The sequence below is a fragment of the Trachypithecus francoisi genome, unplaced genomic scaffold, assembly GCF_009764315.1.
Source record: "Trachypithecus francoisi isolate TF-2019V2 unplaced genomic scaffold, Tfra_2.0 Lachesis_group2, whole genome shotgun sequence".
In the NCBI taxonomy this organism is placed as follows: Eukaryota; Metazoa; Chordata; class Mammalia; order Primates; family Cercopithecidae; genus Trachypithecus; species Trachypithecus francoisi.
Window position 1 is genome coordinate 77,792,329 of NW_022681465.1, and position 144,179 is coordinate 77,936,507.

The 144,179-nt window shown below is 42.2% G+C and overlaps 3 protein-coding genes and 2 pseudogenes across 6 annotated transcripts; 3 read left to right on the forward strand and 2 right to left on the reverse strand.

Annotated features, from left to right (window-relative positions):
- The first annotated feature begins 2,454 nt into the window (after nt 1-2,454).
- NIM1K (NIM1 serine/threonine protein kinase) lies at nt 2,455-88,672 on the forward strand. 2 transcript variants are annotated; one of them, XM_033179498.1, is made up of 4 exons: nt 2,455-2,809; nt 56,930-57,910; nt 84,790-85,058; nt 87,802-88,672. In XM_033179498.1, the coding sequence occupies exons 2-4, from the start codon at nt 57,619-57,621 to the stop codon at nt 88,549-88,551; spliced, it is 1,311 nt and encodes a 436-aa protein (XP_033035389.1). In that variant the 5' UTR covers nt 2,455-2,809; nt 56,930-57,618; the 3' UTR covers nt 88,552-88,672. The 2 variants fall into 2 exon arrangements, with proteins under 2 accessions (XP_033035389.1, XP_033035390.1); XM_033179499.1 differs by lacking the exon at nt 2,455-2,809 and adding an exon at nt 54,802-54,843.
- LOC117065079 lies at nt 17,385-19,123 on the forward strand (annotated as a pseudogene). Its single transcript, XR_004429812.1, has one exon. The product of XR_004429812.1 is annotated as a spermine synthase-like (transcript).
- Nucleotides 43,869-44,584, reverse strand: LOC117065080 (annotated as a pseudogene).
- Nucleotides 88,673-97,184: 8,512 nt separating the features above from the next.
- HMGCS1 (3-hydroxy-3-methylglutaryl-CoA synthase 1) lies at nt 97,185-121,024 on the reverse strand. Of its 2 annotated transcripts, XM_033179501.1 has the most exons (11): nt 120,873-121,018; nt 115,348-115,406; nt 106,256-106,713; nt 105,755-105,880; nt 104,735-104,899; nt 103,488-103,653; nt 102,484-102,654; nt 101,843-101,949; nt 100,630-100,755; nt 100,254-100,417; nt 97,185-99,003 (listed from the first exon to the last, which is right to left on the reverse strand). In XM_033179501.1, the coding sequence occupies exons 3-11, from the start codon at nt 106,701-106,703 to the stop codon at nt 98,914-98,916; spliced, it is 1,563 nt and encodes a 520-aa protein (XP_033035392.1). In that variant the 5' UTR covers nt 106,704-106,713; nt 115,348-115,406; nt 120,873-121,018; the 3' UTR covers nt 97,185-98,913. The 2 variants fall into 2 exon arrangements, with proteins under 2 accessions (XP_033035392.1, XP_033035393.1); XM_033179502.1 differs by lacking the exon at nt 115,348-115,406 and having other exon boundaries at nt 120,873-121,024.
- Nucleotides 121,025-142,922: 21,898 nt separating this feature from the next.
- Nucleotides 142,923-143,261, forward strand: LOC117066053 (60S acidic ribosomal protein P1-like). Its single transcript, XM_033181543.1, has one exon. The coding sequence runs from the start codon at nt 142,923-142,925 to the stop codon at nt 143,259-143,261; it is 339 nt and encodes a 112-aa protein (XP_033037434.1).
- Nucleotides 143,262-144,179: the final 918 nt, after the last annotated feature.

Genomic DNA, 144,179 nt, shown 5'->3' on the forward strand with positions numbered 1-144,179 from the left:
ACAGAAATAAGAAGAAAAGCTGAATCAATTGCTAAACCTCAAAAGAAAGTTTTTCACCACAAGAAATATTAGTTCTTACAAGTTTCCTGGCCGGGCGCGGTGGCTCAAGCCTGTAATACCAGCACTTTGGGAGGCCGAGACGGGCGGATCACGAGGTCAGGAGATCGAGACCATCCTGGCTAACACGGTGAACCCCGTCTCTACTAAAAAATATAAAAAATTAGCAGGGGGGAGGTGGCGGGCGCCTGTAGTCCCAGCTACTCGGGAGGCTGAGGCAGGAGAATGGCGTGAACCCGGGAGGCGGAGCTTGCAGTGAGCTGAGATCTGGCCACAGCACTCTAGCCTGGGCGACAGAGCGAGACTCCGTCTCAAAAAAAAAAAAAAAAAAAAAAAAAAAAAAAAAAAAAAAAAAACAAGTTTCCTATAAAGTTAAGGAAAAAGGGATTTTGATAATACTAGTTGTTGTAAATAAGTGATTCAATTTTAAAATATAAATTCACCCCCTGCTGTGAAAGATGCTGAAATCGGCACTCTCAAACTTCTACCTCTTTATTTAATTATATTTGCATTATCATAAAGTCAGTGTGCAGGTTAAACAGTTGATTAGATATAGTGCAAGAGAAAATTCATGAACAGAAGATAGATCAGAGGAAATTACCTAGAATGTAGCACAAAATGTAAAAATCTAGAGAATATGAGAAAAGACATGAAATAGAATGAGAAGGTCTGACACGCATAGTATCAAATAGAGATTCCTGAAAGAAAGATAAAAGTTGGGAAGGGTTCTGTTGTTGGGAAGGGTTCTGTTATGGACTAAATTTTTGTATCTCCCAATTTATATGTTGAAATCCTAACTCCCAATGTGATGGTATTAGCCTAAAGTCTTCAGTAACCTTGGGTTACTAGAACCTAGCATCAACTCTGCCTTGTGCATGCTCTTTCGGGTGTGATGGTGAGGATCTATGTCACAGCCTCTGTCAGATTGGGTGTTTGAGACTCTTGGTTTCTAAGCAATTTCTCTATGAAACTTTATTCGGTGTATTGTCATGTTAATGAATTCAAGGGGTCTTTTATATCTTTAAAAATATGTAGAGTTTCACCCTGCATTTTATTGCTTTAGAAAGAAAATAGACTGATGGCATGTACTGTTTTAAAAACTACTCTAAAAAAAAACAAAAACAAAAACAAAACCTCTTGTCTTTTAAGGAGAGCATGTCTCTTTAAAAACAAATTTTCTCAAGAGAACCCTTGTTCTACATAAGTAAATGACCACTCTCAGAAGCCAAGGAAGCAATTGTTTTAGGTTCTTTCAATTTTCTTTCCAATCTCAACTGTCCGTGCATGGAGCTGTCCAAGGTTTTTATTTCTTCCCCTGACCCCTTTAATCATCACACAAACAGGCAGCAGAGAGAGTAATACAAAAGAACACCAACTTTGGAGTCAAACAAACTGGGTTAGAGTCCCAGAGCCAGCATTCAACAGTTGTGTGATCTTGATCAAATCCTATAACCTCTCTGCGCTTCAGTTCAAACAAGGATGAAGGATGACAGTAACAGTACCTAACCCATAGATTATCATGAGGATTTAGTCAGTTACTCTTTGTAAAAGTGTTTATTACAATGCCTGGCAAATAGCAAAACAGGAAATTTGGGGTCCCCTAATTTCTACCATAAAAGAATTGTAGACATGGGTTATTTTGCTACTTAACACTTTTGCTCTTGTAAATGTTGCTCTGGCAATCAGTACAGGATGGGGAGCAGGAGGAAGTAGAAAGAATGCTCACAGAACTATGGCTTAGGGTGTCCAGTCCTGGCTCTGCCATTAATCAGCTGTGTGACCCTTGCTAAGTTAACTGATCCCTCTGAACTCTTTTTTTTTTCTCTCTCCGTAAAAGGAAGGGCTTAAACTTCAGTAACTATAACCTGTATGTTTTAGTATTTTGCGAATCCCATTTCCAACTCTACATTCAATCCAGTAACGGTATTTCTAGTTTGTAAACTAGAAAAACAATCTTTGGCATTTGAAGGTCACAACCGAGAGTATCTCCATAGCAGGAGATTAAGGAGCCACTGACAAAGTGGCACCAGGAGAACCTGATGTATGCCAGGAATCCAGGCAGAGGGTGGCATTAGCACTTCTTTCTGCAGAACCTAAACCCTGTCTGACTCACCCGGAGGAGCTGTCACAGTGGTTTGCTGGAAACCCCCTTTCTGTTGGGAGGATTACTGGGTCACCGTCTCCCAAGGACAAGGAAACCCTTGCTGAAGTGCTGGAACGGCTCGGCACCAGGCGTATGTTGGTGGGAGCTGTGTCAGCCCGCTTTCGGCCATGTAGCTGCTCCCATCCAGGCTCTAGAAGGGGTCCTGTTTGTGTCAGGCCCAACCACCCCCATCCCCTAGCGACTGCACTGGGTGTCCCTGCGCCGCGCGTCCCCTCCCTCTTGCCCCTCCCTCCTGGCTGCCATAGAAGCCAGCCTACGAGGTCCAGGCCAGCGTCCGGGTGCCCTACCGGTCCCCCTGTCCCCCCTTCCCCAGGCCAGCCCCCTGCTCCGGATTGGTCCTTCAGGAAACGCTGCGGGGCGTCTGGGTCCCGGCTGCGGAGCCGGCCTAGGCCGGAGGGCGGGGTTTGCCCTGGGCCTCTGCCGGTCAAGTCGGCCGCCCCTGACAGCTCCAGGAGCCTCAGGCGCGACAACGGCGCCCTCCCCTCGGGACATCCACACAGACTGCTCTTGCTCCAGCGGCAACCACCCCGCGCGCCTGGCCTGGCGCCGTGCAGCGAGCGAAGCCCAAGAGCTGGCCTCGCCACGAAGGTAAGCGAGGGGCTGGGGGGCTCGCCGCCAGCACCCCCACCCCGCCACCCTTCCTCTGCTAGGCTGTAGACCTAGGTGGCTGAGGAGGAGGCGCCTCTCCTCCCCGCGACCCAAGGGAAAAAGGGAGCCCTGCCGCGGGGTGTCTGCGAGGTGGGGTCAGAAGAAGGTTAGGCGCTTTCTGGGGCGTCCCCCGACACCGGCCCAGGCTGATCCACGCGCGAGAGGAGGGGCCATTAGAGCCAGGGCAAGGGCGTGCTCGCTCGTGTGTGCCCATGTCATGTGCGGCGCCCATGTCTATGTGCGCGCGTGTGGGCACCCATGTCCCTGTATGGTGTCTGCGTGCCCGTCCACACGTGAGCCAAGGAAGGCATCTTAGCGCCTAGCAGTGCACACAGCGGGTGCGCTGGACCAGAGCCCTAAGGCACCAGCCCAAATCTGCAGAGTTTGTTACAAGGGCAGAGGACCTGCGTGACCTCCCCACCCGCCCCGGCCGGTGCTGGTGGTGGAGGGAACTGACAGCTAACGCCTGTGGCCCAGGAGAACAAAACCTCCCATTGCACTCCACGCCACAACGCTCCCCAGCGAAAGGTGCTTCTTTTGGAAGACCGCATGAAGTAAGGAAGAGCCTCTTTTCCTCTTCCTGGATATCCCTCCAGGAATGTTAGAAGCTCCAGGACTTCTTGATACGTCCAGGAAAAGATCGCAACCGGGTCTTTAAAATATCGAATCCAACTAGCTTCTGCGTGCCTGACACATCTGGGCAGATAGAGAAGTCAAGGCAATAGATAAAGGTGCTTTTATCCCTAACATGAGCAGGGAAGATTCTGCTATCCGCACTTTTTTCCTTTCCGTTTTTTCCTTCCCTCCTTTTCCTTCTTCTCCCTCCCTCCTTTCCTCCTCCTTCTCCTCTCCCCTTCTCCTCCTCTCTCCCTTTCTCCCTTTCTCCCCTCTTTTCCCCTTCCCTCCCCTGTTTTCGTCCTCCTGAGTAGACAAGAAGGCTCTCTGTCTACCCACCCTCCCCCACCCCATTCCTCATCCCGTTTCAAAATAAGAGCGAATGAATCACATTCTAAGCTCTTACCCGTGCAGTTCTGACAAGTTTGGAAAGTACACAAATCGCGTTTGCGACTGAGACCGCGGGAATCCAAAAGGGAAACAAACAAAACCAGACGAAAAAAAGTGATTCCAAAAAAGTGATTTCAAATTGGAATCTGAGGTGATTATTTGTTTATGGTATTAAGATTTTTTTAATGTTTGAAAAGTATGTATCACACTAGCTTGCATCATCAGTATTCAATGTGATTCACAGAACCGCTTCAAAAGATGGTTTCTGCTAGTGTTGCAACCGCACTTCTAATTCTGGTTGTCATGGTTACTGAAGAAGTCGCCCTGCACTATTGAGAGGCTGTCTAGCTAGAACCAGGAACTGTTCTCCAGAGGACCTTCTCTTGTACCCTCGTGTAACCATGGTAATAACCGAGTTTATGAAAATGTACTTACTTTTTCCCTTAAAGTACTAAAATCCCAACGCATGTTTTTTTTTTTTTTAAATTTTATTTTTTCAGAGTTTGCAGTCTGTGCAACACAGCTTTCCGTTCAGACAAATGAGAGTAAACAGTGCCCTCCAGCAAGTTAAATGGCCCCAAATAGTCATGCGGCCCAGCTCACTTCCCACAGCTCACTGCAGAACAGAGGACAGAGCAGGATGTTAGATGTTCCAGGAATCCTGGCCTGAGCCCAGATCGCCCTCTCCATTTAGCATTTACATTTGGAAGCCTAATTAGCTTTCTAATTATGAGATGGGAGAATGTAGGTGGGGGTCCTGGGAGAGGCTAGTGGGGAAAAAGCTGAATCCAACTCCCCATGAACTAGTGTTTGGTTTGCCATTGAATTTGCCTAGGAAACCCTCATGGGTTTATTTTTAGCTGGACCACTGTTAAATGGTAAGCCTGGAAAAACCTTCAGAGAAGCCTCCTTCTGTGTTAGGAAAAAATGTGGATGGGATATTTGGTTTGAGGTGTGTGCTTTTTTTCTAACTACATTTAAAATAAAGACAGGTTTATATGAAATCTAAATTCCCCAGTAATAACTACAGATAGGTTACAGAGCCCTTTATATTCTTGGTTTAACCCTAGGTTTTTAGTTGAGAAGGCTTTATTTGGGGCAAACAGTGGTGCCATTTCAAATACTTTTATCAGCAAATGTTGGTTTCTTTAAAGAACCATAACTCATTACACATCCACAATTTCTGAGCTTCAAATTCTAACATTGATAGCATGTGACTGGACAGTTTGAAGCCCTCAGACTTACAGTTTTGTTTTATTTTCTTTTTCTTTTAGAGACTGAGTCTTGCCATGTTGCCCAGGCATGTCTCAAACTCCTGAGATCTTCCCGCCTCAGACTCCTGAGGAACTGGGACTACAGGTGAATGCCAGACTTATTATACATTTTTTAAAAAGAAAAGCAAAGATTTTTGTCTTAGTAGGTTAATGTTTTTAGTCACATATATAGTTTCATTTTGAGAAACTTAAAAATTAAAATATAACGTTAAATCCAACTTCATTCTTTGAATTTGATCACTGTATTTCTCTAGGGATTAAAGAGCTTTAATTCATTGGTTGATTTTCTTTCACTTGTTGAAAGGACAAACTGTTGATAAAATTTGTTTCGTTCTGTATTTTGTCATTTCCTATTGTCATTCTAGAAAAAGGTCTCTAGAATTGAAGTTTTAATTTTCAGGAGAAGAAGAAAATATTCAAATTGCATATGAAGATAATAGTCTACAACTTGAATTAACCACATCATAGTTCTTAAATTACTTTTTCTCAAGAACTTCAAGGTTAGCTTAGCCATTATTATGCAGCATCCTGAGGAATATTAACCAGTTTTACAGATGGACAAGTTATGTTCAAAAGCCAAGTGATCATGCCTGTAATCCCAGCACTTTGGGAGGCCAAGGCGGGTGATCACCTGAGGTTGGGAGTTCAAGACCAGCCTGACCAACAGGGAGAAACCCTGTCTCTACTAAAAAAAATATAGAATTAGCCTTGCATAGTGGCACATGCCTGTAATCCCAGCTACTTGGGAGGCTGAGGCAGGAGACTCACTTGAACCCGGGAGGCGGGGGTTGTGGTGAGCCGAGATCATGCCATTGCACTCCAGCCTGGGCAACAAGAGTGAAACTCCATTTCAAGGAAAAAAAAAAAAAAAGCCAAGTGATAGCTCAGTGCCGTGGCTCAGGCCTGTAATCCCAATACTTCAGGAGGCTGAGGCAGAAGGACTGCTTGAGCCCAGGAGTTCGAGACCAACCTGGGCAACATGGTGAGACCCTGTCTCTATAAAAAATTTTTTAAAATTAGCTGGGTGTGGTGGCGCATGCCTGTAGTCCCAGCTACTGGGTAGACTGAGATAGCAGGATTGCTTGAGCCTGGGAGGTTCAAGCCTGCAGTGAGCTGTGATTATGCCACTGCATTCTATCCTGGGAGACAGAGAAAGACTCTGAATCAAAAAAAAAAAAAAGTGATTTCAGCTAACCACCTGGAAAATCGAGATAAAAATCTAAATTGCCTGACATGAACATTATGAATATGAGCATTAGCCAAGACTTAGAGAAATACACGGTGTGGATAGCGGGAAGAATTTAAGATTAGAGAGTAAAATAAAACTGTTAAGGGAGGCCGGGCGCGGTGGCTCAAGCCTGTAATCCCAGCACTTTGGGAGGCCGAGAGGGGCGGATCACGAGGTCAGGAGATGGAGACCATCCTGGCTAACACGGTGAAACCCCGTCTCTACTAAAAAATACAAAAAACTAGCCGGGCGAGGTGGCGGGCGCCTGTAGTCCCAGCTACTCAGAGGCTGAGGCAGGAGAATGGCGTAAACCCGGGAGGCGGAGCTTGCAGTGAGCTGAGAACCGGCCACTGGACTCCAGCCCGGGCAACAGAGCCAGACTCCGTCTCAAAAAAAAAAAAAAAAAAAAAAAAACTGTTAAGAGGAAAAAACTAAGGAGAAAGCAGATTAATAGAAAGAAAGTAAAAGCGAAAACATCAAGTGTAAAGAGGGTTGCACAGAAGAAAAACCAAGTTGCAGAATAGGAAACTAAAAAGAACTCCACTCTTCATCTTCCACAGAGAGCATTGATAGTTTTCCAGAAAGCAGTAAGTACCCTATTTAGCAAACTTGTGTGACTTGGGAGGCCTTAGTGGCAGATCTTAGTTCGTTCTGACTCCCTGCCACCTGTCCAAGTGGTGTGGGCTGAGGCAGCTTTCTTTTCGGGACTCCTGAACTAGCTGCTCATTAGACCTTTTCTCCCTAATTCTAAGGCCACCAAGAAGCTTTCTGCATCTCTATTTGTTGGGATTATCTAGTTGGGATAATATATGGATATACTTGATTACATAATTGCATCAGAAATTTTTCTTTTTACTTTAAAAAATTATTTAAATTGTTATCGTCATAATGCATTCACCTAATTTTATGAGAGTATATTAAAAGCTTATAACTAAAACAACAGTCCCAGTCTCCAGAGGCAATCATTTTGAACTCTTGGCTGTTTGATCACTTACCTCCCTATGTCCGAATAATTAGCTTACATTGCTGTTTGTTTTTTTGTTTTTTGTTTTGTTTTGTTTTTGTTTTTATTTTTCTTGAGACAGGGTCTCACACCATTGCCCAGGGTAGAGTACAGTGGTGTGATCATGGCTCACTGCAGCCTTAAATTCCTGAGTTCAAGCAATCCTTCCCCCTCAACCTCTTGAGAAGGTGGCACTGTAAGTGCCCGCTACCATGCCCATGCCCAGCTTTTTTTTTTTTTTTTGGTAGAGACAAGGTCTCACTATGTTGCCTAGGCTGGTGTCAAACTCCTGGGCTCAAGCAATCCTCTCACTTTGGCCTCCAGAGTGCTGGGATTACAAGCGTGACCCACCATGCCTGGCCACTGGTTCTTGATTTATCAATTTTGGACAGAATCTATTGACTTATTTATTTATTTTTATTTTTATTTTTTTAGAGACAGGATCTCACTCACCCAGACTACAGTGCAGTGGTACAATCATAGCTCACTGCAGCCTAGAACTTCTGGGCACAAGTGATCCTCTCATTTCAGACTCCAGAGTACCTGGGACTACAGGCATGAACCATCATGTCTAGCTAAGTTTATTATTTTTGTAGAGTTGTGGGGTGGGGGGCTCTCTATGTTGTCCAGGCTGGTCTTGAACTCCTGGCCTCAAGCCTCCCAAAGGCTTCTGCCTTGGCCTCCCAAAGTGCTGGGATTATAGGCGTGAGCCACCATGCCTGGCCAAATTAGTTCTATTCTTGGCTAATAAAATATACCTTAGTCATTTTTAATCATGAAGATTTTTAAAGAGCCTTTTAAACTTTTTGGAAATTTGAAATGTAGCCAAATACTCTCTCAGATGTAATCAACAGCACCAGCCTTGAGCTCCTATGGAACACAGAGGTACTTGATTTGTTTTTCTAAGACCACCAGAGCGGGCACAAAAGAACCAGCGACTAGGCAAGTGTAGGAGCAAAACTGCAAGTTTATTTTGGTCACCTAAGATGTGGGGAAGAGGTCTGTCGGCCTCCGGCAAAGAAGGCCGACAGAGTCCCCCGGTGGGGCTCTCCGACGGAGTTCCCACAGTCCCGACATCCCGACAGGAGTGGGACTGTGAGAAGGCCGCGCGTGGCGTCCCTCCGGAGCGGCTTTTCTAGGAGTGGGAGGGCAATAGGCGGGGCACGGGCGTGTCGGGGGGCCGTTCCGCAGGTGCGACCAGGTAAATGTTGGTCTCTTCGGATTGACATCACCTGGCGCATGCCTAGTTGGTCTGCACCTTCCCGGGTCGCCGGCTGCATTTTCGCAGGCGCGGAAAAGTTGTGGGGGCGGGGATGAAGAACCCGGAAGTGCACCATCTTGCCTCCGTTCATCCAAACAGTACTGATTTTTGCACCCTTTATACTGCCACAGTTTCCATGATCCATACTCCATACCCCCTCTCCCATTTTACCATTTCCCTGACCTACATTTCTCTTTCAGTACTTGCTTAATCACATCTGCAAATTCCTTCAGGCCTTGTCTCCTTCCAGATGATCTCTTTTGGGCCCCACCCTCTCTGCACCTATCTCTAGTTTAGCCTTTGGCCATTATATTTAGATGATTTGTTTATGCATCTACCTTGCCCCACTGGCTGTAGATTTAGTTATATCTACATTGTTCCTGGGAGTAACTTGTACACTTAAACATGGAGGACGGAGCTTAAAAATAGTGTTTGTTGAACTGAACACTTCATCTTGATATTGAAGGAGTATTTCATAGTAGAGTAAGAGGGGTAGCAACCTCACATTGCTTAGAGTAGGGGTGAGGGCAAGGAAGTAGGGGTAAAACATGATCTATTTCTTTTCTTTCCTTTTTTTTTTTCTTTTCTGACGGAGGAGTCTTGCTCTACACCCGCACCCGGCCAATAAGATTTCTTTCTTCCTTCCTTCCTTCCTTCCTTCCTTCCTTCCTTCCTTCCTTCCTTCCTCCCTCCCTCCCTCTCTTCCTTCCCTCCCTCCCTCCCTCCTTCCTCCCTTCCTCCTTCCTTCCCCTCCCTTCCTTCCTCCCTCCCTCCCTCTCTCCCTCTCTCTCTTTCTTTCTTTCTGTCTTTCTTTCTCTCTCTCTCTCTCTTTCTATAGTGAAAACTGTATTTTTATTGCCTTTTATTTTCAACAATGATTACTTGAACTTAAAAAAAAAGAGCAGACTTTATTAACTAATGGTTACTGAAAAGTCAAACCTTTCCAGCCCACTTCATATTTTCTTTTAACCATTTCAGACCATGATCTGTTTCTTATCCTCCTACTTTCTAGCAGCATCTGTTCAGGGGAGATTGCTTGTGGCACACACAGCTCCTGCTCATGAGACAAGGTGAAGCAGCCTCATCTGCTGTGAGTGAGGCACAGACTCTGAGATCAGACAGGCTTGGGCTTGAAATTAAACTTGGATGTTAATTGCCTATATGGCTTTGGACAAATTGCCAAGCCCTTTTGAAGTTTAGTTTCTTCATCTGAAAAATGAGGATAATAGCAGGCACCTTTTAGGGCTGTTGTAAAGATTTTTAAAAATATGTATAAAGGGCCAGGGATGGTGGCTCACACCTGTAATCCCAGCACTTTGGGAGGACAAGGCGGGAGGATCACCTGAGGTCAGGAGTTCGAGACCAGCCTGACCAACATGGAGTAGAACCCCGTTCTACTAAAGATACACAATTAGCTGGGCGTGGTGGCACATGCCTGTAATCCCAGGTATTTGGGAAGCTAAGGCAGGAGAATCACTTGAACCTGGGAGGCAGAGGTTGCAGTGAGCTGAGATTGTGCCATTGCACTCCAGCCTGGGCAACAAGAGTGAAACTCTGTCTCAAAAAAATGTATATGTGTGTGTGTGTGTATATATATATGAAAAATGTATATATCTGTAAATGAAATGCCATCTCTACTAATATATATATATGTATAAAGTAATTGAAATGAAATAATGATTATTCTTCTAAGTTAGGAATGCTTTGGGCTGCAATTAACTAAAAAATCTTCCTGCTTAGCTAGAAGTTTATTTTTCTTGCAAAAGAAGAGGTCTAGATAAGCAATTAATAGCTTTGTTTTAGCTGCCATCAGAGACCTAGTTTATTCCTATCTTTCTGTTCTGCTGTCCGTCCTTTTGCCCTCATATTTATCACTTCATGGTCTCTAGGTGGCTACTACTTCTCTGTAAGTTCCACATAGGAAGAAAATGAAAGAAGCTGCTCCAGCTGCAACTATCCCCTTTCAACAGGAAAGCACTAATGATCAGAAACACCAAACTAAAGTCTTACTGGCCAAAACTGTGTCTCAGACCTATCCCTATCATTGAGGGAGAAGGGGAAACTGGGATCGCCAGTGCTATAACAGAAGGTAAAGAAAGGAGAAGAGAGTTAGTAGTGATGTTAAGTGAACCAGCCTGCAGTGATGTCTGTCACACTATCATTTATTGATAGGGTGGCCATATGTCCCAGTTTGTCAGTGCAACCTCGGATTACACCTGTTGTCCTAGTGTGATGATGATTATTATTATTATTATTTGAGATGAAGTTTTGCTCTTGATGCCCAGGCTGGAGTGCAATGGCGCAATCTTGGCTCACTGCAACCTCTGCCTCCTGGGTTCAAGCGGTTCTCCTGCCTCAGCCTCCTGAGTAGCTGGGATTACAGGCATGTGCCATCACGCATGCACAGCTAATTTTGAATTTTTAGTAGAGATGGGGTTTCTTGGTCAGGCTGGTCTTGAACTCCCGACATCAGGTAATCTGCCCACCTCGGCCTCCCAAAGTGCTAGGATACAGGCCTGAGCCACTGCACCCGGCCGTCCTAGTGCAATTATTAATAGCACCCATTCTCAGAGGTGTCTTGGTTTGAATGACAGATTCTATGTTCACCCTTCTTATTGAGCACTTGCTATTTATTGTAGGCTCTCATTAAGTAGTAGTTATTAATAAGACAGCTAGAACACAATCGTAAGATACACAACAAGTCAAGTTTACATGCGGGGATTGCCTGTATGGTACAGGCAGGAGGTACACTGAGTTTACAAGGGAGAGAAATGAGTATGAGTTGACAAAGAGTTGAGGTCAGCTGGTCTGGATGGAGAGGAAATATATGGGGAAGGTGTAACACCACAGCGAGAGAAGTAACTGGGTTGGACACAGTTTAAAATATGCAAAAGTGGCTGGGCACGGTGGCTCAAGCCTTTAATCCCAGCACTTTGGGAGGCCAAGGCAGGTGGATCATGAGATCAGGAGTTCAAGACCAGCCTGGCCAAGATGGTGAAACCCTGTCTCTACTAAAAACTACAAAAATTAGCCGGGCACAGTGGCAGGCTCCTGTAATTCCAGCTACTTCGGAGGCTGAGGCAGAAGAATTGCTTGACCCTGGGCAGCAGAGGTTGCAGTGAGCTGAGATGGCGCCACTGCACTCCAGACTGGGCAACAGAGTGAGACTCCGTCTCAAAAAAAAAGAAAAAAAAAAGGAAAAGTACACACTTGACATGCCAGGGGCTTTTCTTTGAAGACTAACAACAAAGTTTTCATGCTGCCTTTGTTTGAATGATGAACACTTTGTAATATGAGGTACAATGCTAAGATAAGATATGATTGGGTCTGAGAGCATTCTTGGAACTGATGACACAAAATAAAACAGCCGTTCATATTTGTGAAGCCAATTTTTTTTGTTTTTTTGGCTATTACAAAACCTACCACAAAAGTTTAACATGTGAGAAGAAAGATATTTTTCTGGCCGGGCGTGGTGAGGCTGAGGTGGGTGGATGATGAGGTCAAGAGATTGAGACCATCCTGGCCAACATGGTGAAACCCCATCTCTACTGAAAATACAAAAATTAGCTGGGCATGGTGGTGCGCACCTGTAGTCCCAGCTACTCAGGAGGCTGAGGCAGGAGAATTACTTGAACCCAAGAGGCGGAGGTTGCAGTGAGCCGAGATCACGCCACTGCACTCCAACCTGGTGACAGAGCGAGACTCCCTCTCAAAAAAAAAAGAAAGATATTTTTCTAAATTATTCTTTTGAGCCTATAGTAGATTGTGACCTTGAGATATTTGGTAATAAATCCTCCTCTATCAAGAGAAAATATTTGCAACTTCCAAATTTTCTTTTGAGTTGAGATTAAAGGAAAACATTTATGGTCATTAATTTTTTTTCTTAGTTTGACTTTTAAATCCCCCCAGTGTTTTTTATTTTTATTTTTCAGAAACAGGATCTCCCTCTGTCATGCAGACTGGAGTGCAGTGGCATGGGCATAATTCACTGTAGCCTCAAACCCCTGGGCTCAAGTGATCCTTTCTCCTTGGACTCCCAAAGTACTAGGATTATATTTGTTTTAGATATTTATTCCTTCTGTTAGGCTGCTTGGTGAGCTGATATAGCTGAAAGAGACAAAGTAAAGAAATTTGATTCTAGTCTCATCCCTGCCACTAACTAATAAGTCTCTTAACCCCTCTGGGTGTGTTTATTCCAATACAAAATGCGAGATTGAAAAATCCTACAAGCCCCTCCCCAGTGGACTCCTAAAAGTCCCTTAGTGTGCTTGGGTAATCAAGGGAAACTGAATTAGCCAGTCAGCTTGGAGCCTCAGGTTAATTTGGTTTAGTGAAGTATTAAAAAGTAAGATTGCAGAGGAAAACAGATAAGACCCTGAAGTGCCTCACATCCAGCTAAGTAAATTGCCATTTGTTTTTGCCATTTACTAAGCAGCACTGAAGAAAAGTCAGTGTGAAAACTGGGCGTGCTGGATGGGTTGGAAGGAGGAAAGACTGACAAGGGATAAAAATACTTGTTTTATTCTGAGTTTTGAGCTATTTTACAATGTTCAATAACCTCACAACATACCTGGTTCAAATGGCAGAGTAGTAGTCCCTAGAAAGCCTCACTGCCATGCTCAGCTTACCTGCTGCTGGCTCCATGTCCTAAGATTTTCAATGGCACCTCACAGTACTCATCATCTGGACACAGTCTATTGCTGGTTGCTCTTCAGCTCCAGCCTTTCGATGACTATTTTGCTTCTGCTGGAATGTTTGTTGGCAGCCTTTAGTTTTGCTCCTAACCACCTCCCACTATCCCCGCAACCCCACCGCCCCACCATAACTCCTTCACCACTTAGCAGCTGCACAAGAAGACCTCCCTCCTAGGCTCCACTCAGTTCCCAGAAGAGCAATTCTTATTGCTCTAGGATTAAATTTATGCTACCGCTGTTAACATTTTAGGATATCTGTAGTGTTAAATCAAGTTCAGCCTAAAGCTGCCTCCCTACATATTTTAAGTTTGGCCCAAAAGTTTCTCTGAACATTGTGAACTATAACCTAAATGCACTTGTTAATGGACTAAAGCCTACTCTTGTGCCAGTCACTGAGTTTTGGCCAATGAAAGGTGGCCAACTTAGTCAAACCATCTTCAAATAAGGCAAATGTTGAACTGTGACCAATCTGGCTGTTTTTGTACCTCACTTCCATTTTCTGTGCATCACTTTTGTTTTTCTGTCCATAAATCTTCCACCACTTGGCTATGCTGGAGTCTCTGAGCCTACTCTGGCTTGGGAGGCTGCCCAATTCGTGAATAATTGTTTGCTCAACTAAACTCTGTTAAACTTAATTTGGCTAAGGTTTTTCTTTTAACAATAGTCATATAGTATACTAATCTGTGGTGTTTCTTTATTGAACTATGGTGACATTACCAGAGCTAGTCTCAACTTTCCATAAAAAAATCCCTCCTTTGGCTGGGCACAGTGGCTCATGCCTGTAATCCCAGCACTTTGGGAGGCCAAGGTGGGCAGATCACTTGAGGTCAGGAGTTCAAGACCAGCCTGACCAACATGGTGAAACCCTGTTTCTACTAGAAATACAAAAATTAGCTGGGCATGGTGACAGGCGCCTGTAATCCCAGCTATTCAGGAGGCTGAGGCAGGAGAATTGCTTGAGCCGGGGAGGCAGAGGTTGCAGTGAGACAAGGTCACGCCATTGTACTCCAGCCTGGGCAACAAGAGCAAAACTCTCAAGAAAAAAAAAAAGTGCAATCCCTGACATGTTTATACTTCTTTTCCTTTTTTTTTTTTTGGAGATGGAGTCTCGCTCTGTCACCCAGGCTGGAGTGCAGTGGCACCCAGAAAGCAGAGGTTGCAGTGAGCTGAGATCTTTTTTTTTTTTTTTTTTTTTGAGACGGAGTCTCGCTCTATCGCCCAGGCTGGAGTGCAGTGGCGCGATCTCGGCTCACTGCAAGCTCCGCCTCCCGGGTTCACGCCATTCTCCTGCCTCAGCCTCCTGAGTAGCTGGGATTACAGGCGCCCGCCACCGCGCCCGGCTAATTTTTTTTTTGTATTTTTAGTAGAGACGGGGTTTCACCGTGGTCTCGATCTCCTGACCTTGTGATCTGCCCGCCTCGACCTCCCAAAGTGCTGGGATTACAGGCGTGAGCCACCGCGCCTGGCCGTGAGCTGAGATCTTGACGCTGCATTCCAGCCTGGGCAAGAAGAGCGAAACTCCATCTCAAAAAAAAAAAAAAAAGTGGTGTAATTTGTGTATTTGCTATCACTGATAGTTCCAATGGCTTTTTTTTTTTTTTTTTTTTTTTGAGACGGAGTCTTACTCTGTGGCCCAGGCTAGAGTGTGGTGGCTTGATCTCAGCTCACTGTAACCTCCACCTCCCGGGGGATTCAAGAGATTCTCCTGCCTCAGCCTCCCGAGTAGGATTACAGGCACATGCCACCATGCCTGGCTAATTTTTGTATTTTTAGTAGAGACAGGGTTTCACCATATTGGCCAGGCTGGTCTCGAACTCCTGACCTCAAGTGATTCACCCGCCTTCGCCCCCCAAAGTGCTGGGATTACAGGCGTGAACCACCACGCCCAGCCTGATAGTTCCAATGGTTAATTCGAAAACAAGGCACAGGCCAGGTGCAGTGACTCACACCTGTAATCCCAGTGCTTTGGGAGGCTGAGGCGGGTGGATCACCTGAGGTCAGGAGTCCAAGACCAGCCTGGCCAACTTGGTGAAATCCCATCTCTATTAAAAAATACAAAAAATTAGGTGGGCGTGGTGGTGGGTCCCTGTAATCCCAGCGACTTGGGAGGCTGAGGAACAAGAATCGCTTGAACCCAGGAGGCGGAGGTTGCAGTGAGCAGAGATGGTGCCACTGCCGTCCAACCTGGGTAACAGAAAGAGAGTCTATCTCAAAAAGAAAAAAAAAGGTCACAGCTGGGTGTGGTGGCTCACACCTGCAATCCCAGCACTTTGGGAGGTCAAGGCGGGTGGATTGCTTAAGCCCAGGAGTTTAAGATCAACGTAAGCAACATGGCAAAATCAAATATACAGAATTTAGCCGGGTGAGGTGCTGCTCGCCTGTAGTTCCAGCTACTTGGGAGACTGAGGTGGGAGGATCTCTGGAGCCTGGGAGGTCGAGGCTTCAGTGAGCTGTGATTGCACCACTGAACTCCAGCCTAAGTGACAGAGGGAGACCCTGTCTCAAACAAACACAAACAAAAAAACAAAAACAAGGCACGTCAAAGAATCTTCCTTTCTAATTCTCCTGCCTGCTCTTGCTACTATCACTGACTTTTGCCATCCCAGGCTGATGCTGAACTTCATGGCAGTGGCCTGTTTCATAGTGTTAGGTTCCACTACACACCACAGGGAGGCAGCAAGTGGAATTGGGTGAAACTGGACCCCAGACTGGCCTTGTCACTCACTGCTCTCTGAGTTTTGACAAATGTCTCATCCTCTTTAGTAATCTCATCAAGGTAGTGAGAATTTTAGTATCTATCTTATAGAGTTTGTTGTAATGGTTAAATTAGTCACATAAGCATGTGCAGCACAATGTCTGGTGTATAGTAAGTGCTTAATAAAAGTAGCTTTTAGTATACTTTCCCTGTTACATTGAATAAAATGCTAGTAACACTACTCTAACACCAACTAAAAGAATGGCTACTTCCAGCTGGGTATGGTGGCTCATGCTTATAATCTCAGTACTTTGTGAGGCCAAGGTAGGGGGGACCACTGGAGCCCAGGAGTCAAACCAGCCTGGGCAACATAGCGAGACTCTATTTCTACAAAAAATAAAAGTTAAAAAAAATGGCTACTTTCAAATGTCCTTCAAAAGGTGCTATTGCTTTGTGGTTTACAGTATATCACCTCTCATAAATTACGTTTTACTTCTTGTTTGCTTGTTTTTGTTTTGTTTTGTATTGTTTTGTTTTTTTTTTTGAGACAGAGTCTTGCTGTGTCGCCCAGGCTGGAGTGCAGTCGTGCGATCTTGGTTCACTGCAAGGTCCACCTCCTGGGTTCACGCCATTCTCCTGCCTCAGCCTCCCGAGTAGCTGGGACTACAGGTGCCCACCACCACGCCTGGCTAATTTTTTGTATTTTTAGTAGAGACAGGGTTTCACTGTGTTAGCCAGGATGGGTCGCGATCTCCTGACCTCGTGATCCGCCCGCCTTGGCTTCCCAAAGTGCTGAGGTTACAGGCATAAGCCTTTGCACCCGGCCTGCTTGTTGTTTACTACTAATATTTATTTGGTGCCTACCATATCCTAGCACTACATACTAGGGAATATTGAAGATATGAAGATAAATAAGCAGCAGAAGGTCAGTCTTAGAAAGGCTAAACGTAATGAGAATATAAATTTATACTCTGTCAGTTCGAAGTGTGAGCAGAGTTCAGTGGAAATACTGAGATGGAGAAATTAACTCTGGGTAAGTAGAGAAAAGAAAATACCACCAGGCGGGGTGGCTCTATGCCTGTAGTCCCAGTATTTTGGGAGGCCCAGGAGTTCAAGACCAGCCTGTGCAACATATTGAGACTTTGTCTCTACTAAAATTTTAAAAAAAATTAACCGGGAAGGGTGGCGTGTTCCTGTAGTCCCAGCTACTTGGGAAACTAAGGGAGAAGGATTGCTTGAGCCCAGGGGTCAAGGCTGTAGTGAGCCATGATTGTGCCGCTGCACTCCAGCACGGGTGACAGAGTGAGACCCTGTCTCAAAAAAAAAAAAAATTGGTTGGGGGAGAAGAAAGAAAATCCAAGAAAGTAAATTAGGAGAGTCTTGAAGGCTGAATAAGAAAAGAGCAAGTGCTAGTCCTGGCCTCCCTGGGTGCAGCGCACTCCCTGCCTGCTGCAGCCTGACTGGGCCCCCCAGTCTCCCGAGGCCACTCCCCCAGGCCTCACTAAGGCAGCAGCACAGCACGCTTGACTTCATGCTTGGCGCCAAAGCTGATGGTGAGACCATTCTAAAAAGCCTCCAGTCCATTTTCCAGAGTCGGGGGATGGCGGAGTCGGTGCACACCTGGAGGGACCATGGCTATTTAGCAACCCGCACAAACAAGAACGGCAGCTTTGCCAATTTGAGAATTTCCCTACATGGATTGTGTTGCTGGACCTTCAGAGTTACGTAAGATGGTGACGCACAAGGCAAAGAAGAGATCGACAGTATTTTGAACAAAGTAGAAGAAAGAATGAAAGAATTGAGTCAGGACAGTACTGGGCGGATAAAACGATTACCACCCATAGTTGGAGGAGGAGCCATCAACAGATACTGGCCCATTGCCGATGGGCGCCTGGTTGAATACGACGTAGATTGACGTGGTGTATGATGAAGATTCATCTTATCAAAATATAAAAATTCTACACTCGAAGCAGTTTGCAAATATTCTCATCCTGAGTGGGGATGTTAATTTACCAGAGAGTGATTTGTTGTATACCTGGGCCATCATGGCAGTGGCAAAGAAGATTACACTGGCAAAGATGTACTCATTCTGGGAGACAAACATGGGGGCATATTGTGCGAAACAGTCAAACTAAAACCAAAGATGGTCACTATGGTAGAGCTTGACCAAATGGTGATCAATGGATGTAAGAAGTATATGTGAAAAACGTGTGGCGATGTCTTAGACAATCTTAAAGGAGGCTGCTATGAGGTTCTAATAGAAGACTGTATTCCGGTACTGAAGAAGTACGCCAAAGAAGGGAGATAATCTTATTATGTGATTAATGATTTGACAGCTGTTCCAATCTCTATGTCTCCAGAAGAAGATTCCACATGGGAGTTTCTCAGACTGATTCTTGACCTCTCAATGAAAGTATTGAAACAGGATGGGAAGTACTTTACACAGGGGAAGCGTGTCAATCTGACAGAAGCGCTGTCACTCTATGAAGAACAGCTGGGGTGCCTGTATTGTCCTGTGGAATTCTCAAAGGAGATCGTCCGTGTCCCTTCGTACTTGGAATTGTGGGTATTTTACACTCGTTGGAAGAAAGCTAAACCTTGAAGATGAATAGCCCCTAAATCACATGTGCTGCAAATGGCCTTCCTGACCTCCATATGTTGTACATGACATCAAAATGAGTCAGGTAATTGATTGTGAATTCCTCAAAGTTTTCCTTTTTTTAATTATTATTTTTAATTTAAAAAAGCAAATGGGAAATCTGTATTTTGATGAGCTTAGGGTGTTATTTTTTTGAAAGTCAGCTGAAGGATGGTTAGACAGCACAGCGAAGACTGCTAAATGCACTGACCCCTCCTGGAATGTGATTTTTGTTCCTTTTTATTTCTCTGTGGGCTTTTGTTTTTGTTTTTGTTTTGGTAGATCTTCAGTTTAGATGTTTGGAGGAATGAACATCATTGTTTTGTGCTGAAGGAAAGATCTTGATGGTGTTTCTTTCCCCAAAAGTTGACTTAGATATTAAAATTTGGTGCTTTCAAGAGAAAGTTAAAAAAATGAATAAGAATTGCTTCAATTAAAATTACAAAAAAGAAAAAAGAAAGTGTGGTTGGGTGCAGTGGCTCACGCCTGTAATCGCAGCACTTTGGGAGGCCGAGGCAGGCAGATCACAAGGTCAAGAGTTCGAGACCAGCCTGAGCAATATAGTGAAACCCCGTCTCTATTAAAAATACAAAAATTAGGCGAGCATGGTGGCAGGCACCTGTAGTCCCAGCTACTCGGGTGGCTGAGGCAGGAGAATCGCTTGAACTGGGAAGTGGAGGTTGCAGTGGACTGAGATCACGCCACTGCATTCCAGCCTGGGTGACAGAGTGAGACTCTGTCCCCCCCACCAAAAAAAAAAGAAAAGAAAAAGAAAAAAGAAAAGAGCAAATGTATTCCAGTTAGGGAAAACTGGGTATGTAAAGCCACATAGGCATGAAAGGATATGTTATGACGGGGGAGATAAAACTTAAGGAATAAATGTTATAGTTGAAGCAGCTCTCAGAACTTTCCTTCAAGGCTGGATATTTAACAGCAAGTCTTTGATCTTTGGGGGAAAGGGAATAGAGATGATTGGAATCCTGGGTAAACACTGACCTTTTAGTATCCTAGATGTGAGATTGAATTCACTGCTAATTAGTGTTGGTTTTGGCTCCCCTAGGGAAGAGTAAACATAAAGAAGGCAAGGAGCAGGAACTGGGGCAAAGGCAAGTGTGTGGGTGTGTACATTTCCAGAACTACTTGGAGAAATTGAGAAGTGCAAAGAAGGTCTTGAAAATAGAACAGGAATTATGTCTCATGCTTTAAAATAAAGTAAATTCTGCTGGAAGTGACTAACACATCATACCCTAAAAATAAAAACAGAGGGAAAATGAAGCCTCTTTTACTGTTGATGTGATCATTTTAACCTCGGCAGCCTTCCAAGGGAAAACCATAATCAGGTTGTTTTTATTGTTTGCGGGCTGGAGCAAATGCTGGTTTGTAAACATTGTAATGAGTCCAACTCAATAGCCTTAGGAATGTCTACCTGCATTTGAGGTATGCTTCACTGGGAGCCCTAAGAGTGTTGTGCAAAAGTAATGGGGCAACTCATCAAACCCACAATGTTTCAGAAATTTTCCAGCTAGAGAGGTGCTCTGGTTTAGGGGCACATTGAACAAACCTGCCTTTGTTTCAGGAGAAAATACTGGAAAGGGTTTTGCTTTTTTTGTTTGCTTGCTTTTAATTTTTTGTCCTTTCTTTTTCTTCGTAGAACAGTTGTTTGTGGTGATTTTTTTGTTTGTGGTGATTTTTTTTCCAACCAAAAAAGGATGTTTATGAGAGAATTATCTATTTCTGTATCTTCTGGTATCCACGCTACCTTTATTTATTTGTTTTAATTTTATTTTATTTCTCTTGTTTTTTGAGACAGAGTCTTGCTCTGTTGCCCAGGCTGGAGTGCAGTGGCATGATGTCAGCTCACTGTAACCTCTGTCTCCCGGGTCCAAGTGATCCTCCCACCACAGCCTCCAGAGTAGCTGGAATTATAAGTGCCACCACGCCCATCGAATTTTTGTATTTTTAGTAGAGATGGGGTTTCACCATGTTAGCCAGGCTGGTCTCGAACTCTTGACATCAAGTGATCTATCCGCCTGGGCCTCCCAAAGTGCTGGGATTATAGGCATGAGTCACCACACCCAGCCTCATGCTACCTTTAAAAACATCTGAACAATTCAAGTCAGTTCAGCTAGTGGTTACAGACTCTTCCCTGGTGCCCAGAATTTGAAATGAGTAAGATCAAGGACCTGTCCCACAGAAACGCACATTACATATGGTGGGGAGGACAAGTATGTACACAGTAACTGAAACACCAGACAGGATTTGAAGACGTTGGAAATACTAGAGGAAGAGCTGAATTCTGCTTAGGGTATTAGAAAGAGAAGAGACCAGGAGGGGAGGAGAAGAGAAGAGAGGAGAGGGGAGGAGAGGAGAGGGGGAAAATTTAAGCTGAATTTGAATAATAGGTAGAATTTCAACCATTAGATGGTTGTGATAAGAAAAGGAATAAAATTAATCTCTTGTAAAGCAAGAATTTAAAACAAATTTTGTGCGCAGTAACAAATAAAACCAGTTTTTATTTATTTATTTATCCATTCCATAAACATGTGTTGAGTATCTATGAGGTGCCAGGCACTGTTTAGAGATAAAGATGCATAAAACATCTTCCCTGCCCTCAGGTGAAGAGAGATGTGAACATAAAAACTTATGCTACAGAGAGTCAATTATCGACAGAGGGGTGCACAAAATACTCTGGGGGCACCACGGACTGGAGGGAGTCAGAGACTTCACAGAGGAACAGAGACTTGGAGGTTCAGTGGGGAATGGGATGAGGAAAACATTATATGCAGGGGGAATGTCATGTATTGTCATGTACAGAGACACAGAAGCATGAAACTGCATGGGATTGTAGGGGAGCCAAGAGGAAAGTTCCCTTCACCCTCTGCAGGTTCACTGAAAAGTCACTGACATGAAGCAGATTAATAGGAGAAAAGGCATGCAAATTTGTTTAACATGTATACACAGAGGCTTCAGAATTAAGACCCAAACTCCCAGTGAGGTATAGAAGCTTATCTGCCATCACATCTTGATGTTACAGAAAGAGTGGGGACTTGGATCTGGGTGTGGTGGCTCACACCTGTAATCCCAGTACTTTGGGAGGCAAGGCTGGCGGATCACTTGAGGTCAGGAGTTCAAGACCAGCCTGGCTAACATGGTGAAATCCCCATCGCTACAAAAAACACAAAAATTAGCAGGGCATGATGGCAGATGCCTGTAATCCTAGCTACTCAGGAGGCTGAGGCAGGAGAATCACTTGAACCCAGGAGGCAAAGGTTTCAGTGAGCCAAGATTGCGCTGCTGTACTCTGGACTGGGTGATAGAGTGAGAACCTTTCTCAAAAAAAAAAAAAAAAAAGGAAAAGAAAAGAAAGAAGAAAGAAAGACTTGGATCATGGCAAAAGAGATTACGGGGGGGGGGGGAAAAGGAATTATGTTAAGGGGCAATGAACCGATACGGAACAGAGATTAACTTGTAAATAGGTCTCTTTGACAGTGGAAGGTTCTGGTCTGCTCAGTTGTGGTTACATTCTTACTCTTGTAGTGGGGGAAGAAAAAACAGTTGTTCTCCTTGGTGGGTCTGGATCTTAGGCAGATAGGAACTTCAGCTTTCTCAAAGAAGTTGTCTGTCTAAGATCCACACCCACCAAGGTCTTTGGGAACGACCGTGGGGACTAGGGGGAATGTCAGTGAGACCTTGCAGTTTCTTCAGTTCAGCATGTCAATATTCCAATATTTTGGAATATTGTCTGTTAAGCCCCAACAGGATGTTTGTGAGACCTCAAGTACTTGGAGACATCTCAAATATAGGGCATATGGGGTGGGGGGGCAGGTGGGAACAGGGGAGATGAGAAATGAAGCTAGAAATAAAGCCAAGAACTAGATCTTGAAGAGCTTTCTAGACCATGCAATGGAAATCTAATTTTATCCTATAGGCATTTTAATGAAGGATTTTAAGCAGGGCAGTACTATAGTAAAATCTACATTCTGGAATAATCACACAAGTGGTTTCCTGGAGAATAAAATTGAGCTGGACAAGATGGCAAGTAGGGAAGCCTGCTAGAAGATTCTTTCAGCCACCTAGGCACAGGATGGGATTAAGACCGTTAGAGTCCATCACCCTTCATCAAACCACACATGCAACTCAAAATTCAAGCAAAGCTAACCATATAAGACTAACAAAAACAAAATTCGGATTTTTCTTAGGATGATTACCTAGATGCATTGAGAAGTATATATATTGAATATAAAAGTATTTTAAGACTTATTTCCCCCTCTCTTGGATGCGTCTCATCTGCTGGTGCCTTAAAGCATGTGCATCTCTACCTACTGTGGGATCCCAGGATGGAAATGTAAAAGGATTGGGGTGGTGTGGAAGTGGGAGGATCAAAAGGATTGGGTGAGGGGAGCATAGAGGCCAGGGATGGCACCTAGGTTTCCTGCTTGGCCAACAGATAGCACATCATTTCTGGGTTTCTGTTCCTTATCCTTCCCAACACATGGCAGAGGCCTCCTCCCAGACAGGAACGGTCCCAACCTGTTCCTGTTGCAAAGGCCCTCTATCCTTTGAGCTTAGTCTAGGCTCCAACAGGGATTTTTAAATACCCTCCGTGAGGACCAAAAATAAATCCCTCCACAGTCTTCAAAATGCTCAGGACCAGGTGGTTTCAGCACCATTGTCATGAGGCTCCAGAAGCAACCCTGGGGCTCAGGAGAGGAGGGCTCAGCAGGACTTCCTCATTCCTTCCTCCCATTGCTAGTCCTCCTCCTTTTAGTGGCTCCTGTGTACAAAGATAACTCAGTCCCCTTAGTCACTCTGGGACTGTGACTCAGTGACAAAAGGAGAGGATGCAGCCTGATAGACACCAAGTCTACATGTCTGGGAACAAGGCCCCAGGCAGCAACTAGATATATCACTGGGATTGCTCCTGAATGTTCTAGAGCACCAAATACTCTACTGGGAAGCATATTCTCACCATGCACTTGGGTCCAGTGTTCATTGCACTGTTTCCTTTCAAGAGCCTCAAAGCCCTAACTTCAAGAGCAAACAAAAGCAAATTTAGAATGTGTACCAGATATATTCTCAATTATAGCTTCAGCTTCCCCTCTGTGTTCGCCCAGGCGCAGAGTATGGGCTCCCATATGTGCCATTTACTGTTTTTCATCAATATTTAAGCATCCACCTTTGCCAGAGGGTGTCCTCAGGCAACGGGTAACTATGCCACCATTTCAACCACTTATTTGGTGCCTGATATCATTTTTTCTAAGTCATCCTATTTCTGAATTCAAAACTTTGAAAAAAATCTCCATTTTTTTTCTTTCTTTCCTTCTTCCTCTTTTCTTTCTTTCTTTCTCTCTCTCTCTCTCTCTCTCCCCCCCTTCCTTTCTTTCTTCTTTCTCTTTCTTTTCTTTTTGAGATGGAGTCTCATTCATTGTCACCCAGGCTGGAGCACAGTTGGCTTACTGCAACCTCCACCTACCTCCCAGGTTCAAGTGATTCTCGTGCCTCAGCCTCCCAAGTAGCTGGGATTACCGGCATGCATCACCACATCTGGCTAATTTTTTTTTTTTTTTTTTTTGAGATGGAATCTCACTGTGTCACCCAGGCTGGAGTGCAGTGGCACATTCTTTGCTCACTGTAATCTCCGCTTCCCAGTTCAAGTGATTCTCCTGCCTCAGCCTCCTGAGTAGCTGAGATTACAGGTGCCTGCCACCACGCCTGGCTTATTTTTGTATTTTTTAAGTAGAGACTGGGTTGGCCAGGCTGGTCTTGAACCCCTGACCTCAGGTGAGTCGCCCACCTCGGCCTCCCAAAGTGCTGGGATTACAGGTGTGAGCCACTGCCCCAGCCAATTTTTTATTTTTAGAAGAGATGGGTTTCACCTTGTTGGCCAAGCTGGTCTCAAACTCCTGATCTCAAGTGATCTGCCTGCCTCAGCCTCCTAAAGTGCTGAGATTACAGGCAGGAGCCACCATGCCTAGCTCGCTCACTCTTTCTTACTTTCTCTCTTTCTCTCTCTCTCTCTCCCCCCCTTCCTTTCTTTCTTCTTTCTCTTTCTTTTCTTTTTGAGATGGAGTCTCATTCATTGTCACCCAGGCTGGAGCACAGTTGGCTTACTGCAACCTCCACCTACCTCCCAGGTTCAAGTGATTCTCGTGCCTCAGCCTCCCAAGTAGCTGGGATTACCGGCATGCATCACCACATCTGGCTAATTTTTTTTTTTTTTTTTGAGATGGAATCTCACTGTGTCACCCAGGCTGGAGTGCAGTGGCACATTCTTTGCTCACTGTAATCTCCGCTTCCCAGGTTCAAGTGATTCTCCTGCCTCAGCCTCCTGAGTAGCTGAGATTACAGGTGCCTGCCACCACGCCTGGCTTATTTTTGTATTTTTTAAGTAGAGACTGGGTTGGCCAGGCTGGTCTTGAACCCCTGACCTCAGGTGAGTCGCCCACCTCGGCCTCCCAAAGTGCTGGGATTACAGGTGTGAGCCACTGCCCCAGCCAATTTTTTATTTTTAGAAGAGATGGGTTTCACCTTGTTGGCCAAGCTGGTCTCAAACTCCTGATCTCAAGTGATCTGCCTGCCTCAGCCTCCTAAAGTGCTGAGATTACAGGCAGGAGCCACCATGCCTAGCTCGCTCACTCTTTCTTACTTTCTCTCTTTCTCTCTCTCTCTCTCCTTCCTTCTTTTCTTTTCTTTCTTTTTTTTTTTTTTTTTTTTTGTTGTCTTACCTTTTTACCCAGGCTGGTCTTGAACACCTGGCCGTAAGCAATCCTCCCACCTTGGCCTCTCAAAGTGCTGGCATTACAGGCATGAGCCACCACACCCAGCCAAAAATATCTCAGTTTTGGAATGCTGGACTCGACCATCCCAGGCAGCTGAGCCAGTTTACTGTATCAGGGAGGATTCACTCACTTTTACATACATGGTTATCAGAGACAGGCCACATTCCCAGATCACAGTAGAGGTATATGCATATTTTTAGCCCTTAAACCAAGAAAATCTCTGTTGTAATTATAAGTAGGCAAAACACTATCATCATCAACAATAAAAACACACCCAGAAGTATACATTGTAAACTTTGAAAAAAATTTGAATTCTCCACTTCTACCCCAATTTCATTTCCCTCCTTCCTGGCAACAACTGGGCCTTCATTTGTGCAGAACTTTTCTTGAACTTTGTGAATATCTTTCCTTATCTATGAATAGACGTCCAATTACATGAATAGTGACTGTCATGAAGCTCTCAGAAATGTGCCTATTTTGTGGACTTCATGGTTATTTAACTTACACCCTCCTTATCTTCACACTTATAAATAATTCTTTTTTTTTTTTTTTTTGAGACGGAGTCTCGCTCTGTCGCCCAAACTGGAGTGCAGTGGCCGGATCACAGCTCACTGCAAGCTCCGCCTTTTGGGTTCACGCCATTCTCCTGCCTCAGCCTCCCGAGTATAGGCGCCCGCCACCTCGCCTGGCTAGTTTTTTGTTTTTTTTTTTTTTTTTTCAGTAGAGACGGGGGTTTCACCGTGTTTGCCAGGATAGTCTCGATCTCCTGACCTTGTGATCCGCCCGTCTCGGCCTCCCAAAGTGCTGGGATTACAGGCTTGAGCCACCGCGCCCGGCCTAAATAATTCTTAAATTTCAAGCTAAAGTTATACAGAGGTGGGGGTAGCTGTGAACTGAGAATCAGAAACCTTCTCCATGCATACTTCTGAATATTTTTATGTTTAGGCTGTGATCTTTTTGTGGTTTTCTGCATTTAAATAATGTCCAGTCTCTAGAGCTCAAGCTTTGCTCACGAGCTGCCCTGTGATTTGACAGGTCTTCATTATCTGCTTTCACTTACCTCCTTGGGGAAATGTTTTCAGCCAGAAATACTGGGTCAATTAGCAAGTACTATGGAACAGTGTGTAATTCTCAGAACTGGCTCCCAAAGCCCTCTGGCTCCCTGGTGAGCAACACTTAAATGCCTCTCCAACATTGTGTAATCACTTCTTCAATCAGCCGCACATCAGTTCCCGCTCTGGGGAGGGAAATGTGCCTAATTTCATTTGCCTTTCTCTTCATCAGTCATGAAGGATGAAGGTCTTCTGTGCAGATGCCTCCTGAGCCCATCAGTTCTTGGAGTAGTAAAGGCTCAGCCAGCAAAAGGCCCATCCATTTTTCTTTTTTCAAGATGGAATCTGGCTCTGTTGCCGAGGCTGGAGTGTAGTGGCGCAATCTCAGCTCACTGCAACCCCTGCCTCCGGGGCTCCAGTGATTCTCCTACCTCATCCTCCTGAGTAGCAGAGATTACAGGCGTGAGCCACCATGTCCAGCTAATTTTTGTATGTTTAGTAGAGACGGTGTTTTGCCATGTTGGCCTGGCTAGTCCCTAATCCCTGACCTCAAGTGATCTGCCCACTTGGTCCTCCCAAAGTGCTGGGATTACAGGCATAAGCCACCATGCCTGGCCCCATCTTTTCCTTTTAACAAGCAGTTTACTTTGCTTTCCCAAGCCAAGTAGACCTGCATGAGCTTTGACTTCACAATTCTTGTTCTTCAATGGATTTACGTTATTACTTACTATGCTCCCTTCAGATGTAGGGCCAGTTCGGATTTGACATATTTTCTCTTCATGTAAAGTTCAGAATGACTGCAGATACCTACATAATTTATGGTTTTCCTGGCTCCCCAGGAATTATATCACTGGAGAGGCAGGCACTCCCCAGAGGCTTTTCTGTTTCCCATCATGATGAATATTTATTTGATTTGAAAAAACCTACTCATTCTTTTGATCTTGGTGTACATATAGGTATATACCAATAAGAAATGTAAATACCTTTTATTGTCATTTTATTTCCTGAGTAGCATTTTAAAATGTAGTATTGTTTTGTATGGACTAAATAAGGCTTTTTCTGAAGACCCCAGACATGGTTTTCTGTGAAGTGAGTGAGGAAATAGAAACTGGTGAGTCCGACTCTGTGTTTGCTCAGGGCTGGTACTCAGTGAGCCCCCTATGAATTTTGAACAGTCATTCATGATAATCGAGGAAAGAAAAGCTGTATTAGGAGAGAAATCAGATGCGATGAGCATGAACAGAAAAGGGCTGCCTTTTTTCTCTGAGATGCAGGATGTGGGCTTAAATGTTAATCTCTTGAGATGAGTGCATTTCATATCTTTTGACAGTGCAATAAAGAAAGGCATCAGAGATTGGGTAAAAAGATAAAGAAATATTGGCACTTAATGTATGAAGGCTTTTTGGAAGAGGTGAGCAAGAAGTATTTTAGTTACTGCGGAGAAGTCATGGAACCTTTTTGTCCTTTGTCTCCTAATTCATAAAGCAAGGAGGTAGGAGGAGAGAAGCACTGAAGTGTCTTCAATTTCTTGCCTTCCCCGATTGTATAAGTCTTTATATTTTGGACAGTTTAAGCAAGACCAGTAGGCAGGATCTAAATAAAAGTATGAAAATGGAGATAGCTGTTGAGAATGTAAGCTGGCTGGAAAATGTGGGCAGAGATGGGAATGACAGAAAGAGAACATAAATGGTCTGGAATCAGAAAGTTATATTTAATCTGAAAATGTGGTCAAGGTAGGAAAAGGATTTTGGGGGCAGCTGGCTGGATGGTTTGCATGAAGTGAATATTTTCTAGTGTGACATTTTAATTCCTTTGGTTATTTTAACAGCTTTATTGAGATATAATTCAGATATCATGCAATTCACTCATTTAAAGTATACAACTCAATGGTTTTGCATATTCAGAGAGTTGTGCATACACCACCACAGTAAATTTTGGAACATTTTCATTACCCTAAAAAGAAACCCTGCTTTGCTTAGCCACCTTTACCAATCTCTCCCCTCATACTCCAGTCAACCATGAATCTACTTTGTCTGTATAGATTTGCCTCTTCAGAACATTTTATGTAAATGAAATCCTACAATGTGGTCCTTTGTGACTGGTTTCTTTCACTTAATGTAATGTTTTCAAGAGTCATTTATGTTGTAGCATGTATCAGTACTTCATTTCTGTTTATTACTGAATAGTATTCCATTGTATGGATATATTACATGTATTTATCCATTCATCAGTTGATGAATATTGGATTGTTTCTACTTTTTGGCTACTATAAGTAAAGCTGCTATGAGCACTCATGTACAAGTTTTTGTGTGGACATGCAAAAAAAAAAAAAAGTCCTGCACCATATTACATTCCAACCAGCAGCATATTAGGGTTTCAGTTTCTCTACACCCTTGCCAACACTTGTTATTAATTATCTTTTTTATTCTAGCCATTCTAGCAGGTATGAAGTAGTATCTGACTGTGGTTTTGCATTACCTGATGGATAATGATGCTGAACATCCTTTAATGTGCTTATTGGTCATTTGTATATTTTCTTTGGAGAAATATCTATTCAGATCTTCTGTCTTTTTTTTTTTTTTTTTTGAGATGGAGTTTTGCTCTGTCGCCCAGGCTGGAGTGCAGTGGCACTATCTTGGCTCACTGCAAGCTCCACCCGAGTTCAAGAAATTCTCCTGCCTCAGTCTCCCAAGTACCTGGGATTACAGTTGTGCGCCACCACACCTGGCTAATTTTTGTATTTTTAGTGGATACAGCATTTCACCATTTTGGCCAGGCTGGTCTCAAACTCCTGACCTCAGGTGATCCACCCACCTCAGCCTCCCAAAGTGCTGGGATTACAGGCATGAGCCACCGTTCCCAGGCCTCTATTTCTTTTTTGAGACTGAGTCTTGCTCTATCGCCCAGGCTGGAGTGCAGTGGCCCGATCTGAGCTCACTGCAACCTCTGGCTCCTGGGTTCAAGTGATTCTCCTGCCTCAGCCTCCTGAGTAGCTGGGATCATAGGCACCCACTGCCATGCCTGGCTAATTTTTGTATTTTTAGTAGAGATAGGGTTTCACCATGTTGGCCAAACTGGTCCTGAACTTCTGACCTCAAGTGATCTGCCTGCCTTGGCCTCCCAAAGTGCCGGGATTACAGGCGTGAGCCACTGTGCCCAGCCTCCTCTATTTTTAATTGGGTTATATATTAGTATGTTTTGCATTGCTATAAAGGAATACCTGAGACTGAATAATTTATAAAGACACCTATTTGGCTCACAATTCTGCCAGCTGTACAAGAAGCATGGTACCATCATCTGCTTAGCTTTTGGTGAGGCCTCAGGAAGTTTGCATTCATGGTGGAAGGCAAGAGGAGCCAGTGTGGCACATGGCGAGAGAGGGAGCGAAAGAGAGAGGAGGAGGTGCCATGCTCTTTAAAACAACCAGCAATCCGTGAACTAATAGAGCAAACTCACTCACTAACACGGGACAACATGAAGCAATTCATGAGGGATCCTTCCCCAGGACCCAAATATTTCCCATTAGGCCCCACCTCCTTCAAAATTGAGGATCAAATTTTTCTTCTTCTCTTTTTTTTTTTTTCATGACAGAGTCTCATTCTGTCTCCCAGGCCCCAGTGCAGTGGTGCAGTCACATTCACTGCAGTCTCAATTTCTCAACTCAAGAGATCCTGCCACCTCAGTGCCTCCACTCCACCCCCTATGAGCTGAGACTATAGGAATGATATGATTTGGCTGTGTCCTCACCCAAATCTCATCTTGAATTGTAGTTTCCATAATCCCCATGTGTCATGGGAGAGGCCAGGTGGAGATAATTGAATCATGGGTGCAGTTTCCCCCATCCGTTCTTATGATAGTGAGTGAGTTCTCATGAGATCTGATGGTTTTATAAGGGACTTTTCCTGCTTTTGCTCAGCACTTCTTCCTTGCTGCTATCATGTGAAGGAGGACATGTTCGCTTCCCCTTCTGTCATGATTGTAAGTTTCCTGAGGCCTCCCCAGCCCTGCGGAACCATGAGTTATTAAACCTCTTTCCTTTATAAATTACCCAGTCTCAGGTATGTCTTTATTAGCAGCATGAGAACGGACTAATACAAGGCATGAACCACCAGACTGTCTAATTCTAACAATTTTATTTGTACAGACAGTGTCTCACTATGATGCACAGGCTGGTCTAAAACTCCTGGGCTCAAGTGATCCTCCCACCTCAGCCTCCCAAAGTGCTGGGATTGCAGGTGTGAGCCACCATACCTGGCCCGGGGATCAAATTTCAACATGAGATTTGGAGGGGACAAATATCCAAATGATAACAGGTGATATTAAAACAATTATTGAGTTGTGTTACTTACAGATTCCATATACAGATACGAGTCCCTTATTAGACACACAATTTGCAAAAATGTTTCCTGTTCTGTGAATTATCTTTACACTTTCTTGATTGTGTCTTTTTTTTTTTTTCTTTTTTTTTTTTGAGATGGAGTCTGTCTCCGTTGCCCAGGCTGGAGTGCAATGGCGTGGTCTTGGCTCACTGCAACCTCCGCCGCCTGGGTTCAAGCGATTCTCCTGCCTCAGCCGCCCGAGTAGCTGGGACTACAGGTTCATGCCACCACACCTGGGTAGTTTTTGTATTTTTAATAGAGATGGGGTTTCACTATGTTGGCCAGGCTGATCTTGAACTCCTGACCTCGTGATCTGCTTGCTTTGGCCTCCCAAAGTGTTGGGATTACAGGCGTGAGCCAACGTGCCCAGCCAATTGTGTCTTTTGACACATACGATTTTTAAATTTTGATAATGCTCAGTTTATGTATTTTTTCTTTTATTGCTTATATTTTTGGTTTCATATCTAAGAAATAATTGCCTAATCCAAGGCTGTGAAGATTTATGCCTATGTTTTCATCTAAGCATTTTATATTTTTAGCTCTTACATTTAGGTCTTTGATGCATCTTGAATTAAATTTTGTTTATGGTCTAAGGTAAAGGTCTAAATTTACTCTTTTGCATGTGGATATCTCTTTTTTTTTTTTTTGAGATGGAGTCTCGCCCAGGCTGTAGTGTGGTGGCACCATCTTGGCTCACTGCAACCTTCACCTCCCAGGTTCAAACGATTCTCCTGCCTTAGCATCCCGAGTAGCTGAGATTACAGGCGCTCACCACCATGCCTGGCTAATTTTTGTATATTTAGTAGAGAGAGCGTTTCATTGACCAGGCTGATCTCGAACTCCTGACCTCAGGTGATCCGCCTGCCTCAGCCTCCCAAAGTGCTGGGATTACAGGCGTGAGCTACCGTGCCTGGTCCACGGTGGCTCTCTTTAATTATTTTGTAGTTATATATTTTTATTTTCTTAACATTTGCTCTAAGGCATACAATATACATTTTAACTTAATCAAAACCTAGTTTAGATTTATACCAACTTCATTTCAATGGGATCCAGAAACTTTATTCCTTTGTAGCTCCATTTCCTCCTTTCCTTTGTTACGCTGTTATTGTTATATGTATTACATCTGTATATGTTAAAAATATGACACATAGTTATAATGATTACTTTATATAACGTTAAGTGCTTTGAAGAAGCTGAGAGAAGAAGGTAGTAAGCATAGGGGGGATCATGAGAGAAGAAGGTAGTAAGCATAGGGCGATCATAAGCCCCGAGAGTGCAGAGATGCCCTCTGCTTTGCCCTCATGATATCCCCTCTCCTGGAGCAGTGTCTGCCACATATTGGTGCTCACTTGATACACAAATGAATGAATGATGATTTCCATATAGACATTAGTAAATGGACTCCCAGCGAGTCCCACTAAGGTGTGGAGATAAATAAGGAAGAGATTAAGAGAATACTGTTAAGTGAATTGTGGTGCTGTTGGGGCAGAGAGAAAAGAGTGTCTTTCTGATTTGTCAAAAGAAAAGCCTTAGGCCTGGTGCTGTGGCTCATGCCTGTACTCCCAGCACTTTTGGAGGCCAAGGTGGGCCGATCACTTAACGTCAGGAGTTTGAGACTGGCTTGGCCAACATGGTGAAACCTGAGCTGGGTGTGGTAGTGCATACCTGTAATTCCAACTACTCCTGAGGCTGAGGCATGAGAATTGCTTGAACCTGGGAGGCAGAGGTTGCGGTAAGTCAAGATCGTGCACTCTAGCCTGGGTGACAAGTGACACTGTCTCAAAAAAAAAAAAAAAAAAAAAAAAAAAAAAAAAAAAAAAAAAAAAAAAAAGAAAAGAAAAGAAAAGCCTTAGAGCCTTAGACAAATTAAAGAGTTTCATTGAACAAAGACCAGTTCTCCAGTTGGGCTGCCCCTGAATCAGAACAGGTTCAGAGAGGCTCCAGGGCAGCTGTGTGGTCAAAGAAGATTTATGAACAGAAAAAGGAAAGTAATGCACAGAAAATGTAAGTGAGGCACAGAAATAGCTGGATTGGTTATAGCTCAGTGTTTGCCCTATTTGAACACAGTTTGAACAGTTGGCTGCCTTTGATTGGTTGAAACTTGATGATTGGCACAAGGGTAGGTTAATCTGTTTATGCATTTAGTTAGGTTACAGTTCACTATTACAGAGAAACCATTAGGCTGAACTTGAAATATTTAACCTGGCAGCTTTAGGCTAATCTTAACAGACTCAAGTAGCTCCTTGAGGACAGGAACTATGTCTTATGCATTTTATGACCAGCACAGTGCTTGGCATATAGTAGATGCTCAGTAAATGTTGAATAAACGGATGAAGCATTCTGTGGCTAGTGTAGATCTTGGAGGATGAGGCAAGAGAGTTTCAGTCCCTTTGCTTCCCATATGGACAGACACTACCTCTGGCTCATCTCAGTGTCTATTATGGCTCTACACTGGTGCTGTTTCTGGGGTCCTGAGGCCATCTATTTGGTTTGTGAAAAAGTTCTTCTGGCCTTGCCTTATGTCCTACATTCCCCAGGGGACTGTCAGCTCCCTTTGTGAATTCTGAGCAGGATGTCCAATCACTGAAGGTTGAGAAATACAATCTTATGGTTTAGCACAGAGCAGAGGGAAGACAGGATGAATTCATAATAATCAAATTGGTGGGTTGCTGAGTGGGCAGTGAGAAGAGAAAGAAGAAAACTATTAGTGATAGACTAAGGCAACTGAGAGAAAACCTGTGGTATTCCACATTTATTTACTCATTCATTCACCCCTGAAACATTTATCAAAAGCCTACTTTGGGCCAGGTGTGGTGGCTCACACCTGTAATTTTAGCACTTTGGGAGGCCACAGTGGGAAGACTGCTTGAGCCCAAGAGTCAAAGTCAATACTGGGCAACATAGGCGGACCCCCATCTCTACAAAAAATGAAGAAAAAAAATTAGCCAAGCATGGTGGTGAATGCCTTTAGTCCCAGCTACTTGGGAGGCTGAGACCAAAGGATCACTTTAGCCCAGGAGTTCGAGGCTGCAGTGAACTGTGATCTTGTTACTGCACTCCAATGTGGGCGACAGAGTGACCCTGTCACTTAAAAAAAAAAGAAAAAAGAAAGCCTGCTTTGTACCAGGCTAGAGACAGCATATAGCAAAGTGTTCAGCTTACCTTTAAATCCTGGACTTTAAAAAAATGTTAGGTTGTGCTGGGCACAGTGGCTCACGCCTGTAATCCCAGAACTTTGGGAGGCCAAGGTGGGCAGATCACGAGGTCAGGAATTCGAGACCAGCCTGACCAACATGGTGAAACCCCATCTCTACTAAAAATACAAAAATTAGCCTGACGTGGTGGTACATGCCTGTAATTCTAGCTACTCGGGAGGCTGAGGCAGGAGAATTGCTTGAGCTTGGGAGGTGGAGGTTGCAGTGAACCGAGATCATGCTGCTGGATTCCAGCCTTGGCAACAGAGCGAGAATCCATCTGAAAAAAAAAAAAAAGTTAGGTTGTTATAAAGGCATTCAGGAAATAACTATATAGCACACAGTGGTGCTTAAGAATCCTGAGGTTGGGGCCTCCCTGCCTGGGCTTAAATCCCAGCTGGGTAGAGTTACCTGATAGCATCTCCCTGTGCTGACTAAAGCTCCCTGTTCTGAAACCTGATATATTAGCACCTACCTTCTAAAATTCTTGTAAGGATTAAATAGTTAATACACATACAGTATCTAGAATAATGCCTACCACATAAAATGTATATATAAGAGCTAGGTATTTTGACATAATAATTATTATTAAAGGCCAGAGTAATTCATTGAGATTATTCTCTAAATTTCAATAACATTTTGGATACCTCATTTTCCATATTGCCTTGCTACCTAGACATTTTCATAGTAACAGCCATGTATGTATGTATCTATCACACAGCTTGAGCTATTAAGAACCAACAACTCTCTTCTTATGTTACTTTCCTTTTGTTAAATGATTACCATGGCAAAGAGCTGTTTTCTGCCTTTGAAAAATCAGCTTCACTCCAGAGGTTACCAAAACATAGAAGAAAATCTGATAGGTGGGAAACCTTTGAGCCCCTAGGTGGATAATTCAGAGGTCAGGAAAGCAGCTGCTTTTGTTTCAAATTAGGTTGATATAAATGAATTCCTGCCTGAGATTTCAATGCTTTGGCAGATCAATGGATCAATGGACTTAGGAATCAAAGGCATCATAGGTGATGTTCTTTTTTTTTTTTTTTTTTGAGACGGAGTCTCGCTCTGTCGCCCAGGCTGGAGTGCAGTGGTCGGATCTCAGTTCACTGCACGCTCCGCCTCCCGGGTTTACGCCATTCTCCTGCCTCAGCCTCCCGAGTAGCTGGGACTACAGGCGCCCACCACCTCGCCCGGCTAGTTTTTTGTATTTTTTAGTAGAGACGGGGTTTCACCGTGTTAGCCAGGATAGTCTTGATCTTCTGACCTCGTGATCCGCCCGTCTCGGCCTCCCAAAGTGCTGGGATTACAGGCTTGAGCCACCGCGCCCGGCCATAGGTGATGTTCTAATGTAAATGTATGAGCCTTTTAAAACACTAATTAAAGACTGTCCCTAGTTGGCTTTATTGTGCAAAAATAGTAGCATCATGAAAGATTCTTTTTGAGGCTTAAAAAAAAAATCCATTGATTAGAAAGATGCAGTAGAAAGGTTGAATATATTACTTTATTTTCATCACTGAATACAAGAACCTATGCACTGTCCCCTCGCCCCTAACACCCCCAATCAAAGTGTCCCATAATCCACCTGCACTGCTTGGACCCCTGAAGTACAATCCATTTGTACAATTAAGATTTGGTAGGCTGAGGCAGGAGAATCGCTTGAACCCGGGAGGCGGAGGTGGCAGTGAGCTGAAATTGTGCCATTGCACTCCAGCCTGGGAAACAAGAGCAAAAAACTCATCTCAAAAAAAAAAAAAAAAAAAGCCAAAAAAAACCCACCATATTTGTTTTACTGTAGAAATAAATTGTCTGTTCCAGTCAATTTCCTTAGTAGAAACACAGAATGTACCGTTGTCCCTCAGTAACTGAGGGATTGGTTTGTTGACCTAAAAGGAAGAAGCTGAGACAAAATTAATATAAGTAGAGGGTTCATTTGGGTCAAGCTTAATGATTGCAACTCGAGAGCACAGATTCAAGTTGCCCTGAAAATACATTCCGATTAACAGCAATAACAAGTGAATTTTTTTTTTTTTTTTTTTTTTGAGACAGCTTCTTGCTCTGTCACTCAGGCCGGGGGGCAGTGGCGTGATCTCGGCTCACTGCAACCTCCACCTCCCGTGTTCAAGCAATTCTCTCCCTCAGCCTCCTGAGTAGCTGGGATTACAGGTGCCTGCCACCAAACCCAGCTAATTTTTTTGTATTTTTAGTAGAGACGGTGTTTCACCATCTTGGCCAGGCTGGTCTTGACCTTCTGACCTTGTGATCCACTTGCCTTGGCCTCCCAAAGTGCCGGGATTACAGGCTTGAGCCACCGTGCCTGACCACAAGTGGATTTTTAAAAGGGGGACAGATACAAATAGAGTGGGCTGATACAAAGTTGTTTTCCAGGAATTCTCATTCATTTACAGAAATAACATTGATTTGCAATTGACTATATATTCTTCAGCTACAGTGTCAGATTTATAGTGGCCAGTGTGGAATTATTAGTTCAATTTTTAGCTTCTTGTGGCAATAGCAAGCAGTGTCAAGAGATGATTGCATATTGCACCACTACACTCCAGCCTGGGCAACAGAACGAGACCCTCTTTCCAAAAATAACAATAATTAAAAAGAAGAGATAACTACATAGCTCAAAAGGGCATGATTAGTTTCTTATTTTAATATCTCTTTGGACCTAACAATTAAAAGGACTTGCATTCTTCAGATAAAAGTTATTTTCTTTATTTTTTAAGTTGAACAATTTTAATTAAGTTACTTGTAAGCAGTAAAATTTTATGCAGTTTCATGAAAAGGCCCGTGTTTTGCATACCTAAATTATTTTTCATTATCTTTACTTGAAGGTTTTGAAAGTAGGAACTTCTCCTGAATCTTTCTAGTGGTTGAATAAAGTACATATTCTGGGGTGCTACTCACAGTGAATTTATGGCTTGTCCAAATAAATTTACTAGCAATAGGTGATTTTATAGGAGGATCTTCAGTCATACAGTGAAGCCAATGAAGCCACTCAAGAGGCACCAGGCTTCCATCCACATCCCAGGATGTGCTTCTGCCATTCATTTCAGTAGCATATATAACCTCTCTGTGATGGCCAGAAAACCGCTTGTTGTCTTCACAGTATTTGTTTCCTTATTTGTCTTCAAAGTCAAAAAGGGTCACCACCCTTAAGAAGCTGACAACCTGACAAGAGAGACAGCCTGATATAAAAGTCATAACTGTACAAAGTTGTGGAGAAAATCACAATGTTAGCAGCAGGTGTTGGAAGTACAAAAGAGAACTCTACCTGGTTTATGGTGAGTGGGTCGGTGAGGGAAGCTTCCTGAAAGAGGTATCACTGAAATGAGTCTTAAAGGAGCAGTAGGAATTTGCAGAAGGTGGGAGCATGCCTGGTGCCTTCAAGTAAGAGTGGAGGAGACCAGCATGGCTGTAGTGTAGTTTCAAGGGTATGATTGAGAATGACTTAGGAAGGATGGGGACCATATTGGGCAGGGCCTTGAATGCCCTTTTAAGGATATTAGCTTTTACTCTAAGTGAGATGGGAAGCCATCAAAGGGTTTTGAGTAAAGAAGTGATATAATTTGACATTTTTGAAGGATCTTTCTGGATGCTTTGTTTGAAACAAGCCCTGTTAAAGGTGGGCAGGAGGCAGGGAAGGACAGAGGCTGTAACAGGATCAAAAGCCAGTGGTGGCTTACACTTGACAGTGAATGATTGTATTCTGGAAATATTTTGAAGGTAGAGCCCATAGGATTTGCTGACAGATTGGGGTATGAGAGAGAAACAGGAGTGAGGATGTTTGACTTCAGCTAGAAGGATGTGTTGCCATTTACCAATATGGGGAAAACTGTGAGAGGAATAAGTCTGGAGAATAAAATCAGAAGTTTAGTTCTCCTACTTTAAAGTAAATATGAGAGATTACTCCTCAAAGGACGGTAGTTTTTCCTAAAGAGGAACTAGATGGAGGACATGGTGAAGATAAAGTCATCTTCTGAGTGTCAAGTATAATGCACTCAGCATGATGTCTGTGATGGCAGGTAGAGTGGGTGGATGAAGCCCTAAGTGCATGGAACCTGCTCTCAAGAACAGCTTGTAAGGAGGCTTAACTCACACAAATGAGTTAGAAAGATATGAAGTCAAGGACCAGATTATGGGATACAGATCTCAAGTGGCACAGGATAGTAGCAGAGGGAAATGTGAGTGTGGTAGTCAAAGTAGTCTGAAGTAGTCAAAGAAGGCCTCTAGAAGGCAGTGGGGGCAGGAGCTGTCCTCACAGTATGGGGACGACTTGGACAGAGTGGAAAAGAGTCAAGATTGTGAGAATAAGCAGGTTCCATTTGGGGCACAGATAATCCGTGCCTGACTGGAAGAGTTGCTGGGAGGATTTTAAAAGAATTTGTTCATTGGGCGTGGTGGCTCGCACCTGTAATCCCAGCACTTTGAGAGGCTGAGGAAAGTGGATCCCCTGAGGTCAGGAGTTCAAGACGAGCCTGACCAACATGGAGAAATCCTGTTTCTACTAAAAATGCAAAATTAGCCGGGCGTAGTGGCGCATGCCTATAATCCCAGCTACTTGGGAGGCAGCGGCAGGAGAATTGCTTGAACCTGGAAGGTGGTGGTTGCGGTGAGCCGAGATCGCACCATTGCACTCCAGCCTGGAGACAGAGCGACCTCTGTCTCAATAAATAAATAAATAAATAAAAATTAAAAAATAAAATAAAAGAATTGATTCTTGGCACATAATAGGCACTTGATAATAGATAGCTAACAATATTTCTTATACTGGGGGAATAGCTGGAGATAGAACTGTGTAAAACTCTCTTGAATTCAGCCCGCCTTCCACATCCCTGTATTCCCTACAACTTTACTACCCTTTGCCCTTTTTCCTTTCCTGGGTTGTCCTCTAACACTTCTAGTAGAGCACCTTCAAATGTGACTTTCTAGGTTATCTCAGGAGAGAAAGGGAATTGGGCTATGCTATTTCACAAATCCATCTAGGGTTTATTATGGGTTTTTTACATTTGTGATTTATTATGAGTTTTTATTATTTTTATGGATTTTATCAATCTCATCCATGTGGATACTACAAAGGTCCAGAAGGGGGCAATGTGACACTTGGATTTAAGAGTTTTTTTTTTTTTCACAAATGTTTTGGAATTCACCCCATATTGTCTAATCCAGGATTTCAGAAGGGCAGGGCTGGAATGATCTGTAAACATCATAGGGTCCAACACTCTCACTTGCCAGTAAAGATACTGAACCCAGAGAGTGGAAAAGACTGGCTTAAGGTCACAAAGACATTTTGTGGGAAAGCTGAGACTGTAATCTTGTTCTGACCCTGAGTCTGTATTATTCCATGACCTCACTTGGTTGTTTAATTTGGGGAAATCTCCCTCAAAAGCAGAGATTCTTAAAACTGTGTCATCTAGGCCGGGCGCGGTGGCTCAAGCCTGTAATCCCAGCACTTTGGGAGGCCGAGACGGGCGGATCATGAGGTCAGGAGATCAAGACCATCCTGGCTAACACGGTGAAACCCCGTCTCTACTAAAAATACAAAAAACTAGCCGGGCGAGGTGGCGGGCGCCTGTAGTCCCAGATACTCGGGAGGCTGAGGCAGGAGAATCGCGTGAACCCGGGAGGCGGAGCTTGCAGTGAGCTGAGATCCGGCCACTGCACTCCAGCCTGGGCGACAGAGCGAGACTCCGTCTCGAAAAAAAAAAAAAAAACTGTGTCATCTACTGGTAACTTTTAAAGGACTAAAATTCTCATAACTCCTTGGTTGAGACCTTTTTTTTTTTTTTTTGACTCGGAGTCTCACTCTGTCACCCAGGCTGGAGTGCAGTGGCACAATCTTGGCTCACTGCAACCTCCACCTCCTGGGTTCATGCCATTCTCCTGCCTCAGCCTCCTGAGTAGCTGAGATTACAGGTGCCCGCCACCACACCCGGCTAATTTTTTGTAGTTTTAGTAGAGACAGAGTTTTACTATATTAGCCAGGATGGCCTCGATAACCTGACCTTGTGATCCGCCTGCTTCGGCCTCCCAAAGTCCTGGGATTACAGGCATGAGCCACCGTGCCAGGCCGAGACCTATTTTATTATAAATAAATATAAACAAAAATTTTACGTTAAAGATACTCAAAATGTACAAATATAAAACTCCAATTTAAATGTATTTTCCCAACCAGGTGCTGTGGCTAACTCCGGTAATCCCAGTGCTTTGGGAGGCCGCAGCAAGCAGATTACTTGAGCCCAAGAATTCAAGACCAGCCTGGCCAAAATGGCAAAATCCTGTCTCTACTAAAAAAAACCCCAAGATCAGCTAGATATGTCAGAGCGCATCTTTGGTCCCAGATACTTGGAAGGCTGAAGTGGGAGGCTCTCTTGAGACCAGGAGGTGGAGGGTGCAGTGAACCGAGATCATTCCACTGTATTCCAGCCTGGGTGACAGAATGAGACCCTGTCTCAAAAATAATTAATTAATTAATTAACTTTATTTTCCTTAAAGCTTGTATACATATAAAGCAAAACAAATTTTACTGAGTTAAGTACAAAAAAGAAACTTCAAACCAATGAAATTTAGATTAACAGTATTACACGAAACTGTAGATGATATTGTTTTGTTGAAATTAATTTGCTACTCACAAGTGAATGTAGTACTTTTTAAAACAATGACACACTTACTTGCTTCACCTTAGTTTCTTTAACATGACCAGTCCTCAACAAAGATTTTTTGGGCCGGTCGTGGTGGCTCATGCCTGTAATTCCAGCACTTTGGGAGGCCAAGGCAGGTGGATCACCTGAAGTCAGGAGTTCAAGGCTAGCTTGGCCAACATGGAGAAACCCTGTCTCTACTAAAAATACAAAAATTAGCTGGGCGTGGTGGCAGGAGCCTGTAATCCCAGCTATGTGGGAGGCTGAGGCAGGAGAATCACTTGAACTGGGAGGTGGAGGTTGCAGTGAGCTGAGATTGTGCCACTGCACTCCAACCTGGGCTACAAGAGCAAAACTCCATCTCAAAAAAAAAAAAAAAAAAAGATTCTTTAATTTAATTTGCCTGAAGGTATAAATAATTGGAAATATTTTGATGTATCAGAAAACTAAAATCAGGAATCTGTCACTGGTCCACTGTACTTTATATCTACCTATCTAAATCTCTATAGGCTATACAGATAGATGTAGACAAGAGAGATAAAATTTGTCTCTATTTATATATATTTATCAATATCAACCTATATCTGTATCTTTTTTTCTTTTTTAAACTTTAGCTTTTTTTTTTTTTTTTTGAGATGGAGTCTTGCTCTGTTGCCCAGGCTGGAGTGCAGTGGCACAATCTCAGCTCACCGCAACCTCTGCCTCCTGGGTTCAAGTGATTCTTCTGCCTCAGCCTCCCAAGTAGCTGGGACTACAGGCTCATGCCACCATGCCCAACTAATTTTTGTATTTTTAGTAGAGACAGGGTTTCCCTATGTTGGCCAGGGTCTCGAACTCCTGACCTCGTGATTCACCTGCCTTGGTCTCCCAAAGTGCTGGGATTATAGGCGTGAGCCACTGTGCCCAGCCTAATTTTAGCCTTTTTTTTTTTTTTTAAAGAGTCAGTACTTCCTTTGAAATATCTCTATCTTTACCTATAGATAAACATATACCGATTACATATAAATTTCAAGTTATAAAACTAATTATACATGTTATAAAACATTCAAACAACCCAGAAACAAATGGAGTAAGAAATGAAAGCCCTCTTGCACAGACATTAGGTTGCCATAACAAAGGCTGAAACAAGAAAGGCTTAAAGAAGATAGAATCATATCTCTCAGGTCATAATATACAAGGTAGCAATCCTGGGTTGATCTGATGACTGTGTAGTGATGGGTTTAGGCTCTTTCTCTGTGGCTCTGCAATTCTCAGCACATGGCTTCCATCTTGGTCCAAGGTGGCTGTTTCCATTTACCCCACTGTGTCCACATTCTAGCTAGCAAGAAGATGGGAAGAAGGAAGGGGTGGGAGGTCATGCTTCTTTTTTTAAGGTCACAACATGGAAGTCACATATGTCACTTCTGCTCACAGCCCATGACTGGAACTCAGATACATGGCCAAACTAAGCTATAGCCAAAACTGGGAAATACAGTCCTCAGTTGGATAGCAATGTGCCCAGCTAAAACTTCTCTGTTATAGAATAGTGGTTTTCAAATTTGGCTGCACAACAGAATCACCTGGAAAACTTAAACAAATAGACACCTCCCACTCCACAGGCCAATTCAATCACAATATTTGAGGAGCAGGGCCTAGACTTCTGCATTTTTTGAAGGCTGTCTGGTGACTTTCATGTAGGTTTAGGCTGAGAACCGCTATAGAAGAAAGAACAGATGAACGGGGTACAACTAACAACCCCTATCACACTCATTTTCACTCCTCCAAAATTCTGTACCTCACACTCCCTCCCCATTTGTCACCCATTAGTTCAACCTACATTTTACCAGAGGTTTTTTTTGTGCATGTACAAGTACACACTACATACATATGCACATGGTCTGTTCTGACACCCAGTAGTGACTCCAGCATTTCTATATGGGTGTGTCTTGGAATAGTAATATTACAAGAAGAGGCATGAGCCTCTGTATTTGCATGGCACTTTACACTAATCAAAAAATATATTGTTTTCTTGGCTGGTTGCTGTGGCTCACACCTATAATCCCAGGACTTTGAGAGGCTGAGGCAGGGGGATCACTTGAGCTCAGGAGTTCAACACCAGCCTGGGTGACACAGTGAGACCCCATCTCTACAAAAATAAAAAATTAGCTGGGCATGTTGGCACAAGTTTGTTGTTTCAGCTACTCAGGAGACTGAGGTGGGTGGATTGCTTGGGTCCAGGATTTCAAGGCTGCAGTGAGCCATCCTCTCATTACTGCAGTCCAGCCTGAGTGACAGAGTGAAACTCTATTTCTCTCTTTATCTATCTATATCTATATATCTATATTTATAGATATATAATTTTCTTATCTATGTCAAAGAATGAGGGCTAATGAAGAATTTGCGGTGGTGCAAGAGCTAAAGCCGTCTCTTGGTTTAGCCCCTGCAAGCGTCATAATATTGAATCATTTACCTTTTCCCAGTGGTCTGAAATGCCATCTTTATTACATATTAAATTTCCATATATATGACGATTTTTAAAAAGTATTATTTATTGTTAGTTCAGATTGTTACTGCGTATTTGTTCACTTTTTAAAAATATTTATTATTATTATTATTATTATTTTTTTGAGAGGGGGTCTCGCTCTGTTGCCGGGGCTGGAGTGCAGTGGCCGGATCTTAGCTCACTGCAAGCTCTGCCTCCCGGGTTTACGCCATTCTCCTGCCTCAGCCTCCCGAGTAGCTGGGACTACAGGCGCCTGCCACCTCGCCCGGCTAGATTTTTGTATTTTTTAGTAGAGACGGGGTTTCACCGTGTTAGCCAGGATGGTCTCGATCTCCTGACCTCGTGATCCTCCCGTCTCGGCCTCCCAAAGTGCTGGGATTACAGGCTTGAGCCACCGCGCCCGGCCTATTATTATTATTTTTAAAGACAGGGAATATTTTATTCAAAACCCATCACAGAAATGGACAGTTTGGGTCTGCAAAAGCAGTCATGTTTTAAAGCATAGATCAGTAATTGTATATTAGAGCATACACTGCTACATACAAATTAACTGATCAGACCACAACTTTTCAATGTTTAAAACAGAATAAGCTTCCCTGTAAAAGCAGCACCTTTGTGACATTTTTACTTTAGTATTCCTCTCTTTCTTCCGCACCTTCTCCTTCAACAGGATCCACACCAACCTCCTTATAATCCTTCTCAAGGGCAGTCATGTCCTCACTGGGTGGTGAGGATGGAGTTATAGGACTCAACTACAGCTGTGGAAACCTGGGGTGCTGAGTTAATGGAGAACTCCAGCTTGGACTTCTTGCCATCATCAACTGGGAGTTGTTCCATGAGCAGGGAGGTGAACCCAGAAACAATTCCTTCACCAGAGCTGTGGAAAACCAAGAAGCCCTGGAGAACCATGCACTGGTCAGCCAGTTTACAAATTTGGTCCAAAATGAGGTCAGTGATCTCCTGGCCAATGGTGTAGTGCCTTCAGGCATAGTTACTGGCAGCGTCTTCCTTGCCTGTGATGAGCTGCTCAGGGTGGGAGAGCTGGTGGTAGGTGCCAGTGCAAACTTCATCATCAATTACCATGGGTTCCAGATCTAGAAACGCTGCCCTGGGCATGTGCTTGCCGGAGCCCGTCTCACTGAAGAAGCTGTTGAAGGAGTCATCTCCTCCCCGAGTGGTCTTGTCACTTGGTATCTGGCCATTGGGCTGGATGCCATGTTCCAGGCAGTAGGGCTCCCAGCAGGCATTGTCAGCCTGGACACCAGCCTGGCCAATGTGATGGAGACGCACTCACGCATGATTGCTGCTTCGCGGCTGCTGAGCAGATGGCGGAGACAAGGAGGAGAGGTTGTTGCTTCTTACAGTGCGACTTTTAGGTGGTCGATGTAAGAGAACCTGCCTGTTATTTTCTTTCCTTCTTCTAAGGCAAGAGTGATATTTAAAAAAAAAACAAAAAAAACTTAACCTTCCTCTTGTCCCTAACAACTGCCACCTCTCACTTACCTCCAGTGCTGGGTAAATATTTTAAAATTATCAGATGGATTGCTTATTCTGTGTGAAGGGATCACTTACCAGGTATGAGAGGCTCCTAATAAAGGTTTCAAATCCACTGGAACGTTTTATGATGATAAAACTAAGAGCTTTTGTTCCACAACACTCTTTTCCTTATCCATGGCCATAGCCTTGCGGCCTGTTACCCTGATACACTTTCTTGAGTTTTGCTCAAATAGAAAACGAGGTTTTTCTAACATCCCCTAAGGGCATCACTCAAGTGTTCTCTGCTTCTTAGTGTGCACACTACATTAGAGCTGAATAAAGTTACAAGGCAGCAAAAGAGCAGTTTCTGCTTTGACTTACAAATATTTTTAATGCCCTAAAAATAAACCATGAGCTGCAAACGGGTATGAGTGTTCCCGCACTGTTTCTTAAATTAGTTGTTTCTGAGCAGATGAAGAATACATTTTGTTTTGCTGCTCAGGTCCACCTTCTTGTCATTCAATGCATGATTCCATTCAGTATCTTAATGCTATCCCTTTTGTTTGGAGGCAAGCATAGGTCCTCAGAGAAGATGGGAAGATTTGAAGATTTGTGTTTTGGGAATGAATTATAAATGAGATTAAAATTTTCATTGCAGAAACCCAAGTTTCTGCAATGTTTCTATTGGGACATGACTTCATTCTCTTCTTCAGATCTTTGAAATTCATGGTTTCACATGTTGTAATGTTTACTTAAATACACAGTTTTCACCTTCATGGAGCTAACAGTCAAGAAATCAAGGGCAACTGCCTTAACTTCAGATGGTTTTAGTTTTGGTTGTGGTTTTGGTATCTGTGAAAAGGGAATGGCAATACCTCACTTTACAGAGTTGTCATGTTGTGTCATTCATTCATTCAGTCAGTCATGCACGCATTTAATGAGCACTCTTGCTTGTTGTAAAATGAGTAACATTTTATTACAAATATTATATTTTTTGATGTGGTTAATTTTAACAATTATTTTAAAAATTATATTATAAGCAATTTTAGATATACACAAAAATTGTTTATAGAACATTACAATCCTCATGTACTCATCACCTAGCATAAAAAATTCCCAGCTCATGGCTAATCTTGTTTAATTTAAACTCCTATTGGCCGGGCATGGTGGTTCATGCCTGTATTCCCAGCACTTTGGGAAGCTGAAGTGGGCAGATCAACTGAGGTCAGGAATTGAAGACCAGCCTGGCCAACATGGGGATGGGAATTTATTTTATTTTATTTTATTTTATTTATTGTGTATTATTTTGACACAGTCTTGCTCTGTCGCCCAGGCTGGAGTGCAGTGGCACGATCTTGGCTCACTGCAACCTCCGCTTCCTGGGTTCAAGCGATTCTCCTGCCTCAGCCTTCTGAGTAGTGGGGATTACAGGCGTCTGCCATCACACCCAGCTAATTTGTGTATTTTTAGTAGAGACAGGGTTTCGCCATGTTGGCCAGGCTGGTCTCAAACTCCTGACCTCACATGATCTGCCCTCCTTGGTCTCCCAAACTGCTGGGATTACAGGCATGGGCCACCATGCCCGGCCTCCTATTTTAAAGCAAATTCCAGACATATTATTTTGTCTGACAATAATTTTTAAGGATTAATGTTTGATCCCATTCAAAGCTTAATGAAACCTTTTTAACCATTTTAAACTGCATTTATAATTTGTTTCATTTCCTTTTTAAAAACTTTATTTGATAACAAAAATGCTTCCAGAATACTAGTAATTCTTACAAATATAATGATTTAAACATATAGACAAGGGTGAACCTTAAGCTCTTTTAAATACATTTAATTCAGTGCTATTTTAAAACAATAAAACTTCAACTTAAAATCACAAATCTAAATTATCCAATTTTTCATTTTAAATTAGAGTCACAAAACTATTTTGTTACTTTAATATGCCAAATTCTCTTCACATAACAAGTACATTGAAATACAAATTTCATATAAGTTCATCAAGACAAAAATATTAATACCGGAGGGTTTGAGTTTCTTAAGCATTTCTGTTTTTAACACTAAATCTTCCCAAGGTTAAGAGATAATTGTTAAGCTATTACTGTGTCATCCCAGACGCCACAGATGGGTAGCTCCTACCTCATCTGCTGCATTGGTGGATTAAACTCAACTATCTATTTTCTGTTTCATTCTATACTGAATCATTTTCATAATCTTCCTGTTGGGACCTAAATTCTTACAGATGTTTGACAACTTTGTCCACCTCTGAGGTTAGAGTCATAAGGAAAATGTCAATGACAAAAATGTATTCAACAAGGATGAATTAGATGGTTAAATAAACTTGGGGAATGCTGAATTAAACAGACATTTGTTTGTGCATGTGGTTTTAAAACTACAAGACTGTAAGGTACTAATGCAAATATCTAAGAGGGGTATAATGTGCAGCAGTTCCAGATGTATTTGACTATGGACCTATGAACTATTCCCTCCCCATCTTTTTTTTTTTTGGATGATTCTCCCATGAAACCTAGAACAGAGCCTGGAAATGACCAACCTGGAGGCCAAATCCAGCCTGACACTTCAGTTTCACTTGGCCAGTGTTTTAAAAGTATTTAATCTATACTTTAAAAATTGACAGTTGATGGGCATGGTTGCTCATCCTGTAATCCCAGCCACTTTGGGAGGCCAAGGCGGGTGGATTACTTGAGACCAGGAGTTGCAGACCAGCCTGGGCAACATGGCAAAACCCTGTCTTTACAAAAAATAACAGTCATGGTAGTGTATACCAGTAGTCCCAGCTACTCAGGAGGCTGAGGTGGGAGAAACACCTGAGCAATGGAATGTCAAGGCTGCAGTGAGCTGTGATTGCAGCACTGCACTCCAACTTGGGTGACAGAGTGAAATCCTGTGTCAAACAAAAAACAAAACAAAATTTTAAAACCACCAAAAAAACATAAACATACAAAAAATTGAGTTACCAGGCATGGTGGGTGGATTGCACCTCTAATCCTAGCTACAGGGAGGCTGAGGCAGAAGGATTTCTTGAGACCAAGAGTTCAAGACCAGCCTGGGCAACATACTGAGACCCTGCCTCTAAATAAAAAAACGAGGTCAGGAGATCAAGACCATCCTGGCTAACACAGTGAAACCCCGTCTCTACTAAAAAATACAAAAAAACTAGCCGGGCGAGGTGGCGGGCGCCTGTAGTCCCAGCTACTCGGGAGGCTGAGGCAGGAGAATGGCGTGAACCAGGGAGGCGGAGCTTGCAGTGAGCAGAGATCCGGCCACTGCACTCCAGCCTGGGCGGCAGAGCAAGACTCCATCTCAAAAAAAAAAAAAAAAAAAAACAACCGGGAAATAAAAATTTGAGAGAGTTTACCAAAAAATTCTTAATTGCCAGTTTCTTTTCAAGAATTATAAGATCTGGCAAAAGTAAACCTGCATTTTGGCATGGCTGCCCTGGCTGAAGCTGAGCAAGGGCCGCCTTACCACACCAGGCATAGGCACTGCACTTGGTCACTGACATAGAACAAGATCCTGCACTGTTCTCCTAGGCATTTGAGTCTGTGGCGTTGATGGCAAAGGGAACCTCAAGTGCGGTAGAAGTATATATGGGAAGAGCTGACGTAAACCCATCAGACTAGATGGACTGTCCCTGGATGCTGGGTGTGAACTGGATGGGGGTAGACCTGGGCTGAGGGCCTCCCTCTGAGACCAAGTAGGGGAGAGATGGTGTCACAGAGCAGAACTGCTGTCCTAGAAACCAGCCCACACTGACTGCTTTTCCATTTGCTTTGGAATTTCCCCCACTGCACCGCATGGTAATCTTGACATGTGTGTTGAGAAATAAAGAGCTGAGGTAAAAGCAAAGATGATGTAAATGATTTCAAAATGGTAAAATAAACTTTCAAATGAGATGAATTTGCTAATTATTCTCCCTGAAGGTGCACCTGCCCAAGAAGGATTATAACTGAGGACTGGCTGTCTTAAACCTTGTTGCCACACACAGAGAAAGCCCAGCTTTTCTTTTAAGGAAACCAATGCCTGGCCTTGCCAACCAATGAAAAGGTTGCCTAAGAGCCTTGCCCAGAAGTTTTATCAGTTAAACTCAGACAGAGAGAACAAAGGTGAGATGGTTTTCATTGATACTATTTTCACAGTGGGTTATAAGTCAAGAAAAGGAATTACCAAGTAAGCTCTGTTTTCTTTCATCTTATTTAAAGGATTGCTATATAGCAACAGCAAGCTAATAATTAAGGACCATTCTACCTCCTCCAGAGGCTTTGATCTACAGTGATGTGACTCCATAATTTGGTCTGGTTGAGTTTCTAAGCTCTCATTAATGTCCATAAAAATTGGGCAAAATCTAAAGGGCAAAAGGCAAAAGAACAACAACAAAAAACTCACATCTGAAATTTGGTTTTCAATTAGGTACGTGTGATCACTTCCATTATTTGCTTAGCTTTTAGCATGATGAAGCTTGATGTTTTGGACTCTACTAGAAAGTAGTCAAAAATATATACTATTTAGAGCAACCCCACAACCTGTGCTCAGAACTCCTATTTCTAGATTTCTAAGGAAAATCTCTAGGAAAAAAATTATGCAAAATAAAAATAATTTTCTTTTTTTTTTTGAGACAGAGTCTTGCTCTGTCACGCAGGCTGGAGTGCAGTGGCCGGACCTCAGCTCACTGCAAGCTCCGCCTCCTGAGTTTAGGCCATTCTCCTGCCTCAGTCTCCCAAGTAGCTGGGACTACAGGCGCCCACCACCTCACTCAGCTAGTTTTTTGTATTTTTTTAGTAGAGACGGGGTTTCACTGGGTTAGCCAGGATGGTCTCGATCTCCTGACCTCGTGATCCTCCCGTCTCGGCCTCCCAAAGTGCTGGGATTACAGGCTTGAGCCACCGCGCCTGGCCAAAAATAAATTTTTAAATACCCATAGATGCACACACCCAAACAGGATTTATCTTTTCTTTTAGCTTTTTTCCTTCTACTTTTTTATTCCATTAGAATGTGTGAGAATTCAGTTTTCTCTCACTGTACTATTTTTTAAATTTCTGAGATTCGCTGGCAATTCAGGTACAATAGAAACCATATGTTTTACTTTATTGGGAGCATAATAGTGTAATGGGAAATTCTAATAATTAGATGTTGGACTTTCTGAATTGATTACCCAGTTTTCATGTCTTCTATATTGCTTATCTTTTCTAGATTTTTCTTTCACAATTCTTCAATTTAATTCTTTAATTTCCAAGACAGCTGTACAGCTCTTTCTTGTTGTCTGAATTGTCTTTAAATTTTTTTTTTTTTTTTAGCTTTTGTTCTGGTTTTATGGATCCAATACCTTATCTTTTATCTTCTGCTTCCTCATGGCTCTCCATTTCCTTCAAGTTCCTTTTTGTTGTAGAGGTTGTTGTTTAGGTTGAGCAGGGTTTCTTTCTCTCATTTTGAAGCCTTTCCTCAGATGTCTCATGCCTCTTGACTGAACATTTATCCAGTCATTCATTCTAAGCAGAAGGCACTGAAACTTGGTTGGAAGCTCCCTGCGTGTGCGTGAAACTGGCACCTGGAGGATTGTGCCGTAGATGGCTGTGTGGCTTTTTTGATGGAGAACTTTCAAACGTAGGTTTCAGAAAGTCTTTTCTCTTGAGTTAGTCTATCAAAAAGAGAAGTAGCCAGTCTCGAGGTTTTTATGCTTGTTTTCCTCCATTCTGGAAACTGAGAGTGCAAGGAGAAGAGAATGAGGGATTCTACAACACAGACTTTTGCCTAATCATCTGACCTGTGCCTTGTGTTCCTGAGCTGGGGTGGGGTAGAGAAAGTAACAACCTATCTTTGATGAGGGAAAGGCTGGTGGGGGTAGGGGGGGAGGGTCTCACTGCTCTACCTTCAAACAATTTCCATGATTTCCATCCTGCTTTATTCCTCTAACCTTTGAGGTACTTGGTCCCTTATAGTTTGAAGGCTTTTTGAGCACTCAGAAAGGTGAATCTCATTGGTATGCCCTTATGTATGAATTTAGGTTGCAGTTTTCTTCCTTGTCTTTGCCAAATTGCTTATAATTAATTTTCTTTCCATCTCTCCATCTCCCCCAAAACATACTGACATTTCTCTGCTGCTATCTCATCTCTTATTTTTATTTATTTATTTTTTTAAGTTGGAGTTTCACTCTTGTTGCCCAGGCTGGAGTGCAATGGCACAATCTTGGCTCACTACAACCTCCACTTCCCGGGTTCAAGCGATTCTCCTGCCTCAGCCTTCTGAGTAGATGGAATTACAGGCGCCCACCACCATGCCGGGCTAATTTTTTTGTGTTTTTAGTAGAGTCGGAGTTTCGCTGTGTTGGCCAAGCTGGTCTCGAACTCCTGACCTCATGATCCGTCTGCCTCGGTCTCCCAAAGTGTTGGGATTACAGGCGTGAGCCACTGCGCCTGGCTTTTTTTTTTTTTTTTTTTTTGAGATGGAATTTCACTCTTGTTGCCCAGGCTAGAGTACAATGGCGCAATCTTGGCTCACTACAACCTCCGCCTCCTGGGTTCAAGTGATTCTCCTGCCTCAGCCTTCTAAGTAGCTGGAATTACAAGCATGCGCCACATGCTCGGCTAATTTTTTGTATTTTTAGTAGAGACGGGGTTTCACCATGTTGGTCAGGCTGGTCTTGAACTCCTGACCTCAGGTGATCCACCGTGCCTGGCCTCCTCTCTTATTCTTTTTATCCTCATGGGTTTGTACCTTTCCTCCTCTTATTTTGTCATTTTTAGGTTTTTTGGTTTTTGGAATAAAGTAGAAATAAATGAGATCATTAAATTCATATTTCACCAGAAGTCCTGAAGTATCTTTTTATTTTAAAAGCAATCCATTAGATATTAGATAATCAGGTATGATAATTTCCTTGTGTAACCAAAAGTAAAGCAAACTTATTGTACACCAACTATGTAAGGTGGCAACACATTAAATGTTTTTAATTGCTTCCTTTTTCTTTTCTTTTTTTCTTTCTTCTTTGAGACAGAGTCTTGCTCTGTTGCCTAGGCTGAAGTGCAGTGGTGTGATCTTGGCTCACTGCAGTTTTGACTTCCCAGGTTCAAGAGATTCTCCCACTTTGACCTCTTGAGTACCTGGGACTATAGGTGTGTGCCACTCAGCTAATTTTCTTTGTTTTTTTTTTTTTTTTTTTTTTTTGGTAGAAATGGTGTCTCACTGTGTTGCCCAGACTGGTCTTGAGCTCCTGGACTCAAGCCATTCTCCCGTCTTGGCCTCCCAAAGTGCTGGGATTATAGCCACCACACCCAGCCTGTTTTCTTTTTAAAGGTAAATATACACACATGAAAAAAATGTAAATCATATGAAAAAGTAAGCAGTAAAAAGTATATGTTTTTTTCCACTCCATTCCCCTGTCCAACAAGTCCCTTCACCAAATGCAATAACTCTACCTGTTTTTACGGATTCCCTCCGCTTTCTTACACTTTTTTTTTTGAGATGGAGTCTCTGTCACCCAGGCTGGAGTGCAGTGGCGTGATCTTGGCTCACTGCAACCTCCGCCTCCTGGGCTCAAGCGATTCTCCTGCCTCAGTAGCTGGGATTACAGGTGTGTGCCACCATGCCCAGCTAATTTCTTTGTATTTTTAGTGGAAACGGGGTTTCACCATGTTGGTCAGGTTGGTCTCAAACTCCTGAGCTCAAGTGATCCACCCCCCTCAGCCTCCCGAAGTGCTGGTATTACAGCCATGAGCCACCACGACTGGCCCTTTCTTACACTCCTGATTATCATTTTATACACACTCTTCCGTATATCTTGGATACTGTAACTCATTCTTTTTCACATCCATCTTTATGTCAGAAATACACATCTTTGCACATGTGTGCAAAGAAAAATTCTAGAAGTAGAATTGTTGAAGCAAAGAACACATACACTTGTAATTAATAGTTATAGCCGGCCGGGCGCGGTGGCTCAAGCCTGTAATCCCAGCACTTTGGGAGGCCGAGACGGGCGGATCACGAGGTCAGGAGATCGAGACCATCCTGGCTAATACGGCGAAACCCCGTCTCTACTAAAAAATACAAAAAACTAGCCGGGCGACGAGGCGGGCGCCTGTAGTCCCAGCTACTCGGGAGGCTGAGACAGGAGAATGGCGTGAACCCGGGAGGCGGAGCTTGCAGTGAGCTGAGAGCCGGCCACTGCACTCCAGCCTGGGCGGCAGAGCAAGACTCCGTCTCAAAAAAAAAAAAAAATAAAAATAAAAATAAAAATAAAAATAAAAAAATAAAAAAATAGTTATAGCCAAATTTCCTTCCAAGCAATTGTACCAATTTATACTTCCAGTAACAATGAATGAGAATTCCTGTTTCCCCATACTATCTCTCACCAGTGCACTACCAAAATATTTTTTGCAGCTTTCAAATTTAATATGTGAAAAATCTAGTTTCAGTGTAGTTTATGGGTATTTCTTTAATTATAGGGTTGAGTATATGTATTATGGAATCATTTGTATTTTCTGTGAAATGTCTGCTCATGTTCTTTATCATTTTTCTTTTTTGGGAGGATATTGGTATTTTTCTTTTCTTTTTTTTGAGACGGAGTCTCACTCTGCCTTTAGGCTGAAGTGCAGTTGCACTATCTTGGCATTCCGCACTGTCTCGCCTCCGCCTCCTGGGTTCAAGTGATTCTCCTGCCTCAGCCTCCTGAGTAGCTGGGACTACAGGTGTGCACCACTGCGCCCAAAATATAATATTTTTTATTTTTAGTAGATATGAGGTTTCACCATGTTGGCCAGGGTGGTCTCGATCTCTTGACCTCGTGATCCCCCACCTCAGCCTCCCAAAGTGCTGGGATTACAGGTGCGAGCCACCACGCCTGGCTGGATATTGGTATTTTAAAAATCAATTTGTAAAATTCTTTATTTAGAAAATTGTTTATTTTTTATTTGTTTATTATATTTGTTGAAAAGTTTTCCCTATAAGGTTATCATTTGGTTTTTGCCTGTTTGTTTATGATACTTTTGGGCAAACAGAAAATTAGAGCTTTATGTAGTCAAATTCAATGTTTTCTTTTACGGCCTTCACTGAGATCATAAAAAAAATTCTGATTTTTTTTCTAGTATTTCATTTTTTTGTTTATTTTACATTTACTTAGATGATTTATTTGGAACTTATTTTGAAGTAGGAGTGAGATAGGCGTTTGGCTTTTCCCCCAATTGGTTTGCTAGCTGTCCCAACTTGCAATTCATCCTCAATGCAAACCACAGCAACATCTGTAAAAGTGTAACAAAAACACTTTATCTGATCTAAATGGAAGATTAACTGTCTCCTCGACCACTAAGGCAAGACAATTGATTCAAGACCGTTTTGCAGGAAGTTTCATTTGTAGGTGTAGGGTACGTAATTCAAGACAGAGACTGATAATATTTGGCAATTGTATCTGAGCCCTGCCTCTCTGTTGAATTGGGAAGGGAGGGAGAGGAATTCCTGGGAGGCACCTGAAGTCTCAAACTCTACTGTAAATCCCAGGGCCTGAATAGAGCTCAGGATATAGAGCCCAAATCAGGAAAGTTGGGGAACAGGAAAGCAGAGAAAAAGCCCTGAACCAGCAGCTGGGCAGGAGATGGAGGGGAGCAGGTGCAGGGGGAGGCAAGAGGCCCGGGCACCTGTGGGGAGCTAATTCTTCCAAAGTGGCAGGGATGGGGGAGACTTGCATTTCTAAGCAGTTGTCTCACAATTCTCAGGGGGATGATGGACTTTGGACTAAGCTTTTACCTCTACAAGAAGATGGGGCTAGGAATTCTAATAACTAGTAAAGGGTAGCCCAAATCTTAGAAATGGGGACTGAAATAAGCTGTCTGAGATGATTAAATTCAGGGATAGTGTTAGTAGTTAAAAAATAAAAATATTTGCCTCTACGAACTCATACCTAAGTGTAATGGTGGGTTAGTTGGTAAATTAGTTCATTCCTTCTTCAACAAACTTTTATCAGCTACTGTGCAGAACTCCCAGAGACAGAGGGAAGAGTAAAGCACAGGTTCCTGCTCACCTGGTGCCTTTTTTTTTTTTGAGACAGAGTTTCACTCTTGTTGCCCAGACTGGAGTGCAATGGCACGATGTCAGCTCACTGCAACTTCTGCCTCCCGGGTTCCAGCAATTCACCTGCCTCAGCCTCCCGAGTAGCTGGGATTACAGGTGTGTGCCACCATGCCCGGATAATTTTTGTATTTTTAGTACAGATAGGGTTTCTCCATGTTGGCCAGGCTGGTCTCAAACTCCTGACCTCAGATGATCCACCCACATCGGCCTCCCAAAGTGTTGGGATTACAGGTGTGAGCCACTGTACCCGGCGCCCTCCTGGTGCTTTTGTAGTTGTGGTCCAAGTACATTGGTGACAAGCACAGCACGGTAATGAGGACACAAAGCCAGTAAGTTCTTCACAGAGTCTGTTAGAACACAAAGTGATCAAGTACTGCATTCTATGGAAAATCCATATTTTCTTTTGCTTTACGTTAAGCTAAAGTTTCTTGCAGAATTACTACTTCATTCTAGTCTGTCATAAGCTGCATGGTGTTCTTCTGCCAGGAATCTGGGAAGATCTAGTGCCACTTGGCCTTCACAGAGATTCTTAACCTGATGGGTTTCAGAATGTCATCTTAAAATCGGATGCAAATTGTATGGGTGAGGATTATTTTTTTCCCCTGGGGATAGAGTCATAGGTTTTGTTAGCATCTCAAAGGAGTCTGTGACTTCAGGATGATTAAGAATCAGTGATTTTGACTGAGTACAGTGGTTCACACCTATAATCCCCACACTTTGGGAGGTAGACGTCGGTAAAGAAAAGAAAGAAGAATGAGTGACTTAGATTTTCTTCACTCTAATTAAGAACCTTTACCTTTTTTGTTTTGTTTTTTTGAGACAGGGTCCGGCTTTGTTGTCCAGGCTGGAGTACAGTGGCTTGACGTCAGCTCACTGCAACCTCTACTTCCTGGGCTCAAGCCATCCTCCCACCTCAGTCTGTAGGTGTAGCTGAGACTACAGGCACACACCCTGCTAAGGGGTATACCACCACACCCTGCTAAGGGGACCTTTATCTTAAAAATGTTTTTAAAAAACATCCTAATCAGTCTCTCACCTAGAGATGTGCTTAGTTACTGACACCTGGTCCCTTTTAAGCCTATGTTCTTCATCCTTCTTCCAGATTCCTTTCTCCCTATCCAGAAATAGGAGCAGTACTGGGCATCAACCTCCCCTTTACTTCCGTTATTTATGTTTATTTGGCAACCCCATACTTAACCTTAAGTATAAAGTTAGGAAGCCTTATTTACGCTTAATTGTAATAATGTGATATTATTGAGCAGAGTTGGAAATCCATACATCCAAGGCACTCTCTCACGTTTTCAGTCAAATAATTGGTTTGGAATGCTCAACTCCAAAAATCAAGTTTAACATGCATTTTCTTAGTAAACACTTTTATATGTAAGAACTTATACTCCATTTTGAAGGAGAGAGGAGGAGAGCAAGACATACATATGAGTCAAAACCAGTTCCCACCTTCATTGAGATGGGACATTTGGAAAATGCACGAAGTGCTGTGGGAATTCAGAGAGGAAGAGAGTATTTCCTGCTGGAGAGTGCAGAAAAAAAATCCGGAAGACATCGTAGCTGGGCAGCATTTCTTATCACCAGCAATGCTGTAAACCCTCCTTTTCCACATCTTCAAAATAAGGTGCTGGGCCTAGGCACTGACACCTGCTCAGAAAAATTCAAAAAGTAAATGTAGGAGGAAAAATCAGCCTTTATCATAGAGTGACATAGGAAGAAAGAATGGAAGCAACTAGTATAGGACAGGTTGTACAAGAACAGAAAGTAGTAAAGGAGATAAAATATTACTATTTGAATACATATGAGAAATTTTGAAAACCAATAGTAATCTAGAATCTTTGTCATCATTGCTATCATATTACTTTTAAAATTTGGTTTTAAAGCAACACAAGGCAATATGCATATTTTCTTAAACTTTAAGAAATAGAAAAATTGTTTTGCTGGAAATATGTACAGACCCTAGGGGCTTTTCTAAAATGTAGGTTGAGAGGTGTGTGTATATACTCTTTTCTTCTTACTAGATCATGTGTAATCAAGCATCTACTACTGATATGAGTCATAACTTAAATTTGTGGAGTACTTTTAGATCAATGCTTACAAAGCAGTTTCACATTCATTATAAATCCTGTACAGTACATTAGCATAGGCTAATAATTTTCTTACTCTTTATTCTTAGGTTGAACCAGCCAAATTTTCAAGACAGCTCACGGCTTAGAGGAAGGCTCATCTAAATAAAGGCCAGCTAAAGTGACATTGCAGGGATTAAATCCTTCTCTGGCTGCCTGTGTGACCAGAAGGCTTATTTGCAAGTTTCTTCTTTCCTGGGGTCCAGATTATTAGGTCCCCAGGGCCCTGCGGCTTGACAGCAAGAGAAGCACGAAATGAAGGTCAGAGATGAGCTCCCGCAGCAGGGTCTTGAGGTCCTCCCAGGGGCATTTACACACCAGATTGCAAGATTCTCTGGCCATGAAGGGGAATAGCAAACAGAAGCCTTTGTCCTGGGGCACAGCCACCTACCACAAACCATCAGACTCCACGTCTGGCCAGAAAGTTCCTGGCGTCCCATCAGGGCAGTGGGTATGTAACGTGTGCCTAATTGTACAGCTAGAGCTTGCAAGTTCAATGTGAGGGAAGGTGGGAAATGTCTTGAGTGAGGGCTGGACAGACTCACCTACCACGTTCACTGCCCTCCTCTCACTAAACCCGAGAGGGAGGCTGCTCAGCTCTCAGGAAAACTCTCTTGAACCCTGGACACCTGCTGTCCTCAGTTGGCATCTCCCACCCTCTGAGCCTCTTCTGCTCCTGCACAACCTGCCCTTGATCGGTGGCTCTTTGCTGAGATGGAGACATGAGCCCCCGTGGACGATGACTGCAGTGTATACAAATGGAGGCGGCCTGGTGAACCCCCACTATGCCCGGTGGGATCGGCGCGACAGTGTAGAAAGTGGCTGTCAGACCGAGAGCAGCAAGGAGGGCGAGGAAGGACAGCCCCGCCAGCTGACGCCCTTCGAGAAATTGACACAGGACATGTCCCAAGATGAGAAGGTGGTGAGGGAGATCACTCTGGGGAAACGGATAGGCTTCTACCGAATTCGAGGGGAAATCGGAAGTGGCAACTTCTCCCAAGTGAAGCTCGGGATTCACTCCCTAACCAAAGGTAGGATCCGACTTCCCAAGGGTCATCCCTGGCAGTATTGGGACCTAGTGTAGGCACAGGGTTAGGTGGCCAGGGCTAAGGAAGCAAGTAAAGTGACCTCAGCAGATCCCCTGCAAGGCTTGCATCCTGTGCCAGCCGCCTTCTGTGGTCTTCTCAGTTAATTTTCACAGTAAACATGTGAGGTCAATATTTTTTTTTCCATTTTGCAGATAGAGAAACTGAGATCCAAAGAAGGTAAATGTATCTTCAGTTCAATTGTAGAGGTTTTGGACTCCAAACACCCTTCCACCATACCATGCAGATAAACCCACTCAAACATGAGAAGAATCTCTCCTCTCTGGTGAGGCCTTCGAGAAGTGGAGTGGAGTATGACTTGGAAACAAGCCACCTCATCTCCCAAGCCCATATTTATAGTTTCCATTTATATTTGTGTCTCAGTGACAATGGCACAGTGCAGCACAGGAGACCCTCTGGATGGGCACTGTCTCTGGAGAGCGGGGTCCAGTTTCCCTTCCATTCAGAGGCTGCTACTTCTGTCATATTTGAGAAAAAAGGATTTGATCTCAGGACCTTTTCTGTTCAGTCCACCCTGTCCTAGCTCTCATTGTTTGGCTCCTCACTCCACATTTGCTTGGCTACCGGACACTCTGAGATTCTGGACTAGCAGTGCCCAGCACTTTGGCCTCAGGGAGAAACCATATGGAGAGCCCAGCACCCCTCTGCTGCTCCGACCCCACTGTGGGCACTTCCCCAACTTAGCAGAAGTCTGGGGATTATCATAAGGGACTTACAAGACCGAAAAAGAACACTTTATGACTTGGCATAATTTACTGAGTCCTAAAACCCGTGGACTCTACTGTCTCCCGAGAGTCCCTGATTGACATTTTCTCTGCTTGGACTCAGTCAGCCACCATGTCTCCAAAGCCTCTCTTTTCTTATATTAAAGTTGTCTTTTGCTTCCTTTTCTTCTCCAACCCCCAATCCCATGCCCCTCCAATCCCTTTGGTTGGCCTTTTTAGAAAAAGCTCCACACACATGTGTGCATACATGTACCTCCCCCCGGCAACTGACCCACACACTCCCAAGTCACTGGAGTTTCACATCTTCTATACCCTTGTTCTGAAGCCTGTGTATCTGGGTTCATGTCTTCACATCTTGGCTATTCTACTTACTCATCTGGGTAAATTACAGTACTTGTCTGAGCCTTAGATACTTCACTTATAAAATGCAGCCAATAACAGTGCTTACTTCATAGGGTATCATAAAGATTAATAAGTGCTCAACAAATGTTAGTTAGTGGCATCATTTTGCAGTTGCTTAATAAGCTTTGCCTTGCCTCTGTGCAATTGAAGATCAACTAAAGTATCTTTATCAGAAGTTCATTCCTGCCCAGCCCAATACACAAACTGAGATCGATGCAGCTGCCATGCCCTACAGCCATAGTTTTCAACTGACTGCACGTTAGAATTACCTGGGAAGGTTTAAAAGAGAATTAGTGCCCAGAACCCACCCTCAGAACTTCTGATGTGATTGGTCTGGAGTGGGACTGGGCATGGGTAGTATTTGAAAACTCTCCAGGTGATTCTAACTAACATGTAGCACTAAGAAATACTTGCCTACAGCAACTTGCACATACTGCAGACAGCTTTTAAGATAGTACTTTTTTGGTAGTTGCCACAAATGGATAATCCAAGTATTATTTGTATTTTAAAATCATTATGAGGTATTGTGTCAGGTTTCCATGCCATGTTTAACTTTCAAATTTCGTTTCACTTGAGAGAATATTCATTTATTATTCATTTAGGTGAACAATAGAAGCACTATATTAGGCCTTGGGGGATATCAAGCTGAAATAGATACAGCCTTCATCCTCCAGGATAAGGGAAAAGAAGAGGTGTACAAATAAGTCTAATACAAACCAGAATTTGAAAAACAGAAGAGAAAAGCTATGAACTTAAAGGAAGGAAAGAGACTCTTCCACCTTAGGAATACGGTGAAAGGCTTTAAGTGAAGATCAAATTTGAGATACACCTCAATGAAGGATAAGATTTGGATAGGCAGTGGCTATAGGACAGAGGAGGGTTAGGGGTTAGCTAGAGAAGAATGTGAACAAATGCATTAATGTAGGGAAATGACATATATAGTACAGTTACCGTAACAGTAGGGGAAGTGGGGTAAAGGGCTGGAAAACTTAGCTGTGGCTGAATCATAGGGGACTTTGAACATTATCCAAGGATTTTGGATTGTTTTTCTTACAATGAAGATTTTAAAATTTTTGTGATTAGAATTGGGCTTTTGGAAGGTTAACCATATAGTGATGAGAATGAAAGCTGAAAAACAAGAGATGCAGGAGACAGGGAGCTATCAGGAATCTATGGTGATGGTCCAGCCACAGGGAAGAATATCCTGAGCTAGGTGAATGTCAGTCAAATAGAAAAGAGGAAGGAGCTAGCCATGCCTAAGAGAAGAATCTGGAGGATTGGTGTGTTAGTCAGTGTTTTCCAGAGAAACAGTACCAACAGAAAAGAGGGGGCGGGGGGAGAGAGAGAGAGAGAGAGATTAAGAGAGACAGAGAGATTGAGAGAGAGAGAGAGAGATTGAGAGAGACATCTACAAGGAACTGGCTCACACAATTATGGAGACTGCCCCCAAGATCCACAGTCAGCAAGCTGGAGGTGCAGGAGAGCCAGAGGTGTAAGTTCCAGTCTGAAAACCAACAGACTCAAGACCCAGGAAGAGTCACGTTCAGCTTGAGTCTGAAGGCCGAAAAAGACCAATGTCCCAGGTAAAGGCAGTCAGGCAGAAGCAGTTCCCACTTACTCAGTCTTTTTTTTAAATTAATTATTTAATTAATTATTTTTGAGACTGAGTCTCGCTCAGGCTGGAGTGCCTGAGCTTACCATAACCTCCACTTCCCAGGTTCAAGTGATTCTCCTGCCTCATCCTGAGTAGCTGGGATTACAGACATGTGCCACCTTGCCCGGCTAATTTTTTATTATTTATTTATTTATTTATTTATTTATTTGAGACAGAGTCTCGCTCTGTTGCCCAGGCTGGAGTGCAGTGGCGAGATCTCAGCTCACTGCAAGCTGTCTCATACAGACTAATGTTGCTTTTCAGTAGTCTAGAGCCAGCATGAAAGACAAAAGATAAAACACATAGGGTGATGAAAGGCCAAAAATCGAGACAGAAGATGTGATTTGGAAGGTTACAAGAGAAGTTGGATAAAGCCAAACAAGGAGAGTAATTTAGAAAAAAGTGTCCAGTGCTGCAGAAGGGTCACAGAGCTACAGTCTGAGCAAAGGCTACTGCATAAGGCCAACTTTGAGCAGTTTCGTTCAAGTGTGGGTTCAGATGTTAGATTCCAATAGAAAGGAAGCAGGATGGGACAGTAGGAAAAGCGTGGGCTTGGGGACCAGACAAATTTATCTGGAATACTCATTCAGTAACTTATAGGCTTCTGACTTTAGGCATATTAATCTCTTTGGTCCTCAGTTGCCTCAGCTGTAAAATAGAGATAATGGTTTTTAGAATTGTTGGGGAAATTGGAAATAATATATGTGAAGTACATGACATATATACTACATATATACCACTCAAAATGGTAGCTGTCATTGCTATAACTTTACTTTTTAATTAAACTTATTTCAAAGGGTATTTAATGTTATTACAATAACAAAAAACCAGTATCACTTACTATTAATAGAAGGTGATGGTAAAAATAAATATAATGCAAACAAATTAAAAAATATTAAAGGAAAATTACCAAGTAACAAAGTAATTTTTAAAACATGCTAACAATCAATCTCAGACTTTCTCCTTGCCTTAATTAGGAGAATTAGAGGAGAGCTGAAATGGGAATCCTGTTTTAATGCTGTGATTCAGTGCTATTTAAGGCTGTTTCCATGCCCTAAAATCATTTCAGTCTTGTGAGTCTTAAAGGTTCCACTTTGGGAAGCACTGACATCATCTAGTTCTCCCATGTATTACAAATGAGGAAATGGAGACTCAGAAGAGGCTGTCCCCAGGTTTAGAACCTGTTCACAGGAACTCACATGGAAGGAGGTGTATTGAGTACAGGGGAATTCTATGTACCCACAGCAGGGAAGTAGGACTGGGTCTTAAGATGATATTCTTTCGATCTTCACTTTCTCTGGGGCTGTGTGCTTTCTCATTTCTACTTTTCTTGATGAATTTGTTCCATCCTTGTACCTCTTTCTGCAAAATTTTTTTTAAGTTTTCCACACTTAATTATCAGAAGGTATACATGGCCAAAAATGGTTGTTGCCAGTCCCACATCTACATAAACTCTCAGCGTCATTGACCATCTCTGTCCCATGTGTTTCGTTCTGTTTCAGTTCAAATTTTAAAGAGAAAGAATATACTTGCTTACTAGCCAGTTGACAAGGAGCTACCTTTGAGTCAAGGGCATGCCCATGTCGGTGAGCTATAGGCCTTTGAGTCACGTGGACCACTACTGTCTCAGCAGAGCCAAAGGTCCAAAGAAGTGTCTCTGAGAAGGGAGAAAATTGACAGACATATCTACCATAGAGACATTAGCTAGCTAAGCCGAGAAGTTTCTACAAGCCGGGAGCAAGACAGTGTCCAATTCTGTAGACAGGATAGTATATGAAAGGACAGAAAAAAAAGGTGGAATAATAATTGGTGTTTATATACTGACTTCTCGGGTTCCAAAGACTTCTTGTCTGTTGTATTACAAAATTAACTTCATACTTGTCCCCATGAGTTTCAGAGAGCATGGCATTTTCCTGCTATGTAGGTGTGGGTGGGTGCCTTGTGTGGCCTCACTGACATGCCCTCCTTATACCTAACCTGATACAGAGTAGCTCTGTTTTCAAAGAGACAGTCTCACCCGCTGGTTCTGGGACAGTGTGTGCAAAAAGGGCAGGAAAATAGATAGCGGTTTGTACATACATGGCCCCCTCACTAAACCAACTTGCCCAGAATTGTCATCAGCTTTTCTAGGAATATAACGACAGTTTGAATAAGATAATAGAGGAGATTCCCAGGAAAGCAGAGAGTTTCAACACCAGGAGCAGCTCCCAGGACAGTAGTCTAAAAAGTTAAAAAAATAAAGAAATACAAATCACCAAGTACTCTGGATCTCTACAAAGGAGGCTCCAATATGGGTCCCTGCTGGCCGGGATTTATTTTTATAGCTCACAGTTTGGAATTCCCTTGCGCTCTCCAAGCTGATAGGGAAGGTTGAAAGTCATCATGAGCCCCCTTTTAGGTTGATTAGAAATTTCTCATAAGAGATGATGCACTTGGCTTCTGAATATTTTATGTCCCATCTGTTGTTACAAACAAAAGAAGTGTCAGTGGATGTGGGTGTTTTTTTTCTGTTGCTGCCCTTCCGACTTCTTCCTTCTGTTACTCTAGTCTCATGTTTCTAGGACCCTTTCTTCCTCCCACTTTACTTATCTATTTATCTATTAATTCATTCCTTCCTTCCTTTTTTTTTTTTTCTTTTGAGGAAGAGTTTTGCTTCATTGCCCAGGCTGGAGTGCAGTGATGTGATCAAAGCTTACTGCTGTCTTGGACTCCTGGGCTCAAGTGACTCACCCACCTCAGCCTCCCAAAGCACCGGGATTACAGGTGTGAGACACCATGACTGGCCTTCATTCCTTTATATATATATATATGTTTATGTGTGTATATATATGTTTATGTATATATATGTTTATGTGTATATATAGTTTAATGGAGGCAGACAGGAAACAATTGATAAGTGCTGTCCACAGTAAGGCAGCAAGAATGTGCTTTACCTGTGCCCAGTGAATCTGAGAAGGGTCTATTGAGCAGGAAAGGCTTGCGATGGGTCTTGAGGTCTGAGGAGCAATTTCACAGGAGAAGGGGGAATGAGAACTCCAGAAAGAGAGATAGGGTGTAAAGTACATAGAAGCATGAAGCAGTGTGGGGAGTATTTGGAGATTTTAAAGTAATTCAGCAAAGCTAGAGCATAAGGTGCACCCACAGAGTCATGGGAAAGAGATAAGGTGGTTGGGGCTTGATCATGGAAAATCTTCTTGGATATCTGGATTTTGTCATTTAGGTATTGGAAAGCTATTGAAGAGCTTTTTTTTTTTTCTTTTTTCTTTTTTTTTTTTTTTTTTTGAGATGGAGTCTTGTCCTGTCACCCAGGCTGGAGTGCAATGGCATGATCTCGGTTCACTGCAACCTCCGCCTCCCAGGTTCAAGCAATTCTCCTGCCTCAGTCTCCCGAGTAGCTGAGATTACAGGCACACGCCACCACAGTTGGCAAAATTTTTTTTGTATCTTTAGTAGAGATGGGGTTTCACCATGTTGATGAGGCTGGCCTCGAACTCCTGACCTCGTGATCTGCCCACCAGTCTCCCAAAGTGCTGGGATTACAGGCGTGAGCCACTGCACCCAGTCGTTGGGGAGCTTTAAGCAAGCCATTAATGCAAGTGATTCATATGATTTTATTTCAGTGCGGAATGTGAATTGGAGAGTAAGGAGAGTCAAGGAAGTCAGAAAAAAATGTTAGTCAAATGGTCCAGATGGATGATGATGTTCATCTCTACTAAGGAGAAGTGGCAGTGAGAATGGAGAGGAGGGGATGCATTTGAAAAATGTCTTAGGATATTGGAAAACCTTGTGATCAATGGCATGGGTGAGAGCAGGACGGGACATGGGAGAGGAAGAATTGATGATGACTCCCAGTTTCCAGTTTTAATGCCTTACCAGTAAATAATTACAGGAGAAGTGGATTTGAGAGTAAATATTTGGAAGCACTGACTTGGAGGTGTATGGAATTCATGAAATGAATGGGTCTAGCAGCTTTATTGGAGCCCAAGAGAAAGCATGATATATAAAGATTTGCGGCTTAACAAACTCTGGGATGTAGTGAAAATCTTGGGAGTCCTAGTTACAAGCTCCTTGGTGTCAGACGTTTTATCACATTGATCCTTAAAATTCCTCCATGTGTGTTATAAATAATAAACCCTCGACAAATATTTGGTGATTAAGTTAGTATAACTTCTCATGAAAAGCCAGGAGTGGTGGAGGAAGAAATATTCGAGGGAGCAATGCATAGCAGCACCTTCTGGTAGGTGCTGTACGCTATGATCTCCCTGGAGGACAGGGCTGGAGCACGAACTCAGTCTGTAGCAGAGCTGCATAAAGATAGCCCAATGGTTTTGTCTTGTTTTGCTTTTTCTAGAGATGAAGTCTCAACTATGGTTGTCCAGGCTGCTCAAGAACTTCTGGGCTCAAGCAATCCTCCTGCCTCAGTTTCCTAAGTAGCATGGGGGACAGCTATGCATCACTGCACCTGGCTGCTCACTGGTTTTAAAAAAGTGATTCTCCCCTCTTGAATACATTCATTAAAACAGCAATTTGAAATTGTATTTTCTTACTTTAAAAATGGTTAGTGATTTTGGGAATTCACCCTAAAAATAAATCATATATTGGAAATACTATAACCAAAAAAATGTTCATTGCTGTGTTATTTATAGTGTTGAGAACTAGTAATACCTTATGGGATCCAATGATATAGGAATGGTCAAGTAAAGCATATACACTGGACAGAAGATCCCATAGCCATGAGAAATCATGATTATGAAGACTCTGTGGTAACATGGAAGATGGGCAGGACATGAGAGTAAGTGAAAAGCCAGGTGCAAATCGAGTGCACACTATGATGATAATACTCTGGGTTCTTCAGTGAGATTATTCATTCAACAAATACTTGTTGAGCACCTACTATGCAACAGCCACTATTCTAGGGACTGGTGATACAGCAGTGAACAAAATAGACAGCAATTTCTGTCCTTATGGAACTTAACTCTAGTGAGAGAGAAGGCAGACAAAAATAAATGTGTAAAATATTTATTGTATTATGTAGTGATAAGTGATAAGAAAGAAAAGAGGGCCAGGCGTGGTCACTCACGCCTGTAATCCCAGCACTTTGGGAGGCCAAGGTGGGCGGATCACGAGATCAAGAGATGGAGACCATCCTGGCCAACATGGTGAAACCACGATTCTACTAAAAATACAAAAATTAGCTGGGCATGGTGGTGTGCACCTTTAGTCTCAGCTACTTGGGAGGCTGAGGCAGGAGAATCGCTTGAACCCAGTAGGGGGAGGTTGCAGTGAGCCAAGATCGTGCAACTGCACTCCAGCCTGGTGACAGAGCCAGATTCCATCTCAAAAAAAAAAAAAAGAAAAGAAAAGGAAAGAGCAGGAGGGGAGATAGAAAGCATTGAGGACGACAGTTTTTAGATAAGTTGGCCAGGATAGCCTTGCTGAGAGGTGATATTTAAACTGAAAGAAATGAGGGAAATGGCTATGCATAGGGGAACTCCATTAAGCAGAAGGCATAGCAGGCATAAGAGTGCCCAGATGGGAGATGCCTGCAGTACTCTTGAAATAGCTGAGGGGAAAGGGCAGAGAGTAACAGGGAACAGATTGTGGAAGACCAGGTTTGTCAAAGTAAGGAGTTTGGCTTTTCCTGGAATTTCACAGGAGCCATCAGAGGGAACCAGGGAGTGACATGATCTGGCTTATGCTTTAACAGGATCACTGTGGCAGCTTTGTTGAAAATAGACACAGAAGGCAGAAAAGGAGAGATCAGTTAGAAGCCTATTGTATTAATCCAGGCAAGAGATAAAGGTGGTTTGAACTAGGAAGGTAGCAGTGGAATGCTGAGAAGTGGCTGGAGCTTGGCAGTATTTAAAAGGTTAAAGATAGCAAGACTTGCTAACAGATTGAAAGTGGAATATAAAAGAGAATAGTCAAATACTCAAAAGGTTAGGTAAACACAAGAACAGTTTACATTGACTGCAATGGGGAAGATTGTAGGAGAAACAGGTTTGGGTCAGGAGAAATCAAGAGCTCAGTCTTGAGCATGTTATGTTTGACATGCCTATTACACATTTATGACACTACAGAGCAGACATTGTGAGTGCCTCCGTATCCCCTTGGGCCTTACTATTTCAGTGCTTGCAAGACTGACCTTCAACTGCTAGTCTTTCTGTCTCTCTGCCTCTGGGCCTTCTCTAGCCACTGGAGCCTACTCTGCATGTATGGTAGCCCAGAAGTACAGAATGCACTTCCTGGTGGAGTGGCCAGCAACCACTGACTGGTAGGAGTTAATGTAAAAATACTCCAGTTCTCTCACTCTCCTAACAATGAAATTAAGGCATAACTTTTAGCAGAATTCACTGGACACTTGTTTAATAACACCCTCTGTGGGCTGCCTTTCTTGTCTCACTTCCCCATTCTTCTACTAGGGTTCTCTAGGATCACCTCCCTCATAAACTGCTTGCACTTGAACCTCTGCCTCAGAGTCTGGCTGTCGCCGAACCGAAACTAAGACAACATCCAAGTGGGCAGGATATTTATGCGTATGGAAGCACCAAGGAGGTGATTGTAGAGAAGAAGTCTGAGGACTAAGCCTTCAGGTATCCAACATTGAAAAGGAGGCTAGGGAGATGAAAAGGAGGATAGGGAGTTGAAAACGAGGCTAGGGAGATGAAAAGGACACAGCTAAGGAGTCTTAAATGAAGTGGCGAGAAGTAGGAGAAAAGCCAGAAGTGTGGGTTGTCCTAGAAACCAAGTGAAAAAGGTAATTTTAAGAGGAAGATTGAAGCCTGAGAACTGCTCACTGATTTTATCAATTTGGAGGTCATTGGTGACCCTGAGGAGGGCATTTTTAGTAGCATTATCTCTTGGGTTCAAGAGAAGATAATGAGGGGAGAATTGGAGAGAGTAAAGTGACCAACTCTTTTTTTTTTTGAGACAGAGTCTCGCTCTGTTGTCCAGAGTTGGATGGACTGCTGTGGTGTGATCTCGGCTCACTGCAAGCTCCGCCTCCTGGGTTCAAGTGATTCTCCTGCCTCAGCCTCCTAAGTAGCTGGGACTACAGGTGTGTGCCACCACGCCCGGCTAATTTTTTGTATTTTTAGCAGAGACAGGGTTTCACCACATTAGCAAGGGTGGTCTTGATCTCCTGACCCACCTTGGCCTCCCCAAGTGCTGGAATTACAGGCGTGAGACACTGCGCCTGGCCTTGACCCACTCTTTAAAGGGGTTTTACTATAAAGAGAATGAGAGAAAGAGGTCTAAATGCTAGAGGGGGAAGTGGAGTCAAGAGAGGCTTTTTTGTGATTTTTTTATACCTTTTTTTTTTTTTTTTGAGCCTGGCATGGTGGCACATGCCTATAGTCCGCAGCTGTGCTGGGATGATTGCTTGAGCCCAGGAGTTCAAATCTAGCTTGGGCAACATAGCCAAACCCTGTCTTTAAAACCAAAACACAAACCAAAAAAACCACACACATATAACCTTTTTGTGTTTAGCATATATCAATACCAAAAAAGTATAAAAATCATAAGTATTCATTTCATAAGTATCCATGGGTAATATTCATTACCCATGGAAGCACCACCAACATCAAGACAGAGAACACTTCTGGTACTCAGAGCGCTGCCCCCACCTGCTCGTCATTCTCCATTCTATTCTCTACATCCCATGTGTAACCACTATTCTGACTTCTAATACCACAGATTGCTTTTGACTGTTTTAAACTTACATAATGGAATCATCCAATATGTATTCTTTTTCTTACTTCAATTGTCCAATTTTAAGTTTGTGACTACCATCCATACTATTTTATGTAGTTTGGATGTTTCATGCCCGTTGCCATATATACATTGGCATTCATTGTATGAATGTACCACAATTTATTTATCCATTCAACTGTTGATGATGTGACTAATTTCTAGTTTGGGGCTATTATGAATAATGTTGATGTGAACATTCTAAACATTCTAGTACAAGTCTTTTGGTAAACTTTTTTTTTTTTTTTTTTTTTGAGGCAGGATGTTGCTTTGTCACCCAGGCTGGAATGTGTGGCACAATCACAGCTCACTGCAACCTTGACTTTCTGTATTCGAGTGATCCTCCCACCTCAGCCTCTGGAGTAGCTGGAACCACAGGGGCATGCCATTATGCCTGGCTAATTTTTTAAATGTTTTGTAGATGTGGGGTCCTGCTCTGTTGCCCAGACTGGTCTCAAACTCCTGGGCTTGAGTGATCCTCTTGCCTCAGCCTCCCAGAGTGCTGGTATTACAGGTGTGAGCCACTGAGCCTGGCTTGTATGCATTTTTATTGGGGAATTTTTACTTATAAAATGGCATAGGTAGTAATGCCTAGAGCAGGTCATATCCAATTAATATCCCCTAGTAATTTTTGAAAATCATTTAATGTTCTTAATTTATCCCTACGTATGGTTATTTTCTGTGGCACAATGGTAGTGTCATTTACTAAGGTCCCCAAGTAGGAGTAAGGAGTAGTAGTCTGAATTTTGTCAGGAGCTATAATTAAACCAGTGCAAGAAATTGAATATTGCAAGTGATCATAACATTGGAGTAATATTTCTTGAGTGGGGGCAGCACAAAATATATCATCCGTATAGTGAATAATGTAGCACTGTGAAAATTTTTTGTGAGTAGGTTCAATTGCTTGCCCCATGTCTGGCAAATAGTTGGACTCTTTAACATGCCCTGTGGCAACACTTTCCAATGATAATGCTTAGCAGACTGCATGTTGTTTATGCAGGAATTGTAAATGCAAACTGTTCACAGTCTTGCTCAGTTAAAGGGATAGTAAAGAAACAGTCTTTTAAATCTATGACTATTAAAAGCCAATTTTGTGAATTATAGCAGGAGAAGGCAATCTTGGCTGTAATGCTCCCATAGGTTGTTTAATGAATTGATGGCTCTTAAGTCAGTTAACATTCTCCATTTACCTGATTTTTTCTTAATTACAAAAACTGAAGAATTCCAAGGGGAAAATGTAGGAGCTATGTGCCCGTTTTCTAATTGTTTAGCAACTAATTTCTCTAAAGCCTCCAGTTTTTCTTTACTTAGCAGCCATTGTTCTATCCGAATTGGCTTATCTGTTAACTTTTTAAAGATAGGTTCTGGAGGCTTAACAATGACCACCATCAAAAATTATTTCCTAATCTTGGGTGGGAACTTTGTTTTTCCACTTGAAGCAGTTCTTCCAAACCTTGCAAATTTTTTTCTAGTCCCATACCAGGGACATACCCCATTTCATGCATTGTATGTTGACTGAGGGCTGTATAATTGTTCTGGAATTAGAACTTGTGCTGCCCATTGTTGTAATAAATCTCTTCCCCATACATTTATAGGTACAGAAGTTATAATTGGTTGAATAGTCCCATGTTGTCTGTCAGGTCTCTCACAGTGCAAAATATAACTACTTTGATATACTTCAGCAGCTATACCAACTCCAACTATGTTAAATTGAGTGGGTTGAATTGGCCACGTGGATGGCCAGTGCTGTAGAGAAATGATTGAAATGTCCACTCCTGTATCTACCAAACCTTTAAATTTCTTTCCTTGACTAGTTATTTCACAGGTAGGATGTTTATCAGTAATTTGATTTGCCCAATAAGCTGCTTTGCCTTGTTTGTGTTTCCAAATCCTCCTGTTCATTTGATTTCACTTTTTCCCGTTCCCACATATGACACAACCAGGAGCTGTGCTATGCGCTCTCCTGGCTCTGCTTTCCAGAGAACAGAAGTAGATATAACAATTTGAATTTCCCCATTATAATCTCAATCAATGATTCCTGTATGTATTTGTATGCCTCTTAAACTTAAACTAGACCTTCCTAAAATTAATCCTATTGTCCCCACTGGCAAGGGTCCACAGACTCCTGTTGGGACCTTTTGCAGGGGTTCCCCAAGCAGAAGGCTCACAGCTTTTGTGCAGCATAAATCTACTGTGGCACTACTGGCTGTGGCAGGGGACAGACATTGTACAGGGGTGAGGGAATGGCCTGAGCTGGAAATGCCCTGCTTTAGAACGGGGCCTGGGATGGGCCCCTCATGGCATTTCCTGAAATCGGGTTCCCTTCTTTATCAAACTTAGAGTGACACTGATTAGCCCAATGTTTTCCTTTTTTACATTTGGACATATTTCAGGCTCAACAGTATTCTTTTTTCCTCTATCTGGCAGCCTGACTTGCTGATTTTTTCTACATTCTTTTTTAGTATGACCATGCTTCCCACAGTTAAAACAAGCTCCAGGAAATGGAGTATTTCCTTTATCCACTCTCAGTCCTGCCATTGCCTGTGCCAACAAAGTAGCTATATGCAGATTACCTGCGATGCCATCACAGGCCTTGATATTATCAACTAAATGTGCTTTCCCTCTGCTAGCTTGCAGAGCATCCTGGCAATCAGGATTAGCATTGTCGAAAGCTAATAACTGCAGCACTATATCCTGAGCAGCCGAATCTGCAATCATCTTTTTAAGAGGCTCCTGTAAGCGAACTATAAAATCAACATATTGTTCTCTTGATCTCTGTTTTATAGCACTAAAGGAAGGGTATTATTCCCCACCTGAAGTGATTTTTTTCCCCAAGCTCTAATGCACACCCCTCTAAGCTGTTCTATGGCATCATCCTGCATGACCCGTGTTGCATCTAAACCAGCCCAGCCCACCAACCCCCAAAAGTTGGTGTGCAGTTATATTAATTTGAGGTTGGGCCTGGGCATTGCGACCAGCCTGAATGGAAGCTCCATCTGCCCACCATGTTTTAAATTGTAAGAACTGAGCAGGAGTTAGACAAGCTCGAGTAAGAGCATCCCAGTCAGTAGGAATCATCTCACTGGAAACAGTAACATTCTTTAACAGTCCCATTACAAAAGGAGAACCTGATCCATACTGACTTATTGCTTATTTTAATTCTTTGGTAATTTAAAAGGAAAAGGCTCAAATGTAGATGTAATATTTCTCTGTTGATCTGGGGGGTGTATTCTGACACGGAACTGCCAAGCCTCTAAATCACCCTCTTGTCTAGCTTACTGAATTCCTGCCTGAATAGAACCATCGCTTGAGACGCTGCTTGAACAGTCACTAGGGCAATGACTTTTCGTCCAGTGTCCTCCAGAAAAGAAAGACCTGAGGGATCATTTTCTTTAAAATATTAATGAGGGGGTGCAGAAGGGTAGGGATGAACCTGTCCTTCCTTTGCCACTTTAGCTTTAGCTGGCAAATAAACATGCTCTGTAACCTCTTCTGTTACTTCTCTGTACTCTCCATCCTCCTCATCAGTGTGAAAAAGTTCCAAGGTGAAAAGAACCAGACTCCAAGCCTGTCCCAAATGTTACCCTGACACTTCTGAGCTCCCCTTCTTACTCACCACGGGGATTGCTTTAAGAATACTCAGGTGTCCTCCAGCTAGTTTTCCATTCCAACTGTCACTCTGGCGACCCTTCGACCTGGATTTGAGCTCCCATGAATGGACGCCACTTGCCGAGACCAGCTTGGTCAGGGAGACCCTAACCCAGTGGTGCTAGAGGAATTAAAGAACACAAACAGAAATATAGAGGTGTGAAGTGGGAAATCAGGGGTCTCACAGCCTTCAGAGCTGAGAGCCCCAAACAGAGATTTACCCACATATTTATTAACAGCAAACCAGTCATTAGCATTGTTTATATAGATACTAAATTAACTAAAAGTATCCTTTATGGGAAATGAAGGGATGGACCAAATGAATGGAATAGGTTGGGCTAGTTAACTGCAGCAGGAACACAATCTTAAGACACAGATTGCTCATGCTATTGCTTGTGGCTTAAGAATGCCTTTAAGCGGTTTTCTGCCCTGGGCAGACCAGGTGTTCCTTACCCTCATTCCCATAAACCCACAACCTTCCAGCTTGGGTGTTAGGGCCATTACAAATGTGTTACAGTGCTGCAGAGATTTTGTTTATGGCCAGTTTTGGGGCCAGTTAAACTTCCTGGCTAGATTTTGGGGGGTTTGCTCCCAACACTGGGTTGGAAATTATTTTCTTTAAGAATGTTGAATATTGGCCCCCACTCTCTTCTGGCTTGTAGAGTTTCTGCCAAGAAATCTGCTGTTAGTCTGATGGGCTTCTCTTTGTGGGTAACCCAACCTTTCTCTCTGGCTGCCCTTATCATTTTTTCCTTCATTTCAGCTTTGATGAATCTGACAATTGTGAGTCTTGGAGTTGCTCTTCTCGAGGAGTATTTTTGTGGCATTCTCTGTATTTCCTGAATTTGAATGTTGGCCTGCCTTGCTATGTTGGGGAAGTTCTCCTAGATAATATCCTGAAGAGTGTTTGCCAACTTGGTTCTGTTCTCCCTGTCACTTTCAGGTACACCAATCAGATATAGATTTGGTCTTTTCACATAGTCCCATATTTCTTGGAGGCTTTGTTCATTTCTTTTTACTCTTTTTTCTCTAAACTTCTCTTCTTGCTTCATTTCATTTATTTGATCTTCAATCACTGATACCTTTTCTTCCACTTGATTGGATCAGCTACTGAAGCTTGTGCATGCATCACATAGTTCTCGTGCCGTGGTTTTAGCTCCATCAGGTCATTTAAGGTCTTCTCTATGCTGTTTATTCTAGTTAGCCATTTGTCTAATCTTTTTTTGAGGTTTTTAGCTTCTTTGTGATGGATTTGAACATCCAATCAGAAGTTTCTTATTACTGATTGTCTGAAGCCTTCTTCTCTCAACTCATCAAGGTCATTCTCCATCCAGCTTTGTTCCATTGCTGGCAAGGAGCTGCATTCCTTTGAAGGAGAAGGGGCACTCTGATTCTTAGAATTTTCAGCTTTTCTGCTCTGGTTTCTCCCCATCTTTGTGGTTTTATCTACCTTTGGTCTTTGATGATGGTGATGTACAGATGGGGTTTTGTCGTGGATGTCCTTTCTGTTTGTTAGTTTTCCTTCTAACAGTCAGGACCCTTAGCTGCAGGTCTTTTAGAGTTTGCTGGAGGTCTACTTCTGACCTGTTTGCCTGGGTATCACCAGCGGAGGCTGCAGAATAGCAAATATTGCAGAATAGTAAATGTTGCTGCCTGATTCTTCCTCTGGAAGCTTCTTCTCAGAGCAGCACCTGGCTGTATGGGGCATCAGTTGGCCCCTACTTGGAGGTGTCTCCCAGTTAGGCCATTCGGGTTCAGGGACCCACTTGAGGAGGCAGTCTGTCCGTTCTCAGATCTCAAACTCTGTGCTGGGAGACCTGCTACTCTCTTCAAAGCTGTCAGACAGGGATGTTTAAGTCTGCAGAAGTTTCTGCTGCCTTTTGTTCACCTATGCCCTGCCCCCAGAGGTGGAGTCTACAGAGGCAGGCAGGCCTCCTTGAGCTTCGGTGGGCTCCACCTAGTTCAAGCTTCCCAGCTGCTTCGTTTACCTAGTCAAGCCTCAGCAATGGTGGACGCCCCTCTCCCAGCCTCACTGATGCCTTGCAGTTCCATCTCAGACTGCTTTGCTAGAAGTGAGTGAGGCTCCATGGGCATGGGACCCTCTGAGCCAGGCACAGGATATAATCTCCTGGTGTGCCATTTGCTAAGACCTTTGGAAAAGTGCAGTATTAGAGTGGGAGTGTCCTGATTTTCCAGGTACCATCTGTCATGGCTTCCCTTGGCTAGGAAAGGGAATTCCCTGACCCCTTGCACTTCCTGGGTGAGGCGATGCCCTGCCCTGCTTCGGCTCACATTCTGTGGGCTGCACCCACGGTCCCACAAGCCCCATGGGATTAACCTGGTACCTCAGTTGGAAATGCAGAAATCACCCATCTTCTGCATCTCTTACGCTGGGAGCTGTAGACTGGAGCTGTTCCTATTCGGCTATCTTTGAACCTTCCCCATGACTTGCATATGTTAAACCTTCCCTCTGTCTCTGGGACAAAGCCCATTTGATCATGATGTATTATCTTTTTGATTTGCTGTTGGATTCTGTTTGCTGGTATTTTCTTGAGGACTTTTGCATCTATGTTCATCAGGAATATTGATCTGTAGTTTTCTTTTTTGTTATGTCATTTCCTGGGTTTGGCACAGGGTGATACTGGCTTCATAGAATGAGTTTGGGAGGATTCTCTCTCAATCTTTTTGAATAGTTTCAGTAGGATTGGTTCCAATTCTTCTTTGACTGCCTGGTAGAATTCAGCTATGAATCCATCTGGCCCTAGGCTTTTTTGTTCTTGGCAATTTTAATCAGTAAATTTTACTTATTCAGTCTCACTGCTTGTTATTTGGTCTGTTCAGGATTTCTATTTCTTCCTGATTTAATCTGGGAGGGTTGTAAATTTCCAGGAATTTATCCATTTCTTCTGTTTTTTAGTTTGTGTGAATAGAGGTGTTTATAGTAATCTCAAATGATCTTTTGTATTTCTGTGGCATTGGTTGTAATGTCTCTATTTTCATTTCTAATTGAACTTATTCAAAACTTCTGTCTCCTTAGTTAATGTAGTTAATTGTCTATCAATTTTGTTTATCTTTTCAAAGAACCAGCTTTTTGTTTTACTAATCTTGTGTAATATTTTTGTTTTAATTTCATTTATTTCTGCTCTGGTCTTTGTTATTTCTTTTCTTCTCTAGCTTTGGGTTTCTTTTGTTCCTGCTTATTTAGTTCCTTGAGGTGCAGAGTTAGGGTGTCAAGTTGTGACCTTTCAGACTTTTTGATGTAGGCATTTAGTACTATAAACTTTCCTCTTAGCACCACTTTTGCTGTATCTCAGAAGTTTTGATAACTGTGTCATATTATCATTCATTTCAAGTAATTTTTAAATTTTCATCTTGATTTCATTGTTAACCCCAAAATTAAACAGGAGCAGATTGTTTAACTTCCATGTATTTGTATAGTTTTGAGAATTCATTTTGGAGTTGGTTTCTAGTTTTTCCTACTCTGGTCTGAGAAGATTCTTGATATGATTTTGATTTTTAAAAATTATTGATACTTGTTTTATAGCCAATCATATGGTCTATCTTGTAGTATATTCCATGTGCTGATGAGAAGAAAGTATATTCTATAGTTCTTGGGTCAGATGTTCTGTAAATATCTGTTAGGTCTATTTGTTTTAGACTATTGTTTAAGTCCATTGTTTCTTTGTTGACTTTCTGCCTCGATGGTCTGTCTAGTGCTGTCAGTGGGGTCTTGAAGTATCCCACTATTATTGTGTTGCTCATTATCTCTTTCTTTAGGTCTAGTAGTAATTGTTTTATGAATTTTGGAGCTCCATAGTTAGGTACACATATATTTCGGATTACAATATTCTCTTGTCAGATTAATCCTTTTATCATTATATACTTGTAACCACCTAACAGGTTCTTTCTGCCCACTGCACAAGCAAAATCAGTTCATGGCATTGTGGTGAAGAAAGAGTTTAATTGATGCAAGGCCAGTCATGCCACGTGGTCAAACCAGGATGGAGTTATTACTCAAATCAATCTCATCAAAGGCTTGGACATTAGGGGTCTTTCAAAGACAGTTTGGGGGAAGGGATTGGGCTGACCAGACCAGGGGCTTACTGCTAATTGTTTGGGTTGGAGATGAAATCACGGGGAGTTGAAGCTGTCCTCTTATGCTGAGTCATTTCTGTGGGACCACAGGAGTGGTTGGTGGGTCCATATGGGTCCAAGTGAAGCCATCTGTGTCAGACATGCAAAAAACCTGAAAAGATATCTCAAAAGGCTAACTTAGGTTCTATAATAGTGATATTATCTGCATGAGTAATTGGGGGAGTTGCATATCTTGTGACCTCTGGAATAATGGCTGGCAATCATTTATATCCACACCTTAGCAGATTTCAGGCTCTTCTCCTCCTCCTAAGTCTGGTGGTCTCTCATTAGCTTTACAAAGGTGGTTGAGTTTTGGGAAAGATTATTATCATTTAAACTACAAATTAAATGTCTCCCAAAGCTAGCCAAGCCTAAGCCCAGGAATAATTAAGGCAGCTTGAAGGCTAAAGGCAAGAGGGAGGTTGGTAGATCAGATCTCCCCCACTGCCATAATTCTCTCAGTGACATAATTTTTGCAAAGGTGGTTTTATAATGACCTTCTTTGTCTTTTTCTTTTTTAACTATTGTTGGTTTAAAGTCTGTTTTATTTGATATAAGAATAGCTACTCCTAACCAGGCACGGTGGCTCATGCCTGTAAATCCCAGCACTTTGGGAGGCTGAGGCAGGTAGATCACCTGAGGTCAGGAGTTCAAGACCAGCCTGACAAAGATGGTGAAACCCCCATCTCTACTAAATTTACAAAAAAATTAGCCAGGCGTGGTGGTGGGCACTTGTAATCCCAGCTACTAGGGAGGCTGAGGCAGGAGAATTGCTTGAACCTGGGAGGCAGAGGTTACAGTGAGCCAAGATTGCATCTTGCACTCCAGCCTGGGCAACAAAGTGAGACTTCATCTCAAAAAAAAAGAAAAGAAAAGAAAAAAAAGAAAGAAAAGAATAGCTACTTCTACTAGTCTTTGGTTTCCGTATACCCAGAACATCTTTTTCCACCCCTTTACCTTGAGTCTATGTGAATCTTTATGCATTAGATGAGTCTCTTGAAGACAGCAGATATATGGTTTGCGATATTTTATCCATTCTGTCAATCTGTATGTTTTAAGTGGAATATTTATGCCATTTATGTTTAATATTAACATTGAGATGTAAGGTACAATTCTAGTCATCATGTTGATTATTACCTGGATCCTTTTGTGTGTGTGTGTGTGTGTGTGTTATTGTTTTATAGGTCCTGTGAGTTTTATGCTTTCAAGAGATTCTATTCTGATGCATGTCAACTTCCAAGATTTAGAACTCCTTTTAGAATTTTGTGTGTGACTGGTCTAGTAGTGACAAATTCCTTCATCATTTGCTTGTCTGCAAAACACTTTATTTCTCCTTCATTTATGAAACTTAGTTTTGCTGGATACAGAATTCTTGACTGACACTTATTCTGTTTAAGGAAGCTAAAGATTGGACCACAATCCCTTCTGGCTTGTAAGATTTCTGCTGAGGGGAAGATTTTTTATCAATGGCATAAATGTGTGATGATGGAAACAATCCGTGGGAAGAGAAAATCAATGATGCAGGAGAGAAGGAAAAAAAACATTTTTGGAGGGCTGCTCTTTAGTATATGAGAGTAGATGGAATCTGTTCAACATATAAAGGAGTCTTAACTAGGCCTTAGATAAGAGTAGGAATTGTTTATCCAAAGTAAAAGGAAAGATGACAGATTCAGGTAGGTTGGAAGACATGGTGGGAAGGACTTGAGGAAATTCTCCTCTATTGCTTACTTTACTCAATAAAGTAGGAAGCAAGGTTACTAGCTATGAGTGAGGAGTGGAAGAAGGCATTAGAGACTTGGTGAGAGAAAAGAAGCCATGAAAGAGTTATCCAAAAGTGTGCGAGGTTTATTGGACTAGGGAAAGAATGTCTGTCAGGAGCTTTAGAGGGCCACCTGAGGTTAGTGATCAGAAATTCAAAGTGAGACAAGCCATTATATTCAACAGCATGGGTGCAGGCAGAAAGCAGTAGGAAGCTGGATTTAACCAGAGTCATGGTTTAGCAAAGTGAACACAACAACCTGGGAGAGAGACAGGGAAACTTAGGGACTGCCCAAAGGCATTATAACATTAATAGAGATCCTCTTCCAGTGAATGTCACCAGCCTCTCAGTTGCTCAACTGAGAAACCTTGACCTTTTCCTCAACCCCTAACACCCAAACACCAAGTCCTATTGATTTCACTTCCTAAATATCTCCTCCTTTCCTCATTGGATTAAGCTACTGCAATTTGTCTTCATGTTTATATCATTTCCCCCATAGCAGCCAGAGGTGATGTTTCAGAAATTGCAAGCCTGATCATGTAACTCCTTGCTTACAAGTTTCCAACAGCTTCTTACTGCCTTTAATGTGAAATGACTCACAATACCTTGGCTATGGCCAACTCTCCTGCCTCTTTTTTGGCTTATATTTTTCCTTCTTCCCCATATGCCAGCCCTACTCTCTTCTTTCAATTCTTCAAAGTCAGTCATCTCTGAGGGTGCATATACCCCCAGAAGATGCCCAAGATGATTCACTGGGATGAGGGAAAAAATATTAGAACTTCCTTCTATATTTATTTGTGATTATATACTTTTAATTTCTGTGATTATATATATTGAAAATGTGTAAACCAGTAGTACATGGATACACTTTATAAATACATATACATATATTAGAGTAGTGCTCAAAAATGTTTTATTATGCACATGCAGTTGTAAGAATATGTACAGAGGCCACATGGACCATTTACCCAGTTTCACACAAACTTGCATCTTGCAAAACTATGGTCATAACCTTGATATTAATATTGATTTAATTAACTGATCTTATTAAGATTTTCCCAGTTCTTGTATTCATGCGTGTGTACGTATTTTAACTCTATGGAATGTTGTCACATAAATAAGTTGTTATATTCACCACCACAGTAAAGATACAGGACAAGTCCATTATTACAAGGGCACTTCAAGTGGCTCTTCTGTAGCCACCTCCTAACCCCCATACCCTGTCCCTGACTCCTGCCAGCCACTAATCTGTTCTCCATTTCTCTAATGTTGTCATTTCAAGAAAATTATATACAAGAAATCATGCAGTAGTAACCTTTTAGGATTGGCATTTTTCACTCACCATACTTCTTGGGCAATTCATCTAAGCTGTTGTATCAATAGTTGGTTCATTTTTATTGCTGAGTGGTATTCCATGGATGAAGGTACCACAATTTGCTTAACCATTCACCAGCTGAGGACATGTAGATTATTTCCAGTTTGGAGCTATTATCCATAAAACAACTAATGATGTTGAATATTAAAAAAATGTTTTATGGACAAAGGAAGACAATCAAAAAAGCTTGTAGACCATAACCCTAATGTTTCAGGTCTTTCCTACCTCAAGATCTTCTGTCTTGGCCGGGTGCGGTGGCTCAAGCCTGTAATCCTAGCACTTTGGGAGGCCGAGACGGGCGGATCACGAGGTCAGCAGATCGAGACCATCCTGGCTAACACGGTGAAACCCCGTCTCTACTAAAAAATACAAAAACTAGCCGGGCGAGGTGGCGGGCGCCTGTAGTCCCAGCTACTCCGGAGGCTGAGGCAGGAGAATGGCGTAAACCTGGGAGGCGGAGCTTGCAGTGAGCTGAGATCCGGCCACTGCACTCCAGCCTGGGCAACAGAGCGAGACTCCGTCTCAAAAAAAAAAAAAAAAGAAAAAAAAGATCTTCTGTCTTACCCATCTCTCCTTTTAGAACCTCTCCCTACTTTTCTCTAGCTAACTCTTGAACTCCAGAGAAAGTGTTAAAAGTCTTCCCTAACCCCCAGACCAGGGGTACCTCCACCTGTTTTATGCCCCCAATGCCCCTGGCACTTTCCCCCTAAGCCCACTGTACCTGATATTTTCTATCTGCCCCTCCAGATCTACTCTCCACCCTTCTTCATTCTGCTCTCAGCCCAAGACTACAACAGATCTCCTTAGTCCTCTAGGTTCCAGTTGACTTTGATCTCTAGGGAGCCTTTGCAGGGGAAGGAAGGAGAGGGAGGGCCTAATCTTATTCCCCCAGCCCCTCACTGTAAGGCTGACTCAGGAAACTTGTGTGTCTAGAAGGAAAGCCTCAGCTTCCCTCTACACAACACTATCTTCCTAGGTTTTAAAATCTGCTCTCTTCCCTTTGTCCCCTTGGTCCTGTAGATGTATTTTGCTTGGTCTAATCTAGGTTTTAAAATTTGAAATAGTTGTCGACACTTAATAATGGGAAGATTTTGCATAACATTTCAGATGTCTGGCTTCTCTTGAAAAGAAATCAGAAGAAGGTTTGACAACACTGAGCCTGCATTCCAAATAGTAACCAAATAGTGTGGCCTTGAGTAGAGCCACCCCTTCCACTGGGGCAGCTACTCTTAAGGATTCACCATCACCAGTGACTCCCTGTCATACAATAATCTTGCTTTGCTATTACCACCCTGGCACTGGGAGTCATGGTTTAAAGAATGTGTTGCCTGCTAGGTAGGACCTGTGTCAGACTTCTCATCAGATTTGGAGAAAGGGCATGGCTGGCCTCTCCCATCTGTCTACTTTACTCTCTCTCCCCCTGCACCACCTACAGCATCCTCTCTCTGGGATTTCTATCATTCTATCATCCCTTCCTAGACCCCACTTGCTCCCAGGCTTGCTGCTCCTCTCCGCACTTCTCACACCCTGCCAGAGTGATTTTTTTTTTTTTTTTGAGACAGAGTCTCACTCTGTCACCCAGGCTAGAGTGCAGTGGTGCAATCTCAGCTCACTGCAACCTCTGCCCCCTGGGTTCAAGCAATTCTCCTGCCTCAGCCTCGCAAGTAGCCAGGAATACGGGCAGCTGCCACTGTGCCTGGCTAATTTTTTGTATTTTTAGTAGAGGCAGGGTTTCAATTTCACCGTCTTGACTAGACTCGTCTTGAACTCTCGACTTCGTGATCCACAAGCCTCGGCCTCCCAAAGTGCTGGGATTACAGGTGTGAGCCATCACACCTGGCCCAGAGTGCCCTTCTTAAATGGGACTCAGATTACAACCCTCTCTCTTAAAACCTTGCTAGGTTTTCTCATTGCCCTATTGTTAAAGCCTGCATTTCTAAAGCAATCTCCTGGCTTATCTGACCTTTACCTACTACCAGGCTGATCTGGGGCCACTCCTCCTCATTCTGCTTTTCCAGAACAGTGGGTTCCTCAAGCACACACCTTATGTCTCGCCTGGGCAGCATACTTGCCTAGCTCCTGGGTCAAGTATGAGGCCTCTCTCCTCACTTCCTGGTCACAACCTAAGTGCCCTTACCCAGATAGTGCCTTTCCATTCTCTGTCTGTATCTCTTCCTAATAGGTGCTATACTTGTAAGAAGGGATATTTTTTTCAGTCTTTCTGTCATTGGACTGTGAGAACAGTGTTCATCTTTTTCACTGCCTGATTTATAGTAGGTGCTCATTGAACATTTATTGAAAGAGCAGATTTAGAGATCTAGCTCTTCATGGAATAGCAGTTTCTACCACTTAGTGACAATGTGGAATACCAGGGCTTCTAAAGTGTTTAGTGTGATCATACATTTATGCTATGACGCCTGCCTGTAGGGTGATTGCACATGAGGTGAGGCCATCGAGGCACCTACGGCAGAGGATTTAAGGAAGCTTTCACCCTTACAATGCCTCTCCTGCCACACTCTAGACCTGGCTCTGGGAGGGAAGGCTTTGCTAAGAACCATGAAAGGAAAAGAGAAAAAGAAAATTAAGATGGTGCTAAAGGGAGATTTGTGATGGCAGCCTGACACCCACCACCTGATTCTTGAACACTCACTGTGGATAGAATGGTGTATGGTGGCCACAGGCAGGAGAGGGCAGCAGAATGATGATACCTTAACTGACACCTGAGTATGTGATGGGAGAACTGAGGAGAAGCAGGGGGTTCTTCTACAGGAAATCGAAGGGTGGAATTCATTATTCTAGCCCTTAAAACAACAGCTTACCCAACAGGTTACACAAAACCAGGTTTCTGTTTCAGATAAACAGGTAAAGGAACTCTTAATCCTAAAGACTGAAAAGTAGAAAAGAAAGGGAAGAAGAGTGCTCCAGGATTGCCATTGCAGGTTCTTTTGCTGGGCTGATTGCCAGCTGAGATTATTCAAACCCCAGAGCAAACATTCTGCTCCTACTCCCGTAGAGCCACCCTCCTGCCGTTCAGTATTGCCTCCTGCGATAAAGGGCTGGCTCAGCAGACACCAGTGAACCCTATTTCCATTCCAGAAGCCCCAGTGGACCTACTTTAATATACCAATAACACTCCTATTTTAATCTAGCTGTATCTATTTTCGTGCTAATAATCACAGTGCCAAAGTTCTTTAAAGCAGTTATTTTGTAAGTAGGTCAAACAGGTACTTTGGGATCCTGTTCTGTCTGTTTACTGGCCGGGTAACCTCTTTGTTATCTAATTCAAAGTCCGGTACAGTTTGAACCAAAACAAAAAATGAATGATGTTTCACTTGTAGTCAAGATTCATTCATTTTCTAAAATTAATCATTTTCATTACACAATAAGTCTATATTCATGACAAAAAAATAGAAAATACAAATAAGCAAAACTAAATTGAAAGGAAAACCATCTGTGATTTGCCAATTAGAAAATCTCTATTCTAAACATTTTGGTAAATATGCTACCAGATTTTTATCTATGCAAATGTGTATTTGTATTTTTCCTCACTTGTATATTGAACACCTTTTCATGTTAATAAATTAGTTAGCATCATTATTTTTGATAGCTTCATGGTGTTCCATTATAAAATTAGATGTACCACACTTTAAGTATCTCTCTTGCTGGATACTTAAGCTATTTCCAGTATCACAGAAATCTTTTTATACATGCATCCTTGTACATGCATCAGATTCTTTAAGATTGCCAAAGGTGAAGTGGTTGGGTCCCAGGGTGCAACTGTTTTTTAGCATTTCAATACATAATACCAAAGTACAGTCCAGAACCATTGTACCAACTAATGCTCTCACCAGCAGCACATTGCAGTGTTGATTTCCTCCTGGTCTCACCAGCACTCTGTCAACACTGGGTACTGGTGCGTCATGTACATGACATTATATGCCAGGCACTGAGAGTGAATTAAAACAGTTCATGTTGGGAATGGGGCAAGAGAGGGAGATTAACAAGGGAGTTGACATCTACAGACCAGTTAGCTGAGATGACAGTACATTAGAGCTCCAAATACACAGAATCTGAACATCATGTTCATCCTAGGACAAGTGTTACAGAGGCTTCCTGAAGAGGTTCATTCTGAGGCTCACCTTGAAGGATCATCAGGAGTTAATGATGAGTGTATGAAGCCATTCTCGCATTTTTATAAAGAGATGCCTGAAATTGAGTATTTTTTTTTTTTTTTTTTTTCTGAAACGGAGTCTTTCTTTGTCACCTAGACTGGAGAGCAGTGGCGCGAACTCGGCTCACTGCAACCTCTGCCTCCCCAGGTTCAAGCGATTCTCCTACCTCAGCCTCCCAAGTAGCTGGGATTACAGGCATCTGCCACCAGGCCTGTCTAATTTTTGTATTTTTAGTAGAGATGGGGTTTCACCATGTTGGCCAGGCTGGTCTCAAACTCCTGTCCTCATGATTCTCCCGCCTTGGCCTCCCAAAGTGCTGAGATTACAGGTGTGAGCTGCCGCGCCCAGCCAAAATTGAGTAATTTATGAGAAAAAACCGTTTTATTAGCTCATGACTCTGCAGGCTGTACAGGAAGCATGGTGGCATCTGCTTCTATAGAGGCCTCAGGAAGCTCCAATCATGGTGGAAGGTGGAAGGCACAACACACTGTGAAAGCAGGAGCGAGAGTCAGGGGAATATGCCACAAGATCCCATCACTTTTAAAGAACCAGATCTCATGTGAACTCAGAGCGAGAGCTCACTTATCACTAAGGAGATGGCCCATGCCATTCGTGAGACATCGGCGCCCATGACCCAAACACCTCCCACCAGACCCCACCTCCAACAGTGGGGATTACATTTCAATGAGATTTGGTTGGGGACAAATATCCAAACTATATCGATGAGTAAAGAACAAGAGTAAGGAACAGGGAAGCAGTGATGGAGAGAATGATCCAGGTAGAGAAAAGTTTCCAGGCATGAATGTCCAGCACCTTTTCAGGGAGCAACAAAAAGTTCTGTAATGGTTGCAATAAAGGGTGCATGGGGTGTTGGGGATGGTGGACAGGAATGATGGACAGTGAGGCTGATGAGATGTGCTGGGTCTCATCAAGAAGTGTCCTCCGGGCTTAGCAAAGGAGCTCTAATTTTTTCTGGAAACTTTCCTTGGGAGGCAGGATTTGGCATCAAAACCTGTGTGTGGAAGACTCACACTGATCCAAGGGAAGGGCACTGATGCTGGGCTCAAGCATTGCTTTGTCATTCCCTGATGAGCTCTGTGAGCTTGGGAATGTGTCTAGTAAAGGAAAGGAGCTGATCCAGGTCCTCTTGAATTCTGGCACAGTTTTTTACTTTTTTTCCTTGCAGAAAAGGTGGCCATTAAGATCCTGGACAAGACCAAGTTAGACCAGAAAACCCAGAGGCTACTATCCCGAGAAATCTCCAGCATGGAAAAGCTGCACCATCCCAACATCATCCGCCTTTACGAAGTCGTGGAGACCCTATCCAAGCTGCACTTGGTGATGGAATATGCAGGGGGTGGGGAGCTGTTCGGAAAAATTAGCACTGAGGGGAAGCTCTCTGAACCAGAAAGCAAGCTCATCTTCTCCCAGATTGTGTCTGCCGTGAAGCACATGGTGAGCAGGGGTGACGAGAGCCTTATTCCCATTCCACTGACATTGGTAGAACAGGGCTTTAGGTTACCAAGCCTCAAGTGTCCCAGAGGGCTTTTGTCCTACAAAGCAGACAGTAGTCCCTTCTGGGAGTCAGAAGTCTGGCTGGGATCATGCTCCTTGCCTGTGAAGCAATATCCAGGGATGTCCAGTTACACCTCAACCTCCTAGCTTCTGCAGATGTTGGCAGGACTCACTGGGAGCCGCTGATGAATATCGCCCACTCCCTGGCCATACCCATTTCTCCAACCTCATCTTCCACTATCTGGATAGCTGGCTCCTCACTGCTTCTTGGTTTTGCTTTCCTATTTCTGTCTAGGATGCCCTCATATGACATCTCACATTCTAAATCCTATTCATACTTCATGCCCAGCTCAGTTCATTCTCTCTCTCTCCCGCCTCCCCCGCCATGTGTGTGTATGTGAGAGAGAGATGTTCTTCAATCTCACATCAGTAATACTGATCTTTTGCCTTCAGTAAGATCCCCTAGCTCTTATTGCCTCTGTGCCCAGTAGATTAACACTTGGTTCTGTCTTCCTTCCTTCCTTCCTACCTTCCTTCCCTCCTTCCTTCCTTCCTTCCTTTCTTCTTTCTTTCTTTCTTTCTTTCTTTCTTTTTCTTTCTTTTTCTTTCTTTCTCTCTTGTTTCTTTTTCTTTTTCTTTTCTCCTTCCTTCCTTTTTCTTTCTTTCTTTCTCTCTCTCTCTTTCTTTCCTTTTCTTGCCTTTCTTTCTTCTTTCTTTCTTTTTTCTTCCTTTCTTTTTCTTTCTCTTTCTTTCTTTTTTTTTTAGACAGTATTGCTCTGTTACCCAGGATGGAGTGCAGTGGCATGATCCTGGCTTACTGCAACATCCGCCTCCTGGGTTCAAGCAATTCTCCTGCCTCAGCCTCCCAAGTAGCTGGGATTATGGGCATGTGCCATGATGCCTGGCTGATTTTGTATTTTTAATAGAAATGAAGTTTCACCATGTTGGTCAGGCTGGTCTCGAACTCCTGACCTCAAGTGATCCACCTGCCTCGGCTTCCCAAGGTGGTGGGATTACAGGCGTGAGCCACCGTGCCTGGTTGGTTGTGTCATTCTTATTTTAGTTCTTTGGTTACCGCTTTAGATAAATCTGGACTCCTAATGCACACTCTATAGTTCCCCCAAGAACTGGCTCTTTTGCTGCCTCCTTATTTTTGGCCATATTGCTGGCCATACAGGAGGAACCTGACTTGCAGACCTGACTATCACTTTTACTACCAAAAGTTTTCGTCAGTCACCCTCTTTACTCAGATCCCAGTTGAATGGATCTGTCAGAAAAGAGATACTTGTCTAGGGTCTATATTAGTTGAGAGGCTATTTGTAATTCGCTTCTCAGCCTGCATGGTTGTGGGAGCAAGAACGGGATCAGTGAGCCACAGTGAACCCCATTATATGCCAGGCACTGAAAAAGTCAAATAAAACAGTCCATGCTGGCAATGGGGCAAAAGAGGAAGAATTTGCAAGGGAATTCATGATGTAGAGGGCCCAAAATAGCAGTAGGGAAGGAGAGGAGGAAGAAAAAGAAGTGAGCCAGGGAGAAGAACTTGACTGCAGTGGTGGTGGGTGTTTCAGATCTGTGATATATGACCAGTCATCATTTAAGTGGCTTTGGGCTGTGGTGAGCTTTCCCAGGGCCAGAGAATAAGCCAGACCCATACCAAGAAATAGAACAGATGGGCAGTCTTCCACATTCTACTTGGAAGAGTAACCTGGTAGGAGAATAGAAGAGAATCCAGCAATAGAGGGTACAGATGTTAGTCTTCAGCAGCTCTACTCCCTGCCATTTCTCCAACTCTTTGCAAACAGGAAGTGTGTTTCATAGCCATAGATCCACATCTTACTGAGTTTTTTAATATGCCAAGACCATGCTGAGCACTGTTCTCATCATATATAGTTAGCATCACATATAGTTCTCACCACAGCCTATAGTTATCAGTATCCCACTTTACGAAGAAGGAAAGTGACATCCACAGTACCCAACTGGTATAGTTGAACCTGGAATTGACCAGACTGTCCCCTCCAAAGCCTGGATTCTTATTCCAGGAGGGCCATCAAGAAAGGTGACAAGCACAAAGCCATTTTCCCAGAGCCCTTGGGACTGAACAGGTCAAGGGTCCTCTGAAGACTGTCTGGATTCAGGATGCAAGGGTGGGAGTGCAGCACGTGCCCACAATCCACAGTGTGTTCTGTGCCTAGATCCTTGCCAAATGCAACCACCTCCCTTCTGCTGAATTCTGTAAAGATAAAAGAGTCTACATCAAAAAGCATGGCTGGAAAGTTATGGGAGGGCTCCAAGCTTTCCTGGTCTTGGCCCTGGTCAAACGATCCATCAGCCAGAAAATCTCATGTAGGACCTCAACAATTAAGGATTACTGTTTCATTGTATTTCAGAATGTGTAGTTTCATAAGATCTGGATCTTATTTCTGGTGTTAGTTTCTCAGTCCACATGTGTGGAACAGACTCTAGCCCTTACCACACGGAATAGGAACTTTGGTCTACTTGGGGAGGTGTGGGCATTACATTGGGCTAAAAGTTATGACAGGGTTTGCTATCACGACTTAAGTTGATCCTCACTGAATTTGTTATTCCACCATCATTATCTCACTGTTTCAGAGCAACTTATACATTTTTTATTTTGGCATTTTACTGTAAAAATGACTGTTCTCTATGTCTTCTTCCACAGCATGAAAACCAAATTATTCACAGAGATCTGAAAGCAGAAAATGTATTCTATACCAGTAATACTTGTGTGAAGGTGGGCGATTTTGGATTCAGCACAGTAAGTAAAAAAGGTGAAATGCTGAACACTTTCTGTGGGTCTCCTCCCTATGCTGCACCTGAACTCTTCCGGGACGAGCACTACATCGGCATTTACGTGGATATCTGGGCCTTGGGGGTGCTTTTGTACTTCATGGTGACTGGCATCATGCCATTTCGGGCAGAAACCGTGACGAAACTAAAAAAGAGCATCCTTGAGGGCACATACAGTGTACCGCCCCACGTGTCAGAGCCCTGCCACCGACTCATCCGAGGAGTCCTTCAGCAGATCCCCATGGAGAGGTACGGGATCGACTGCATCATGAATGATGAATGGATGCAAGGGGTGCCATACCCTGCACCTTTGGAACCTTTCCAACTGGATCCCAAACATTTATCGGAAACTGGCACTCTCAAGGAAGAAGAAAATGAGGTCAAAAGCACTTTAGAACATTTGGGCATTACAGAAGAGCATATTCGAAATAATCAAGGGAGAGACGCTCGCAGCTCAATCACAGGGGTCTATAGAATTATTTTACATAGAGTCCAAAGGAAGAAGGCTTTGGAAAGTGTCCCAGTCATGATGCTACCAGACCCTAAAGAAAGAGATCTCAAAAAAGGGTCCCGTGTCTACAGAGGGATAAGACACACATCCAAATTTTGCTCGATTTTATAAATTGCACTGGACTGCTTGTAATTAACCGAGATCATTATTGCTGCTTCTAAATTTTTTTCAAGGACAACTTGAGTGGAGACATTTTTGTAATTTTAAAATAAACTTAAATTTGAGATATGCATTTTTTTCTCCAAAAGGTCTATTAGCTCAGATTCTGGCTTGATTTGGGATCTTGTTTTATTATCAAATTTCAGCATTCATTCATTTAATCAAGAAATATTTATCCAGTGCCTCCTTTGTGCCAGACACTATTTAAGGTGCTACAGAAATAGCAAGAAATAAATAGGCAAGGTCCCTCCTCTCGTGTGCGGGACATTGTAGCCCAGGACAAAGGTACTAACAACTACATTTTTTAAAAAAGAAAAAGATCAGTGATAGATGCTATGCAGAGAATTCAAAAAGGGTGATCTGATATCAGAGACTTGCTACTTTGGATTAGTCGTTAAGGAAGGTCACTTTGAGTACATATCAGTTTAAGATCTGAATGAGAAGCAGGAGTGACTCTTACAAAATGCCAGAGCATTCCAGGCAGCTAGGGGTTGCAGACTCAGTTCCCCTCAAAACAGAGCCTAAGACAAATGATTCCATGTAGAGCAGTTTATTTGGGAAGTGATCCCAGAGCACAGGAGTGAAGTACAGGGGAAACAGTGAAAGCTAATACACAGACACATTAGCAAGTTGGCTAGTGCTACAGTTTCTGATGCTTGGTTTTGCAGGATCCTCAGAGGAGCCTGATGAAACACATCTCAGGTGTCTCCCCTGGGCATGGAAGGGGAAAGCATTTAACCACAAGCTTTTGCTCACCGCTGATCAAGGGTGGCCCTTGGTGTCATCTGCCCTGCACTTCCAGATTGGGATGTGTGAGTGCCAAGTGGGTTCCCTATGCTTCCCTTGCCTTCATGTCAGAGAAGTCTTGGAGCAGGAGGGAAGAGGTACACCACCAGTATGATACCTTGTTTCTGTGCCTGCTTGTCCACTGGCATGGGGAGCCCAAAGTGACCATGTGACACTTGTAGATTTCAATTCACTGGAACCCTTATCAAGTCCCCTGATGAAAGCATCCCTGATTCCCTGGGAACCAAACCTTTCAATTTAGCCTAGATTGTAGAAAAAAAGAATAGAAATTAATAAAGTGCATCACCAATTGCGTGGTGGTGACAGGGGTCAATCTACTTCCACTTAGTGGTTTCCAGACCTGTGTGTTTTAATGATAGGGATAGTCATTATTAAAGCACATTACCGAATCCTGGAGGACAGCACCCCAACCCTGCAGGCTGCTGTCTCATCTCCGGTGTCTTAGCTGAACCATTCCATTGTTCTGCTTATGTTGGCTGCTTCTGGTGTTGAGGTATATGGTAAGATGAGGGGATCCCATTGTTATGTGCCCGTTGCACGACCTCCTTTATCAAAAAAGTGGTCCTTGAGGCAATGTTTGCGATATCATGACAGTGAATCAGGTATTCTGTATGTCTTAGTGTGCTTGTATGGAAAGACACATTGCAGGCAGAAAAGGCAAACCCGTACCCTGAGATGTCAATTCCAATAAGGATGACTCACTCCTGGGCCCATCTGAATTCGTGACTCCATGGATCTGATAACGTCCAGCTCATATGTTAACAGCTCTGCTTACCTAGTCCTCGGTATCTCATAATTTGGTTCTCAGCCTCCACTGGGGCCCAGTAGCACATCAGGAGTCTGAGTAGTTCTCTGTTGCAGGAAGCATGGCGTTACTCCAGGATCCTACAGAGTTGTGTTGTTATCTCCTATTGGGGCTTTCCAGAGGCCCCGCACAATATTTTTAACTGCCACATACACGGCCTGAGTAGCAGTTTGTTCAGAAGCCAAAACTGCTGTTTTTTTTTTTTATGGGATCCACTTGAAACTGGCATTAAATGGGTGAGAGGAATACACCAAATACAATATATGTGCTTCCAAAGTCCAGAGGGACCTACTAAATCCTATGTCTCTATCTTAGTGTTAAGAGGTTGGAAGGTACAAGAAATTGTTCTTTACTATAGAAGAAATATCTAGGCATGCCTCAACTCATTGGTCTTCTAAACTCTTATCAATGTGGCATGCCCCAGATTCTTCATAGAGTCTATAATCCACACTCCGGCACATGTAAGCCTTACTAGGGCATTTGTAATACTTGCCGCTTCCTGATAGCCAATTCCCCTAGCATGCTGTCACAATATAGTGGGCTGGCATGATGTCCTGTAGAATGTAAAGATGATCAAGGTCCTTTTGGATTATATTGTGATATAGAGAAGGATATTTAAGATTTTGGGGGCAATAGAGTAAATGAGAATCGCCGTCCATCCCAGAGAAATGTGAACTGCTTTTGATCCTCCTTTCTGATGGAAATTTAGAAGAATGAATTTGCCAAATCAATAGCTGCATATCAAATGCCAGAGGCTGCCAGTAAAGATACCACATCTGATACAGCAGCTGCAACTGAGACTAGCAGTAGTCCGCCATCATTCTCCATTATCTATCTGCTCTTTTTCAGGAGTCTGATGGTAACTTAAATGAGATTATGATGGAGCCCATTACGCTTGCATCCCTAACATTTTTTGATGGTGACACTGATGTCTGCCATTCCTCATGTGGATTGCTCATGATTTATTAACATGGCCAGGGAAAGGTTTCCTCTTCCTCCCATAATGGTTGTTACTTCACAGGTCTAAGACCTCCATGGGGATCTAAGTATATTGATCCCAAATATATACTTAGAGATTGGGAAAATAATTGCAATGTGGGAACCATTATGTGATAAACTGTCCAGGACTCCCTTTATCATATGGTTTCCATAACCCCTCATCTACATACAAAGCCATAATAGTATCCAGTTCTGAAAAATTCTGGGTATGTACATCATATATACTTGTGAAAGCAAGGCCTTTCCTCAAGACCAGTCCTCCTTTTCATTGTGCACTGGATCTGTAAATTGACTTAGATCTAGAAGCTGATGAAGAGACTGTGATTTTTCCCATTGTGACAGGCTACCTTTACGCTAACCAGTTTTCCTTGTTTTTTCTTTTTTTGGTCATACTAGTCAAGTAACATACCAGCCAGCTGTCTCCCCAAATTCCATGATTTATTAGCCATTGTCACAAAGCCCTGCAGATCAAGGCAGCCTGATTGATTTCCACTCCAGCCTTACTGTTTATTTTATTGTGTCCACCTTGCCTCTGACATTTAAGTGATAATACATGACCTCTACCATTCTAGTCTCATCATCATCTCCACTGATGATATCATGCTCAATTCCATGGCAGCATTTCCTACCATCAACACCTGCCTGCAATGGGCAGCCACCACTGAACTTTTCTTCGGTGCTGCCACAACCCTCACCAGTGCATTCCTTTTTTAAAAAAATTATTTTTTATTCATACACAATTGTATGTATTTATGGGGTACATGTGATATTCTGATACATGTATAAAAGGCATAATGATCAAATCAGGGTATTTAGGATACCCCATCACCTCAAACATTTATCATTTTTTGGTATTAGGAATACTTCAACTTTTCCAGCTATTTTGAAATATACAATAAATTATTGTTAACTACAGTCACCCTGCTGTGCTATCAAATAGTATAACTTATTCCTTCTAACTGTATGTTTGCACCCATTAACCAACCTGTCTTCATCCTCCACCCCTACCATCCTTCTCAGCTTATTAGCACCATTCTATTCTCTACCTCCATGAGATCAACTGTTTAGCTTTTATATACCAGAACATGTGATATTTGTCTTTCTGTGCCTGGCTGATTTCACTTAACCTAATGACCTCCAGTTCCATCCATAATGCTGCAAATTACATGATTTCATTCTTATTTATGTATTTATATATTTATTTTTTTGAGACAGAGCCTCGCTCTGTTGCCCAGGGTGGAGTGCAGTGGTGCCATCTCAGCTCACTGCAACCTCTGCCTCCCGGGTTCAAGTGATTATCCTGCCTCAGCCTCCCAGTAGCTGGGATTACAGTCGCCTGCCACCATACCCAGCTAATTTTTGTATTTTTAGTAGAGATGGGGTTTCACCATGTTGGCCAGGCTGGTCTCGAACTCCTAACCTCAGGTGATTCACCCACCTTGGCGTCCCAAAGTGCTGGGATTACAGGCATGAGCCATCACCCCCAGCTGATTTCATTCTTTTTTATGGCTGAATATTCCATTGTGTTTATACACATTTTCTTTATCCATCCATCAGTTGATGGAAACTTATGTCGGTCCCATCTCTGCTATTGTGAATAGTGCTGCAACACACATGGGAGAGCACAGGTATTGCTTTGATATACTCATTTCCTTTCCTTTGGATAAATATCCAGTAGGTGGACTGCTGAATCCCACGGTGGTTGTATTTTTAGTTTTTTCAGAAACCTCTATATTGTCTTCCATAATGGCTGTACTAATTTACATTCCCAACTGTGTATAAGAATTCCCTTTTCTCTAGAAAAATACAAAAATAAAATAAAAAATTCCCTTTTCTCTGTATCCTCACCAGCATTTGTTATTGTCCTTTTGATAATAGTTATTCTAACTGGGGATGAGATGCTGTCTCATTGTAGTTTTGATTTGCCTTTCCCTGATAATTAGTGATGTTGAACATTTTTCCACTCGGCCATTTGTATGTCTTCTTTTGAGAAATGTCTTTTTAGGTCCTTTTCCTACTTTTTAGTGGGATTATTTGTTTTTTTGCTGTTGAGTTCCCTGTATATTCTGGATATCAGTCCCTTGTTGGATGAACAGTTTGCAAACCAGTGCATTTTATATTGCCTTAGTGATGGCAATGTCTTCCTGAGGAACGTAGACGGTTGTTCAGTCTCACATGATGAATCCATTCTAACATTCACACCTCCTGGAACTTTCCAACCCTTTCTTCAATACTATACCAAGGCAGTTCCGCCATCTTCACCTCATTTACTGTGTGCCATAATAATATCCAAGCCTCAGCAGCCATCCCAACAGAATATTATGATCAAATTCAGGTGTTGTTCACTTCTAAGTCATGGGTAAACATTCCTATAGTAATTTTTTTTTTTTTTTTTGAGACTGAGTTTCACTCTTGTCACCCAGGGTGGAGTGCAATGGAGCGATCTTGGCCCATCACAACCTCCTGGGTTCAAGTGATTCTCCTGCCTCAGCTTCCCGAGTAGCTGGAATTACAGGCATGTAGCACCATGTCCAGCTAATTTTGTATTTTTAGTAGAGACGGGTTTTCTCCATGTTGGTCAGGCTGGGCTCAAACTCCTGACCTTAGGTGATCCACCTGCCTCAGCCTCCCAAAGTGCTGGAATTACAGGCATGAGCCACCGCACCTGGCTCCTATAGTAATCTTTCTTATCCCGCCTTATATTCTTCCCTCAACTTCCACCTCTGGCCTAACACCCTCAAAATCATTCACACACATTTCCCCTTGGTTACTGATAGTATATATCAGGTTCTGCAGCTCCTTCAGTACCTACACTATTTTCCCCCAGACAGGGGGTTGTATTTCTCCACTCAAGCTCTACTGAGAAGTCACCCTGGTTCTTGGTTTGGAGAATAATAAGGTTTTGGAAGAGATAGTATATATATCAGGTTCTGCAGTTCCTTCAGTATCTACACTATTTTCCCCCAGACAGGGGATTGTATTTCTCCACTCAGGCTCTACTGAGAAGTCACCCTTGTTCTTGGTTTGGAGAATAGTAAGGTTTTGGAAGAGAATGTGGAGGTCAAGAGCTGCCTCACTAGAAGCCTTGGCAGGGTCTTCAGGCAAGGGAGCATGAGCTCCTCCCGCTAGCCCCACATTAGGAAAATCCAGGTTTGCAATATTTTCAGGGTTATCCACTGTATTACTAACTTAGGTCTCAGTGTCCCATTCTCTTCTTGTCAAACCTAAACTTTCATAAAGGAAAATTATCAAGACTTAGCATTTTCCAACCTTACAACTAGATACTGGGCCTATTTCAGGTCGTTTTCTCTCCACTGCAGGAGATAAGGCTCTCCTTCAACCTTGCCTTAAACTGACAGTTGGCTGACTTGAGCCTGTTATTTTGTTTTCCAGGCTTCTAAAGCAGTTAATAAAAGCTGGCCAAGTCCACAATCTTTATCACTGCCCCTCTACTGTTCAAGTGCCACAGGTACTACAGGATCCAACGCTTCATCTTCTACCTACACCTACAGATGACAGTGTCAGTGGTGATTGTGCTGCTCCTGCATGCCACAGGCTATCACCACTCTGCTTACCAATACTGCATCAGTGTTCTCCTGATGTCATCACAAATTCACAAACTTAGTGGCTTAAAACAACACAAATGTATCATCTTACAGCTCTGGGAGATAGAAGTTTGACATGAGTCTCAGTGGACTAAAATCAAGGTGTTTCCAGGGCTGTGCTCCTTTCTGGAGACTCCAGGGGAAGAATCTATTTCCTTGTCTTGTTAACTTTCTAGAGGCTGCCTGCATTCCTTAGCTCATGGTCATCTTCCTTCATTCTTCAAAACCAGCAACATTGCATTTTTTTTTGGCCAACGTTCTGTAGTCACTCTCCCTTGACCACCAGCCAAGAAAGGTTCTCTGCTTTCAAAGACCCACATGGTAAGGTTGGGCCTACACAGACAATCCAGGATAATCTCCCCACCTCAAGGTTCTTAACCTTATTTACACCTGCTTCTGATATTTAAGGTAGCATATTCAGATTCTAGGAATGGACAACTTTGGTAGGAGTTGGGAGGGCATCATTCTGTAATCAGGTTTTGTCATTTGGTGAGCAAACCAGCTCCAATCTCCCATCCTGAATGCCTGCTTTCTAGGGCCATTCTGGGTACCGACTGTCTTAGTTCGGATTCCCCAAAAAACAGAGCCTGAGAGAAAAGCTTGAATGAAAGTCATTTATTTGAGAAACGATCCCAGGATGCAAAAGAGATGCATGGAGGTGAAACAAAAGAGGAAAGCCAATATAAGGATGGTTATTGCCAAACCCGCCACAGAAGTCTCCTCCTCTTTTGAGGAAACTTACGAAATGCATTGCAGGGAGGCTGTCATGAAAGGTATACAGCTAGAATTCAAAGAGATGTACTATCATATTCTCTGAGAACCTGGTCAAAGATTTCATGGAATTAGTTGCCACAGCAGTGACTGGAGTAGAAGGCAGGGCAGAGAAGATCTGAGGTGGGGCCCAATGTTTCTGATGCATAGGTCAAAGGCTTAAGGCTGGAATAAACTTAGCATGTTTGAGGAATGCAAGAGAAGGGAGAGTGGGTGAAGACATACTAAGCCTTGGTGAGTATGGTACTGAGTTGAAGCAGGCAGAGATCAGATCCCACAGGAGTCTGCAAGGCTGAATAAGGAATATGATACACAGAATGATTAGTGCTTACTACTGAATAAGTAGTCCAGTAAAGACATTCTTTTTATTATTAAGAGATAAAGCCCCAATATATAAACCATCTGAAGATTTCTAATCATAATCTTCAGCATCAAATTACTGCCTTTATAACATAATTTGGGGAGGTGAAACAAAAATCACAGATCAACTATTTTCTCCCACCACCAGTAAAGAAAAAATGAGGAACCTATGACTTAAGAGCAGTTGCTAGAAATCTTAAAAGAAAGGGTTCACTTTTATGTCAAGATTAGACATTTTTAAATTATTTAAAGATCCTGTTACCCTTGCTCTATTGACTTCCACTTCAGTGTTTCTTTCAGGACACTCTAAACAGCAGACAAGAGATAAAGTGTTTCAACTGTGTCACAAGAGGACAGAAAGTGGCTGCATCTGTTTGGGTCTAGTGTCAATCTCAAACTTATTCATTAGTATCCATAAAAATAAAAACTAAGGACAAAAAGTTAAGTGCACAAATAGAGGAAACACACATTCCATAAAGGAGAGGGTAAAAGATTGAACTCTTAAAGCCATACTAAATAATATCCTAGAATTTGCAAGCAGAAGTGACCTTAGAGAACACTAGCCTCTAAACGACCTAAAAAGCAAATTATTACTAAGTATGAAAGCCAGACATGACATGATGATAAAATATGAGCTGATCAGTATGAGAAAATATATAATTTGGTTTATTTCCTAATTCATAGAACCCTAAGAGTTGATAGTGCTCTTAGTGATCATCTAATCCAAAATTACTACCCATGCAGGGATTCCCTCTACAAAACCCCTGGAGATCTCTAGCAACATGGGACTTTTAGGTTGGAGGCTCTAGCTGGTAGTGGGCAGTTCTATGTTCACCACTAAATTTTCTCTTCTTTGATTGTCAGCCCTGAGTCCTAGCTTTTTTTAAGGAAAACAGTAACTCATTTCATAAATATTTATAGCAAAGTCTATACACGCTTGCCACCCAATTTGAGAGTTAATTTATTTGTTTCAAATGTAAGAATAATTATCAGTGTAAATTCCTCCACTCTAGATGAAAAGCTCCTTAAAGAGAAGACCATACATCTTGTACATTTTTAAATTTCTACCTTAAACAGAGCACCTTGCTTATATTAGGATTTCAAATGTTTGTGAAATGATAAATGAATGGAATGAGTGAATGAACTGAAATGAAATTAATGCCCATATTTAAAAATAGAATATTAGCTGATTTCTTGCCTAAGTTGTTAGTTCAAGAGTGAAAAAGAATACTCAAGTATTTGAAATATTTCTCTAAAACTTTATTTCAAAGTTATTCACCTCACCGTTAATAAGGTGTATGATTAATGCTCTGTGCCAGTATTTGCAGGCCTGCCCATTGCCGGCAATGAACTTTGAGAAAACCCATTTCCTGGCACCCAAAAGTTAAATTACTCTTTTCGAAAACATACCGATCTCCCCACCAGTTGCAAAAGTATTACATGCACCATTTTCCCACCATTCTTTAAATTAGAACTTACATTATTAATCTATATCAGTGAATGTTAAATGAAGTCATTTTAACAAATTATAACTGTACAAATCAAAATACTACTAGTTAATATTAGGCAAGAGTATCTTACAAACACTACATTACATATTACCTTGCAATCTGAAACATTACATTTCATATATGTGTATGTTTATTTTAGATAACTGAAACTTCACAGAATTTAACAGCAAATAAAGTTTAAAAAATTTAGTTCTGTACATTAGTTCCAACTATCTCTATTTTACAATCTATAAGGCTCATGTCATAGTTCAGCACCAAAAAGATCTACACAAAACTGTTTAACCAATCTTCTTATCCATCCTGTGTGACAGTTTTTGTTTGTCGTCGTCTTTTTTTTTTTTAAGGTAAAAGTACTACTTCAGACCTTGAAGTGGAATATTTCTAGTCAGACTAGGTAAAAACTTGGGTTGTACCTTGTTTTCATTGAACAGATACAGAAAAAAAAAAAAAAGGAAAAGAGCTGTGTTACACCATGAATTTAGGTTGTCAGCCTATATGTTGAATTCATAACACTGAAGCATCAGAAGTAAGCTAATAATGCCTTGCCCCTATTCTTCCCTTCCATTTTAAATTTTTAAAAAGGTAACCAGAAAAATGTTTCATTTATTCTTTAAAATAAGGTGCAAAGAAGGATTGCAACAACAAACTTTCTCATCTACACCTCCAATAACATCTCACTGTTGTTCAGCATAATATACCATGAACTGATTCAGGGGCACAACTAGTTATATTCACAGCTCCTGAAGGTACCATGTTTTCTATACCAGAAGCCTGTTCAATGGCAGTGTTTCTCTGTTCAGAGGTCATTACAATAACTTTTGTCACTGCTGGCCTGGACTTAACATTCCAGATTTCAGAGCCAGTGTTTTATTGTCCCAACTCTTTTCTTCCTCTTTAGGATTTATCAATTTTAGAAAAAGGGCATGTTTGTCTTGCTATTTTCAAAGGGTTTATGCATATCACATTTTACCCCAATTTTACCACATTGGGGAATATGGTCACATTCCCCAAGCTAGAAATGTTTTTCAAAAACCACAGGTACTTTCTGTAATCTTGTTGTTCAAAGTACAAAATTCTTACATGTTAAAAAAATTTTTAACTGAAGATTAGTACCTCTGCTTTCTTCTGACAGAAGTACACAATTCATTATACCATGTTTAAAAACCAAACATCATGCATACGAATGGCCAAAGAGGTATGAAGTTTTACAGAGCCCTTAACATCATTCGAGTACATTTGGCATTGGCCAGACCACAACAGGAAGTATGTCAGCAAATTGAGCAAAAAGACTTTCCCAAGTACACAATAGTGATCCAGGCTCCATGTCAGTCACATAAAAATTTACGTAACACGTAATCCTTTAAAATTATCCCCAGATATCCCACTCCTCCAACCGTTCCCATCCTCCCACCCCATGCCCACCCCCACCCTGAAGTCTTGCACCTCACAGAGTATCTTAATGTTCCCCGTTACTAATGACAGCTGCTTCAGGTTCTGCTGCTGTGGCAGGGAGTCTTGGCACTTTCTTGGCAGGGCTTGGAATATGCTAAAATGACAGGAAAAAAGTTGATGGCTCTTATGATTCTTTCCCCCCCAAGAATCATGGCACCAATTAAAGTTTCTGTAAAGAAACTTAATAAAGGACAACTCTGGAGAAGTTTATGCTAAATATATATTCTATATAACTTTTCATGAAGGGAACTAAATATCAATTTTTCACCTTGTGGTGAATTTAGTATACAATTATCCATACAGGGGGAGAGAGGAAGCCTGCCACAGAGACCCACTACATACAGTATTTTACTTGTTACATCTTGTATTTGCAACTCACACACTGGTGGTTTGACTTGCTACCTAATTTGTATAATAGCAAGAAGCAAGACTATCCATTTACCAAACTTGTAATAAGCAGATAAATAAGTAGTTTCAAGGTTATAAAGTCCTTAGTTTATAACCTAGCTTCAACACTTACTAGCTATAATCCTGGGCAAGTAATGTAACTTCTTGGAGGCTCATCTCTAAAGGGAGGACAGTATCATTTATAAACTTCAAGGAGGTTGTTGTAAGGATTAAATAAGAAAACGTAAGTAAAGTGCCTAGCATGTAACAGGAATTCAAATTATAGCTATGATTGTTACTTCTTGAAAGTGTGAGGACAGATTTTGACCATGATCTGGGATGAGATATGAAAGGATCCTTGTCCCTCTACTCCATCTCTCACCAAGACACACACCACAAATGAACCTTCTCTCTATATCCGTCTTCCTTTAAATCCTGGTATCCTTAATAAAACCTAGTTATTTACTGCATATTCTTTTTTTTTTGAGATGGAATCTTGCTCTGTTGCCAGGCTGGAGTGCAGTGGTGTGATCTCAGCTCACTGCAACCTCTGACTCCCGGGTTCAAACGATTCTCCTGACTCAGCCTCCTGAGTAGCTGGGATTACAGGCATGTGCCAGTAAGCCCAGCTAATTTTTGTATTTTTAGTAGAGACAGGGTTTCACCATGTTGGCCAGGATGGTCTCGATCTCCCGACCTCATGATCCACCTGCCTCAGGCTCCCAAAGTGCTGGGATTACAGGCGTAAGCCACCGCACCCGGCCTTTACTGTATATTCTTAAAATATTAATAATTCAAATGCAAAGCACTTTATACAATTGGAAATAGTACAGCTAGAATCTACTCCCAGAGCCCTTACTATGAATTACTCTTCTTTACTAACATTTATTCAAGTTGCTAAATCCCAGTTAGGTCTCCTAAACCCTAAGATACAGAGATGGGAACTCTTTTACTTACCTCAGTTGCTGTGTTTGAATGCACAAGTCCTACTCCTTCATCCAAAGTGTCATCATTTGGAATGGGACGCCGAGCGTAAGTTCTTCTGTGCTTTTCATCCACCCTAACTAAGTACCACGTTCCTTCAAAGAGTGAATCTATTGAACCCTGGGGAATATAGTTGACTAAAGGAAAGGGAGAGAATATCTACAATTAGTTATGATATACAACTCATCTGGTAATAAAACTAAAGATAAGTTTCATATATCCCAATAATTTTCACTGACATCAGATTAGTACTGAGTAAAGTCTTGACATCCTTATCTTATATGTAGCATCCTTAATGATATCAGCCCTCCAAATAAGCTTTGGGTTAAAGAACATTTAATATTTTTACCCAAATGATGGGTGTCCTCTCTGAGCTTCATGTTTTCAGTGAAGACATCTGGTGCCACACAAGTTCTTGAATCAAGTCTTGATTTAAGATCACATAAACTTGCTGTTATTTTATCAAGAGCAGACCCTAAAATAGCAAATAATTCCAACATTAAAAGACTTTAAAAAAAACCATGTCCAAAAAAAGCCTAAGTAAAATGTTGCCAAATGAGATAAAACAACTTTTCATTTTTGTTAAAACTACTGGCTATTGATTAGTTAAAAGATAAGATGATACCTATTTGACAAATCTCCTATAATCTCAGACTAGAAATCCATTATTGAGTATCCACCACTAGACAAGTTAGGAAACAGGTAGAATTTGAAACTATAAATAACTTGTCTACAATTAATTCGTGGTATAATTATTTTATTATTATTTTTTTATAGAGATGGGGTCTCACTATGTTGCTGAGGCTGGCCTTGAACATCTGGCCTCAAGCAATCCTCACACCTCAGCCTCCTGAAGTGTTAGGATTACAGGTGTGAGCCATTGCACCTGGCCCATGGTATAATTTTAAAAAGTAATGTCAAGTTTTCATCAGTTTATCTCTACATGTTTGCTCATTGCTGCTCAGGGAAAGCACAAACATGACCTTAAATATAGCCAAGACCACAAGCCTATAAAAATTAGATAACTTAGTCCTATCCTTTATCCAGATAAAGTAGAATTTTTTTTTTTTTTTTTGGATAAGGTAGATTTTTAGGAGAGAGAGTAAAAACCTATTGAAGAAGTAATGAAGACTAAAATATTGTAATGATCTGTGGGACAGATTCAGGTGCTCACTTGAGAAGCCTGCAAAATCAACTTTCCCAGAGTAGTTTTCAATACATTCTTTTTTTTTTTTTTTGAGACAGAGTCTTGCTCTGTCACCCAGGCTGGAGCACAGTGGTGCAATCTCGGCTCACCACAACCTCGCTCTCCTGGATTGAAGCGATTCTGCTACTTCAGCCTCCTGAGTAGCTGGGACTACAGGTATGCACCACCTCATCTGGCTAATTTTTTGTATTTTTAGTAGAGATGGGGTTTCACCATGTTGGCCAGACTGGTCTTGAACTCCTGACCTCAGGTGATCTGCCCGCCTCGGCCTCCCAAAGTGCTGGGATTACGAGTTTGAGCCACTGTGCCCGGCCTCAGTCCATAATACATTATTTTTGAAAGATTCAGCCCTTACCTGGTGTAGCATCTTGTGTGACTTTAAGAGAGTACAGAGTGGCAGCCAAACCAGAACCATAAGAAAACACTCCAATTCTCTTCCCTGCTAATTGCTGAGGTGAGTACCTATGTAGGGTGTAACAATAGTTAAGAAGTTTAACTGATCCAAAGCTACAACGCATGGGAAGCTATACAAGTAGCAATAAAAATTCAGGCTATAAGTTAAAGTAGAATCTAACTTAAAGTTTTAAAGATATAACTCAAAGTGTTAATATTACAGTAGGGAATCTAACTTAGTTTCAATATTGCAGCACGTGAGTTTTCATCTTGTGGGGAATGACAGAGCTTGTGAAAGTCATGCCACAAAACAAGTTACTTCATTAACCAGGTATTTATGGTTCAACTGTAGGTCAAGAACAAAAAAAACCATGGAGCCGGGAAAGCCAGTATGAAATTAACAAATACTTCTGGAAGAACTGTAGCCTCAACCCATACATCCTTCAAGTCAATGGACAATAGCAGATTAGAGAGCCTCAAGATAAAATTTTCTGTGATCTACCACCAACATGTTTGACACCAGATTTGGTTTTAGAAATCTAACATCTACCAAATAAGGGGAGTTGAAATTTAGTATTAGCAGTAGGTGAAATTTATACTTACTGTGCTAGAACAGATGCAAGGGAACCATACACTGAAGATGTGTACATATTTCCATTTTGATTTGATACAAGTAAAGATGCCTTTGTTTTCTGACTGAAGAGTTCAGAGCTAGCCTTCATAAATGCCTTCTCCACATCTCTATCAAAGTAGGTGTCTTCTAATTTAACATCCCTGAAAGATTTATTTTACAGTTTTACAGTGTTCAAAGCCTATATTTTTATTACACTAAACAGCAGCCTAATTAGGATTCAAATCTTTTGAAGTGTATATAATTGTTTTCCCATTTATTAAAAGACAAGTAGCAGCAATCTAATTGCTATAGAAATCATAACAGTTGTACATATATGGTTCTTTTTCTCAAAAGTTTTCATAATCAAGTTAAGACTGTTTGATTTGAATACGTTTATAGACCCGCTGTAGCTTTATTGGCAGTGAATAGAATACTATTTCAAGTCCACAATAATATTTATTTAGTTAGAAAAGTAATGGTATTACAGGAGCCAAGTTTTAAAAGTCACAGATAATTTTATCAGATAGAGAAAGGACACACAAGAGACACGGGGAGAAACAGCATGAGTTGAACACGCATAGCATGCTAGGGAGCCTGAAGTGAGAAAAAGGGAGGTGGAGTACAAAAGCTGACTTCATCTGTGGCAGTGTGCAGGATGGAAAAGGATATGGGGGCAGGGGCGCTGAGAGAGGCAAGGAGTTAAGAGGCTGCTGTAGTGAATATAGGCCCTTGTGCAGTTATTTTATCGTGACAACATGAATGGAGCTGAAAGAAAGAAATCAGAAAATCTGAATAGAAATGTCTAAAGAATTTGTGCATGAAAGCTATCACCTCTCTGGACTTAGATTCTTCACTGATTGAGACACATAGATTAGACCAGATGACTTCTAAGATCCTTCTGACTCTCAATTTCTCAGTCTGTACAAATAACAGCTTAACAGATATTAAAAATGCTCTAATATAGAATGAAAAAACTTATAATAGCTCCTCTTACCCAAAGGCTTCCAGGCCACTATAGATACTATTTTTGTCTCTATTCTGGTCATTAAGGAAGTCATTCAACAACATCCGAGCTAGAGATTTCTGAACCAGTTTACAATATGGTGAGTGAAAGATCATGAAGCCAAAATCATTCAAGGTAAAATCTTTATCATTTCCCTCTGAAAGAGAAGTCCAAGGAAACTATGAAATTCATATAAGCCATGAAATCTTAAAGTTTGACTTTAGAATAAGGCTAGGATATTTTTATATATTTAAACAGCAACCACAAATACACTGTATAATGAAACCTCTCTATACCTTAAAATGTACATTTAAAAAGACACTCAAAGATGAAACAATATATACCATGTCACTAATTTTCAAATTTAAGAGTCATACATATTAGCAGGTTACATAATCAATTTAGTGGGTCAGGATTAGGAATTTTTTTTTTTTTAGTAAAAGAATATTTTAAAAAACAAAATACAGTAGAAAAATAGCAAACTGCATAACTTGCAGCAAGGGTAAGTAATGTCATGACATTTTTGTTTCAGTCTGGCATACACATATAATGTAACGTGTACTTCTTACTGTGGGTCCTAATAAAAAGTTAGAAAACCACCTTTCTGTTAATGTATACTGCAAGAATGATTCTTATCCAGAGCCACTAAATTCACTGATATTTTCGTTGAATATGATTTTTAACCCTTTCTCATAACCTCTAAAAAGCAAAGTTGGACTATAGAAAAAGTATACTTTATGTAATAATGTGTTACGATAGCATTAACTCAAATACTGTCCTTTCAGTGCCTCAACAAATGTCTAGATTAATGATAACTTCACAGGTCAAGTGCAAAGAGATTATTTTTGGGGGAAGATCACTTTAGTAATCCATTTTCATTAGTTTTCCCTGAATCACAACTGTAGTCCAAAACCTTCTTAAAATACCTCTCTCAAAAAAACAAAATTCAAGTTACCTTCTTTTACTCCACTTTGATTTTCTTACAAGGGGTAAACCGACCTGAATATTTTTGCAGAGATATACCTCAGTTTCAAAGTTTACCTCTTCTAGTAAATTACACTTTCCCAGAAACTATGGGAAAATGCTGTTTGGTGAATGAGGAATTAATGGTAAAAGGACATTAAATGAAGAAAGCCCACAAAGTAGTTACTTACTAAAGATATCTTACACTGCTCTCATATGGTACATTACACTGCTCTCAACTGATCCCAAAACCAAGGAAAATGGGTAAAACTTACCTTTCTGCCACTGGGCACGGATCTTTTTGCAGTAGACAGAATAGCAGCGGTCTAATGCACTGAGGTAGCACTGTATGGAGAGTTTTCCATCTACTATAGGATATTCAGATAGCATATCAGGCTTGTAAAAATCATAGGCATGTTGCATATGTGTCCCACGAAGCCCTATTGGAACCAAAAAGGAAGATGTCTATATATTTCTGCTTCTTGATGTCTGTATGCTAGTCAGTATATTGAATTATCTAAGGACTTTCCTTAACTATCTGATCAATTCTTACCACTTACAGTAGAGAAATCACAAGGTGAAGCCAATATAAGTGAAATGATACATAACAGTATCCATGGACAGTCCTAAGACTCCTTTGGTATACAACTTTCCAAGCCAGTTTCATAACTCTAACAGAGATCACAGTTACTCTACTACACTGAAGACAAATTAAACTTGCCACTGACTATGAGCAAGTTACTATTTAAGTTATCACTTAAACCCTACATTAACCCACTTCTCTGTAAAGTGGGGATGACACCACCTACCTCATAAAACTGCTATAAAAATTAAATACGGGCCGGGGACGGTGGCTCATGCCTGTAATCCCAGCACTTTGGGAGGTTGAGGGGAGCAGATCACCTGAGGTGAGGAGTTCCATACTAGCCTGGCTAACATGGTGAAACCCTGTTACTAAAAATACAAAAAATTAGCCAGGCATGGTGGCGCGTGCCTGTAATCCCAGCTACTCAGGAGGCTGAGGCAGGATAATCACTTGAACCTGGGGACACAGGCTGCAGTGAGCTGAGATCATGCCATTACACTCCAGCTTGGGCAACAAGAGCGAAACTCCATCTCAAAAAAAAAAAAGAAAGAAAGAAAAGAAAAACATAAATACAGTAACACACATAAAGCTCTTAGCAAGTAGTACCTGCATTTAATGACCATTAAGTAAGCGACAGCTCCTATTTCTATTTTCAACTTTCTCAGCATACTGTGCTAAAAAAAACAAAAATGCTTTCCCAAGCACTTACCTCGTTCAAAAATTAAAGGAGCATTTGGCCCAATTAGCAGAGCTACTGCTCCAACTCCACCTGTAGGTCTAGCATTTCCTGTGGCATATACAGCAATATCTCCCGCAATTACCAGGGCATACCGTCCTGAAAAATATTTTTTGTTATTTCACAAGAAGAAATTCAACACTATAACCATACATGGAAACTGAAGTCTGTTATATTTCCCCCAGAATATGCTTTTCCCATCTTTGATAAAGAAAGAAATGCTCTAATTTTTTTTTAATTCATCTGCCAAGGCTCTGTCATCTATCTGACTAAATTTTGAACAGACCATTTGTCCTACAAGATAAGATAACCAATTCACAATTCAGATAACGACAGGTATAATATCTTTCTTAATATATCCAAACAAGTATAAATCACAGAAGTTTGCATATTGCATTAACTAAAGTGTCATTTGGGTCTACTGAATCTCAGAAAAAAATTTTGGGGGACGAGGGGAATAGGCATGTAACATACCATCCCAAGAGCTGGATTCAATCCAGTTAACAGCATTGAAGACAGCAGCTGTGCCTCCATAGCATGCATTAGTTGTGTCAATTCCTTCTATATCAGTATTCCCAGACTCTTCAAACAGCTGCATCAAATTAGTCTTCACAGACTTTGATTTGTCAATGATTGTCTCTGTTCCAACTTCCAGCCGCCCAATGCAATCATAGGAAAGGTTATTTCTCTCCATAAGATTCTGAACCACAGTCATGCAAAGAGAGTTAATATCTTCTCTATCTGTGCAGAAGCCCATCTTGGCCTGGCCCAAGCCAATGGTATACTTTCCAGCATCTACACCATCATATTTTTCCAACTCTGCTTGATCAACATATTGAGAAGGAAAATAGATCTCAAGGGCAACAATTCCCACATCTTTTGGCCAGCAAGCTTCCGCATTCAAAGGAAGCGATCCAGGCATGGTGAAAGAGCTTTAGAAAGGAAAAACAGAAAAAAACATTGTATTAGGTTATAAGTTGCTGGTTTTCAAGTTTGAAATTGAGAAATAGATATTAAGAGTTTAGCAATCACCTGAAGTATCAGTTTAGTTTCTTTAAGTTTAGTGTTTAGGGCAGTCAATTGTGTACATGTGAAGTAGCAATTATTATACGAATGGAATATTATCATTTAAAATTATAGTCTTTTAGAAAGGCTTTCATTTTATTCAAAAGTGGGCATCTCTAGATTTAAAACATGATTATTAGAGGTAAACAACACTCAAATAAGATTTTCTACATTGTAAAGAACTGTAAGATAAAATACAATGACAATTCAGAAATATGGCTGACAAATCAGAATTACCTGACCACCTGAAAGTTTAAATAAATCAGGCCAGCATGGTGCCTCATGCTTGTAATCCCAGCACTTTGGGAGGCCTTGGCGGGCGGATCATGAGGTCAGGAGATCAAGACCATCCTGGCTAACACAGTGAAACCCTGTCTCCACTAAAAATACAAAAAAATTAGCTGGGCGTGGTGGCAGGCGCCTGTAGTCCCAGCTACTTGGGAGGCTGAGGCAGAAGAATGGCGTGAACCTGGGAGGAGGGGCTTGTAGTTAGCCGGGATCTCACCACTGCACTCCAGCCTTGGTGACAGAGTGAGATTCCGTCTCAAAAATAAATAAATAAATAAATAAATACATCATTTATTCATCATAGATAAACCAGTCCTCTTTTTTAAAAAAGGGACTAAAAAGTGGTGTCTAGATTTACTTACCAATAGTAACAAAAATTGCTAGCTACACAAGACCATTGTTGGGCACTTAACCTATCAGAGCTTCAGCTTCTTCAACAGGTTGTATCAGTCAGCAAAAGAAAAATTACTCCAGATATTTCAAACAGAGGGGAGTTTTAATGCAGGGAAATAGCTACAAACTTGTTGGCTGGGCTGGAAGAACAAAGTGGGAAAGGTGGTTTTCAGATCCCATGAGCCTGCACTCCTGCTGAAGCTGCTAGAGCTACAGTACTAGCACCTCTGCTGCTGAGCTGGAACCCAGAGACCCAAAGTCCCACTGTTGCTGCTGCCACTGACAAGAACAAGACAGGTACCTTCTTCCCACCTTCTAATCTTTCTTGAGTACTTCCATCAGCCCTCTAACCAGAACCCAGATGGCATAAGAACCAATGAAATGTAGTTGTGAGGCTCTGAAGAGTGGCACACCTCCTCAGTTTTAGAGAAAGAATCCTAAAACCTAAAATTCTACAACTCAATTTCCTTTTTAGCTATGACATCACTGGATGGTGCCACTTATGTGGCAGAATTTCATTGACCCAAAGGTCTTGGTTTATGAGTTACCTGGGCTGAACTGATTCATGAACATTCTATATCACTTGTCAACCCACCACTAATTTGATACTTAAAAATGAAAGCCAAATCCTATATTTATGTCATTTGTCCTCTGCCACTCTGCAATTAAAGGTCTTAAGGGGCCAGGTGCAAATGGGAGGCTGAGGCAGGAGGATCACTTGAGCCCAGGAGTTCAAGACCAGCCTAGGCAACACAACAAGACCTTCTCTCTACAAAAAAATTTTTTTTTAAATGAGCTGAGCATGGTGGTGCATGTCTGTAGTCCCAGCTACTAGGGAGGCTGAGGCAGGAGGATCACTTGAGCCCAGGAGTTAGTGAGCTGTGATTGCACCACTGGGTGACAGTGAGACCTTGTCTGTAGAGGGAAAAAGAAAAAAAAAAAAAAAGACAAGAGATACCAGTTGTGTCTCCCTTCCAAACAGAATCGTTTTTGTTTCTTTTTTTTCATTCATCCAAACAATGCCAACATGTTACATGCTAAACATTATGGATGTTTAATGGGAGACTTCCTTATCCTCTCAAATATTCATTATTTTATGGGATAATAAGAGAAAAACACATAATAATAAACAGGTAACAACATTGAGAGCCACATTATATAATGGAGAACTACCTAACCCAGCCTGGTGGTAGGGCAAGGAGTGTTAGGAAAATCATCCTGGTTATAGGGGCCTGACTTGAGCCCCAGGAATGAGTAAGAGTAAGCAGTAACGCACTGAAGAAATGGAGGGTAGTAGATTTTCAACAGAGTGGACAGCATGAAGAAAGGCAGACTATAAGGAATTACAAAAAGCTTTATTTGTCTATTGGAATGAAACATGAGCCCCAGTGAGTAGATCAGGTAAATAATACATTAGGATAACTAGGTAAGGGTTAGGTCACGAAGGTTCTGGTATGCTGATGTTGAAGGCTTCAAATTTATCATGAAGATAGTAAGAAGCCATCGGAGAGTTTTAAAAAAGGAATAATATGGTGATATTAGTTGTCAGGTCAGTGTTTTTCCAACTCCGGAATCGATTTAGTGGATGGCAAGGACACATTTAAAAAAATGAAACAGAAAAGAATACAAGATATACAATTGCATGGCACAGGGTAAACGTAAACATTTTTCTTGAATCAACCTTTCGTTTTAATTATTCATACATACATAAAGTATACATAAGTTGCAATACAAAGCATATTTTTTTTTACTGGGGAGCACAGTCAAAAAAGTTTGACAGCCACTGTTTTATCATCACTAACGCTGTTTTACAGTCACTGGTGCTGTGAATGGATGAGTTAGGAAGCTGACATGGCAGTCCAGAGAAGACACGGGTCATGAACTAGAGCAATTACTACGTGTGGAGTGAAAAGGAACAGCTTCCAAAAACATGGAAAAAGCAAAAGAACTAGCAGAAATTGTAACTGACTAAATGTTAGGGAAAGAAGAAAATGTATAGAATGACTTCCAAACTTCTATTCTCAAGTGTTTTATGACTTGACAAGCACACTGCCAGATACACTAAATGAACAGAGACCCTCTCCACTTTGTTCTACCCCACTTCTTCCACACAAACCCTGTTTCCTTTATGCCCTTTTCCCTGGTAAGTGGAGTTCAGCCACACCAGCTCTCAGAACCACCACTGAGGAAGTGAAGAGATCAGGCTCAGACAAGCTGCTTTCATTCCTGCCATTTCACAAACAACTCCATACAGTTTTCCAGTTTGGTCTTCCTATCTACTTCCTTCTTATATGAGACTTAACACAAGATTCTTAACTTTCATGTATGCAATTTATACTCGAAAACACACAAAGAGAACTATACTAAAGTCAACAATCAAGGATAAATGCTAAATATTACCCCATCTTTCCCCATCTTACAACTATTTACCTGCATAACCCTCCCTCTACTCTTTACTCTCAAATTATTATATTCTTTATCCAAAAACATTTAGTGCTTTCTTCAACAACCCACCTCGTGCTTCTGCTTATTGAAATCCTTTATAGCCCTAGATCACATAGGTCACATTTTACCCATGAAACCTTTCTAAATTACCTTTTGCATTTCTTGCCTGTCCTTCTACACCATCATACTTCGTCAATTAAAAGTCACTTTCTTGGGTAACATTTCAGAAATTGGGATTCCTCTTACAATTGCTATCAGACAGAAGCCAATTATGATGCTGTCATTGCTTACACATGGGAAAATAACAAAACTGCCAGCATGACATTTGCAGCTGACAGTCAACAGCCTGAAAGAAATTCTCAGATATGATACTGGAGCACTCATTTCACCCTCTAGGAACCAAATGGACTGGGAAGGAAGTAGAAGGTGGTGAATCCCTAAGCAGGAGTCAAAGTAGGCTGGCTTTGCATAATCGCAAAGCTGAAGGTCAGCACCATAACCTTCCCATTCCTTTTTGGGCTCTTGAAAGGAATGCTACATCACCAATTCTCTTGGCGGCACAGAGGATGTTTAATGGAAAATTACAGGTATTAATAACTCTGACTCCAAAAACAATTCAGAAGGCAGACTCTAAATATGTGAAATTTAGCAATTCCTTATGTGTTTTCCATCTTATTGAATATGCAAGTGACACATGACAAAAATCTATGTCTAACTCTAAAGAGCTCTTTAAAACATTCTAAGTAATCAAAAAAGCATTGTATCTTAATTGGCAATGAAGCATCTTAAATTTATTATATCCCAGATTCTTCAGATAGTACAAAATACAGCATTCAGTGCTTCAACTGTGTTACTCCCCAAATATCTGCCTGTATTATGGATTGAATGTCTGTATTTCCCCACCAAATTCATATGTTGAAGCCTTAACTCTCAATGTGATGGCATTTGGAGATGGGGCCTTTGGAAAATAATCAGGTTTAGATGAGGTCATGAGGATGGGGCCCTCATGATGGGATCAGCGCCCTTATAAGAAGATACCACAAGAGTTTGCTCATGCTCTCATACTCTCTCTGTGCCATGTGAGGACACAGCCACTTGCAATCCAGAAGAGCCGTCATCGGGAACCAACCACGCTGGCACTCTGACTTCCAGACTAAAGACCTATGAGATCATAAATATCTGCTGTTTAAACCACCTACTCTATGGTATTTTGCTGTGGCACCTAAGCAGATTAAATAGTCTGGTCACCTTAACTACGTCCAAGTTCCTTAAGGTCTTCTCTTGTCTTAGACTACTGTATGGCCCATTTTACCAGACATAGTATATATACTGCTGCTACTCAATTCCACAATGGGAAGGAAAACCCCTAAACACAACAATCTACTTCCCAATTATATCCTCTTAATTCCTAAAGTACTGGCCATATTTCTGTATTCAATACAGGAAAAACAATGTCATCACCAACATTCAGGGACAGGAGCATAAAGAAAGACTAAGGGAAGTTCATTCTTGTTAAAACCTAAAGCTGGGGAGGATAAAGATAAGGCTTTTACATTCCTACTCTATTCATCTTCAACTCCTTTCCTGTGTCTACAACTCAGATAGAAGACTACTGATTTTCTCGATATGAGGTGCTTGAAATGCTCTACATCCATCCTCACTCTGAGCCTCAACAAACTCTTCCCATCAATTTTTTGATAAAGTTGGTTCCCACTTTGCTGAAGTTGAAACGAAAATATAAAAGAGCTGTCTAATATGCCACTAGGCATGAATTCTAAGTTTATAGTAAAATAAGATACTGGATAGTACACAAGAAAGAGCCCTACAACTACTGTTACCAGAAAAAGACTAGTCCATAGGCATATACGCTGCTACATATGATCTCTTAAGTCACTAAAGTAGGAGTAACCACCTTCCCAGCCTTTCCCACAAGGCTACCCTTTAGATTATTTTCAACTCTTCAAACTGCTTTAAACATGCTGAAGACAGTATGGTCTTCCGTGCCTGGCTCAGTGGTTTTTAACACTATTGGAAATAAAATGAACAGGTAATATACCGTTTTGAAGGTATAAACCAGTTTGCAATATACTTGTACTCACTAATAAATTCAGTTTAGTCTTTTAAGAGCATCATGCAGCAACACTGGCAACATATTTAATTATCCTTATAATGCTTGTACAGTTCTCTATAAAATAAAGCTATAATGCAAGGCTTCAATTTCAGAATTAATCTGTATTTGTCACAGTCTGATGAGTGCTGATCAATTCTTTGTATTATAGTACTCCTAAAATAAGGTACAACTCTATGACTCCTAAATGTCCTACATTAAATACATGACTTGTTTCATTTGAAAACAAACAAACAAACAAAAAATGTAGGTTAACTAAAATAACCCACATACATCAAATGGAAAGTGAATCACAATTGTGACCTTGATGGAAAAAATCATTTTTACATTGTCCAACTCAGTCAATATTACTCATCCTCTGAGGGTTTCTTACAGCCAATGTTTTTTTCCATTATGTTCTTGGTAAAAAGCCATCTAATCTGAAATATTTAGCCTTTGGTTCAAATTGAGAAGAGTGATTAAGTTGACAGGAAAATTAATACAGAGAAATAACTGCTTTCATGACATTTAGAAGAACAAAAAATTGTTTCTAGTTTCAAATGTTACTTTTTTTTTTGAGATGGAATTTTGCTCTTGTTGCCCAGGCTGGAGTGAAATGGCATGATCTCAGCTCACTGCAACCTCTGCCTCCCAGGTTCAAGCGATTCTACTGCCTCAGCCTCCCAAGTACCTGGGATTACAGGCAGGTGCCACCACACTCAGCTGATTTTGTATTTTTAATAGAGATGGGGTTTCACCATATTGTTCAGGCTGGTCTCAAACTCCTGACCTCAAGTGATCCACCTGCCTTGGCCTCCCAAAGTGCTGGGATTGCAGCCGTGAGCCACTGTGCCCAGCAAATGTTACTTTTAACTATCCTATTGAGGATGTGCTCTTACATTGTCCTTTCAAATGCTCTCTGAAATAGGCTAGATATAGCTAGGTATAAATTAGGTGAAAAAAAGACTAGCTATAGGTCTGAGGTGCTCACATTATGGTATTCACTCTTTACCCTATCAGAGAATAGAATATTTTGGCTAATTCACTATTTAAGAATAAAGAGGCCGGGTGTGATGGCTTATGCCTGTAATCCCAGCACTTTGGAAGGCCTAGGTGGGCAGATCACTTGAGGTCAGGAGTTCAAGACCAGCCTGGCCAAAATGGTGAAACTTCGTCTCTACTAAAAATACAAAAATTCACTGGGTATGGTGGCGGGCATCTGTAATCCCAGCTACTTGGAAGGCTGAGGCAGGAAGGCTTGAACCGGGGAGACGGAGGTTGCAGTGAGCCAAGATAGCACCACTGCACTCCAGCCTGGATCACAAAGTGTGACTCCATCTCAAAAAAAAAATTTTTTTTTAATTTAAAAAAAGAGACAAATCACAAAAATTTCCTAAGTAGAATATAATTTTAAAAATCTGATGGTTAAAAAAATTACATATGTTTTTAATTTTTTGCAGATAATGCATTTTGTTATTTTTCAGAGTACTATATTGTATTTATAATAAAATATATACATTTTCTTTTTAAATTCCATCCTTAAAAAAGAAGAGAAAAGGCAACTTTCAGAGAACTTTGTAAACCTTTCAAGTTTTCCAACAAAGCAGTACCAAGAGAGGACTAAAGTCTTAAATTAGTCTCATTTAAGTAAGGGCTCACTCCCTCTGGTGGACAAAAGAAACTCCGTATCCTATTTCCAGAGTCAGTAAAGCAAGATAAGGAAGCCTTGTTAATGTTTTCTGAATGCTTACTGCCTAGAATACATAAAAGACCTATATAGTTATTCTGAGAATAAATCTGGAAATGAAAGAGAACTGGAAAGGGGAGAAAAAGGGGAGGGAAACTAGCTGATGATACTGGTGTAAGGGAAGTCCTAATCTAGCTCCTCAATGGCTGTGTTGGGGAAGGACTTCAGCATCAGTCCCTCCTAATTGAGCTCTGCCTCTGCTCTCTTCTCTATCATAGGCCAACAGTTCTTTCCAAATTGCATGTCTAACCATTGTCAAGATGCTGCAGGTTGAGCATTCCTAATACAAAAATGCAAAATCTGAAATGCTCCAAAATCTGAAACTCTCTGAGCACCAACATGATGCTCAAAGGAAATGCTCATTGGAATATTTTGGATTTTGGATTTTCAGATTAGGGGTGCTCAACTGGTATGTTTTCTCAAATATTCCATGATCCAGAAAAATCCAAAATCTTTAACAGTGCTGGTCCCAAGCATTTCAGATAAGGAAAATTCAATAACTCTGCCAAGTTTCTCTTCTATTATTTAGGCTTAGCCTCTCTGCATTAAACAAGGAGCTTTTGGAGAGCAGGAACCGTGCTTTTTTCATTTTTGTGTCCCTGGTACCCAGCCCACTGTTTGGCATATGGTAGATGCTAATGTTGAATAAATGAAATTGCACTAGACTTCTAATGTAACATCATTAACATCCATAGGAAATCATAATCTTGAAATACAAAAAACGCAGAATCGTAAGAGAAGCACTCCCTGGCAATATGAGAAAGCAATGGCTGCAAATAATTAGATTACCAGTTGAAATACATTTGCAATTACTGTCCATTCTCACATAATTTTTTCTTTTTTGCGACAGAGTCCTACTCTGTTGCCCAGGCTGGAGTGCCGTGGTGCAATCTTGGCTCCCTGCAACCTCCGACTCCCAGGTTCAAGCGATTTTCTTGCCTCAGCCTCCCAAGCTGCTTGAATTATAGGCACCTGCCACCATGCCCGGCTAATTTTTTTGCATTTTTAGTAGAGACGGAGTTTTATCATGTTGGCCAGGCTGGTCTCGAATTCCTGACCTCAGGTGATCCGCACTCCTCAGCCTCCCAAAGTGCTGGGATTACAGACGTGAGCCACTGTGCCTGGCCCATTCTCACATAATTTTAAACATTCATCCACAGCCCAGATACATATCTTTTGAGGCTGTAATTTAAAAAGTATTACTGGCAGACATGCTTACCTCTGATTGTTTCTGATTAAGTAGTTCATGTAGTTACATTTTATTATATGCACTTTTTCTCTTATGAGTGAACACTAATTTTTAAAATTTGTTTCTAGATTTTAAACATTAGTCTAATAAACACAAAATTAGTTTCCCGAAGCATTATGGCATTAACAAAATTTTAAAGATGAGGCAGAATCCTAAAAGGGGTTTTAAGAACATATGGCACAAACAAATTGTTATTTGCTCTAGGATATCAAAATTTCTTTCTTCCATTAGTGAGGAATACTTTCCTTAAGCAGCATGACAGGATGCCATACCTGTGTGAAGGATAGAGAACTGTAGTCTCCAGGTCTGTCACTGTTTCCTCCTTCGGGCACTAGGAATTTCAAATAAGAACTGCTTTTAAAGTTACAAATCACTACCCAAATTCAAATACTAATGAATCCAATTCAAAGTGAGTTAAAATAAGCAATTCCTTATCCAACTACATTATGCAGAATAGAATTTGACATTTGCTTAGAAAAAATCATACTTAAAGCTTATAGCACATTTTCCCCCTGATTTTCTTAGCCCTTTTAGTGATAGGTTCAGTCCTGGTAATAAATGGATATAAGAAGATCACTATTGTGGAAAGGAAAAAACAAAAAACCTCAAGCAAATAAGAAGCCCATGTCACCAATTGAGGCTTTAAACCAAGGTTTTCAAGAACTGGAGGAAAGGAATATAAACAAGTTGTAATGAGTTAGCAAATTCCTAGAGTAAAGAGATCTATGCATTCAAGAGCCTGCACTGCATATAAGAGATTGTGGCTTTGGCACCAATTTTGGACCTCAGTTTCCTCATCGATAAAATTAAGCTAATACAGTTGCCCTCCCCAGATCATTGTGAAGGACTGCTGAGATGGTAACATACATGAAGACACTTTGTAACGTAAAGCACTAATACATTGACTATTACCTTAGTTCTTATACAAAGGTATTTTTTCTAGCAAGACCTAATCATTTTCAACACTGCCACCTTCACCCTCCAAACCTTCTAGAAAGTGATTTTCCCCCTTAGTGCTTATGTTAAAAAATTAAGCATTTAGACACAGGAGCATTAAACATTATTATGTAAATTAAATAGAAATAATTTTCGAAGGTGACTGGAACATAGTCTTCAGTCCATCTGTTTTGAAAGACTGTTACTTGAGACAACAGCTTCTGTGTTTAACACAGCAGACACCATTTCCTCTGCTCTCTAATTACTGGCAAATTTAGCATCTGCCCTTAATGAATTCACTGGTGACTACATTCGGATGTTATTAATATTTAGTAAAGCTTTACTTTATTTACATAATTACATAATTTAAGAGCTCTTCACAGCCATACTTCATTGACTAAGTTTACTACCCACCTACCCCCACTGCCCTGTGAAAAGAAATAGATCTTAAGTTTTGTAAGCAAAGACTACTACAATATTCCAAAAATGTCTCTACAGCATTATATATACTTTGAGAAAATAACCTATCTTTTGTTCTTTATTATCTCAAATTATGCCTTTGTCTTCTGCAAATTAAGCAGACCACAGAGACCAGTTCTTGAAAAACATGATTCCTTCTCCATGTTAAGACTACTTAAATAATATTTCTTCTTGATGTTCATGCATGTATATGCATTTGACACTGCTTGTGACAAGGAAATTTTCCTTGAACTGCCTATATTCCCTCAATTTTTTTTTTTTTTTTTTTTTTGAGACAGGGTGTCTCTCTGTCACCCAGACTGGAAGGCAGTGACATGGTCACTGCTCACTATAACCTTGACCTCCCAGGCTCAAGTGATCCTCCTGTCTCAGCCCCCCAAGTAGCTGGGACTACAGGTGCATACCACGATACACAGCTGATTTTTGTATTTTTTGTAGAGATGGGATTTTGCCATGTTGCCCAGGCTGTTTTCCAACTCCTGGGCTAAACCAATTCACCCACTTTGGTCTCCCAAAGTGCTGGGATTATAGGCGTGAGCCACCTTGCCTGGGCTCCTCTTTCTATTTTGATTACTTAAATTGGAAAGGGAGGTTAGGTGGGAGAGACACAGAGAACAAAGAAGAAACAAATAGAAGATTCAGAAAGAACTTCTGTGTTACTTAAGGATTTCTCCATTCTGGCTAAACCAGTATTGCCAAAGTCTCAAGCAGATCACAAACTTATTTCTAACAGGTCTTTTCAGAGTAAGTGACAGAGGGAATCAACATGGGTCAAGAAGCAGTTAATGAACGGCAAGTAGCTGGGCACGTTACCACAAAGCAGGTTTGCAGACTCCTGGGATAAAATATAGGCACTTTGAGTCGGGCAAAGACTAAAACACAAGAATGATAAGAATTGTCTAGGGCCAATCAGATTTATGCAATGGTGGTTTCTTCTGGAGTTTACTCAGGGTTCTGAATACTTCCTTCTGGCTCCCTCCTTAGCCTTGATTCAAACAAGTGGTTGGAGAAGTTCATCACCTACACATTTTGGTATATAAACTATAAAATATAAACAGTTACCTGTTGATCTTTCTCATTGTTACAGGAGATAAATCTAGGAAATTAAGAACAAGTTGGCAACCTTTCCTCCTTAGGAGCAAGCAAGTAAAAACTAATGTTAAGAAAGACTTGCTCAAACCTGTATACTCTGGTATAGTTCTCCAAGTAAAAAGCATGGACCTTCCTGCCTCCTCCCAGGAGGAGGTCTGCCTATCAGAGATTCTACTCATTTTCAAGGCCCTGTTCTAAGTCACCTCTTCCTGCAAGGTTTCCTTGATAAATCACGCAGAAAATAAGTTTTCTAATCAGGGACCTGCATTTCTACAGAGGTAGGTCATTCATACCCAAGTCTACATAGCCTACTCTCTATGGAAAACTAGTTATGGGCAGTCTTCTTATCCATACAGGATTCCTACACTTCTATTGGGAGAGGGGCTATATATTTTGATTTTTTGAAATCCCTTTGAGATCTTGAAGTAAAGGGTACTCAATTGCTGTATTTTTCAGTGGCTGAATTTGGAGTTATAACTACTAGAGGACAAATCTTTTCGATTTAATACTTGTAGCAGCCCTCAGTAGTAAGTGCTTTCTGCTATCACTTTTTTTTTTTTTTTTTTTTTAATTTGTTACTGCTCCTTGCAGAGCAGGGCTACCCTATAGGCAATGTGTCCAGAGTAGCCTGCTATCACTTTTGAGATGAGCTGCAGCACCATAGTGTCTAGTTTAAAGAAACTGGTTCTCTACTGCTATAGTTCAAGGCAAATGGTTTCAATTGTTCACAGATTCCAAGGTGAACAATGTAAGAAGCCCATATGGAATCAGAAAACATTTGTTGGTCTTACAATCATTCCCATATGCACCCACACACAACCACAAACCCTGCAAAGATGAAGATAAGACTTCAAGCTTTCAAAGATTAGCCTCTCCTATACTGGTGTAACTACACTCAGTTGACAGACATTAAGTGAACATCAACACACACCATGCATTAGGATGAAGAGATTAAGAATCTAGCTCTAGGCAGGCGCAGTGGCTCATGCCTGTAATCCCAGCACTTTGGGAGGCTGAGGCGGATGGATCATTTGAGGTAAGGAGTTGGAGACCAGTCTGACCAACACGGTGACGCCCCATCTCTCCTAAAAATACAAAAAAATTAGCTGGGTGTGGTGGTCTGTAGTCCTAGCTACTCGGGAGGCTAAGGCAGAATTGCTTGAACCCGGGAGGCGGAAGTTGCAGTGAGCTGAGATCACCCCGCTGCACTCCAGCTTGGGCGACACAGTGAGATTCTTTTTCAAAAAAAACAAAAACAAAAACAAAAACAAAAAATATATATATAGTACTATCATTAGGACAGGTAATATGTATCGCAGCCTTTTAAATCTATACTACCTTCTTGAAAAACATAAAAATATCACACATCCTTCTATGATATTTGGTTCCACAGTAACCCAGCATAAAATTATAAGGCTATATTCCTTTCTAAATGAAACTAATTGGAGATTCTGATACGTAGCAAAACAAACTTCTCAAGCCACATCTCATATCCAATTCCAGATTCTGGAAGATACAACCAGGTTTTAAATGATTCTAGAGGACCCAGGAAACCATATTACAACAATATCTTTTTTTTTGCATATATTTCTTCTGAGAAAAGCTATCTAAAATCTAAGTCAAAATCTCAAAATCAATCCACAGTTAAATGAAACAAGATGTAAAAGCAATCTGGAGGGATATTTAACATGAAAAACAAAATTAAAACGAGGCCCAAATGATGTGGCCTACGGCTCCAAACATAAAATATCCTTTTACACTCCCTCCCCGCAGCATAGGTCATACCTTCTGAGTGCTGGGGTTACTGAGGATTATACTAGAATTGAGCTGAACTAGACTACAGTTGAATAAAGGGCAAACTTACAAACTTAGGTGAGAAATATCTACAAAGGTAGACACAAAGAAAGCCTTTCTCTCTTCCCATAAGGTATGCTATCCCTGCTCCCTTCTCCACACAAAAATAACTGAAATTTTAAAATAAAGTTTAAAGAACACAAGCTGCTTAGGTGTCTCAAGTGCAAAGAACCACTGACACGGAAAATGTTAAGGACTTTCAACTGCCTCTCATCTAATAGTATCTGTGCAATAAAGTCCAAAACCCATCTCAGAAGGAAAAATTTGTTAACTCTAGGAGCACTTCCATTTGTCTTAATTTTGTTGTTTATCTTGTCAATTGTTTCTCATGATTCATGCCTGAAACAGAGCAAATGTTAGTTAGCAGCAGCCAGAACACATCATCCTACTGCAGCAGGTGGCAAGAGCATCCTCGGGAAGGTGGGGACCTGCAGCAGAGGTGAGCGGTGAAAGCAGCCAGTGATGCCTTAAGGCTAAGGCCACAGGGACAAGCATGACAAACAGGCACAACCTCACATTACCTGTTCCCCAAATCCCTCCTCCAGAGTGGATCAGAATAATCATTTCTCTACCACTGGTCAAGGCCGGACGTGCGTTTTCAAAGACTCCATATACTTGCTTTGAAATATCCTTAGCTTAATCCAAAACCTATTTGTGTGAGGACTCTAAGTGCTTGCCCATTACACTGTATCACCTAAAGCTAGTCCTGAAGGTATTAGCAGGAAGGAGATGTGGGATTTCAGAACACCAAGGAAGCCTATTTTTTAAAACGCAGACATAAAAAAAAATATGGAGGCACGAAGGCGGGAGGCAGTGATCTATACGATTTGAAGCAAGTACAGACTGAGCCCCAGTACTTAGCCAGGTCTAAATCACGGTTGTGAACGCTTTCTTGCACCTGAGCTGAGGAAGAAAAGTAATTCTACCCACTTCCCTTCTTTCCATCAACTCTATATGTGGCAGCAGGACACACCCCCTACGAACCTATCAGCCTGTCTAAAGAGGATCTTACCCATCCTTTGGCGTCCACCCTTAACCAAGGCTCTGGAAACGCCTCGGCAGCCCAACTCTCTTCTCTACCCTCCTGACACCCCCCACTTCCCTCTAGGCGGTCACAGCTGCCTCTCTGGCACCTCCAACTCCTATGTCGTTAGAACACCTAGACCTCAACGCCCTCTCGCGTTCTCCCCTCCGCGACTCGCCTGTGTCCTCGGCTCTTCTCAGATCCGCTACGGTTGGCCTCAGGTCCCTGGCGAGGGAGACCCCGCCCGGCCCCACTCACGGTGCCCCATCCTCCCGGGCAAGGTCCCCGCCTCCGTCCTGACCCAGACTCCCAGCTCCTTCGGGCCTAGTCAAGGACACCGCCTCCGTCTAGCCCACACCCGCCCGCGGCACCTCCGCAGCCTAGCTCTACTCCCCCGCGCGGGACACTCACCAAGCGTGACCGAGAGGCAGCAGAGGAAAGGCAGTGAGCCACCAAAGAATAGTGCGCGGTGCCTCCCCTCCGCCACCAGCTTTATAGCCGCCAACCCACCCGACTCCGGCACCGCCGAGAGTCGCTGGGAGGCGGGACGGTGGCTCCAGCAGCCAATCGCGGCCGGTAGAGTTGCTCTGCAGCGCCCGCCCCCCAGTCCGGCTTCTACCAATCAAAAGGAAACTAGAGGCGGTGACTCGCTAGGATTTTCCCTCGTGGCTGGAAGGGCGGGGAGAAGGGGCGGGGACAAAGTCTCAGGGCCGAGGAAGTGGTGTGAGAGACTGACGTGGGGTGGCACGAGAGCCAACTTGCCAATGACGGAGCGGCAAGAGACGGCGAGAGCCAACGGGAGCGGAGTGAGAGATTCTCCGACCAATTGGGGCTAAGTGAGAGGAGATGCGAACCAATGGGTACTCCGCGTCCCACCACTGGAGAGATGGTCAAGTGTGGGAGGTGAGTTGGTCCCAGCTTGGGAGTCTGTCAGGTTGCCTAGCAACCAGAGCTGGGCTTCACCTGAAAGATTTCTGAAATACTGTACTTGATTTGAATTCAATCTTAACGTTTTCTAGCAAAGTGTGCCTAGATTACAAATTGGAGCAGAATACTTCACCCAGAACTTGTGTATGTGTACATATTCTAAATACCCGACTTGTAAATACTCAAATATTGTCTCCTTTATTCAAAACTACCTTGACTTAAAAAAATAAAACAAACAAACAAAAGTGCTATTGAGACAAAGCTTTCTAACTAAACCTAAAACAAGATAGTTTCAAGACTAGGCATCCGTGAGGAGGGTGCAGAGCTGTGCCTGTGAAGGGAAGTTGATACTGAATTCAAGGATTTTTGCCAGGCCATGCACTCTGAGGAAAGGGACTCCATTTGGCCTGTTCACCACTGTATCTTCTGAGCTTCATATGTGGTACTGCCAAATAAAAGGCTGTGGAAAGGCCACGTAATTGTCCACATAGTAAATCCATCGGGTACGGACTGACTAGCTCCCCCAGCAAATAGAGGGGAGCAATTCAAGCTAGAGGAAATCACTGAAACACTATTTGGGGGATCCAAAGGAGGACACTTGTGGCTTTGCAATAAACTCTGCCTCTGTCTGGTCAGAGAGAGAAGCCATAATACTTAGCTTTGGTGGGGAACCATGAGTGAGGTTCGGAGTTGTTAGTGTCTCTCCCCATCTCAGTTTCATTAACAGGAATGCTATTGATAAGAGGTCATTGGTAATTCTGTGATTCACACAATTATTGTTATGGGAGATTTTTTTAACTACTGTAGATGCTAACCTAGTAAGACACATTATCAGCAGCAAAATGACAAAATATATTAGAAATGGAACCACTGTGAAGTGGTGGCACAAATGACTTGGGGGAAGAGGACCATTCAAAGATGATTTCCGTTCCACAGTATTGCCCATGACTCATTTCATACCTACATAAAGTAACTAGATAATAAACACACAGAGAGAGAGAGACATTGCCTGATTGTGATCAACATCTATTTGGGGTGGGGTAGGAGATTAAAATTCTTGGCATATTGGAATATGCTGAAAGGCAGTAAGGACAAACACAAGAAAGAAGATACAGTTTTGTCCTTAGAAAGGAATCGCAAATAATTCCAACTCCAGGAGTACACAATGGGAAATGATTAGCCAGAGAGTCATGAAAATGACCATCTTATATACAACTGGAAATTTCTACAAGGAACAGACCATCTTTTTCATCACATTAATCTTCAATTAAGCAAAGTGAGCATGATTATTGATTACTGGGAAGCCAAGCAATGGAGAACAAAAATGGTTAGTAATTAGATACAGAAGATCTTGTTATAAATAAAGTTTTAGTGCCGCAAAAGAAATAGCACTCGAATACAAAATTTTCTTTTTACTTCTCAGCAAGGCAAGGTACTTCTATAGAAGGGTGCACCCTTACAGATGGAGCAATGGTGAGTGCACACTTGAACAAGGGAGAGAAAGTGGTTCTTATTACTGATGCACGTGGTCCCTACTGCTGTCTCGTTCCCCTATTGGCTAGGGTTAGACCGCACAGGCTAAATTATTACCAATTGACTAAAGAGAGTTATGGGGTGAGAAAAATGGTTTTGAAATGAGTCAGGGTGGAGAATGAATCAGAATGAGTCAGGTTGGAGTAGGTAATCAGAAAAGGTTGCTTTACAAGGAAGTTACGTTTAAAAGTAGAAGGCGGCCGGGCGCGGTGGCTCAAGCCTGTAATCCCAGCACTTTGGGAGGCCGAGACGGGCGGATCACGAGGTCAGGAGATCGAGACCATCCTGGCTAACACGGTGAAACCCCGTCTCTACTAAAAAATACAAAAAAATTAGCCGGGCGAGGTGGCGGGCGCCTGTAGTCCCAGCTACTTGGGAGGCTGAGGCAGGAGAATGGCGTGAACCCGGGAGGCGGAGCTTGCAGTGAGCTGAGATCCGGCCACAGCACTCCAGCCTGGGCGGCAGAGCGAGACTCCGTCTCAAAAAAAAAAAAAAGTAGAAGGCAAAGAATGGAATATACCGACATATTAATTCTTTGAAGAGAAATTTAGAATTCATATTTAACAACTTCCTCCTCTTGCATTTTTCTTACAGGTTTCTCTTCAAACTTATTTAACATGTCTTGACTTAGTTGTTCTGCTTCATTTTCCAAAAGAAGAAGCTTTTCTGGATGAGGTGGAGATAGTTAAGGAAGGCTTTAGTATGTACCATTTCTATGAGCCTCTGCACCAACTCATGGATGCATGGTATTTCATAGCACCTGACAAGAATTAGTACACCTATTATGACTATGAGGGAGGTGAGAATTGGGGCTATTATTCCTTTCCATTTACTGAATCACTTTTCTAGCCATCCTGTAAAGGTCATTTACCCCTGAGTTGCTGGCTAACTCATTGGATAGAGCAGTCAGACCTTGCAATGCCTTTATTATACTTCCATTAGGGATGGCGTTTTTGGGATGAAGGTGCGACATTGAGTTTTAATCATGACGCAAACTTTTCCCATTTCTGCTAATATGTCTAAGGCTATCCTATTTTCCCAAGCCATCTTGGCTAGTAGCCCCTAATTGCTCAGCTATTCCTTTAACAGCATCTCTAGTGTAATTAATAAATTGCTATTGGCTGTAATAGGTGTAGTTTATCCAATCTACATTTTTATTATTTGTCACCCACCAAAATATTGACTCAAATCCTGCAGCTATTTGATTTCAGGCTTTAAATTGATCTGGTATTCCCCGTGGTACTCCAATTGCCTCTAAATAGATGTGAGAGTCAAAAGACCCATAAGGGGCTTCTCTCTCTTTATGAAGTCTTATTTTTCCTTCCTCTGTTTGATGAAATGCCAGGGTGAAAGGGATAGCCAATTGGACTAAAGCACAAGTGCCACTCCAGTTATTCAGCAGAGTGTCCAGTAAAGGTCCACCACAATACCACCACACATCTGCCCAGGGATGAACAAGAGCTAACTGATTGGTAAGCTCTTGAAAATTCTTAAGCTCACTGCATCCCTTCAGGTCTCCGAGGAATGCTAAGTTTCCTCTCTGTTGTGAGACACACCAAGTGAACTTGGTGTTGGGAGATGGAAGCTGAATGGCCCTCAGGGGGCTGACCTACAGGGTGTCGGACTTCGGGATATAGCAGAGAGAGAGCTTGGCACGACTTGTTACCCCAGGCTGTAGAATCCTGGAAAAGAGCTACCATGCAGCCCATGCCCAGTCAACTGGAGGACCACCTTAGTGGAAAGGGGACAATCCGGGCCTCTGGCCTGCTGTGTGCACAAGCATAACAATTGCTTTTGTTTAACGTGTGGATGGAATATTTGATCCATTCCAACCAGGCATTTACATCTTGGTATCCCGTCTCAATTGCCAAAGTTTGTTTTAAGTCTTTAACTTCTACCATCGCTATCTTGGCCTTGTCGTTAGATGGAGGAGGAACAATGGTTCCGTTGTGAGAGGTTTCGGAAAAAGACTTAGAGGCAGGTGCAGGTGGCAGGTGATCAAAGAAATGCATTTCAAAGATCCAATAGGGTCTGTCCCTGAAACCTAGCCCCCATACTATAAAAACAGCTTAAAGAAGGCAACCATCTTAGAAAAGGGGAAGAACCTTGGGAGCTTGAGATAATAACATGTATAGGATTGCACTGGTTTAGCTTACAGTTAGCGGGGGCTGTCCATTTAGTAAAATGAATGTATGATTTTAGGGAATTGCAAAAACTGGTAGGGGCAGTCCATCCTTGCTCTTCAGTGGTCCACAGAATGTTGGACCAACTACGGCATAAAAGCTCTATGTCAGTGGGGGCAAGACTCCTGGTTGCCATTGGGGTCTTTATCAAAATCCCCCCAAATTAAATGGTCCCAATTCAATAATGCCCAGTCTGAGGAGAGCCAGGAGGGACAGAGGTACTTTTCTGAAGTGGAGAGCTATCTTTGACTTGACAAATTCCCACATGGTATAACAAGGCAAGCATCAAATGCAATAGTTTGAGGTGAAATTGACTTGTTTATGTTAATAACTAGATGATCAGCGATAGAGCAAGGAAAGAACAAAGTGTAATAGAATAGATGAAAGAGAGTTAAATTCTTCTTAGCTTTAGTTTGGTAGGGTTTCCCCCTGGGACTCCAGAATAGCCACTACTCTGGAGGGGGCAGCTCTTTCTTGACTCAGGTGTGGGGAGTCCATCCTCTCTCTGCTGTGTGGACTGCACTTTCAGTAGTTAGGAGCACTAAGTAAGGACCTTCCCAGACTGGCTCAAGCATCTCCTCTTTCCAGCTCTTGATGAAGACGTGATCCCAGGCTGATGTTGATGCACCAGGAACTGCAAGGGTGGCACCTGTGCTAATAGACCTTTAGTTTTAAGAGAAGAGAAAGTAGAAGATAGACCAAGCATATAATTTTTAAGGAATTGATCTTTTGTTTCAAAGGTAGGAATATCAGCAGTGGAGTGCAAATAAGGTAATCCGTAGAGCATCTCATAAAGAGAAAGACCAACGTCTTTCTGTGGTGCAGTTCGAATTCTCAGCAGGGCAATAGGAAGACACTTGGTCCATGGCAATCGAGTCTCTAAGACTAATTTGTTCAAGTGGTTCTTTAGAGTCTGATTCATTCTTTCTACTCTCCCTAATGAGGGTATGTATCAGGGAGTATGGTGTTCTCAACTAACATCTAATGTTTGGGATAGCTTTTTAATAATGTGTGTGGTGAAATGAGTTCCATTGTCTGAGTCAATATTTTCTCTTAGTCCAAACCTGGGTACTATATTTTCAATTAGGGCCTTAACTACATTGTTGACTGTTGCATTTGAAAAGGGGATAGCTTTGACCCAGTGAGTGAGGTGGTCTACTATCACTAGTAAATATTTTAGACGACCTGTTGGAGGCATTTCTGTGTAATCACCTTGGATACTTTGGAATGGCCTTAAGCTTGGATTCCTTCCCCCGAGAGGTAATATTTTTATAGTATGTCTATTAGTTTTCTTACATACTAAGCAACTGTCTGTAACCTGTTTGGCCAGGGTATAAATTCCTATACAACCATAAACTCTGAGAACGGCATCACATGTGGTCTGGGGCCCCCAGTGGGTCCCCTGGTGTAGTTGGGATAAGACTTCCCTCATAAGGGGTTTAGACAACATTTCTCTCTGGTCTGGCCATATCCACTTCCCTTCTGAATTCTCTTTAGTGCCTATTTTTAGTAGTTTCTCTTTTCTCGTGGAAGAGAAAATGGGGATTATGGTAGGAGGAGGGAGGTAGGAAGTTAAGTGAAAAATATGCATTCAGAAGACACAGCAGCCTGCTTGGCTACCTGATCTGCTAGATTGCTTCCTTGACTTTCAAAATAAATTCTTTTCTGTTGTCCGGAAACATGGACAATAGCTATTTCTTCCAGCAACGGAAGATTATTCAATACTTGGGTGATCAGCTCCTTGTGAGCAAGGTCTTGACCTTTACTATTAATAAGACCTCGTTCAGCTCAAATTTTCTGAAACATATGGACGACTCCAAAGGCATACCTGGAATCTGTATAGATAGTTCCTTCCTGGTTCTGTAAGTACTTTAAGGCTTTGCTGAGTGCAAACAGCTCACACGTTTGAGCAGACCAACTGTTGGGCAATTTTCCTGACTCTATTTCTATGAGAGTTTCTCCATCAAACACTGAATACCTACTGTGTCTTTTTCCCTCAATCACCTGGGAGGAACCACCTATGAATACGTGCCATCCAGCCCGGAAGGGGGTTTCTCCTAGGTCTGGTTGAACCTTTGTGTGGTAATCAGTTAAATCTAAACATGTGTGTTCCCTCCTTAGATTTGGATTCCCTGTTAGGAAACCTGCTGGGTTGAGTGAATTATCAGTAGTCAATGTTAAATCATCCTTTTCTAACAGAATGGCCTCATGCTTTAAGTTTCTCAATTCAGTAAGCCATCTCCCTGCTCTCTGGTTTAAGATAGTTCTAACTTGGTGAGGCATGCTTACTGTCAATTTTGCTCCAAAGGTTAACTTTCTGCTTTCCTCGACTAGTATTGCCATAGCCACGATGGACTGGCTGCACTGAGGCCATCCACAAATGACTGGGTCTAAGACCTTCAATAGGAAGGCTACAGACTGCCGGCGGCTTCTGTGTTCTTGAGTCAGCACTCCTAAAGCTACCCCACTGTACACATTAACAAAAAGGTGGAATGGCTTTTCCAGGGAGATTAACCCTAAAACAGGGGCAGTTATGAGCCTTTCCTTCAGCTTCTTGACTTGACCAACTTCCTCAGAAGTTCACAGGATACGGTTAGGCTTCTCCTGGGCAAGTTTTTGCTATAACAGTTTTCTGTGCAGTGCGTATGAGTCAATCCATAAGTGGCAGTATCCAACTAACCCTAAAAGTTTCCTGAGTTCTTGTTTGTTTGAGGCAAAGGTAGGGACACGATTCCCTTGATTCGTTCAGGCCCTGTTCTTCGCTTGCCTGCACTTATTAATTGGCCTAAATATTTAACTTTGGGCTCTACATACTGAAGCTTTCTTTTTGAGACTTGTAGCCCCTCAAACTGCAGATGGTTAAGCATATGTGTAGAGAAGTCAGTTACTTTCTCTGTATCTTCACCAGATATAAGAATGTCGTCCACTTACTGGAGAAGGCATATTTGCTCTGGGATGACAACTTTTTCTAGTACTTGTTTTAAAATTTGGACAAAAAGATTAGGGGAGTCTATGAACCCTTGGGGCAAGACTGTCCATCGATATTGTTGTTTCTGCTCTGAGTGGGGATCCTCTCACTCATAAGCAAATATATCTCACCTATCTTCAGCCAGGGGACATGCCCAAAAAGGCATCCTTCAAATCTATTACAGTAAACCATTGATGATTATATGGAATCTTGCTAAGAATAGCGTAAGGATTGGGGACAACAGCGTGGGGTAGTCTGGACTATTTGGTTGATAGCTCCAAGGTCCTGTACTAGCCAGTATGACCCATCTGATTTCTTGACTGACAGTATTGGGGTGTTATAAGGGGACATACAGGGCTCGAGAAGCCTGTCCTTAATAAGGCCTTTGATTATAGATTTCAATCCTATCCTACCTTCTAGGGGAATAGGGTATTGCTTCCTTCTTACTACTTCTCCTGGGGTTTTTAGCTTGATGTGGATCAGAGGGAATTGGAGTTTCCCTTGGTTTTCTTCTTTGGACCAGACATTAGGATTAATATATTTTTCATCTGCAGTGAAGAGTATCAAGCACATCTGTGTGAAGAGAGTTCACCAACAGGCTTTGGGTGAGCAACAAGGCTGTCTATTTCACTTGGGTGCAAGTGGGCTGAGTCCGAAAACAGAGTCAGCAAAGGGAGATAGGTGTGGGGCATTTTTATATGAGTGGGGTAAACAGTGGAAAGTTACAGTTAAAGGTGGTTATCTATTGTCAGCAAAGGAGGGGGTCACAAGGTGCATAGTGGGGAGACCATAAGACTCATTGTCCAGAAGAAGAATGTCACAAGATCGATTGATCAGTTGGGGCAGGACTGGAACAAGTCATAATGGAATGTTGTAAGGTTGGTCCATCAGTTAAGACAGAAGCTTGCTGTTTCACTTCTTTTGTAGTTTTGGTTTGCCCCAGACTTCTTGGCTCCTGCAGGCCGTCTGGATGTATATATGCAGATCACGGGGGTTACAATGTCTGAGCTTTGGCTCAGAGGCCTGACATTCCTGTCTTTTTATTTATAAAATATAAAGTTATAAGAAAAGATAAAGAAAACATAAGTTTTACTGGGGATTATTGGGTAGGGGCGATGTTTCTCGGGACTGCTTCAAGTGTGAGCAGGGACTGTGTGGACACCTTAAAAAAAATTTTACAACGAGTTACAAGGAATAGAAATTTAGGCTGTGGGGAGATCTTGGGGTAGAGGATGGTACCATGAGGTTATTAAAAGTAGCATTTGTCATATAGAATTATTGGTGATCGTCTGGATGTGGTTTTGTATGAATTGAGAAACCAAACGGAAGACCCAAGGCCCAAGTAAGAGAAGGAGGAAAACAGGTACCGGGGGACTAAGAATACGGAGGAGCCAAGACACCCAGTTAGAAAGTCTCCAGGTGGGTCCAGCGTAATTATTTGCCTAACTGGTGAGTTTTTGGGCCTTATCTTTAAGCTTTTTTATGTTGTCGTATACCAGGCTGGATTGGTTTAGATAAAAACAACATTCTTCATTTAAAAATATACAGTCCTCCTTTTACAGCAGTGAGTAGGTCAAGGCCTCAGAGATTTTGGAAGATAACTGTGGCTAAGGAGTTGATCTGGGCTTGAAGGACTGATAAAGTTTGTGATATATCTGTAATGCTAGTCGAAAAGTCATTAGAAAGGCTACGGAAGGTTGTGACAGAAGTTGAAATGCTTGCTATTCCAGCTCCAAGGGCAATAGTGGAAGCAGAAAGTCCTAACCATACAAGTAGAGGTATTAGAGGAATAACTCTTTTTTGTCTGGTTGGTGTCATGAGGGAGACAGGAAGTTGTTTGTTCTCATTTGCAAATTGAATTTTGGGAATAAGAAAAACTACTGCACATGTACCTGTCCAATTAGCAGGTAGACACATGTAGATGGAGGAGCCATAGAAGAAGAAGAGGCCTTCTGCAAGGCAAAATTGGAAACGCAAAGTGAAAAGATGAGAAGGAGTAGTAAAAGAGGTGTCTTGTACCCAGACTCCTAAGGATCCAGCTAGGGTAGCAGCCATCAGAGGTTGTAATGGGGACTGATGGGCTAACTATGTAGACGGGGAGGTTCGATTCTCATGATGTATCAGAAATATGAGAAAGCATCGAGTATCTATGAGCAACCTTTCACTGTTATTTATGGGGCTAGATACAAGTAAACAAGAAGAGGACCTGGGAGGAGAGTCTGAAGAACAAGGGGAAGGTAGCCAAGGATGGAGTGAAATGCAGGGTAATTGTCTTTTTTTTTTTTTTTTTTTCATTATTCTGGGTTAGATTGTCATTTATTTTTATTTATTTATTTTTCTTTTCTTTAAAAAATATACATATTTTAACTATTCTACTTTAAGTTCTAGGGTACATGTGCACAACGTACAGGTTTGTTACATATGTATACATGTGCCATGTTGGTTTGCTGCACCCATTAACTTGTCATTTACATTAGGTATTTCTGCTAATGCTATCCCTCCCCCATCCCCCCACCCCACGTCAGGCCCCAGTATGTGATGTTCCCCACCCTGTGTCCAAGTGTTCTCATTGTTCAATTCCCACCTATGAGTGAGAACATGCAGAGTTTGGTTTTCTGCCCTTGCAATAATTTGCTCAGAATGATGGTTTCCAGCTTCATCCATGACCCTACAAAGGACATGAACTCATCCTTTTTTTGTGGCTGCATAGTATTCCATGGTGTATATGTGCCACATTTTCTTTATCCAGTCTATCACTGATGGACATTTGGGTTGGTTCCAAGTCTTTGCTATTGTGAATAGTGCCACAATAAACATACGTGTGCACGTTCTTTATAGTAGCATGATTTATAATCCTTTGGGCATATACCCAGTAATGGGATGGCTGAGTCAAAAGGTATTTCTAGTTCTAGATCCTTCAGGAATCGCCACACTATCTTCCACAATGGTTGAACCAATTTACACTCCCACCAACAGTGTAAAAGCGTCTCTATTTCTCCACATCCTCTCCAGCATCTGTTGTTTCCTGACTTTTTAATGATCACCATTCTAACTGGTGTGAGATGGTATCTCATTGTGGTTTTGATTTCCATTTCTCTGATGACCAGTGATGATGAACTTTTTTTCATGTGTCTGTTGGCTGTATAAATGTCTTCTTTTGAGAATTGTCTGTTCATATCCTTTGCCCACTTTTCGATGGAGTTGTTTGATTTTTTCTTGTAAATTTGTTTAAATTCTTTGTAGATTCTGGATGTTAGCCCTTTGTCAGATGGGTAGATTGCAAAAATTTTCTCCCATTCTGTAGGTTGCCTGTTCACTCTGATGGTAGTTTCTTTTCCCGTGCAGAAGCTCCTTGGTTTAATTAGATCCCATTTGTCAATTTTGGCTTTTGTTGCCATTGCTTTTGCTGTTTTAGACATGAAGTCCTTGCCTATGCCTATGTCCTGAATGGTATTGCCTAGGTTTTCTTCTAGGGTTTTTATGGTTTTAGGTATGACATTTAAGTCTTTAATCCATCTTGAATTAATTTTTTATAAGGTGTAAGGAAGGGATCCAATTTCAGCTTTCTACATATGACTAGCCAGTTTTTCCAGCACCATTTATTAAATAGGGAATACTTATCCCATTTCTTGTTTTTGTCAGGTTTCTCAAAGATCAGATGGCTGTAGATGTGTAGTGTTATTTCTGAGGCCTCTGCTCTCTTCCATTGGTCTATCTCCCTGTTTTGGTACCAGTACCATGCTGCTTTGGTTACTGTAGCCTTTTAGTGTAGTTTGAAGTCAAGTAGTGTGATGCCTCTAGCTTTGTTCTTTTTCCTTAGGATTGTCTTGGCAATGCAGGATCTTTTTTGGTTCCATATGAACTTTAAAGTAGTTTTTTCCAATTCTATGAAGAAAGTCATTGGTAGCTTGATAAGGATAGCATTGAATCTGTAAATTACTTTGGGCAGTATGACCATTTTCATGAATGATTTTTCCTATCCATGAACATGGAATGTTTTTCCATTTGTTTGTGTCCTCTCTTATTTCCTTGATCAGTGAGTGGTTTGTAGCTCTCCTTGAGGAGGTCCTTCATATCCCTTGTAAGTTGTATTCCTAGGTATTTTACTCTCCTTGTAGCAATTGCGAATGGGAGTTCACTCATGATTTGGCTCTCTGTTTGTCTATTATTGGTGTATAGGAATGCTTGTGATTTTTGCGCATTGATTTTGTATCCTGAGACTTTGCTGAGGTTGCTTATCAGCTTAAGGAGATACTGGGCTGAGATGATGGGGTTTTCTAAATATACAATCATGTCATCTGCAAACAGAGACAATTTAACTTCCTCTTTTCCTAATTGAATACTCTATTTCCTTCCCTTGCCTGATTGCCCTCGCCAGAATTTCCAACACTATGTTGAATAGCAGTGGTGAGAGAGGGCATCCCTGTCTTGTGCCAGTTTTCAAAGGGAATGCTTCCAGTTTTTGCCCATTCAGTATGATATTGGCTGTGGGTTTGTCATAAATAGCTCTTATCATTTTGAGACAAGTTCCAACAATACCTAGTTTATTGAGAGTTTTTAGCATGAAGGCTGTTGATTTTTGTTGAAAGCCTTTTCTGCGTCTATTGAGATAATCATGTGGTTTTTGTCCTTGGTTCTGTTTACGTGATGGATTACGTTTATTGATTTGTCAACATTAGACAATGTTGAAGCAACCTTGCATCCCAGGGATGACGCCAACTTGATCGTGGTGGATAAAGTTTTTGATGTGCTATTGAATTTGGTTTGCCAGTATTTTACTGAGGATTTTCACGTTGATGTTCATCAGGGATACTTGTCTAAAATTCTCTTTTTTTGTGTGTGTCTCTGACAGGCTTTGATATCAAGATAATGCTGGCCTCATAAAATGAGTTAGGGAGGTTTCCTTCTTTTTCTATTGATTGGAATAGTTTCAGAAGGAATGGTGCCAGCCCCTCTTTGTACCTCTGGTAGAATTCGGCTGTGAATTCATCTGGTCCTGGGCTTTTTTTTTGGTTGGTAGGCTATTAATTATTACCTCAATTTCAGAGCCTATTATTGGTCTATTCAGGGATTCAAGTTCTTCCTGGTTTAGTCTTGGGCGGGTGTATGTGTCCAGGAAGTTAGCCATTTCTTCTAGATTTTCTAGTTTGTTTGCATAGAGGTGTTTATATTATTCTCTGATGGCAGTTTGTATTCTTGAGGGATTGGTGATGATATTCCCTTTATCATTTTTAATGTGTCTATTTGATTTTTCTCTCTTCTTTATTATTCTTGCTAGCAATCTATCAATTTTGTTGATCTTTTCAAAAAAAAAAAAAACAGCTCCTGGATTCATTGATTTTTTGAAGGGTTTGTTGTGTCTCTATCTCCTTCGGTTCTGCTATGATCTTAGTTATTTCTTGCCTTCTGCTAGCTTTTGAATGTATTTGCTCTTGCTTCTCTAGATCTTTTAATTGTGATGTTAGGGTGTCAATTTTAGATCTTTCCAGCTTTCTCTTGTGGGCATTTAGTGCTATAAATTTCCCTCTACACATTGCTTTAAATGTGTCCCAGAGATTCTGGTATGTTGTGTCTTTGTTCTCATTGGTTTCAAAGAACATCTTTATTTCTGCCTTCATTTTGTTATGTACCCAGTGGTCACTCAGGAGCAGGTTGTTCAGTTGCCATGTAGTTGAGCGGTTTTGAGTGACGTTCTTAATCCTGAGTTCCAGTTTGATTGCACTGTGGTCTCAGAGACAGTTTGTTTTGATTTCTGTTCTTTTACATTTGCTGAGGAGTACTTTACTTCCAACTATGTGGTCAATTTTGGAACAAGTGCAAAATGGTGCTGAGAAGAATGTATATTCTGTTGATTTGGGGTGGAGAGTTCTGTAGATGTCTATTAGGTCTGCTTGGTGCAGAGCTGAGTTCAAGTCCTGGATATCCTTGTTAACTTTCTGTCTCATTGATCTGTCTAATGTCGACAGTGGAGTGTTAAAGTCTCCCATTATTATTGTGTGGGAGTCTAAGTCTCTTTGTAGGTCTCTAAGGACTTGCTTTATGAATATGGGTGCTCCTCTATTGGGTGCATATATATTTAGGATAGTTAGCTCTTCTTGTTGAATTAATCCCTTTACCATTATGTAATGGCCTTCTTTGTCTCTTTTGATCTTTGTTGGTTTAAAGTCTGTTTTATCAGAGACTGGTATTGCAACCTCTGCTTCTTTTTGCTTTCCATGTGCTTGGTAGATCTTCCTCCATCCCTTTATTTTGAGCCTATATGTGTCTCTGCATGTGAGATGAGTCTCCTGAATACAGCACACTGATGGGTCTTGACTCTTTATTCAATTTGCCAGTCTATTTCTTTTAATTGGGGCATTTAGCCCATTTACATTTAAAGTTGATGTTGTTATGTGTGAATTTGATACTGTCATTATAATGTTAGCTGGTTGTTTTGCCCATCAGTTGATGCAGTTTCTTCCTATCATTGATGGTCTTTACACTTTGGTATGTTTTTGCAGTGGCTGTTACCGGTTGTTCTTTTCCATGTTTAGTGCTTCCTTCAGGGTCTCTTGTAAGGCAGGCCTGGTGGTGACAAAATCTCTCAGCATTTGCTTGTCTGTAAAGGATTTTATTTCTCCATCACTTATGAAGCTTAGTTTGACTGGATATGAAATTCTGGGTTGAAAATTCCTTTCTTTGAAAATGTTGAATATTGGCCGGCCCCCACTCTCTTCTGGCTTGTAGAGTTTCTGCTGAGAGATCCGCTGTTAGTCTGATGGGCTGCCCTTTGTGGGTAACACGACCTTTCTCTCTGGCTGCCCTTAACATTTTTTGCTTCATTTCAACTTTGGTGAATCTGACAATTTTGTGTCTTGTGGTTGCTCTTCTCGAGGAGTATATTTGTGGTATTCTCTGTATTTCCTGAATTTGAATGTTGTCCTGCCTTGCTAGGTTGGGGAAGTTCTCCTGGATAATATCCTACAGAGTGTTTTCCAGCTTGGTTCCATTCTCCCCATCACTTTCAGGTACACCAATCAGACATAGATTTGGTCTTTTCACATAGTCCCACATATCTTGGAGGCTTTGTTTGTTTCTTTTTACTCTCTTTTCTTTAAACTTCTCTTCTCACTTCATTTCATTAATTTGATCTTCAATCACTGATACCTTTTCTTCCACTTGATCAAATCAGCTACTGAAGCTTGTGCATGCATCACGTAGTTCTCGTGCCATGGTTTTTAGCTCCATCAGGTCATTTAAGGTCTTCTTTTGAAAAGCCTAATCTTTTTCAAGTTTTTTAGCTTCCTTGCGATGGGTCGAACATCCTCCTTTAGCTCAGAGAAGTTTGTTATTACCAACCTTCTGAAGCCTACTTCTGCCAACTCATCAGAGTCATTCTCTGTCCATCTTTGTTCCATTGCTGATGAGGAGCTGCGATCCTTTGGAGAAGGGGCACTCTGGTTTTTAGAATTTTCAGCTTTTCTGCTCTGGTTTCTCCTGATCTCTGTGGTTTTATCTTCCTTTGTTGTATGACGATGGTGACCTACAGATGGGGTTTTGGTGTGGGTGTCCTTTTTGTTGATGTTGATGCTATTCCTTTCTGTTTGTTAGTTTTCCTTCTAACAGTCAGGTTCCTCAGCTGCAGGTCTGTTGGAGTTTGCTGGAGGTCCACTCCAGATCTGTTTGCCTGGGTATCACCAGCGTAGGCTGCAGAACAGCAAATATTGCAGAACAGCAAATATCGCTGCCTGATCCTTCTTCTGGAAGCTGCGTCTCAGAGGGGCGCCTGGCTATATGAGGTATCAGTTGGCCCCTAGTGGGAGGTGTCTCCCAGTTAAGCTACTCGGGGGTCAGGGACCCACTTGAGGAGGCAGTCTCTCTGTTCTCAGAGCTCAAACACCGTGCTGGGAGAACCACTGCTCTCTTCAGAGCTGTAAAACTGGGACATTTAAGTCTCAGAAGTTTCTGCTGCCTTTTGTTCAGCTATGCCCTGCCCCCAGAGGTGAAGTCTACAGAGGCAGGCAGGCCTAGTTGAGCTGCAGTGGGCTCCACCCAGTTCGAGTTTCTTGACTGCTTTGTTTATCTACTCAAGCCTCAGCAATGGTGGATGCCCCTCCCCCAGCCAGGCTGCCACCCCACAGTTCAATCTTGGACTGCTGTGCTAGCAGTGAGCAAGCCTCTGTGGGACCTGCTGGGCTGGGCACGGGATATAATCTCCTGTTGTTTCCTTTTCTAAGACTGTTGGAAAAGCACAGTATTTGAGAGGCAATGTCCTGATTTTCCAGGTACAGTCTGTCACGGCTTCCCTTGGCTAGGAAATGGAAATCCCCTGACCCCTCACACTTCCTGGGTGAGGCAGTGCCCTGCCCTGCTTTGGCTCACCCTCCATGGGCTGTACCCACTGTCCAACCAGTCCCAGTGAGATGAACAAGATACCTCAGTTGGAAATGCAGAAATCACCTGTCTTCTATGTCAATCATGCTGGGAACTGCAGACTGGAGCTGTTCCTATTTGGCCATCTTGGAACGGACCTCAATGCAGGGTAATGTCTTAAAGGAAATGAGAAGTTTTTTTTTTTTTTTTGGTGGTTGTTGTTTTTTTTTATTTTGAGATGGAGTCTCACTCTGTCACCCAGGATGGAGTGCAGTGATGTGGTCTTGGCTCTCTATAAGCTCTGCCTCCCAGGTTCATCCATTCTACTGCCTCAGCCTCCTGAGTAGCTGGGACTACAGGCACCCACCATCATGCCTGACTAATTTTTTGTACTTTTCTTTTTTTTAGTAGAGATGGGGTTTCACTGTGTTAGCCAGGATGATCTCGATCTCCTGACCTCATGATCCACCCACCTCGGCCTCCCAAAGTGCTGGGATTACAGGTGTGAGCCACCACGCCTGGCCAGAAATGAGAAGTTTTAAGAGGTAGGCTAATGGCTTGTAACTTACATGGAAGAGGTTATGAAAGGATGATAGAATGGAATGAGCCTGTGAAGCTGGAAGGAGGTATTTTCCTTGGTCTAAGAACCATTTGCCTTGAGTGGGGAGGGATTGATAGGTGGAAACTTCAGTGGGAGAGTAAGTAGGAAGCCTTGCAGCAGTACAGCCCAGGTAAGCTGCTGGGACTGATGGGTGTCAGGGTCAGTCCAGGTAAAAGCAAAGAGAGGCTGGGATGAGGGGTGCAGGGGAATAGTGAAAAAGCATCTTTAAGATCAAGAATGGAATAGTGAGTTGTGGAGGGAGGTATCGAGGACAAAAGAGTGTACAGGTTGGGCAACACAGGTTGGATAGGCAAAACAATTTGGTTGATAAGGCGCAGATCCTGAACCAACCTGTAAGACTTGTCTGGTTTTTGGACAGGTAAAATGGGGGAATTGTAAGGAGATTTTGTGCACTTTAGAAGTCCATGCTATAGTCGGCGAGTTATAAGGGCGAGTTTAAGGGTTTAAGTAACCCTTAAAGCCTGTTGTGAGATGGGATACTGGCATTGAGCAGGTTAAGGGTGATTAGGTTTTAATGGGATAGTAATGGGTGTGTGATTCGTTGCCAGGGAGGGAGTAGAGGTGTCCCATACCTGTGGGTTAAGGTGGGGGTATACAAGAGGAAGATGCGAAGGAGGATTTGGGTTGGGAAGAAGGGCAGCAATGAGATGTGACTGTAGTCCAGGAATAATCAGGGTAGTGGATAATTTTGTTAAAACATTTTGACCTAATAAGGGAACTGGGCACATGGGGATAACTAAAAAGAGGTGCATAAAAAAAGTTGTCCAAGTTGGCACCAAAGTTGGGGAGTTTTAAGAGGTTTAGAAGCCTAGCTATCAATATCCAGAACAGTTATGGAGGCATGGAAACAGGCCCTTGAAAAGAAGGCAATGTGGAGTGGGTAGCCTCCGTATTGATTAAGAAGGGGACGATGGATTTACCTTCCACTGTAAGAGTTACTCAAAGTGTCTGGGATGGTCCAGGAGCCTTCCTAGGTGATCAGGCAATGGTAGTCTTCAGCCGCTAAGCCGAGAAGATCTGGGAAGGAGTCAGTCAGAGAGCCTTGGGCCAGAGTTCTAGGGGTTCTGGGAGTGGCTGCCGGGTGAGTTGGACAGTCCAATTTCCAGTGGGGTCCCACACAGATGGGACTTGGGTTAGGAGGAATCTCGAGCTGCCGGCATTCCTTGGCCAGTGGCCAGATTTTCGGCACTTGAAGCAAGATCCTTGGGGAGGAGATCCTGGAGGAATGCCTCACCACTGTGGTTTAGGCGTTTTGAAGTTCTTGCATGCTGGAGATATAGCTGGGGTTTCTCTCATAGCAGAGACAAGTAACTGCAACTCAGAAATATGTTACCATTTGGCTGCGTCTTTTTTATTATTGTACATCTTGAAGGCGAGGTTAATTAAGTCCTGTTGTGGAGTTTGAGGACCAGAATCCAATTTTTGGAGCTTTTTCTAATGTCAGGAGCAGATTGGATAATAAAATGCATATTGAGAATAAGACAGCCTTCTGGCCTCTCTGGGTCTAGGGTGGTAAAGCATCTAAGGGTTGTTGCCAAATGGGCAATGAACTGGGCTGGGTTTTTATATTTGATGAAAAAGACCCTAAATGCTAACTGATTTGGGAGAGGTCACATGAAGAAAAAGGAACATTAACCTTGACTATGCCTTCAGTTCCAGCCACCTCTCTAAGAGGAAATTGTTGGGCAGGTGGGGGATGGCTAGTCACAGAATGAAACTGTAAGCCAGACCGGGTGTGAGGAGGGGAGGTGATAGAAGGATTATAGGGTAGGGGAGCAGAGGTTGACAAAGAATTGGGACCTGGCTTGGCCTGGCAAGGAGCAGCCTGGGGAGGAGGGGAGAGGTCAGGTGGGTCCATAGAAAAGGAAGATTTAAAGGACTCAGAGCTTGGGGTGGAGACTGAAAGAACAGACAGGAGAGAAAGAAGAAAGATTTGGGATGAGTCGCATTGGGAGCAGAGACTAGGGAGGGACCAATGTGTAAAAGAAGTGCCTGAACGTCAGTCCTCTTAGACCATTTGCCCATTTTTTGACAAAATTATCTAGATCTTGTAGGATGGAGAAATCAAAAGTGCTGTTTTCTGGCCATTTAGAGCCATTATCAAGTTTATATTGGGGCCAAACGGTGTTGCAGAAGAAAATAGGTCGCTTAGGTTTTAGATCAGGTGAGAGTTGAAGAGGTTTCAAGTTTTTAAGAACACAGGCTAAGGGGGAAGAAGGAGGAATGGAGGGCAGAAGGTTGCCTATAGTAAAAAGGTAAGTTTAGAGAAAAGAGGGATAGAGACACGGAGAGAGGGGGGTGGTCCTTGAAACCCAGAGGAGGTGGCACTTGCCATCAAGGTGGAGGATCAAGGCAGGTATGCCTGCGGTGATCTAACACCTCTGGAATGAGGGTGAATAATCAGGCAGGCATCCTCATGGTGATTAGACACCAAGGGAAGACTGTCTTCATGACTCCTTGACTGGAACTGGAGTTTTGGATTCACAAATAAAGTGCATCTCCTCTGTCTCTACCAGAAAAGGAAAGGAACTGAAATTAAGGGAAGGGAGAGATTGAGGGTGGCACTGAAATTGAAGGAGAAAGAGGTTGAGGGATAGTGAGAGAGGTTGGAGAAGAGAGTAAAAAGGCCTCTTACCCAATTTAAAGTTGGTGAGGTGTTTCTTGGGCCAGTCTGAGGACCTGAGGCCATAGGTGGATTTTCTCATGGAGCAAAGAGCAGGAAGACAGGATTGATCTCCCAAGGGAGGTCCCCTGATCCGAGTCATGGCACCAAATGTCAAGCACGTCTGTACGTCTGTGTGAAGAGAGTCCACCAGCAGGCTTTGTGTGAGCAACAAGGCTGCCTATTTCACTTCAGTGCAAGTGGGCTGAGTCCAAAAAGAGAGTCAGCAAAGGGAGATAGGGGTGGGGCAGTTTTATAGACTGGGGTAAGCAGTGGAAAGTTACAGTTAAAGGTGGTTATCTATTGTCAGCAGAGGAGGGAGTCACAACGTGTATGGTGGGGAGATCATAAGACTCATTGTCCAGAAGAATGTCATGAGGTTGATCAATCAGTTGGGACAGGGCAGGAACAAGTCATAATGGAATGTCATAAGGTTGGTCAATCAGTTGAGACAGGAGCTTGCTGTTTCACTTCTTTAGTAGTTTTGGGTTGCCCCAGACTTCTTGGCTCCTGCAGGCCACCTGGACATATATGTGCAGGTTACTGGGGTTACAATGGCTGAACTTTGGCTCAGAGACCTGACAGTGAGTAGGTTTAATGAGATGAGGAATCCTCTTGGGCTGACTTGTAGACCTATGTCCAACTTTAACATTAAATCCTTCCCCAGTAAATTAATTCCTGCTTCAGGGATTAATAAGAACCAAATACAAGCTGAGTGATCCTGGTATCTAACTTCTGTGCTTTATAAAATTTTTGCTCTAAATCCTTTCCCTTTAACCCTGGAGACTAAAAGTTCCTCTGAGGAGGGGACAACATTAGATGCGAGGAAACAAACAGAAGAGCGAGCAGACCCTGAATCAACTAAAAAGGTGATAAGCTCATGTTTAGGTCCCACCTCCAAATTTATCAAGGGCTCCTGGTGGGACTCAAGATAAAAGAGACACCCCTATTCTTCCTTGAAAGTCATGAGTGGAAGGGCTTCTTTCTCCTTTCTTAATTCAGGACATCTTCTCTTGAAGTGGCCTGTTCTTCCACATCTATAGCACCTATCTTGTCCTTCCTCCCTCTTAATTCTAGGATTCTTTAACCCTGTTCCCCCATACTCTTTAGGGGGCCTGGTAGACAAGGACCTTGATCCTCTAGATGGAAGCTGGGCTTCCTTTAAAAGAGGGTTCGGACCCTTTATAGTTTCTGGCTCCCTGGAAGCTCTGTCTAGAAGTACTTGGGTTTGGAGTCATTTGCTGGAAGGTGAAAACATAAGTTTTGTCTTTTGTTTCTGTTTTTCTTCATCCCTTTTCGTGTATACTTTCTGAGCTCCCCTGAGAAGCTCATTTAGGGGGCAATCTTCCCAATTGTCTATCTTTTGAAACTTTTTTGAAACGTCTGACCAACAGACTCACTCCAATTTAGTGACAAATTGGAGTTTTGACATTCCTTGTCCAATGGGATCATCCAAATTGAGGCCTGTATATTGCCTCATTTGCTCCCTCAGTCTGTCTAGGAATCTCATAGGCCCTTCATCCTTTTCCTGTTGTATATCAAGTGCTTTGGAAAGATTTTCGGTTTAGGGTACTGATTCCCAAATTCCTTTTATTATCATCTTCCTTAGGTCCTGCATATTTTCCTGGTGATCTGCATTGTTATTGTCCCACTGGGGGTCTCAGGTGGGGAATTTCTGGTCCGTGGTAGGAATGTTTTCACTGGGAGGGTGCTCACATTCCCAAACTACCATAGCAGCCCTACGAATTATACCACCTTTTGAGGTGAGGCTCAATTTCCCCCATTGAAAATTTCTTGCCTTTTGGGGTGAGGCTCAAATTCCCCCACTGGAAATTTCTTGCCTTTTGGGGTGAGGCTCAATTTCCCCCACTGGAAATCTCTTGCCTTTTCTACTACTGGAGGTTTGTGTGAGGTTCAATCCCCCGCAATAAGGATGTCTCACCTCTTTGTAACCTCTAAACTACCCCGACCAAGGAATACTTCACTGCCCCACTGTGGTTTTCTTGGTCCCAACCACCAAGGAAATACTTTACCAGCTCCCATAGCTTCTCTTTCCTTGGTTTGTGCACAGAATCATCGCTGCAGTATGTGAGAATCCTTTAAGCTAGGTTGCTGGCCAGTTTATTTTTTTTCACGTTACTGAGAGCTTGGGTTATTCCTCGCACTGGGTGGGTTCTGATTTCTCACCCCTGAGGCTGCCACAAGGTGCCTGTCATCACACCCGGCTAATTTTTGTATTTTTAGTAGAGATGGGGTTTCCCCATGTTGGCCAGACTGGTCTCAAACTCCTGATCTCAAGTGATCTGCCCCCCTTGGCCTCCCAAAGTACTGGGATTACAGGCTGAGCCACCACACCAGGCCAGCATGACCTGTTTTAATCCGTGCAAACATGTGGCTACTTGCACTAAAGCCACAAATAGGTGTAGTGCACATTTGCCCTTTTTTCTCTTGACTTCTTAGTATGTGGATCTCTTTTCTATATTTAGAGAATTCCCTATGAACATTTCTTGCTGTCTTCCTTCCACAATAAGAAGATGGGAGCAACAGATAATCACTTTCCCAGATCACCTAACAGTTGGAAAGAAAGCACATGACCTGGGTTTAGCCAGTCAGATGTGCCTAAGTGGAACTTTGAATCTGAAGCTAGTGTTGGAAAGAAGCAAGCCAAGTGGACAGTTTTTTCTGACAATGGCTGCCATGGCTGCCCTGTCTGCCCTGTCTGTTATCTAGGGGCAAAGGCCAGGAGAGTATTCAGGACCAGTGATGCAAGCCACAGCACCAGTATCCTGCAGAGGGGATAGGTCTTTCCTGACTGGCATGATTATCAGGACAGCTGCTGTGCTGAATGACCAGCAACCCTTCCTTTCTGCCCATTTTCTAGACCTGGTTCTTCAGCCTTCTTAGAAATTCTGAGATGCCCAGTATCATTTTCATAAATCCTTTTTCTGTTTAAACAAGTTGGAATTGGTGTCTGATACAATGACTGTCTAACCATGTCTAATTCTGTCTATGGTTGCACCTTTTGAAATTTCTGTACATAATTTTATGTTAAAAAAAAAAAACATGCAAATGAATGAACAAAAATCCTTTTGTCATCTGCTGCCAAGGTGCTGAGTTCTTCCAAGGAAGCTAAAGCTGACTTGGAGTGAGGCCCTCACTTGATCTGACAATGAGCACCACTCCCAGCAGCATCAGCCCCATACTCGCCTGCACCATGGACTCTGTCTCTGAGCTCACCTGCATCTACCCAGGCCCCATTCTGCATGATGAGGTGACCATCATGGAAGATAAGATAAATACCACCATTAAAGTAGCTGGTGGAAATGTTGAATGTTTCTGGCCTGGCTTGTTTGCAGAGGCCCTGGACAATGTCAACATCAGGAGCCTCAGATGTGATGGAGAGGCTGGTGGACCTTTTCCAGCACCTGGTGCTGCACCAGTGGGAGGTCCTGCTTTCTCCACCACTGCAGCCCAAGCTGAAGAGAAGGAAGTGGAATCAAGGAAAGAACAATCCAAGGAGTCTGATGATGTATGGGCTTCAGTCTTTTGTTGATGAAATCTCTTTTGTAACATGTTCAATAGAAAACCAAACTCTTAAAAAAAAAAAAAACTCTAATGTTATTTCTTGACAGATATAGGCCTAGGAGATTATGAAGATGGGATTTTGACTGATATGTGTTATAATCCAACTATACCTGTGTTTTTTATCCATCCTTGTGAAATCCAGAAAAGTAATATGAATATGGCTTGGACCTTGTTGAAGGGAGTGACACATGGAGAGCATCATTGTAAAATACTCCTGGCCTTTCCATACCCACTTACTCCCTCCTTTTCCAAGAGGAAAGACTGATTTACCTAATTTAAGGGTTGGAAGAAGAAACCAGGAAGTTGTGGCCCAGCCCATTCTCCTCTGTCTTGGGAGCTACCGCCAGGCTGTTTCCCTTACCGTGTAGTAAGCTTGGAGTACCAGCCCTGCCCTTCTGAAAGAGGCTTGTCCTGGTGCACCCTTGCCTGTGCCTGGGAGGGTGAGTCTGCAATTCAGAGGTTTAGCGTTAGGAAGCCCACTGATACTGTACACACCTGGACCATGTCCTTTACTTTGACTCTTAGCAGGAATATAGGCAATACTTTAGTCTCACTCGGCAACCTTTTAAGAACTTGACAGGAGAAGAGGACAGTTTTTAAATGTAGCACTGGCAGACTCAAACAGATTTATACAAATTATTCCATTTGTACTTTCAGAGTAAAATTCTAGGCTAGGGCGGTGGTTCACCATGTAACTCTAGCACTTTGGGAGGCCGAGTGGGGTGTATCGCTTGAGGCCAGGAGTTTAAGACCAGCCTGGCCAACATGGTGAAACCCCGTCTCTACTGAAAATACAAAAAATTAGCTGGCCATGGTGGCACGCACCTGTAGTCTCAGCTACTCGGGAGGCTGAGGCAGGAGAATCACTTGAACCCGGGAGGCAGAG

Bases quoted from the DNA above. Each gene is read 5' to 3' on its own strand.
- NIM1K (XM_033179498.1), top strand. From the start codon at position 57,619: ATGACTGCAGTGTATACAAATGGAGGCGGCCTGGTGAACCCCCACTAT. The intron at 57,911-84,789 runs GTAGGATCCGAC...TTTTCCTTGCAG, and splicing joins GATTCACTCCCTAACCAAAG to AAAAGGTGGCCATTAAGATC. The intron at 85,059-87,801 runs GTGAGCAGGGGT...CTTCTTCCACAG, and splicing joins TGTCTGCCGTGAAGCACATG to CATGAAAACCAAATTATTCA.
- HMGCS1 (XM_033179502.1), bottom strand. From the start codon at position 106,703: ATGCCTGGATCGCTTCCTTTGAATGCGGAAGCTTGCTGGCCAAAAGAT. The intron at 101,950-102,483 runs GTAAGTATAAAT...CACCCTACATAG, and splicing joins CTTGCATCTGTTCTAGCACA to GTACTCACCTCAGCAATTAG. The intron at 99,004-100,253 runs GTAAGTAAAAGA...CTGTCATTTTAG, and splicing joins ATTCAAACACAGCAACTGAG to CATATTCCAAGCCCTGCCAA.
- LOC117066053 (XM_033181543.1), top strand. From the start codon at position 142,923: ATGGACTCTGTCTCTGAGCTCACCTGCATCTACCCAGGCCCCATTCTG.